This window comes from Strigops habroptila, chromosome 5 (genome assembly GCF_004027225.2).
Source record: "Strigops habroptila isolate Jane chromosome 5, bStrHab1.2.pri, whole genome shotgun sequence".
Taxonomy (NCBI): Eukaryota; Metazoa; Chordata; class Aves; order Psittaciformes; family Psittacidae; genus Strigops; species Strigops habroptila.
The window spans coordinates 62,695,272-62,836,636 of record NC_044281.2 but is presented as its reverse complement, the minus strand read 5'-3'; the positions used below and the strand labels follow the sequence as shown (position 1 = coordinate 62,836,636).

The following is a 141,365-nucleotide window of genomic DNA, read 5'->3' as shown; positions in this document are numbered from 1 at the left end:
AATCTGGGTAGGTCATATTTATCTTCACTGGCAGATTAAACTAGCCCTGCTGATTTTGGCTGATGCAGACCTTTAGATGTTTCTTTCTACTGGTGAACAGACCTCTGGTGTTAACCTCTGGTCTCCTCTGCATAGCAAATGAGTGGGGTGACACCATGTTCAGCCAGTTCCGTTATTTGCAAGACCTGTGGCCTTACAGATCACTGATGTTCTTTCTAATCTTTTTCTTTTGGGAAGAGTTATTGTTCCCGACTAACCCATTTGGATTAAGACTGCATTGAGATTTGCAAGAGAAGAAGGACAACAGTCCCTTTAAAGTATAAAATGGCATTTTGTTTAGGATCCAGATTTCTCTTTTCCAGGGCATAATCAAACCCTCACTAAAATTTTATAGTTTACAAAGTTGACACTTTTAAACAGAGAATGACTTTTTAAAACTAGAGCTCACAACCTTCTACGCCATCAGCATCTATTGCCATCTTGCATGTAGAGCTGATAAGCAACATAAATAGTAATTCAGAATTTACACGAAAAGATCAGATTGGTGGTGTTGCAAAACATGATGAAGGGTCATTATATATTTTAGTAGGGGCTCCAAAATATGTAAAGATTTTATGAAGGAAAACTGTGAAAGGAAGAATTTCATACTGTAAATTTGCTGCTTACTAGTGTAATGGTTTAAGAAAATAAAGATAATATGATAGGTGGTAAAGTTCCTGTAAACTATGCAAAATTTACAAGACATTGAAATAACTGAGAAAATTGGGGCTATTCAGCCTGGAGAAGAAAAGGCTGCATGGAGACCTCATAGCAGCTTTCTAATATCTGAAGGAGGCCTACAAAGATGCTGGAGAGGGACTCTTCATCAGGGGCTGTAGCGACAGGACAAGGGGTAATGGGTTTCAATTTAAATAGGGGAAGTTCAGGTTAGATATAAGGAAGAAGTTCTTTACTGTGAGGGTGGTGAGGCACTGGAACAGGTTGCCCAAAGAAGTGGTGAATGCTCCATCCCTGGTAGTGTTCAAGGCCAGGTTGGACAGAACCTTGGACAACATGGTCTAGGGTGACATATCCCTGCCCACGGCAGGAGGGTTGGAACTAGATGATCTTAAGGTCCTTTCCAACCCTAACAATTATATCATTCTATGATTGAATGATTCTCTAATACATCTTTAAGTAAGGACAAAAGTTTCTTTGTGTGTATAATCAGTTTTTCAAAACTAAGTCCCTATATAAGAAAACAAAACTGAGAATGCCACTGAGCATCACTATAGAATTGTTTTCAAAACTGCTTTTCACAAGTATTTTCTTACAAGCATAATGGCTATAGTCATATATTGCATGTGTCTGGATGGAAACTGTTTTCTGGATTGGCCTGACTGATATCCAAGAAAAAAAAAAACTGAAGTCCTGATATCCATGAAATAAACAAGTGTTTTGCAACAGACTTCAACAAAACCAGCATTTTTCTCTGGCCGTCTTAACAGATTAGAAGGGTGCAGCAGAAAGCAAGCTTCTGGATGCATTACAACAGATCATACAGGCAAGCACATCAGAAATTCCTATTTGTTCATAGGGGAGCAGCAGCAGAAGGGGGAAAAAAGTTTGGCAGGGCAATATAAAGAGAGAAGACTACACAAGGAACATGGCTACCTGGCAGGGCCATGGTCTTTGCAGCAAGGACTCTCGGCCTGTGGCCCTACTGAGGCCACAGAACAACACAACTTGACAAGATTTTTGGCAACAAGTTTGATAATAAAGGTGCATAGTGGCCTGTGAGAACGTCTGAAAGCTGGTAAGGGTCAGTTTGGCAAAATAATGGGAATCATAGAGTTATAGAATAGTTAGGGTTTGAAAGGACCTTAAGATCATCTAGTTCCAATCCCGCTGCCATGGGCAGGGACACCACAGACTAAACCATGTCACCCAAGACTCCATCCAACCTGGCCTTGAACACTGCCAGGGATGGAGCATTCACAACTTCCTCGGGCAACCTGTTCCAGTGCCTCACCACCCTCACAGTAAAGAACTTCTTCCTTATATCTAATCTAAATTTCCCCTGTTTAAGTTTGAACTCATTACCTATTGCCCTATCACTACAGTCCCTGATGAAGAGTCCCTCTCCAGCATCCTTGTAGGCCCCCTTCAGATACTGGAAGGCTGCTATGAGGTCTCCACACAGCCTTCTCTTCTCCAGGCTGAACAGCCCCACCTTTCTCAGCCTGTCTTCATACGGGAGGTGCTCCAGCCCCCGATCATCCTCGTGGCCCTCGTGGACTTGCTCCAACAGCTCCATGTCCTTTTTATGTTGAGGACACCAGAACTGTACGCAGTACTCCAAGTGAGGTCTCACTTAAGATCAGAGTAGAGGGGCAGGATCACCTCCTTCGACCTGCTGGTCACACTTCTTTTCATGCAGCCCAGGATACGGTTGGCTTTCTGGGCTGCGAGTGCACACTGAAGCCAGCTCATGTTCAGTTTCTCATCAACCAACACCCCCAAGTCCTTCTCCGCAGGGCTGCTCTGAATCTATTCTCCACCCAACGTGTAGCTGTGCCTGGGATTGCCCCAACCCAGGTGTAGGACCTTGCACTTTGCTTGGTTGAACTTCATGCAGTTGGCATTGGCCCACCTCTCACGCGTGTCAAGGTCCCTCTGGATGGCATCCCTTCCCTCCAGCATATCAACCAAACCACACAGCTTGGTGTCATCGGCAAACTTGCTGAGGGCGCACTCAATCCCACTGTCCATGTCGCTGACAAAGATGTTGAACAAGACAGGTTCCCAACAGTGACCCTTGAGGGACACCACTTGTTACTGCTCTCCAACTGGACACTGAGCCATTGACTACAACTCTTTGCGTGCAGCCATCGAGCCAGTTCTTTATCCGCTGTGTGGCCATCTATCAAATTGATGTCTTTCCAATTTAGAGACAAGGATGTCATGTGGGACAGTGCCGAACACTTTGCACAAGTCCAGGTAGATGATGTCAACTGCTCTGCTGCTGACCATAGTTCCGTAGCCCCATCATAGAAGGCCACCAAATCGGTCAGGCAGGATTTCCCCTTAGTGAAGCCATGTTGGCTGTCACCAACCACCTCGTTGTTTTTCATGTGCCTCAGCATGCTTTCCAGGAGAATCTGCTCCAAGATTTTGCCAGGCACAGAGGTGAGACTGACTGGTCTCTAGTTCCCTGGGTCTTCCATATTCCCCTTCTTGAAAACAGGGGTTATATTTCCCTTTTTCCAGTCATTGGGAACTTCACATGACCAACCTCAGAACTTGAATTTTCCTTTCCAAAATAAACAGGAAATTTTTTATATAATGAGAATCTGCTTAGCAGTTTTATTTAATAATAGAAACTCGAAAATTAAGTTAATGAACAATCCAGAGCATGAAAATCAACCTCTTCTTACATGTAATTGTTAATCCTCCTCTTTACCTCTTCAGTTTTGGTGTCCATGTAGCATTAATCTTGGATTTGGACTGCTGCTTTAAAATAAGCAGGTTTTGAGTACTTAATAAATATTTTGAATAAAAAACTGCCAGTAAAATCTGAGTTATGTCAAAATACTGCAAGCTTTCTCAGTCCCATACATTGGTATAAAAGTATGTTTATGAACATCACATTAAAATGTCTGGATTCAGCAGTCATGAAATTGCATTAAAAATGTAGTTTTGTCATATTTTAGTATTTCCATGAAGTTCTTATTACCACAATTCAATTACCACATTCTTGATAGTAAACACAAGTTTAACATATTGATGTTTATAAACTGCAAAGGAAACAATTCAGGCTGAAATCTTTGGAGTGTAGGCAACAGATCTGAGTATCTGATGCAAATTTTGATGTACAAAAATCAAAATGTCAAAAATTAGAAGCTATAGCATAAAGTAACAGGCCCAAAGATATCTAGAGTAGTCATTTTTGCCCACAAAACATCTATAGAAAAGAATAATGATTTATTTTTGCACCAAAATGGATTAGCATAATACACATAGTAACTCAATATGCTTCAGCTGAATGGGATTGTCATGAACAGATACAGGGTGGTAGCTGCTTAAACTGCAATAGCTGTTTTCCAAGTAAATATCTGATTATGCCTACAGTCATTTTTAGACAAGCCGAAAATAGAAACAAGATATTCTAGGCATGTGCCCTTGCAGAACCGCTTCACCACTCTGCAGACTAAAGAGAAAAGACCTGTCACATCAGGAGAGATGCTGCCTGATCTGCTCTCCATACAACAACCAGTGCAACCAAGAAAAGGCGATGGGTGACAGTATTAGGCGATTCGTCTGCAAGGTATGAAGGCACCCATTTCCCAACCTGACCCACTTTCTAGAGAGCTGTGCTGCCTACGGGGGGCTTATATGAGGGATGTTACCAAGAGACTACCAAGCCTTGTAAGGCCACTGAGTATTATCCACTGCTGCTGTTTCATATGGGCACCAGTGATACAGCAAGGAGCAGTCTGAGGGCATCAAGGATTAAAAAGCCCTGAGAGCAGCAGTAAGGAACTCTGGAGCGCAGAAAGTTTTTCATTAATCCTCCCAGTCAAAGGGCGGGCATTTGAATGGGCCAGTTGAAACTGACAAATCGACAAATGGTTACAGGACTGGTGGCACAGCTAGGTGTCCAGCTACTTAGAGCATGGGACTCGCTTTCAGAAACCTGGGCTGCTGGGGGCTGCTGGGGACCATCTCTGAGAGAAGGGGAAAAGCATCTTCGGTCATAGGCTGTCACCACCTTGTTGTTTTTCATGTGCCTTAGCATGCTTTCCAGGAGAATCTGCTCCAAGATTTTGCCAGGCACAGAGGTGAGACTGACTGGTCTCTAGTTCCCTGGGTCTTCCATTTTCCCCTTCTTGAAAATGGGCGTTATATTACCCTTTTTCCAGTCATCAGGAACTTCACCTGACTGCCACGATTTTTCAAATATGATGGACAGAGACTTAGCAACTTCATTCGCCAGCTCCCTCAGGACCCACAGATGGATTTCATCAGGTCCCATGGACTTGTGCACGTTCAGGTTCTTAAGATGGTCTCGAACCTGATCCTCTCCTACAGAGGGCCTAAGGTCTTCATTCTCACAGTCCTGCATCTGCCTTCCAAGACTTGGGCGGTGTGGCCAGAGCACTTGCCAGTGAAGACTGAGGCAAAGAAGTCATTAAGAACCTCAGCCTTCTCCAAATCCAGGGTGGCCAGTTCTCCCGATAGCTTCCGAAGAGGGCCCATGTTGTCCCTAGTCTGTCTTTTATTTGCTACGTACCTATAGAAGCCCTTCTTGTTATCTCTCACATCCCTTGCCAGACTCAATTCTAACTGGGCCTTAGCTTTCCTAACCTGATCCCTAGCTTCTCAGACAACATGCCTGTATTCTTCCCAGGCCGCCTGTCCTTGCTTCCACCTTTTATAAGCTTCTTTGTTCTCCTCTAAGTTTCCTCAGCAGCTCCTTATCCATCCATGGAGGTCTCCTGACCCTCCTGCCACACTTCCTTCTAGTCGGGACCCAACACTCCTGAGCATGTAGCAGGTGATCCTTGAGTGTCAATCATCAGTCTTGGGCCCCCGTGCCCTCTAGGGCTATATCCCATGGAACCTTATTAAGCAGGTTCCTGAAGAGGCCAAAGTCTGCTCGCTTGAAGTCCAGGGCAGTGAGCTTGCTGCATGCTCTTCTCACTGTCCTGAGGATCTCGAACTCGACCATCTCATGATCGCTACAACCACCGCTGCCCTGGAGCGCCACATTTCCAACCAGCCACCGCCGGGGCAGCCGGAGCAGAGCTCCCGGAGCGGGCCCTGCCCTGAGCCCAGCGCTCCCCGCCCCGCCCGCTGCCCGCCCGCACTGCCGGCACCACCTGCCGCGCCCCGCGCTGCTCCCGCGCTCCCCGGGGCGGGTTCTCCCCGCTCGGGCGGTGCCTCCCTCCTGGCACCGCCCCCGGTGAGTCCCTGCGCGCGGCAGCGGAGCTGCGGCTCCTGGGCAAGGGCTGGCGGAGGCTGGAGGCTCGCGCGGGGGCTCTCGCCGCTCAGAGCTGAGGCTCCGGGACGCGGGGTTTCCCCTTGCTCCGGTGCTGAAGGAGCTACTCACCTCGGCGGAAGTCACAATAAAAGAAACATCGTAACAGCTAGAGTTTTTATTCAAGTCTTGAAAAGCAGTATGAAATCCACTTCATGTAACTAGAGGGACTGTATTCCCTCTTTGAATGGAACTAGAAACAGTCTGTAGTTGCCAAATGTTGTTATATACTTGAATTCTATTAGCAAATAATGATGAACTGAGGTAAAGGATGTTTTTTTACTAGTAACCAAAATGAACTAAGCACTCGCTGGCTTTAGCAGATGTAACAGAAGGCAAGCAGCCACCATGGGGCACCATGCGACAGGTTATAAATGTGAATATGAAAGGAGGGCCATGTTCATGGCTAAGGGACACTGAAGCTCAGTAAAAATTACATTTCTGTATGCCTAGTCAAGAAACTGTGTTCTCTGAAATGTCATTAATACTATTAACCACTTCTTTGCTCATCCTGCAAAGTTCTGCCATAATTCCATGTGCAGCCAATTGATATTAATAGGTATAGCAAGTAAGCAGGCAGCCAGGTATGTACGAGCATTAGACATACTCAGCCAACTGGAAATGGTGAAGAGTAGTTTAACTATAAGAAAACAGCATTTAGGGTGTAACATGCCACATATTTCTATACACTGATATTAACACAGCATAGGGTGTTCTTTTTACTACTACTCTTCTGCAATTTTGCATGAACCCTGGGAGCTCATGCAAGCTCTTAGGGTTGGCGTTATCTGGGAACAACATTAGACAGTGGGTTCACTGGGCTGGATTGTGGCAATATTCTGCCTATGTCACAACCAAGTTGTTGTGGTTTCTTTACTGGGCAAAGATCGATTGTGCCACTGGGGTTTAGTTCAGCAATCTGCCAACCATACTTCTAATTTACATCTGTACCACACTCCTGTCTTTCTAATTTACATACTGACATGCCTGATCTCCCTTCCTATACCCTTATCAATGAAGACTTTGTATTTGGAATTCTAAGAATCATTCCAGAACAAAAGGCATTTCCAGGATTCAGAAGGCGGCCATAGGAACTATTCTATCAGTTGTTTCTCCCTTGTTATTATAAGGTGATCATAGTTGGAAAGTATTTTCACTTTTTAGGTAAATTGTTAATCTAATAGACACAAGTATATCTGAATGTATGCAGGTTTCATTGTGGTGGCCAAGAGCAAACCAAATATATAATCGCTTTTCCAACAGAGAAAAGAGACTTTTTTTTTCCTTATAATACCAGCATCCATGTCATGCTGGCTAAAATGGCAATTTTTAGTGAAACTATAAATGGAGTGCACACATGGAATTCCATCACCATATTCCAGAAGCTTTAAAGAAATTGCACTTTTTCTTTCCTTAGATCAATGGCCTGAATTTGCAGTTCTTCATTAGAGAGTAATGCCATTGCAGTTTGAGAGCATTTGGCATTAAACAGTGCCAGTTTGTACTTTATATCATGAATTACTTACTTCACACCCTCTCTTCTTGTATCCTAGAAGGATGCATTGGAGGACGTACCATAGGAATACTGCCTCTCATTGGATTACTTAGGGGATAAGCAGAGCTGCAATCAGCTATCACAAGCATGAGCTACTTGTCCAATCATATTTTGTTGCCTCTCATCACATCTCAAAAGCAGTGCAAGAAGCAAAAGCAAATTAAACAGATTGTATTAAAAGTGGTACTTTAATTGCCTCTCATCCATTCATAGAACTTTCTAAAAAGATTTAAAAACTCACAGGGGTTTGATCCAGCCTTTGCCAACTATTCCTTTAAAGGAAAACTGGTTACTGCCACAAGTAGCAGGTAGAAGTTATGCTGCCTTCCTGCCCCCTTCAAACACAAAATTACAAACAACCCCCTAAACACCTCCACTCTCAGTTTAGCGGGTTTTGGGTTTGAGTGGGTTGATTTTTTTTTTTTTTTTTTTTAATTTAACTTAGAAATTCTCTCTTAAAGGGAAACAGGCTGTTCAGATATGTTTGTTCAGCTAATTACTTTGAAATGCATTTCCTTACATAGATCCTTTCTTTGCATCTGCGTGGAGACCCCACAGCAGCCTTCCAATACCTGAAGGGAGGATGCTGGAGAGGGACTCTTCATGGGGGACTCTAGTGACAGGACAAGGGGTAATGGGTTTAAACTTAAACAGGGGAAGTTCAGGTTAGATATAAGGAAGAAGTTCCTTACTGTGAGGGTGCTGAGGCACTGGAACAGGTTGCCCAAGGAAGTTGTGAATGCTCCATCCCTGGCAGTGTTCAAGGCCAGGTTGGACAGAGCCTTGGGCAGCTTGATCTAGTGTGGGGCATCCCTGCCCATGGCAGGGGGGTTGAAACTAGATGATCTTAAGGTCCTTTCCAACCCTAACAATTCTATGATTCTATGATCTTACATATTGGCCTCTTTTTCTTCAAAACTGATATCAGGACTACGTTAATCTGATCTGATTCCCATGAAGATACTGCTGTGAAATACCCCTGATAGCAAAGACCAGAACAAGAGCATAGACTCACACCCCTGTAGTACTTTGCTAAGCTAAATATAGATGACTGGACCATTTCCAATCTGCTTAGAAATCATTATGGAAATAAAACTTTAATTTGTATGTATACTGGACGTAGGGATGATGCATGGAATTTCACTATCAGAAGAATTGGTTAGGTTCTGTTGTGTAACTTGAACAGACTTAAAACAAAAAGGGAGATTCCCCGATTTTTCTGAAAGCTCATGTGATCTCCATTTAGCTCTGATAGCTCAGACAGTTTGTGATCCACTCCATCGGAATCTGAAGTAAAACCAGTAAAACCTTTACAGAAGCACTGTGAGTCTTCTCTGTTTAACAGAAACCCCACACCTGACCTGTGGTTTTAATTTCGACAGCCTGCTTGTAGCACGATCAGCTGAGAAGTAAATAATAATCCTCACGTTTATGTAAACTTTAAGAGCTTCCCACACTTCAGCTTCTGCAGGATGAAGGCATTAATGTCAGAGAATAATTGGATTCTAACCATTTCCAGTTCTCAGAAAGCTGGACGGAACATAAGGGAGATCCTAAGCCTCCATCCAGCAGTTCCTTCACTAGGATAAATAGTCTCATCTTGTTAACCTTCTTTGATAGTGGTCTAGTTACATAAACTTTGCCACAATTACAAACATGTCATCTGTACACAGTAAGGATTCAACAGATGAATAGAATAAATGCAACTGCAGCTCGCATACTATCTGTTTTGAGTTTCTAAGTCTGAAATACTGCTTTGGCTCAGACCAATATGATGTGAATCATTTTCTAAAATGTCTGTTTTCAATGACTGTTTTGAATAGAGAAGGAACCATGGGTGAGAATTTGATTTCACAAATCTGGAACCATTGCTTACACCAACAGAACTGTCACAGGTTTGCTTTGGGCCCACGTTTTCATGAGAAGAATGACTGAGTCTTTTCTTTAGGCAATAGAGTATAAAGTATTTAGGAATTTTGATTAGTTAATCAAATCAACATTTCTACCTGATCTAATGGGAGCATATTCACACAACACATTATTTCTAGCAAAATGATTCTACAAGCCACATGCCCTATTAACTCCATAAACAGCATTATACACACATCTATTTAAATCAAATCTGGTAGCTACAAATGTGCCACTATAAATAACTTATCTCCTCCCCACTCATTATCTGGGGAAGAACAGCCACAAACTTCTGTGTTGCTTTTCTCCTGCTGGTATGACTGTGTTAGACAATCAGGCTGAATACATCCCAACGTGCATCAATGCTCAGAGTTTCTTTTCAAACTGATCTGTTGTCTTTTGCTGATCTGTTGATATTTAGATCTGTGAGTTCAAAAAATGAAAAGCAGTATCAATCCCAGTGATCACAGAAAAAGGGTCAACAAATAGTCTTAATTACAGGATTGGTAAGATTTATCACTATATGTTGGTTTGCCAGTTCCACAATATTCTGTTTGAGACATCTCAGATGTGAGACTTTTCTACCTAATTTAATTCCTGCCTGCATTCCTGGCAGACTATTCTTCAGATCAGATTTATGACTTCTGGACCAAGACCAACTTTAGAAAAAAATAGATTTATTTTGCTGCTATAAAGAAAAGGGACCAGAGAAGGGATACAAAAAGATGAGTGGTGTGCCCAGTGTAAGAATTCAGCAAAATGGATGTTTTCAGTGACATTTTGGGTAAGGCAATATTGCATTTGTCAGTGTCAGAAGGGAAGAATTTGCAGCAGTTGAGATGATAAAAACCTGATTTATTTTTTTTTTAATAGACAAAGAAGATCATAGCTTGTAAATTTTATTCAAAGCGCATGTCAAGATATCGATACAGTGGAAGGCTTGACCTAGGAAGATGACAAAACTGAACATGAAACCCAGGGTATGGGCTACAGATAACAGTGTCATCATTCACATTCATTGACTAAGAAAGGAAAAAGGAGTGAGAAATATGGAAATAAAAGGGCGGGTTTTGGTCATGTTGAACTTAAATTACTAGTTAAGCAAAGAGATTCAATCCAAGGTTTTCACTTGGATGTGAAAAGAGAAATCAACAGTGGAGAAATCTGTGAGGCACTGGCATAAAGACTGCAGCTGAAATTGCATCTGCAAATCACATTGCTCAGGGACAAATTATAGGGAGAAAGAGTAAACAAATGCAGCTTTGTGGAATGCCTATACCAAGCTGGAGGGAGAAAGTGAAGGATCTTCCCACTACTGCCCAGAAGAGCGTTTATGGAGGACAAGAATCAGGAGTGGAGACAGAGCTATAGTCAAAGGACAAGACATAAAGAAGAACACGACTGAGTGTCAGCTGATGCATCAAGCAGTATGAGGATCTAGGGTAATGACAATTTCAGCTTCCGATGGAAAAATAATCTTGACTTGTGCCTACCATAGACATGGACAGCAAAAGAGATGGTTGCCTGATATGAATATTTTCTTGCTGTAGCATTTATTCTTTTTTATGATTCTGTATTTTCTGTTGTGTCATCCAATTTTTGAGGGTCTTCTTTAAGAATAAAATGCTGTTTGCTCTATCCGAATACTAATATTATCATAAAAGTGGATATTTGCCATTTCAATACATAGCATACATTTAAAAAATTTCTTCTAGTTTTGGTTTTTTGTTTGTTTGGTTGTTTTGGGGGTTTTTTTGTTATTTCATTTTTAACACTTGGAAGTAAATTAATGAATTCATACTTTTTGGAGACAGAGTGACTTCTGTCTACCTCAAACCAGAAGAAAGCTGTTTTAAAGATGGAAGGAATAAACCAGAATGCCAACAGAAACAGAGCTGGGAAGAACAGAGGAACAATTAATTTGAAGAGCTTATTGAATAAATCCAATCAAACTTTCTTTAGTTTTGCTAAGTTGTTTTTTTTCTTCACTTTCTTATGGCCAGCTCACAGTCACCCTGCAGCTCACTTTGCTCTGCTCTGGGCACAGAGCCACAAAAAAAAGTAAACCAGCATTTTTCAGACTGAGCAATAAAAAACCCCAATCAACTTCCCTTCTTTCAGGTTTTTTTTTTTTTTTTTTGTTTTGGTTTGGTTTTTTGGTTTTGTTTTTTTGGTTTTTTGGTTTTTTTGCCAGACAGACCCATCAAAATCTTATCCACGTTGTTTATTGAACCTGAAGGATTTTGCTGCTCATAAAAGACACGCTCACCCCCTTAGATCATCAATCTCTGCTTTGGTGTAACAATTCTCTCTGGATTGGCAGAGGGCTGAAAGTGACATCAGTCTACAGGGCTTTAGATCTAATGCTCCCGTGTGCGTCAGGTAATCCAATTGAGTTCTTACATGTTGACGGACTCAGAGATTTATATTGAGGCACTTCCTAAAAGCTGACTTTTATTACCTGGCGGCTGAACTGCAAAACGGGAAAAATAAAAGAAGAAAAGAAAGGAGTGTAAACAGCCTCAGCAGACATGACGTTATCTTCAACTTTAAACCAGGAGCTACTAGGCTTGGCTTGCAAGCAGGAGAAGGAACCTTACTGTTTACTTGCTTAACCACTTGCCAGATCACAGAGTGCTTAGTTACAATATATAAACAAAGCAGTAGAAAGAGAGAAAGGAAGAAAGAGAGAAACAGAAAGAAAGAAGACAAAAGGAAAGAAAGAAAAAGAGATAAAAACCCCAAGAAACAGAAGTCCAAGCAAGTCCTGAATATGGTTAATGAGACATTTACAACTATGATGATCTAAACAATCAGTATTGGGCAAAAGTATAGAAGATTTCAGACTATTCTGGATGCAGCATCTGTCTAACTTGTACAGGTAGGTTCTTACGTATTTCTCTTAATCTCATTATTAATTAAATAAGCATTAAAGTATTCATCTTCTTGGCTTTGTACAGCAGTATCTAATATTTACCCTTTTTTAATTAAAGTTCATTTAATTTCTCTCAAGTCATTAGCTAATTTTGATTAGAAGGCTGAATGCTTGTATGAAAAATAAGAATATAGAGCTGGTCAGATTGTGGTACAGAATGTCAGTGCTCAGTCCCTCATGCCTTCTTCTCGAGTTAGAAACATTCACCTATGGCAGAATTTCACTGAGAAAAATTCAGAGTACCTCAGCCGATTTTTATTTTCTATTGAAGGTAAAGGAATAGTTACTGCTTTTATGGCAAAGGTAAGTCTACATCTGTATAACACACAGTTCACATGATTCTGGAAACCATGTTTAAGTATGTTATTTATTCATGGATTTATACTGAGTACTATGATTTAGGAAACAGCACAGAACTCCAAACACCAGAAAGATTACCAGTGATGACAACCTGGGACTAAAGACTCTCAATTAAAAAACTGGTTTCCTAATTCTTCTCTACTGCTCTCTAGTGTGATTTTAGGCAAGTCCCTGCATTATAGTTTGCAATTTCTAAAATAAAAGCAGCCTTATTTTATATAGTTCTGGCATATGCTTCATAAACATTAGTGATTTAGAAATTTTGATGTGGAAATTCCAGAGGAATACAAATAATAGTAATTTACTATTTACATCTAAAGTGATTCACTGATGACAGCAAACTGCATCATCCTCAGTGATGTGGTGAAAGAAGGCACTGAGACCTTCTCAGGTGACAAAGCCAATCAGCATCAGAATCAAGATCAGAAGCTTTAGATATTTCTCTACTGCAAACAAAGGTATAACTGTAACACATTTAGGACTGAAAAAGTAGCTTCAGAGTACCTGTTTAACGTGTTAACTATAGGCAAAAACCAGCAGCATTGACTACAGTAGGATTAGCTGCTTGAGAAACTATCTGGGAAGCCTTGACAGTACAGGCTAAAATCTTCACTCTTCATCTTTAACTGGGGACTTAATTTTTCTTTGGCACCTGAAGAAGCTAGAATAAAGCCTGCTCAGGTTCTTTTACCTATGCTATGGTGCTACCTTTTAACCTCAGCATCGGCAAATCATTTGATTCTTCATTCCTATGTCTGGAACAAGACTGCCTCATTGAAGAGAATTTACAGAATGCATAAAAAAGGACGTAAGCCAATAAACATAGAAGAGAAATACTACTGTGGTGCTTGAGTTCTACTGTCTTACTATTTCCAGCACTGCAGCAGCAGACCGTATGTCTTTGAAGCTTCATTCTTTGAGGCCCTGGAATGTAGATTATCTATTAGATGTATTAGATTCAGCTCTAGGTGACCAGTCTGTTGTGCTCTCTTGTAGAATGAGTTTTCAATGAAAGGTGCATGAAAAAAATAAAAGCATGGCAGCAGCTTTCTGTTATAGATAGATATTCTATGAGGTCTTTGGGGTTTGATATCACCCAGGGTGGGGGCGATATGGCACATAAGCTTAGCAAGAACAAACATAGCACCACTTTCTTTTGAATGCATTTATCCAGGCAGATGTTTTTATACATTTCTACTGAAAGAAGATCTTTCTGCAAACTGACTGCAGTGTAATATTCTCCTCACAGATAGGTTCCCTTTGAAGTAAAAAAGAAATAAGAATTTGGCCCTGTAAGTCTGATTCTGTCAAATGCTAAGTTCTATATTTTCTTTTGGCATAAATAACATTTTGTGCCTTTGAGGAACAATGCCCATAGATCTTGTAATAAAGCCACATCTCTTAACACCCTTACGACTCAGCTTATGAAATTCACTGCAGAGAGGCACATAAGCACACTGCTCAGGAATCAGATTTCAATTCTCTCCTTCAAAGATTAGACTCTTTAAAGACTAGCCCAACCTATGAGAAGTTTATGATTTCCTACCGATGACGTTTGGCTCTAATCAGCAATGAAATTTTATCCCCCCTGAGTGCTGAATACTTTGCAACAGTCTGGTTAATTCTCCCATTGATTAAAGTGCATGTTTCTAGAAAGGAAATAAATTTCTATTAGTGGGTGAAAAAATATTGTATCATTATAGCTGTAATTCTTGTGGCATAATCTTTCTAAGGAAAAGTCATGCCGTAGCAACAAGGCAACTCCCTTATTGACTTGTCAGTGTTTACAGATTTGGCTCCGCCTATCTACTTCATTTGAACAGAATTTTTACACGTCATTTTATATGTTTATTCAAATTATAAACCCATAAATTTCCACCCCATATTTCAGAGAGTTGAATTTCATTCTTAATGAGATTCACCTCTCTGGTATGAGGAATGCAGTGTATACTCTCCAAAATTATAATAACAAGCATACAGTGAGTCAGAGTATAACGTTTATATATAGAATATATGTGAATAAGTAAGGTTATGATTTAAATTAATTTTAAACTAGATCTTTAAAAAAATGTACTCTTTTCAGTCTCTTCCAACTTTTTGTGCATCTATTATTTATTGGTATTTTATGGACAACAGCATTGAAATATAGTAGGTTGTACTTAAGCAAAGTAATTAGTAATTATCCAATTTTTTGATCCAGTTACTATATTTCCAGGTAAAAACCATGCTGTCATGAGTGATAGCATGTATCAAGAACTGACTTTAAATATACTAAAGGTTTACTTATTGGCCCTAAGATGCTTTATATACCTAAGAATCTCAAAGTTTAATTTAGACATTTAAAATGTCTAAAGTACACAGTGAGAGTATCTGATCTTCCCAGATACTTTCCTTTATTGTTTCTCTACAATATTATATTACACTGATTTTCAATACAGTTTTTTTTCTACATTTCCCCTAAGATTATCAGTGGCAGTCATTAGTTTGGTGATCGCAACAACATTCCCTTAATTCAATTTTAACTAGATTTTAATGTATTTGGAGAATTTACTGTTTGACAGTTTACTTGTGTTTTCAATTTTAAATGTTATAGATGAGTAGTGCCTATAAATACATTTAGTTGTCATTTCTTAGTAAATAATTTCTGTACTATATTTTTGAAGAGCTTAATTTTTCTTATAGAAGAGTACTGTTCTTCAAAACCAAAATATAACCTGAAGTAGTAAACCAGAACTGTCATCAACACAATAGAGGCAGTCAGACCCTATCCAAAGCTCACAATTACAGACTGAAGTGATCATCTTTTTTCCTCTGTAGCCAACTGCATGTTATAGTTTTATGGATTGTTAGGAATCAGATGCAAAACAGAACAGGTTTAGTGTTCTCACTGAAAGACAGTTTGGTCCCACCTTTCAGTGCTTCTTCAGTATCTCCCACCTACCTAGTCCTAGTTATTTTGGAGACCAACGCCAAATCTCCACAGAGTATTCCAAATGACAAGGTTTGGCTTTTTATGGGGTTTTTTTAAAGAAGCATACAACATGCAGCCTTGAGCAACAAAAGACTGTGATCCTCATGTGAAAATTGTTCGTTTAAGAATATTCCAGTGTAGACACCCTTGAGTGGGGCAGAATTATTTCACTGACCGCAAATTGTCTGTAGAGACCCAAAATCAGTTTAACACATATGTACTGTGCAGTAATCTTGTGCCTTTATTAAAAGCAAGCCCTATCTTCCAATTTCAATTCAGAAATGATTCTGTACATCAAATATTTAATCTTTATGCATATTGGGATATTTTTGAATTTTAAAAACATCTCTGCATTCACATTTATAACTATATAATATTTAAGTGCATAATGGACATCAGTTGAGTATCTTCCTGGAGATAACCTCCTGCAGACTCCAGAGATGATTCTGGCTGTGGTTCAGGTTTGTGGCAAGCACTGTCCCTGCCACCACAACTCAGGGAAGTCAGAGGCAGCAAGATTGATGCTAGCTGCATCCGTTTCTTCTCCACCTGTGACTACAGAAAGTGTTCTGCCTTTGTCATGTCACATCAATGTACGGCTAGGCTCGAGACAGACTTTTTTAAATTCTGTAGATTTACTGTGGAATTATCACTGATTATTTCAAAACTATAGCTCAATTCAAATATTAATATTAGACATATTTTTAATCCTTGTAATTTTGTATTCTAAGTTTGATTTATTGCACAGCAAGTCCTGAGATAGGCTGCAAGAATTTTTTTTTTTTATTTGGAATAATTGATATTAAAAAAGGACTTTTCTTGCCCTTAGTCAGATATTATTTGTGTTTTAATTTACTTCTAGTCTTCTGTGAATTTTCAGTCCCTTTTGATGAAGTTTCTGAACTCCTATAAAGATGTAAAGATACAAAATCATCACTGGGCTATTCTTAAATATAAGGCACTTCAAAGCAATGTGATACTGTAAGTTATTAATCTTCGAGGGGTGGGACCACAGAGGAAAAGCAAGAGATAGGACAGACAGACTGATTTTATCTAGGTCAAAGTCCTCATGTGGGTGTGTACAGAAATTACCTTACTTGCTATGTTAATTAACCCATTGCCCAGCACCTCATGTCAAGCAAAAGGATGCTTACTAAAAATGCACTTTTCTAGTTGCTTTCATTCTAAAGATCTTTAAGAATTAGCAAGTCTGTCTTGCTAGTCTGTTTGCTGTGTACTCCTTTTCAGCCTTCAAAATCAGTCTATTAGCCCTCCAACACCCTAGGAAAACGTCACTTCAAGTTCTCATCTTTCCTGGCATTTGATCAGCCTGGATTTGAAAGCAGATTGCTTGATATCTTGCAGAATTTGGCTAAGTCCATCTTCTAAAAAATGTTTTTTTCCTCCATTTCATTTTTCTGCCACTTATACAAGAAGTTTTGCCTTTGGCTATACTGAAGTAGGATTGGGTCCCCTTGGTTTTGGTCATTTATTTACAAGAGGTGCTTTTAGACTCTCAGGCAGTACCTAAGGCTTAAAGAGTATAGCTAAGAAATTGGATTACAAGAGCTGAAATTGATAGAAGGCTAAGAAAAATACTGTATCTAAAGAAAGCTGGCTAAAGATCATCTTTTTTCTAGACTTGTGTGTAATTTTATTGCTTCAGTGCAGCACTAGAAGAAACAATTCCTGGTCTCTAAAGTTGCCCTTGAAAGTGACTGATGGACATTCAGATACTTCCCCACAGTGTAGTGGTTATAGTAATCAAAATCAGTATTAGCCAACTTCATGTGCCTTCATGTGCAGAGGGTTTACACCAGCTTACACATATTGTTAGGAGTAGACAACTTTTTCTGGATATAGTGGTGCAAATGGTAGAGGTTACACTCCAAGCCCACACTCACTTGCCTGTCAGTAGAAGCCTACACTCATACTCTGTTAGTGAGGTTGGTGGCTGAGGTTAGCAACCTCTCAGATCTGTCAGAGGACCTACTTATGTGGCCTCTCTCTGGCTCACTCATGTCAAAATCAATTAGTGACCTCTAGCAGAGGGGCTGTGATGAGCATATATGTCCAAACCATAAATAGACAACACACCTTTCTCAGACACAACTGCTTACAAAATCTATGCCTATTTACAGCCTTCAGCAATTTGAAAGCTGGTTAAGTTTCCAGCTAGGTATTTTTTGATATACAGATACAGTAATGAAGCAGAACTGGATGTTCAATCAGAAGAAAGACAAGATCGCTGCAAGAACAACTTCCAGGCAGTAAAAATTGAAAGGTATTTCTGGTTTGACAGAAGCCTTTCCAGTTCACAGAATGCTTGGTTCCTACCCAAGGTTAATCCTTTGTTGCTGTTCTGCATACACAGAAAGTTTTTGCCAAAGTTCTCATTTCCAGTTTTTCTTCAGGATGCCCAAACGGGGAAAATCTATCCTGCTTCATGCCTTTAAGAGTAGACCAGAAACAAACTTGACCCCATATTTTCAAAATCTAAATGTGATTTCTCCTTCCTCACCATCTTATTCACTGCTGTGTCCTATGATGTCCCTTGTTCATCTGTTTTTTTTCATCATCATCCAGGTAATGAATTAAAACTTTCATGCTATAGAAACTGATTCTACAGCTGAACAAAATCCCAAGTAAACTCCCTCTGATAGGGTTGCATGAAAAGGGCTGTCATTTATGAGGAATCCAGATGCCCCATTCCTCTCGAGGATATTTAATTCACATGATAGTGTTTGATAAGGGAAGGACAGTTTTCTTACAAAAGTAAGTTTTTAGCTCTTTTGTTTTCTTTATACAGTCAACAAAGCAACAAAAGTAAAGATGAAGGTTGGCAAAAGCAAAGTTGCTCCTTTATATTTTACTGAATAAGATTGCCAAATCTAATAAAGCCAAATTGCATGTAAAGTGACAATGGCATATGGAATTACTAATGTGTGATTGTTATTAAGTGTTAAATTCAGATGCAAAGCTGTAGTTCATTAATTTTTATAATCAACTCCATTTCTTTCATTGACCCTAGCTTTCAATGACTGTTTGGATGAAAGCTTGCACATATGATAAAAAAAAAATAAATATGAATACCAAAATAGAATATAATGATTTAGAAAGAAATGTGATAAATTGGTGGATGTTTGTGGAAAAATGATGGGTAAGCCTCATCTCAGCATACCCTTCATATCTGTGCGAGACTAGATTAAATTCTCCCAGGGGAAACTTTAGTGACTTTAGACAGTCCATGCAATGAATGAATGAATGTGTTGCAAAGATTAGAATGGAGAGGATATTTTAAGCTAATTTGCCTATTTGGATGTTACTACCTTCTTCTATAGAAGTCAGCAGAAGATTTGTCTTTGACCTCAGAGCTACTTTTTCCAGGCACAAAATGTTAACCTCTATATCCTGGCCAAACTCCAAAGTGGGTGATTACATTCTGCTGCTCTAATTTTTCCCTGCAGGCTCAACTAGATCTACCAGCATTGCCTGATGTGTAGGGTTACTGCAAACAACCCAGTTTTTGCAAGGTTATTGTTAACTTTTTCCTCTATGACTCCTAATTTGTCTGCTTTGCCTTATCAGTTATAGCTTGTTTGAAGGTCAGAATTGTTTGGATCTGGATCACAGCTTTTATTAAATTGAGGGACCGTGAATATGTGCAGTGCTACAGTGATAACATCTTTATATCACTTTTACTCTCATATATATACATAGCGTAGCCTGGCTATAAAAGGTAATGAAATGTATTTTTTTGCCCAAGCACTCTCACAGTTATATTTTTGTCAGGTATCACATCATGGAGGTCTTGAAAGCCAAAAATCAAAAATACAGCCCCAAATTACAGGGCATTACAAGTGTGTTTAAAAATCAATTGCCAATTTATTTATAAATTAACACATTCCTTAACTTTACGTGCCATTAAAGCAATAATTTATTACACTTCAAGAGATGATGATTTCCATGGCCTTAAAATCTTACAATTTTTGGAAGAAGTTTGCACATTGCTGCTAGCAGTATTCGTTTAATTCATACATTCATTTAATTCATTATCTGAGACATTAATTTTACTCTTAGTAAAAACATTCACTACAAAAGGTAAGCAGATCTGGTCTTACTTTTGATTTCCCTTTGGCTCTACGAGGTTGTAACACCTGTACTCTGCATAGTTGCTTATTGAGTAATTTACGCTAGTTAGATATACCAGCACTTACATCACTTGATATAAGCATTTCTATCTAAAATGAAGGATGCAGTCAGTGCTCCTTCCCCCAGCACAGTCTCAAATAAAACAGCACTAAGTACAGTCTGGTGGATTACCCATATGGAGAAGCCACACAGATTCTAGCTATGGGGATGTGAATTGATTGCTTAGTCCCAGTACCACAGGGTTAAGTGAAATGCTATCACAGTAATTTATTATTAAGATAAATGGTGATGGCTTAGATTAAGAAGATTTGTCTGTCTCTTCTAATTAAGGTTAAGTTCTTAAGAAGCTTTACTACCCTTTGAAGCTAGAGAGACTAAAATTAGTACTCTAGTTCTGTTTAAAATGTCACTAGGTTGGTCCATAATCCTATAGTGATTGAAGCAAGGGATCATTCTTCCAATGTTGTGATTCCTTGTTTGGAAGCTAGTGAGCCAAGACAAGATCCCATAAATCAAAGTCTGAGTAGTCTATTAACCAGCAACAAGTTGGTCCTGCAGAACTTCGTAATGCTCTTGCAGTGACCCCTTGAAGACTGCATAATGAACATGAAGCTGGCAAAGAAACCAGCTGTAAGACACAGTAAATTCTATTGCAGACAGAGAGCAAATGGTAGCAGTAAGTGGGCTGCATACAAAGGGTGAAGAAATGGTTAGGGGGAAGATCTGTTTTCAGGCTCTAAGTGAACTCATTTTACAGTGGTGTTTATAATCTTATATGTGACAATAGCATCCTAGGCTCTTGTGTCCTCACTTGGTGGTCTACAGACAATATCAAAACCTCAAAGCAATAGATGGATCACTTCCAACTTTTCTCATTATGCCTCTATTTACACAGCATACAATGAACCTATGGAGTTCACTGTTACAGGATAGTAACAGCAAAAGCGTAAATTAAGTTCAAAAGTTTTTAGCAAATTTTAAGCTTGGATTCAGTTTTCCTTACAGATGTGTAGACCTAGAGCAGCTCTGCCTAGATTAGTAAATTACAAAAATGTAAAATTGGTGAAATGGAAATATCAGACCCATTTATGAAGAACAAAACCTACTTTGACAATATTGAGTATGATAACACATTTGGAGGAAAAGAAGCCTTGATACTTCAAGTCACAAGTCAGTTTCTAGTTGGCTGGGATTAGGAAAATTCTGATAGGTAAGAAATTATAAATTATGATTCACTACAGGATGCCTTTCTCTAAATTATCTGATGCTACACTGCATTGAGACAAAACAGAGAGTGTGTGCACCAACATTCTTCTGAAGTATGCCAGGTCTTATGAACCTGTCAGAAAGGGCAGTGTCCTGGGAGCCACTAAATTGCTATTCAGCAGCTCACAAAGGGAATAATCTTAATTTGGTTTAGTGAAATAAAGCAAGTTTATATGTGTATTGGTATGGATGAACTGCAAATTCTGAGTCACAAGTATCTGACCAAGAAAATTTCTTATCAATGAATTCAGTAAGTCTACAAGCTTTTACTGATCAATCTTCTGAGCAATGAATGAAACTCAATTGCTCTGTTGGACTATGTTTACAAACCTTCCATGTTACAGTGCATCTCTTTTGCTTTGCCATTCTTTTTCTCTTAGGTTAACTCTGTCATGTTTTTATAGACAAGAGCATCCAATTAAGCAGCAAAATCAATGTGCTACCATTCATATAACCACTCACAAAGTCTGAGCAGCACATATTCATGGAGGATCTCCCAATTAAAATCTATTTGCCTCAAATAATCTTATGATTGGTCTCAAATGATGAGTAAAAGGGCTCCAAAAGGTTACAGGGAGTCACTTAGTTCAGACCCCTTTATTTACTCTTACTCAGATTAAGATAGGGACGAATGATACCTACCTTTAGTGAACAAAGAAGCAAGGTGGTTCACAAAACATTGTGAGAGGAGGGTACAGTTGTGACCAGTCTACTTTTGTGTGTCCAAAATCTGGTTTCTTTTGTGGCAGGCATGAGCAGTTCCTGTGTGACACTGGCCGAGGTCCTATGGGCAAAAGGAAGCCCTTTGGAGGAAGAAGAAATATGGGCACTCTTGTACCTGGCCACAGAGCAGCTTCTGGAGGAACTTCACAAAGGTGAGGTGGAAAGTATCTTCTTATGCTTTTTACTGTTGGAAATTCATTCTTGAGTTCTTTTAGCTCTTCGGAGGTGTGTGAGACAAAAAGCACTAATGGCAATGTTAGCATATTGATAATAAAAATGAAAGCTCTTTCAGTGCAGCTGGCGTTATATGCAGACCACTCTGCTTGCGTAAGAGACCTTCGGAGCATTTTTTTTTAAATTACACATCAGATATTAATTCATCTAAGTACTATACAAGTGGAACAGGACAGAAGAGTCCCTCCTAAAGTCTGAGAAACATACACTCACAGAAAGTGCAGTGCCAGCTAGAATCACGTCCTTCATGTTCCAGTAGAGGAAAACAGGCAAATCCACATGGTTCCTCATTCAGCTAGTAAGATACTTTCACCTTTGATAATAATGACTTATCATAGTGGCTAGGCAAGTCTTCATGATGAATGCTTGCCAAGCAAGCCAGCTGTACAAGAAAGCACAGCTGAGCAACCTGTCACATTTTGAGAACTGTTTATGACAGAGTTCTTACCTCAGGAGAACATAGAACCAAAATACAAAATACTGAAAACAAGTAATGTGTAATTTCTCCTATAGCTGGAGGGGTGAACTTTTATTATCAACTAGTTTTTAATGAACTGGAACACTACAGGAGGTTGACAATACCATCAGTTCTCTATTAGCTAGTGTAACAAGAGGGTAGAACATCACAGACAAGACAGGCACCAGGAATGTGCAAAGGAGTGCAGCACAGAGATACCCACTTGGATAGATTCAGCTCAGGTCCATCACAGCTTACTAATTCTGTCCCAGACACTAAGCTGACACTATGCTCTCCCGATTTCTTGTTCAAAAAAAAACCCAAACCCAAACCAAAACACGACAAGCAAGCAAACAAACAAACAAACAATAAGACTTATTGGATATCTACTAAATTCAGATAATCAGCCTATGTTCCCTATGCTGCACCAGATAAATTTAGGATATTATGATCAGAAGTTGAAGAGTAAAACAAGAGGAAGTAACTATGTAGAACCAAGCTGGTCTATAGTTTAAGTGCAAGGCTGCTCAAACATGTCTTTAGAGAGCTCAAGTCCAGAAGTGATGCCAAGTTGGACTCATTCTGAAGCTGAATCCCCAGTGCTACAGTTTCTTGGAGGGCAGCAAAGGTAAACTGTCTCTGCATAGCATTGTCCCAGTTGTCTAAGGCATATCTATGGCTCCACATATCTTAATTACAGCTATACTACTTCTGGAATCAGGCTTTTCTCTGGGCTAGTACTGCCACATTTGTGCTGTGCTGTGCTTGAATCCTGCTAAACCTAGTGATGGTCAGCACCACTTGCTATAGCAGTATTTCCAGTGGGTTTGGGCACTAACTGGTTAGACAGGTATGCTCACTCCTTGGCTGGCCAACAGTACAGAAGGCTGGGTAACCTCCACCAACACTAAAGTACAAGCTGGCTATCTGTTTCTAAAACAGACAAATTTCCCAGCACATGCTAGTTGCATTTGCATACAATATTACAGCAAATAAGGAAGGAGCAAAATAGAAGGTTAGCTGATGTTTTTAAGACCTTTAATTTTCTGAAGAAGTAAATGCCACAATTGTTGCAAATACCAGCAGTCCATGAGTCTTGAACCTCTGGGTCCTCTGGCTATACAAACCTCCTAGGTATATATGAGTTCCCAGACTAACATTTTACCCATTTTTAACATCCATTTTCCTGGTGCAGAGGGCCCTATCCCACAGTACTCAAACAAGGCAAGCAGGAAAGGTCTGGGGCTGACAGCTGAGAATCCAGACTAACACACAAGTTTGTGATGACAGGGCAGGTCTGAGCTCAAGCTGAGAAGCTGAGTCAGGATCAGGTCTGCTGTGGGCAACCAGAGTCAAATAGCCCAGTGGTCACCAGGCAAGTCCACAGTGACAAGGCAAGCCTGAGGTCCTTTTGGGAAGTTAGTCAGTGTGTCAGGATCAAAGAGGTCCGCAGTCAGGTGAGGCATAGCTGTGGCTGAGCTGGACACAGGCACACCTTCACCATACCTCAGGCAGGGACTCAAGGCCCTGGGCTGTGCTTAACTGAGCCTGGGACTATGGGCAGAGGATGGGGGTAGGTCCCAGGGGAGGCTCGTCAGGGCCATTAAGGCCTATTACTGTCCTCAGGACCTTGTCAAGTTTAGGAGTCTTCATTTATCATTTGAAAGCACATTTGTGTGAAATATCCCCTCTTTTAACAGACCTGACATGCAAACAGAAAGACTCAATGTGAATAATGCTAAAATATCATGGCAGTTCTACTAGACTGCTAGAATCTAGTCTTAGTTTGGATAGCTTTCATATTTGCATTCTGGTAAAAAAAAAAATCCCAAACTTTAGGTTAGTTGGAAATTATGTTTCCACTTTATGAAAAGTTTCATAGGTTAAAGCACTGGGACATGGGAAGCTACCTTGGCTTCTATTGACTGATGAGGTGTAGTCATCAAAGCTGGACTCTGCATCAGTTTCTTCATCTGTGCAATAGAAATAAAGATACTGACTCCTGACACTGACTTTCTGGCAAAGTAACTTGGCTTTGCTAGGCACAATACACTGAAAAAGAGGTTACTAAAATGCAGAGCTGACTGACTATAAGGAGCACACAGAACAAAAACCTACCACCACAGAGAAGAGATTTGTACCGTGGCCATGCAACTTAATGGAAGCTCACTTAGGTCTTTGCAAATGCCAGCTTCAAAGTATCCATGCTTTATTGGAAGGAGCGTTCTACTTTTCAGATACTCTCTTGCGCTTTGCATAGAAAGATCTACCAAAAAAGACAGTATCTCTAGAATCTGCACACGCGATGTATTTGTGCCTTTCCTTAGGCTTCAGAAATCCATTGAAATCAATATGTTTGTATGTGTGAAATGACGTGAGAGAGAAATCAAGTCTTTAACCATCACTGAATTCCACCTGACAAAATGAGCCGGGCATAAATGAGCATGATTCCACTGACTTCTGAGTACATCTCCATGAAATTTAATTGATGTGTTTGGCTAAGCAGGTGAGACACCAGCAATATGATTTTATGAGCGCAGTGAATTTAACACTAAAAACTCCAATATCTTCTTCAACATTTTTCAGACCCTGCCATCTGTGTGATTTGTCCATGGTCAGTACTACTGTCTGCTGAAGGAAATCTGTCCTTCCAAAACAATGCATCTCAGACAGAAGCTGTACCTTTCAGTGCACCAGAATTGCTCCACAGACAAAGTAAAAACCAGCACATCGGACTAACAAAGGTGAGGTATATTACAAAATAAATCTTGACAGTACCTCATGAAGACAAGCTTGCGGGTTTTAATGCAGTATACCAGGTATCTACTGTCACACTCCATCTCTAATAACACTAATTAGGCTACAGGAAGAAAGATTTAGATGTGTCTTGCAGCTTGCCATTAGATAGCATGCATGTCATCATTAAAATCAATTTGGAACATCAGTCCTCAAGATCTACAGAAATGTATTATTTGTAAAGGCCCACAGAAAGGAGGAATATTTCTATGAACATGATGCTTGACCAGATATGGTAATCGTAATTCCAATCAGAGAGTGGAAGCACTCCCAGGAAGTCGAAATATGTTTAGCTTTCTTAACAATTTACTTTTCTTCTCCCTGCCAAATAAGTCTCTCTGGCAAGACAGTAAGATACAACACTCAGGTACCTATAAGTTTTACAAACCACTAGGACTGCATAACTGCATACTTCCCTCAGGCAGAACACAGTAGTTTCAGTCTCCCATGTACCTGATCACTTAGACACTACGCAGAAATGTAAAGCTTTGGAATAGATGGTCCTTACTCCAATAATCCTCCTGGACATGAGTGCTAGTCAGTTCCACAGGTAGGAGAAAGCTTTAATGACCAACGAGATTGCTTCAAAACTAAGAAAGGAGTTCAAATTTCCTTTCCTACTCATGGCATCATTGGATAGAGGGAGATCTGGCTCAATCCCTCAAGCCGAACTACACTCATTGCATGCTATCCAGTCTGTAAGACAGAAGTCACTATTGTACTTTTATATGTTTCCTCTAGTCTATTTTTTGTTTTTTGTTTTTTGGTTTTTTTTTTTTTGGTTTTTTTTTTTTTTTAAACATATTTCTTTGTCTTCTGCCATTTGTGACCAAGACACAAAAAGATGGTCTTTCTAGTACAACACTTTTCTGTATTTAATGTTGACTTCATAAAGGGTTTCCTTTTCTGTTTTGACAGATGTTGGTGTATTCCTTAGGAATGACCCTCTACTGGTCAGCAGACTACCAGGTTCCTCCAAACCAGGCCAGTAACACATTTTTGTTTTAGAATAGAATCATAGAATCATAGAATAGTTAGGGTTGGAAAGGACCTCAAGATCATTTAGTTCCAACCCTCCTGCCATGGGCAGGGACTCCACACAGTAAACTATGTCATCCAAGGCTCCATCTAACCCGGCCTTGAACACTGCCAGGGATGGAGCATTCACAACTTCCTTGGGCAACATGTTCCAGTGCCTCACCACCCTCACAGTAAAGAACTTCTTCCTTATATCTAATCTAAACATCCTCTGTTTAAGTTTGAACTTTTGTTCTGTTTTCTATTCGTAGGTTCAAAGATTGAGAGACAAAATCTGAAATCTCAGTGGGAGGGGCCTTATGGTTTGGACCGCTAGAAAGACTTGGAAATCTTGTGTCAAGGTCCAGACTTCACCAAAAATACCAGTTAATCCAAGTCAGAAATTTAGTTGAGCCTCATCTTTACTTTTCTTTTTTTCTATCTCTCTTTTTCTTCAAAAAACCAGAATTGTTCCAAATAAGATTAACTGTACCTTGCTGTTAAGAGTGAAGATTATTTATTCCAAGGCTGTAATAAGAAACAGACTCTCCAGTGAAGTGGTTGAGTCACTATCCCATGAGATATTTAAAAGATGCGTAGATGTGACATTTAGAGACATGGTTTAGTGGTGGATTTGCAGTATTAGAGCTACAGCTGGACTCAATGGTCTTAGAGGTCTTTTCCAATCTAAATCTATGAGTCTATGACGCTATGATTCTAAAATAGGAAGGACTAAAAGAAAAACATCATGTCTGCATGATTGTGGTGCTGTACACATTTATGTGCTTTTTCAAAGAATGGGATGCTAAATTAACTAGATAACTCTCCTTATTTCTGTGCAAATTCTACCAGCATCTCTGTTAGTTGAAATTTTGTATTTCTTGCTTACCCAGAATACTTTCAAAGATTTGTAGCACATATTGCTTCATTTCTATATCCATGCCTTTGATTGCATGTTTTTTATTTGAAGAGCACAAACTTTTAGTAGATCTAACCTCCCTTTCATGGGTATACATGGTCTAAGAGAAAAAGCTCTGTAAGCTAAATGACTCTAAAATTTAAGTATCTGGTCTCTATGGTAACAGTTTTGGCTGGTATAACTCCTCACCTTTTTGAAGCTAATGCTGTCACATATTTTACTTGCATGAATCTTTAAGATTCACAGTCTAATTAGCAAAGCTGTGGAGAAATCAAGCTGTTGTCTGCCATCAGGAAGCCCCTATATGGGCTGATGACATTCCTTGTAGATGCCGTTTCACTCTAAGGCTATCCTGGACCCCATTAGTGGCTCCATTTAGTGCTGTTATGCTGCCTGTCTGGAATTTTCCCAAAATCTAAAGGAATTCACTGCCCATTTCTCATCCAGAGTGAAAGGTTTACAGAAATACCTGGTTGCAGTTTACGGAGGATTTCAGACCACTAGCAGATGTCATTTAACAGTACTTCTATTTTGACTCAGTCCCTACAGTTGAGTGACCAACTACACATGCTCTTGCTGACACTATGCGAAGATCTGCCACGCAAAAGACTTTCTCCTGAGTCAATTCTGGAAGCATGTGAGGCACATCAGAAGGAAGCTGCTTTCTTACCAGCCAATGTCTACATAAAGAAAATGGTCCAGTTTGCTATGGGAAGTGTCAATGAGGTGGGTACTACTCTCATATGTAATCTTTTCTTTGGTGAGAGAGGAGAGCAGTGACATGGGATACAGGTGAGCAACTGCCTGAAATTAATGCTTGTATGAATTCAGGAAGTGAGATTTGATTCTAGACTTCTAAGCAGGAAATTGTGTGGGCATGTGTACAAGCAAATGAGGCAATGAAGCCATTTCTCACACCACTCTTACGCTCCTGGGAAAAGATACAAATCCAGGTTTTGCATGTACAGTACTTTAATTTCTTTGGTTAATACTGAAACAATCATAACCTTTACAGAGACTTCATATTGGCCAATTCTCTTCACACAAGAGAAAAGATTCCTCCATTGCCCCTCTGGTTTCAGACTTTGAGAAATTCAAAGAAATCACATTTACATCATACTGAGAATTTAATTCACCATCCTTGAGTGGAATTGAACATCTGCTGGGCAATCAAGCCTGACCATGTGAAGTCTTTAATAAGCGAGCAGCTGAGTCTTTTTCAAGATTTGAAATATCAACTAAGAATTTTTGTTGACAAGCTGAATGAAACTGGAAGAAAATACACTGCAGGGTTGTGAGGTTTTTTTTGTTTTCAACCAGTATTCATTAATATTCTGAGATTACTTTTTCCCTTGCACTCTCTATTACTCTATTTCCCAGTGTAAGAGAGGGTGTCCCCTCTTAAACACAGCTAGCATGAGAGCAAAAAGCCATCAAAACTCAATCCTGCTTTGTGTTAATCTGAGAAGATGAAGTTGCTTATACCAACACAATCAGCAACCTCTGACAAGCAGAGGGCAAGGATCACTTCAATATGAGAGTCCAAAGTCCACATACCAGATGACATTGACTTGCAGTACTACTGTCTTCTAGGTAGAGCGGGTAGTCAACGAAGACAGCAGAGCTTCTCAGCTTAACAGAAGTCATGTGATAAGGAAAAGGCTGCATGAGAAAATATTGGACACCTCACCACTGTACTCCCAGATGAATTTTCACCAAGGTAAGAAAACAATTACGATCTGAACTGTGTAATAAGGATACAGCCAGCCTTTTCTGAGTCTTTCCCAGACTAGGCAAATTGTTTAATTTCATGCTGTGGTGATTACAAGTAGTGTTGGATAGGATATTTATCGCTTTACATATAAATGACTCCATAATGGAGAGACTCTGAGGCAAGTCAGCAAGGTTTCTGTTCCTTATTTCCACAAAGGACAGTAGTCTGACAGCTGTGAAGCAATGATAACGAATCAGCTTGCACGGATTCAACTCTTTAAGCACTTTGCATAAAACCTGTGCATATAAAAAAACCCTGCTTTCAAAACTGCTTTTATATTTGCATACTCCAGTGTATTTTTGAAGGTAAAGAATGGGATTCTGTGAAGTTATCCTGTTGCCATTAAAGAATATATATTCATCCTTCCTGATTGATTACTCAAGCAAAGATTTGTGGGTTCTTTTTTATTTTAGTTTGTTTTTCTATTCAGACGTTTTATAAATTCACACATAGATGCTGGAGTGATTTCAAGACACAAGGCCAAATCCTGCTCACTATATAAATAAACCAGCATATACCAATTTCACATTTCATTTGACTAAACTCAAGATTTTATTATCCCACAGACTAATTCTCTGGCTGTAACTAGAGAATATAGTCCCTTATATTGTACTGTTAACTTCAAAAAAATCTCCGATTCTGGGGCAAGAGGAAGGTTGGACCAAGATATGCAGGCATTTTTTTTTTTTTTGGATACGCTCAATATTAGGCATATGAACAATCCAATTCCTATTCAGCAAGTCACATATATGTTCCATTAACTTCAGCTAGAATTAAACACACGCTTAAATATCTGCAAAACATTTCTATTAGGTATTACTGGTCATAAGAAAAGGACATTCTTTTGAAAATAGATAGACAAAAGACCCTCCAAAGCATGTTGGCTCACTCATTCAGAAACTGGGTTTATAGATTTACATTTGCATAAGCTAGTGAAAACTCTGCTACTGCCAAAAGGGATGGTCCCATCTTCAACCCCCTATTAGTCACAAATTCCTGCCATTTCCCTTCTATTGGTTCTCGTGATTATGTATCTGGGGTGATCTCTGTGTTTTCTAGGGATACAGGTCATGTGGCTTATCCTGAAGGACTTCAATGAATCAGGATGTTGATTACATTGAAAATGCGTGAGCCACACTTTTCAAGGCAGTATTCCATTTCTTTCTTTGTTTTTAATTAAACATTATCACCTTCAGAGGTTCTGGAAAAAGGACAAGAGACAATGCAACCCAAGTAAAGTTAAGGTGCAACAAAAACATGCACTTCCTAATGACTTAGAATGACCCCTTAATGGAATTTCTGCAGCCAGCACTGCTAGTGGCTTGTCTCTGGGCACTCTCCATCCCCCCCCCCCAGAGAATACTTTATAGCTGAAGGTTTTGGGTCTCAGAATATAAGAAAGGAGAACTTTGCAGGTTATCTACACTTTTCAACCTTTCCATGTAACATGTAGAATAGAATTGATATATTAGACTTGTTTTGTTCAGAATGTTTTAGGAGAACTATACGGACTATTTGGGTCAGAATAAGATTATGAAAGTTGTAGAATGAAGTTACCAAGCTTCCCTTGGTCCTTGAAGAGTTGAAGTCAGTGTTAGAAGACAGCGGACATGGACTATATAAAAATTAGTCAAGCCAAATGTTATTTACATTATCATGCAGATGCAATGATTTATGATTAAAGTATGTGATTCACCATATTTCCTTTCTGTTTCCAGACAAAGGGTCCAGATTAATGAATTACAGTCAGTCAACAGAAGATTACAGACAACTCTCTGTGGACTACAGTGACTCTAATAGTATTTCTGAAAGTACATCTTTGATACTGTCTAACCGAGGACACAGGAGAGGTAAGATTTTCCTGAAAGATTATGTTTATGAATTACATACTCATCTCTTTTGTCCCCTGAAATGTAAGACTACCCATGTAAAAGCAAAAAGTTCCCGTTGCCAAATGTCATCAGTACCTCCTAAAAACCCAAGCTTACCATGCCAGCTCCCCACCTCAGAAACCTGCCCACTTCTGTTCTCTGTTCCACAGTTACCCACCTTCCCTTCTGCTTTAAAACTTTTTTTTCCATCCTACCTGGGGCACTTCTCCTGAGCTTCCAGTCCCAGAGCTGGAAGTTTACTGCTGTACTTTGGAGTTTACTTCCTTGCTCTATGAGCCTCCATAGGTAGGCTCCATAGATACTAGGTCCTCCTGTGGCATGGATTTAAACGTGTTCTGTAAGCATGTGTGGTTCTTAGACCAGAAATTTCCTCCCTAAAGCAATAATCCTACTGTCCACTGCATCAGTTATGATGTAACAAGGTACACACACCGATTGGTTAGTTCATAAATAACAGAAAATTACTGAGTAGTCCTTGCTTTTTCTCATGGGGGAGCATTAATTTGGATTTATGATATCCAGCTGCTGACTGTCATGAGATTTGTAGGAACATATTACTCACACTTTTCCAAATTTGAAAAGTTTAAAATTTACTAAGCAAAAATAAAAGACATAGAGCATGATCTCAAGGCACAAATTTCCCTAGGAAAGTTAGCAAAACAACCTGGGTGCCCACTGTATTATCACAAGCCTGCCAAGAGATAAGTTGCAGAGAGAAAACAAAGACATCCTGGGAAACAAAGCAAAAACCCAAACAAAATACAAAACACAGCATGTAATAGCCTCTCAGCCCCAAGCCCTTCGCCCCAAGGATGAGGAAGGTAAGGCTATTCATACAACTGTTTTTGATACTCCTCCTGAAAGGTGCTTTTCTGAAGCTCCAGAATTGCAATCAATATCAGCAGCAATAAAACCCTGAAATTGCAGCTGCTCCCTATGTGACGCATACATGACAGTCACAGAGCTAGTGGCACATAGTGAAAGTAAGCCCAGGAGCCTTTTTCTAAGGCCTTTTTTTTAGAAAAGGACATAAAGGACATAAACTTGGCAAAGGCTCATTCTAGTAAATTTGTGCATGTCCCAGTCTCCACTGAAATACTGGTATCAGTAGCTGTTTGTGCTCAGGATTTTGTAAGACAAAACTCTAAATTATATGAGAAAACACAATGTGAGAACTTGTTTGCTGCAGACATTCTTTCATGAGATAATGCATTAGAAAAATGCATTCTTCTCTGAAAAGAGATATTACCACCTAGTAGAGCACCATTATCAAAGGAGATCAACATTATCATATTAATCATCTACAGGATCAAGGTCTTTGAGGGCCACATGTTACTTAAACATCAGGAATGTGTTGGATTTGTGATCAAAGCACAGCAGTCTGTCCACTGAAACTAGTCAACTTGTCTCAGTGCCATAACAACTGAGACAGAAAAACTAAGGGAACTTTATGTGCTTGTCAAAGTATATTTATGCAATTATGTGAAACCTATAGTGTAAGCAGAGAACTTTGCAAGGCTTTCTCATTAAGAAGCACATAGTTTCAGAACACAGGGCTGAATCTTAACTTTGGTAACTAGCCCTGCCTATTTGGCTTATTTCAAATCTCACATTTTGTCACTACCATCTGCAGCTTGAAAAAACATTTTATGAATATTTTAGAGATGTGTTTGTAGATTTTCTTGTTTTTAAAATTTCAATTGGTGGTTGGTGCACCAGAATTCAATGTCATGTTTTCATGTTGGAATTCAGAGGGAGGTCCCAGGCTGTAGTTAGTGGATATTTTATCTGGAGAAAAAGCTGACCTATATGATTGCTTCCATATAGCTCATCTTATCACCACTATCATTCTGCTTATGTAATAGTATGATATGCAATTCTTCAAATAAGATCAATGGAATGATCCAAGTGAAGAAAAGTTTAACCTTCCCACCCCTCCCTACAGGATTTAAAACACCTCTGCTGCTGTAAGAGACGTTCACAGAACTTGGATAACCTTTTCTGGTTCTACCTCTAAATTTCAACCTCCATGTATTTGGACAAAGCAATGCCTATCCTTTCTGTAGCAGCAGAGATGACTGAAGGTGAAAAATTATACAAAACTTATTTGCTAATAACTCACAAGCCATCCTATATTCTTACCAGATTTTTATGCTGTAAAACTGTTCACAATATATGTAATGTAGCAAATAACTGTTGGAGTATTTACAAACAGTTTTCATTTCATATCCTACTCTGATTAAGCCAGAAAAATTTCATGGGTTCCCCCAGCCCTCCCTCCCAATTTTATGCCTGGAAATAGAAGAACAAAGAATACTAAGGGTAATTTCTGAAGGAAAAGCTCTCCATACATATGGAAATAACAGCCATTGTACCTACCCAGCTATTTTCCAAATTACATTCACATGAAGATTTATGAAGAGGAAGTAACAATAACTAGAGAACTGGGAATACTGCTGGTGCAGTATTCACTTAGCCTTATCAAACAGCCATTTATCATGCCCAAGTGAGGACACAAGAGAGGAAGTAGCCAGTCTGAATTTCTTTCTTCTTGTTATTGTCCCAAGATCTGATGCTGAGTGCTGGTACAATTGCTTCAATTGTGAAATTTCCTTTATTCATTTCAGGGAGAGTTCCACAGACACACAGGTCATGGGACCCCACCCTTAGTGGGTCAAGGACACAAAGTAGCTACAAGCTCTTCATAAACAGGTAATCAGAACTCTTATTCCCGAAAGACATATGCTGTCTTATTACCAAGTGAAACAGCAACCAGTGTGGCAATGTCATTATCAGAAAAGGCCTGATTGCCATCTGCACCTATTTTGATAATAGACACTGTTTACACAGAATGAAAGTGCACCTAGGCTCAGTTTGGTTCCAAGTGAAAGTCCAAATGCTCTAGTGAAATGGAGCTTGGGCCCTGAACAATCCATGCAAAACAAACACGTTGAAGTTTTCCACCATTACTCTTTACCACCGTGTCCTGCCAGATGTCACTGGCCTCCCAGAACAGCTGCCCCTAGCATGTGTCTGGCATAATTAGACAGGTAAGGAGCAATAGCTCGCTGTGCCTGAAACAACTGGGAAGCAGCTCCACAGAGAATGTAGAAGGGAAAAACCCGTTGAGAGGGTGTGAACAGCCATTGCTTTAACTGGCAAGGTGTTCTGCAGAGTCCATATTTGTCTACATTCAGATTTTGGATCTGGTCTTAACTTGCTGCCACATTAGCAGAGGCCTGAAGTCTTCTGGAGTGGTTATGACGGAACATGTATATGACCCATCATTTTCAGTGGTTTATTTGCATTTCCATCTCAGTTCTGTGATTGATATGTCTCACTTGTGTCAGTCATATCCAGCCCTGGAGTTACCAGTTACCAGTTACCACCACTTTACTGGAGTTACAGGTAACGTAGGGACACAAGCAGTAAAGAACTTGGCTCTGTCATAAGGATTAGCCTCATTTCAGCCACAGCATATACAGCAGCCCTGTAGACATAGGCAAGGAAAGCTGAGAATTGTACAGCTGATATTAATTCATTTTCAAAAGCCAAGGAAACACCACTGCTGCCAAATAAGAGTTTTCTAAACAGGGTGTTAGCATAGTGAAGCTGTAATCATGGCTGTTTCCAAATGAAGACGACGTGTAAGTACTCTTAGCCAGGCTAACAAAGACCAGAATCCCATAGTTAAGCATCATGTAATCCCTACAGACATCCCATTTAAATTGAGTTCTTGACCCAGTTAAACAGGAGTTTCTTCTTTTAACCATAGCATGAGTAATTCAGGCCCACAGGAAATGCTCTATTTAGATCAACTCCCAATTAAATATATCCCAAGTAAACAGTTGAACTTCCTGATAAATCAGCCACAATAATCTGAGAAATGTGAGATACCCCAGCACACCTCTGAACCTGCAATATAAAAAGAACTACAAGCAGGGTGCAGGATAGTGGCAGCTTTTGTGAAGAAAGAAGTGTCTGTCTACCTGCCTAACTACACACAAACACATACATATGTGTGTAGACAGACATCTATATATGCATTACACGCCTGGGAACGATATCAGTAACAGAAGATTTATTTACTGAGTATTTTGGAGCAAATGCAATGCCTCTGACTACCAACTTGGGTATTGTCTCAATATCCTTGATCTAAAATCATGCTGCCAAGAAAATGCTCCCTTCCTCTGCTGAAAGATGAACTTTTTTCCTCCAAATTTGCAGCAGGTTGTTTGCCATAGAATTTGAGGGACTGTAAACCTCACTTTTGGTTGTAAGCATCTGCAAGGTCCTATTGTAAGTACCATGACAATGGTGGAGTTGAAATAATTAGTTTGGAAACCACTCATTTCCCATACACAAGGACAACCAACACAAAACTTAGTGATGGGTTTACTATCTATAAAGCCTACTAATATCGTAATTCTATAAGCCATCCAACTGATACAGTTTACATCTCATAAAGCTAAGCCTGAAGTATACACAGAACTCTAATATCAAGCCTGAACCTCCCCTAATACAGCTTTGAACCATTCCCACGCGTTCTGTCACTGGATACCAGGGAGAAGAGATCGAGATCAGCAACTACTTCAGTAACTTTGTTAAAAACCTTTTGAAAACTCCGTGAATAGTTCCCTGAAGCAACTCTGCAACATGCAAAAGAAAAGGATAAAACTTCAGGATAACAAAAAATGCGTGATCTTGGCACTTGTTTAAAATGTAATTAACAAAAATCTGCCTCAACAAAATCTTTCCTTCTATACCACACAATCAATCGTTCCTCATTGATAAGAGTATATATTATATTACATATACTAAAATATAATATATAGTATATATTATATTTTAAGTTTATTCTAAGCATACATGTTTCTGCTCACGTGGAAAACACCATTACTGTATGGATTAAAAGTATAGCGTAAAGACAGCTTTCTGATCTGAGATTTCATACATCTTTCTCTTAATTAAATAGAAAATTCCCTCAATTCCCTAAGACATTAATTTATTCTAATGAATTAGTATTAAGATAATTTAGTTTCCATTCCTGGAATGGAAATAATGTAACAACAAATGCTATGATTTTTGGAAGCTTTTTCTGCTTCAGAAAATAAGAAATTAGGAATTTACTTCATCCTGCAGAATTCACAGAAAGACATGGGGCTAAATTCTTTTCCTGTTGGCTTCACCAGAATTAAACCAGCTAGAACTGACTCACCAAATGACAAAAAAAAAAAAAAAAAGGGCAAAAAAGGGCAAAAAAAGGCAAAAAACCCAAAAAGCAGATTTTAGATTTATTTATAAAGGGTATCAGTAATATAATCCCTGTTGATTTATTTGTCCTTTTTTCTGCAATGGAACAGTTAACAACTTGTAACTGACATTGCCCTGGATTTCATAATATTCTGGCAGTCAATGTACCTTAAGCTCTTTGTCCTCAAGTCTGTGTTGTTTTGATTGCATGGTCTATGTATTGCTCACTATGATACTTCTTTTGAAGGTCAGTCAGTGCTGTAGAAGAAATCCCTAGTGGAACTCAGAAGAACAGCAGACAGAACCTGCTAAGTTTAGGTTCCACCTTCTCTGTGTCTACAAAGGACTACACAGCAGCTGCTACATCACAGAAATGTTTGTTCCACAGGAAGGAAAAGGTGACTAATGAAAAACATATAAGCTGATTAAAAATGTAATATCACTAAAGAGAAACCTCTTATCTAGTTGTCATTTGCCAGTGACGTGCATAAGTCATCTCATTAGATGAGTATTCTAAATTGACAAACTCCAAATTAGGCATGATCCAGTCGTGATAACTCAGAACTGAAGGCAGTGAAAGCTCTTGTCTGTAAAGACTAAGCAAAAGCTTACAATCGAACCCTCTCTGACCTACATGTGTGATTTCTGCAAGCATCAAGCACCATATGGTCTGTTTTCATCAACTACTTTGACAGGAGCTTCAGGACAGCAAAAAAATTTACAGAGACACTGAACCCAAACACTTGCTGGTCAACAGTGCTCAAAGGTCTTAAATTGCTTTTATAGTGTATGCCTGGAAGAAAGCATAAGGTAGCAGTGAGTGTGCCAAACTAATAGTTCACCTAAGGGTCTATTCCTAGTTGCTGATTTGTTGTAGGACTCTCTTAAATGGGAAGGATGTTTCTTTGGCAGTTGGATCACAAAAATCTAGAAATAACTGAATCAGAAAACTCCACAATGCTGATACCATGGAGCTTATTGGACAGTTTTCAGGCTGGTGAGTCCTTTAACCTATTCCCAGTTCCCCAGCTCCAGACTGACCAGTGGCAGAACTTTGGTCAAGAGTTTCAGTTAGATACATTGGGAAATTATCTTTTTATAAATAAATTTAGTTTTAAACTTTGTGAATATGATTTTTGCTGGCATAATAATAGAGTTCCTCAGGAGTCCAGCAACTGTTGCGACAAAGTGCTAGACCCTCTTTACATGTGATACAAAATTGCATTGTCTTGGTAGACAATACTAGTATTATGAAACTAACCATATATTTTCTCAAAGAAAAAAAAGATCTAAATAGTGAAGGTACTAAGTCATGGAGAATGGTTGGAATGACCCACATCTTGCCACTTGCAGACATTCAGTTTTTTCTGCCTGCTTGAAGGATCTAAATACATAGATGAATATGAAAAAAACCCCCAATAAGCAAGATTCCTTGAGATGGATGCTCACCAAGAAAAAAAAAGCATCTTGTGCTGTTAAAGTTTGTGGAAGTTAAAGAAAGAGAGTATAGTGTCCTCATGTCTGTGACTGTCCTTATAGTAACTTGTGAATCAAATGACAAAAGGTCTCAAAAGAAATTAAGTTTCTGTGGGTGTCATGAAAATAGGTGCCTTGCAAAGGAAATGGATCTTGGTTAAGAAGTGCCTTTACAGAAGAAAAGGCTTCAGCATGAGCTTACACCTAATTAGGCCCCAGAGAGTCCATATAGGAGAGACCCCAAACAGAGAAGTCTTCAATCAGCATTTGCATCTTATTAGACACTGAAGTCAATTAGCTGCAACATACGGATAAACAGAAATGGATTTCATTGGTACTGATGTTTGGGATCTTCGTTATATTAAGGAGACACTTATTAAATTTCTAAATTGCCTCCTTACAGTTTTCAGGTCCAGAATTTGTTATTTTGTCTAGTGAACCGCCAGTGACTTTACAGCTGCCTGGATCAATTGTGGTAAGTATGAACATTAAGAATTTAGAACTAATCTTTTAGTTGGGGCTTTTTGTAAGTTACATATGAGTCCCAACCCAGTATCCTTGTACTCCTCCCAAACCAAGTGAGGGTTCCTGCAGACGTATTGAGACTTGAAAGGAGGTCATTTAGTTTTCAGTGCTATGTAGTTATTTCTGCTGGTGTGAAATAGCTTATTTATCCTTCTCAGCTAAGGATGCTCTCTTTAGCACAAGACTTTTTGAGATTAAGATTATAGAGCAAATCTGCAATGTGACATCTAATGCCAATGTATTGGACTCCTTCAATTTGCAGGCACATCCTCTACGTTTTATTAAGGGAAAAGACTGACAGCATACAGCAGTGAAAATGAGGGTAATTGTAGTATCTGAGTATGCTCAGCTGTTTAGCTGGGATTCCAACAAATTTTATTTCTTTTTTAATTAGAAATGTTTGGGATATTAATTTATGAGACGGGAGGCAGGGAATAGTATTGTGTTGTGACCAACTCCATCAGGTTATGTAGAGATAGGAGACTAGGGGGCCTCAGCAATAAAATGCTCTGCAACTTGCATTGATTGTGCTTGACACTCATTCTTCACTCTTTTTCACATGTTCTTAGACTAAAAAAGGGAAATCCTATTTGTCCCAAAGGGATCTCAATGTGATTCTACTCAGTGGGCAGTGCCTTGAGGTGCAATGTGACATCAAGTCCAAGGCAAGAGATGTTTTCAACACTGTGGTGGCATATGCAAACTTGGTGGAACATTTCTACTTTGGCTTGGCTTACCTGAAAGGTAATGAAACATAGCTAACTAGAGTAACAGTCCTCTCCCTCAGTGCCTCTGTAGTCACTTTATTAATGAATTCCAGCAAATTCTTTTAAGGTCCTCAGGTGAAAGTAGACCCAAAATTTAAGCAGAAGTCAGGTATGTTGGTTTAAACTGTACTGCACAGATGTAAAGTATTTCTACCCTAGGACTGTGCCTCAGCAGAGCCATTCTGTTATTAGCTGGTATTCTCATGCAGCAAAGGCTGTGTCCCAGCCTTGCACTGGAATAGTACTGAGCCATGTAGCTCCCACACAAATTCCAGGAAGCACTGTACAAAAGAAGGCTGACTGTCTTTGTTCCTAGATACAAGTTGGAATACAGGCTCAGCTATTTCATCTACAAGACATACATCTCCCTAGCCCATTTCTGATGGTAAGCATGGCTGAGGCACTAAGAAGCAGCATAACTTGTGTGTAGGGCATGAGGATTACAATGGTGAGCAGAATGCAATTTTTGAGTGATTCCATAGATACCTCACCAATCCAGCATCAAACAACTGCAATCCTAAATTACACACTGTTATCCTAAGTTCTCCATCAAAGAAGCAGTAAATTAAGCCATGATGCAGAGAAGTATATCTCAACTAACATCCATGGTCCCTTTTATTTTTTATTGCTAGTGATGCACTGAACGAAGACAGCAGAACTTTGAGCAACTGAAGTATCTCCAGATTTATCACAGAACCCAAAATTCTCATTTCAGGTAAAGAATTCTTCTTTTTGGATGAGGAGACCAAACTCTACAAAGTGGCCCCAGATGGCTGGAATGACCAACCCAAGAAGAAAACATCCATCATTAATTTTACGCTTTTTCTAAGGATAAAATTCTTTGTCAATCACTTTAATATCATCCAGTAAGTGTATGGTTCTGCTGATGGCAGGAAAAACAGTAGCATTTAGGGTGACTGTTCAAGGCTCCCCCTGTGTTCCTAAACCTTTTTTATGTTCCAGGCATGGCTTGACAAGGCATCAGTTTTACCTTCAGCTTCGTAAAGATATTTTGGAGGAGCGATTATATTGCAATGATGAAACTGCCCTGAAACTTGGCGCTTTGGCTTTACAGGCAGAGCTTGGCAATTATGCTCCTGAGGTGTGGATAAGTAATACAATATTTCTCAGAGGTCTCTCTAACAGCTTTTGTTTGTCACCTAGAGTTTAAATTTAAAGAAATTTCAGCTAAGTCCTTTAGTAATCACCTTTCAGATTTAATTCTAAAAGTTCCAAAATTTTCCTAATTAAAGAGCAGTAATGAGACAAACAAATATGTCAGGAAATATGGCAGAATGACGAAGGACTCTTGGTCCTTCATAACTGATAACATAGCCTGGAAACTCCAAAAATCTGTAGAAAATTTCCAACAAAGGCACAGCTTGGATGCGTAGAGGGGTTTAAAGATATTAGAAAACATGGAAGAAAAAAATAAACACTCCAGAATTCACAGCTATTTTGTGTGTTGGCTCAGATCCACAAGCTGCAAAGACAGAAGATTACTGATGATGTATCTGAACATGTTATCCTAGTTTTAAAGTGTACAGAAAGCACTCATTCATGGTCTTTGTCATATCTTCAGTTATACAAATCAGTGTAGCTTTATTAATTGAACTCTGAGTGGTCTGATCCATCTGGTTGGATCCATCCCTGCATTGGGTTGCCCCTTGTAGTTTGTACTGAGGCAGCTGTAGCTGTCAGCTCCCAGTGCACAACTGCAGGCATGCACAATACATACAGCAGTGTGTGCTTTGAGCACCTGGCTGAGCACAAGAGGAACATTTGGCTGTCAGGATACTACCTGCTGTTACCTATCTTGTCTTAGGAAATGGCAACAGGGTGACTTCAGCATGTGGGTCACCCTGAAAATGGAAATGCACCAAATAAGAAAAGTTAAGAAAGAACAAAAAGCTCTTCTCTTCTCTGTTGTCTTTTTTTTTTTTTCCTCCCAAAGATGCATGGAAAGAGCTATTTTCGTGTTGAAGACTACATTCCAGCAAGCCGAATAGAGAAAATGACCCTGGCGTATGTACAGCGGGAGCTTGCTAAATTACATCGTATGAATCGTTCCCTATTTGAGGATGAAGCTGAACTAGAATTTTTAAAGGTGACTTGCCATACCCCAAACACTCATATATTTTGTGATAGAAAGCCCCACTCTCTTTACGCTGTCTATTATTTCTTTCTTGTCTGATATAGTATATTTTAGATACGGTGAACAAATATGAATGGTCAACAAAAACCTCTGAATTTCATTTTGCTGTAGACACTGTCACTCTAAATAACTTCCATGACATTTTCATTGTAGGTTTCCTTTCACCGATAGTTTATAAAGGGTTAATACACATTTTGGTGTATTTTCAACATCCCAAGGGTTGATGCAAATTTTCAGCATGTTACCAACATGTCTGGGCTCCAGATGATTATAAATACACCTACTGAAAGTATTAGGGATGATTATAAGCATGGGAATAAGCACTTTCTTGACTTCTGAAACTACAGCAGCTATTCAGCTACTTTCTAACCATGTAGTGATTATTTGTTTAAAAATATCTGTGAACCCTGGAAGTGAGGAAGGAGTTCTCTGAAGTATTTTCTCACATAACTTTCTCTAGGGCTCTAGACTGTCATGATAACGTGAGATTTTTTTTCTTTCCTAATTTCTTACTCTCCCCCAAACTTCTCTGCTTTCCATCAAATGAAAAATATGAGGATTTAGATAACGGATAAATATCAGTAGCCATTTAGCTGCCGTAGCACGTTTTTATTTATAGCATCATTTTAGCTCAGTTGCTGTTTAATTATGTTAGTTCCACATGCAATGCTGTCAGTGGAATTGAAGAAATAGTTTGAAGCTTAGCCTTAATGACAGTCCCATCATGCATGGCAAATCCAATGAAGAAAAGCAGCTTTGTTAGTACCTGTTTCAATGAATAAGTTTGTAGAAGGAGCCAACACATCATACAAAGTGAGAAGGGTAGCCCGCATGGCAAGAACATGCACATTTCAAATATAAAAAGGATTAAAAATTAAAACCCAGATTCAGCTAATAATTATAGATGCCCCAGTTTTCAGGACCTAAACATTTGTGCTCTGGATGCTTTCTGAAAAACATATCTTCTTAAAGTGTTTTATTTTTGGTCACTGAAAATCCCTATTCATTACTGAAAAGTAATTTGGGGATTCTACATTAGCTTCCCCTCCCCACCCCCCCCCCAAAAAAAAAAAAAAGCTTTAGAATACACTTGTATTGATCTGCAGGTCACAAAAAGGACAGAAAACCCTCCTCATATTCCATAGTTCTGTAAAGGGTCTGAGTCACATTTTAACATTTTGTTGCCAAGTGCAGGAGGTAGAAAGATAACAACCCAGAACCTCTGGGTGAGTTCCTCAGAGTATCCTCTGCACAGATAGATGGCAGGGGCACAAGCTGGCTCTTCAGTCCCTTGAAGTATATTCCTACTTGATGTTTTACCCAGCAATGGGCACTGTGCAAGAAAGAAGTGACACTGAAGGTCTGTTACTATAAAGTCTGGCACTGAAAGGAATTCTGGGGCAGTGAAAATCCCTCAAAAGTCACCACTATATCTGGGTGAGATAATTTGAGGGACAAATTAGCAAATCCTATAATTTAAGACCTTGGCAACAGAAATCTATAATGTCTGATTTTAAAAGATGATGGCCATGACCGAACAGACATATGAACCTGGGTGAGTTACTTGCAAGCAGGGAGCTGTAGTGTCACTATCCAGTTGGACATTACTGTTGTAGAAAGGAAACCACGCAAGCCCATACCAATGTCAGAGTAGCCCTTGCACCAAAATATTAGCAGTTTTACTAAGACCATCATATTTGCTGTACCTCATGGTTTCTGGGTTTTCTCAGGGAAACAAAGACACAGAAAAGAAAATGGAAAGAAACAAGGCTTACAAGTAGTCAAGCAGCACTAATCTTGCATGGATTTCTATTCAGAAATGCACACAAGTACCAAGTAGCAGTAATGCTAAATACCTCAGTGGTAATGTAATGTTCAGATTATTGTGGAGGAAGGTATATAATCCTCCTACCTCTTCATGAATGCATGTAATGGTCCTATGACATACCAAAGTAAGGGGATGATTCTGTGAGACAGTAGATATGAAAATTTGGTAAGGGTTTTCAAAGGATTCCTGACAGAGTGAATGAATATTGAGTAAAGACACTCAAACCCACTTCCTTTCCCACCTACCTACCGTTTCTTCCCATGCCTCTTTTTGAGTAATGCTTGGTAAACACACTTTTTCTCTACAAGGTGACTCAGCAACTTCCTGAATATGGAGTTTTATTCTACCGTGTGTCCCAAGAGAAGAAAGGAGCAGGAGGGGACATCATCCTGGGAATCTGTGCCAAAGGCATTATTGTTTATGAGGTCAAAAATCAAACAAGAATTGCCAGTTTAAGATTCCAGTGGCGTGAAACAGAGAGAATTTCAGCTCATGTGAGTTGGAACCAAGTGAATCTCTTTTCCACCCTACCACATTACTCCCCTTCTGCCTGTCACTTTGATAAATTTATTGCATTCAGAGCCAGAATTAGACTCATTCTGTAAAAGCAAGTCCTTTTTGAAAACAGTCTAAAATCAAGGCTGGATCTGGATGTAGTTACCGAGATATCCAGTTCTTAGTGAGGTTTAGATCTGGAGGTTTTTTTGCCAAGGCTGGAGCCAAATTGTTATGAAACTGAATAATCTGGTGTTGACTATTACAGAGACTATGTCAAATCTCTCTAGGGCACATTCCCTATTCATTCCTATCTTTCCCACTCTCTGTCTGATCTCTTCCCTCCCTCCCCACCCCCGCTCCTTTTGTTTTCCTACCCACATCAGGTCATGGGATCACGTCTCCCTCTTTCCTGATCTCATTATTCCCATCCTCATCTCTTAGTATACCAATGTCTGTTAACAAACTGGTATTTGTGACAAGATTGTGACCCCTTCTAAACTGTGTTTTGCCATCAGAGGTATATCAATCTACCATCATACAGCATAGGTGTCAACCTGAATCACACATTTCCCAGCCTCTCCCAAGATGGCCCTTCAGCCCCTTGAAGATATTTTTATTTTCACATTAAATTGGTTTAATAATTTTAACGTTTGTAAGGTCAAATTTTGCCAGTTCTATCAACCTGCTCTCAATTTAGTCAATGTCCAAAGGCTCTTTACTTTTGACATAGGGTAGATGACAGCCACCTCACTAGCAACCACTGAATTTATGATAGGCATTTACTGCACCCAAAAGGCATGAAGCCAGACATAAATACAACTGGACAAACCAATCAGATTATGTAAAATGAACTTTCAGTGCCTCACTGTAATGACTGATATATGAAGCAAGCTGTGTTTTTTATCCCTTTAGAGAAAAAAGTTCATGATTGAAAGCAGCTTCAGTGGCAAGAAACACACCTTCATTACCGATACAGTGAAGACATGTAAATATTTACTGGACCTCTGCTCTGCCCAGCACAAATTCAATGCACAGATGAATTCTAGGCAGCTTCGGCAAACATCATCAGGTGAGGTATAAATGCACTTTCATTATTTAGGCTATAGGACAACGTTAGCTATTAGGAAAGGTGCATTCAGTGAAGCTGAGAATCAGAACATGCCATATCAGTTTCACTCTGCTTCAGTTTCACATTTGCAGACTAGAAAATAATGTCTCCTACTCACTAGAAGTTAGAGATGTATAAGTCTAATTTAGTCTCTGGATGAGAGTGGGCATGTGCAGGGGGTGGAGAGGGATTCTCTGATGATAAAAACTATGTAGCTAAACTCAGATTAAAAAAAATCCCCACAAACATTATTATATTTCCCTTCAGGAAACCTGCTGAGAATTCTGAGGAAACATATCAAGCTTACTCCAAATGTAACCTAAGAAATTGCTTTGGTTGCTCAAAATGAATAAATACAGTAGTGCCCAGATGTGCTGGAGCTGAACTTAGTTAACTGGCCATCTTTGCCTAAGACAGGGGTTCAGCTGTATGGTTTAGTCCCAGGACAAAACTACTAAACCCAAGGCACATCAGTCATAGCCACTCAACTATCTAGCTGCTAGCTCCTCTTATCTTAGATTTTGCCATGTCTGTGGAAGATATGACTAATATCTCCTTAGACTTCAGATTTTCTGGTTTCTAAGACAAAGTTATGCTCAACCAGGGCAGTTACATATCACTTCTCACTGTGAGGATCATTATAGGGAAACTGAGGCATATAAGAAAAAACAGCCTAAGCTGACAACTGTCATCACTCTTGGCTTCAGCGGAGCAGCGTGAGTTTTTACTAGCTCATCCATTGTTTTGAACAGAATCACTATCATTTACAACCACTGAGTATTTGACCCAGTGAGTCCTAGCAGGAGAATCAAGTGTCACGCTTTATCTGCTGGGATACTCCTTTCTCTACTAAAACTGGAAAAGTGTAGGCAAAAAATTATATCATGGAATATAACAGGATGATTGATATATGGCTTCTTCCCTACTAAAATTATTTCATGAAAGTGAAATTCCACCTGTACATATTTGTTACCATCGCAAAGGCACTAGGATGACATTTAGGTTCAAAGCATCTTTTGTTGCATGGGCTCCTGTAGCTTCAAACATAACTTAGTGGAACTGCTATTTGTAGCATACAAATGAGTGCTCACAGTGAATCTTAAAGTTTCGTGTGTCACATTTGCTTGTGGTAACACATTTTAATAAAAATTACTACATTCCGTATATGAGAGCTAAGAAAATTATAACCCAAGTCTTGATTACAAGCCCCCCCCAATCACTGAAACAAGCCAGACTTACACAAGCCGTGTGACTGCAGGTTCTGAGGTTCGATGTGTGCTTGCTGTCTCAGAAGTAAAGGCTTTGTGAAGGCAATGACAGACAGTAGTTCAAAATGCTGCGTTAGTCACCACTGTGGGGCTGTAAGACATTATAAGGCTCACTCTTCATGAGGGAAACTCTTGCTTCTGCTGCACTCTTCAAATGTATAAGCCACCATCTCTCCAAAAATTGCTAGCAACCCCCTACTTTGAAATTACCATGGCAACTCTCAGACTGCGCTAATACTGTGGACAGTTAAGCCTTCTGATGCCTTAACAAATGTCCCCTGAACAAAGTCACTGAGGAAAGAGGGAGCCTATGTTTAATGCTGCACAGCAGCATTCTAGAAAGTTGCATTCAGGCTAATACTTGTTAGGAAAACACACGGCAGGTCAGCTGCCATGTACAAGCACAATTAAAGCCCATATTTGTGCTAGTCTATACCAAGCTTGTTTTACTTTCTAACATGCCTCCTGTTGCCTGCTGTCCCTCTCTCCTTCAAATCTCCTGTCCAGCCCACCAGCTGAGAACCTAAATAAATTAACAATCCCTCCCCCAGCACTATCTTGTTTCAGGGAAATTAAATCTTTTGAGAGGATAGATTCATATATAGCAGAGTCCAGATGCCATTAAGAAAGTAGTAGATTTCACATAGAGGTGGAAAAACATTGCCACCAAGATGGTCCCTTATTCAACTTCACTTGTGCAAATCACTCAGAGCAAACAGACAGCTCCTTGGCCCCTCTCTGAACTTAAGAGAGCATGTGTTAGTATAGCTCCTGTCTTATCAGATACACATATAGAATCATAGAATCATAGAATAGTTAGGGTTGGAAAGGACCTTAAGATCATCTAGTTCCAACCCCCCTGCCATGGGCAGGGACATGTCGGAGTGGTGGGCCCATGAAGGACAGAAAACTACCAACCTGACTAATTCAGTCTCTGACAGACGGGTATTTCTCATACACTGAACATTTACAAAGTATACTTTACAGAGATACTCAGGTTTAAATTATACAGGGTTGTAAATTTCATCTGTCTTTGTGGAAAGTGAATCTGCAGTATAATTCATAGAAATGAAATCTAAATACAGCATACACTTTCTAGGAAAGAAATTATTTCCACTCTCTCCAAGGCCTAGGTATCCCCAAGGATACCAGAACAAATATATCTGTGGTGCTAAGCTTTTTTTCTGGCATGTTCTAAAGGTTAGACAGAAAGCACCTTTGAGCTTAAAAAGATGGGAAATTATCAGTGGATTTCTCTCTCCTTCCTCCCTCTCTCTCCCTTCTTATTTAGAGGAAAGTAAATTTGTGGAAATAGACAAATCATATGCAGCTCAGCATGAACACCTTGCCCTGGTTCAGAGACTGTCTCGTTCAGAGAATGTGCTCTATGGAACAAACCTGGAAAACCTTTCTCCTGGGATGATGAGCAAATCTTGTGATAACCTCAGTGTGGAAACCAACAACAGGACTAGACACAAAAGCAATCTTGGCAGGTAGGTTTGCTTTTTCCTCTAAACATGTATAAGAATACTCAGTCCTAGACTATATCATTGCAAACCTCTATGGTGAACTGTGAGGCAGACGATTTTTTTTTTGCAGCCTTTATTGTGGTCACACCAAAAGGCCCAGGGCTCCATGGTGCCAGCAGTAGCGCAAACACAGGCAGGAAGCTAATCCTTTAACAGAGAACTTCAAAAACAGTGAGATTTAAATTTGTACCAGACTCAGGAATGAACCACTTACTGGGTTATGGAGAAGGATAAAAATAAGGGATAATAAAATCAAAACCTTTAGTGCCTCTGTATCTTCTCTGGAAATGGCAGTATGTGAACTGAATGCACATTGGAAGCTGGTTTTGAGCAGGTCTTGCCTAATTTATTCCTCCTTGTCTAAAGGTGCAAATCACAGACAACAGTATAAGAACTTCTCCCTTTTCATTTGCATTGGTACATTCACCAGTGTAGGCGGTTACTATAGCTGCGCACAGTCTCAAGTGCCTTTTAGAATACTGAGTTAGAATAGAGCCGAGAAGAGCATGAACTACCAGGAAAACTTTCAGACATGGTTTTGTTTAAATGGACAGCAGGGCTAAATGAATCATGGTGTGACCATGCTGTGTTTTCTTGATGCCTGCACCCAGCTTAAACAAAAACACAGGGCGAAATCAGTCGTGATGTGAGTGGTCTAATGGCAGCTGTTATTTGGAAGCTAATGCTGGCAAGGTTAGACTACCTCTCCCCTACATTGAAATGTGGCCCAGAAATCAGAATACTCATTGAAAGGCTATAAAGGTGTGTGTTCCCAACTTGGTTCTAACAGACTAATGACAACGAGGAGTGCTAAATACCATTACTGATTTGTTCCCGTAATGAGGTCTTTATCTCCTGTCATGCAGATCCACATCAGGACTATCCCAGTCAGAAATGCACATCAATTTGAATGGAAAGCAAAGGAGTTATGACTACCTGTCTATCCATTCAACTCAGAACACAATCAGTGGTGAGTATAATAACCATAGAGACAGTACCCTTCCATGTTATTGTTTCAATAGCAGGAGACCAAAATATATTCTACTTACAGATTAAAGAATATTCTTTTGCACTTCTAGTCCTGGCAATTAACCCAGACTTTAGCAAGACAAGCTGTTTTCTTCCCTTTCACTCCTACTTTCCATCAGGATTAGCGGTAAGGGACTTAATGATAAAATTATTCTATCAATGATGCCTAATGCTCTTCAAAGACGTGGTTCAGTACACCCAGGACTCTCACATCCAATGCTCAGAGGTCATCATTTGGTTTGAAATTGGGATCTACAACCCCATAAATAATGCATAAGACAACATAGGTTCCAGGTCCTTCCTCTGTTCTTGCATTTGTATGACACTAACTAGAATAAGAACTAGACACCTAATTGTCTAACATTGCATGCACACAGTGAGGAGATGTATGGAATACAAAGCTATGATTATTTGTTTAGCCCATTTTAAAATCAGGACTGTACTTTGGACACACTGTGGAAATTGCACAATATTAAGCAGTGTTAACACTACAAAAGTCACCATCCTAAGCAGTGCTAATTGGATTGCACCTACAGAGCCACAAGGGCCCTCAGGGGTGAAGGCTAGAGTTTCCAAAGGAATCCATAGGATATTTTGTGTCCAAATCACCCTCATGTTCAATGGGCACTACATGCCTGGCTCTTTATTAATCTTAATAAAACCATTGCAGATAAATGCATAGTCTCCCAGAAAGGAACATTATAGGAAGAGCTTACATGGCTAGTGTACATACGCCTTTCTAAAGAATACAAATTTTCAGACACTTGTTTGAGCTTCTTTCCTGAATTGTATTATTTCAGAAGTGATGGTAATGTTCAAAAGAAGGACAAAATATATTTTTAATTTCAAAGCCCCAGTTTTGCATACTATATGAATCTATTGTCTCCCTGCATTAATCTGCATTTATTTTAGCTGTTTTGTTTCTGCAGCACCTGGATCACCAGCCATCCAAAAGGAAGCTCTACTAAGCGGTCTAGAAAGAGAAATAATTTGTGTCAACCTAAAACGTGACACTAAGAATGGATTTGGTAAGTAAGGAACATGAATGTTATGTTTGTTACCGAGACTTTCAGATCCTGGTGCTAACGCTGATAGTTGCTGACTCAACATGGGCAAGATTGTAACCTTCTTCACCTCATTTATTCTTATAGAATAAGACTACCAGTCTTTGTGAAGGACTTAGAATTTCTGAGACTGAAAAGGACTAAGCACATAAATCAAGACCACAGTTTTTTCAGAGGATTAGCTAAGGCCACATACGTCAATGGGACCAAGTGCTAAGAGTATAATGAAAGGAATAAGGGTTTAGTTTTGTATCTGAAATGCATACACAGTGATTTTATTTATCATAGACATTACACAGGGGGAGATCATGTTGTGCAAACCTTTCAGGTATTGCCTGTGGAAGTGCAAAATGTGTACATAAGCTTAACATTAATGTTTCCTGACTTTTGGATTCTTACTTGGATAACATTTTTTGTTATATAATACACTATTGCACTATAGTGTATTATATAACCTTTTGTTATATAATACACTATTAACACCTGCAGGTGTTAAATACTTAGGTCCACATACAAGAATTTATGACTCTTGTAAGAAAGTAGCTGGAATCTTTGAAAATCCCATGCCAGGAAGGTATTCTTATTGAGAAGTTATATTTAAATAGCCACCAAAGTCACCAGCACACTTTAACATAAATTTAAAGCTCTTCCAAATCAAGACCTTGATGCTGTCTAAATCAGAGCTCTCCATTCTCCAGACCATGTATAAAACTTAAGCCATTAGAGTAAGAGCTTTTTATGCTCCTAAGGTTCATCTTTTCTAATACTGCCAGTGTCTCTGCATTCTCACGCTATCTCGTTTTTGCAGGTTTTGTAATTATTGGAGGAGAAAATGTAGGAAAATTAGACCTCGGTATCTTTATCGCTTCAATTATCCCTGGGGGACCTGCAGACAGAGCTGGAAATATCAAACCAGGTCATTGTCCTTAGTTTTTAATTAGAATTGAAATACTTTCATGGTTTAAAGTTAGCTATTCTGGATTTATTTCTTTATTTAGATGTGCTTTGTCTTGGTTTTATCCTTGTTTGGTTTTTTTTTTTTAAGGAGGACGACTCATCTCTGTGAATAATACTAGTCTTGAGGGCGTTTCATTCAATACTGCAGTTAAAATCATACAGAATTCTCCTGATGAAGTGGAGCTCATCATCTCTCAACCCAAAGGTATGAAGGCAAATGCCTTTCCTGCCTATGGAATGCTAATAGTTAACTCAGGATAGTGGTATTTATTAGGCGCTGGGATGTAGTAGTACTTTCTTGCTGCTCAGTGCAAGTCAAAATAACCATAGGTCAGCAGTGAAAATAGTCAGCTTCTAGTAGGTACCAAGTGATCTCTGTTCTACAGTCAGTGTGAAAAGATCTATTATTGGCTGCTTTGCTGAATACCAAGGGAATTTTGGCATTTATTTCTCTCATAGAGAAACAGTCCTCTGCAATGATAAAGCAAACACATTTCTCCACATTTATAATAGCAGTGCTCCATTTTACAATGACTGACTCATTTTATAGATCTGATTTCACAACCAGCTGGTGTAGGAAGTTACTTTGCCCTCCTGTGCTGAGGTATAATAATATTTGTCTTCAAGTTTACTTACTTATTGAGAAGTTTACTTTACTTAAAGCATTCAGCAATGCTTTATTTTTCTATGGCTTTACAGACATATGTGAAGAAGGACTAAATGAAGAAAAGAATCTATCAAGAGGAAACAGCACTAGTGGATCTGAGATCTCTTGTGCAGACAACAGGAGAAAAAAGATTCAGGATTGTCATACAGCTCTCCCCAAAGAACAGGACATAAATGTAGATGAACTTGAGAAGGCCCTTTCCTGGAGTTTAGTACCAAATTTGGGCCCTAGGATTCCAGTTCCTTCAGCTGATAGCCTGGATGTGGAGGTAACCAAGATTTTGATGCAGCTCAGTAATATTACACCCAGTATGTGTCTTAACAACACGCCAGCTATATTAAGAATAGAAAGTAACCAAGAAATTTAAAAAAATTAGTAAAGGAGAAAGAAAACCTCAGAAGATGTTGCCTGCTAAATTACATTGCAAATGTCAAAATGATAGACATGTCTAGAATATGTGAAAAAAAAAAAAGGGAAAACTGTTCCGAAAAATGTTATTAAAAATTCTCCTCCCTTTTCCAGTGGGGGTACAAAATTTTGGTTGTTTCCTTGCAATCTCTTAAGTTTTCAACCTGAGAGAGAACAGCAACATTTTGTGTCTAATTTCCTACTATTAGACAATGTCCCTATTACTCAGCATATGCACATTTAGATTATATTTTGAGTAACATTAGTGTAAGCTTAAAATAGTGCCAGGGATATATATGTTACTGCTCCAGGCTTACAGTGACAGCAAGATCAAACCCTCCTGGAAACTCTCTCTCTCCTTTTCGTTCTTCCTTTCCCTCCCTGTTTATTGAGATGCTGTACTCTCATTACTGTTTATATTTTTGAGACAGGAAGCTGATTCTTCGCACTTACCATCTCCCTCTGAGACTAACTCAAAGGAAATCTATACTGTGGAGCTCGTTAAAGAAGATGGAACTTTTGGAATCAGTGTGACTGCAAGTGTTACTGTTAATCTTTCAGTGTGTCTGTCAAACTGTTAACGACCAAGAAACACATAGGGAAGTGTATTTATGTGGAACAGAGATAGGAGATAGGCTGATGACAAAAGATGTTCTCATGGCACGTTTCAAACCTAAGTGTCCAGTTGACTGACTGAGAAAGCAGAGCACGTGCTCTGCTCATTCCCCAGTTGTTGCCCGCAGAAGCTGTGAAAGTGTGCCTGCCTAAAGCACATGGCAGCACAAGCCCTTTTCAACCTTACTCAATCTGAGAACAAGAGCTACCACCGAATGTTGAGGTTGGTCAGCAAGGGATATTGCCAGGGCTTCTAGAAAATGCAGCAATTCAAGAATTCTCCAAGTCATGACTGGTTTTGCTGCTCCCCTAGAGCTCCTGGAACTCAAAGGCCGTGTCTGTACAAGCGGGTTGTACAGGACCATGGCATGGGATCAAGCAGTGGCCCGCAAGCACTGTTTAATTGTTGACAGCCCTCAATAGGGCTTTGGCCTGTGCCTCAACAAGTAGAATAACAGAAGCCATCCCATGCTGAAAGTTTAGCTTATGGACTCAAGATATGCCATGCTTCTTACTCTGGAGGCCAGACAAAGGGCCATAGCTAATTTTATTTCCTAACATAAGGAAATACAGTTGACTGTATATTTAGAGGACCAGAGAAGGCAGCAGTGAAAACTATCTGCCACATTTGAATAATAATTCTTTGTCCTGGCTATTGAAGTTGAGTTTACCCCTCCAGGCTGAGAAGTCTATACAGTCTGTGTTGAAATGGAGTGGGAAGCAACAGCCATTTCATTGCCTGCAGAAGAAATTGAGGGCTGTTTTTTCATCTAAATTTGGCCAGGGCATGCAGATGGGCAGAACATGATTCTTGGATTATTCTGGAATTCCTCTGAGCTGTAGGCTCTCCAGTGGCTGCACAAGTTTAGGTCCATGCTTTATGTATTGTCTGAAATGTTAATAATAGCTGAATGGATATTGCATAGTGTGGAATCTGGGTTAGTGACTGACTGAAAGATGCAACACATTCTTTATGTCAGCACAGGGAAAAATTTAAGAACATTTAGTAAATGTTTTTATATAGCCAAGTGAAAATGCAAATAAAATAAAACAAATACAAAATAAGAAACAAAATTACTGAGAAAATAAAACAAAATTACTGCCTAGGGAAGTATATTACAACTAGATGGGACTTTGGAGTAACATCCTCTTTCCCTTTTTTCCTATATTTATATAAAATGTAATTCCTGAAGTAGTTGCTTTCAATGCATGTGTAAATTCTTTGATTTTAGCATGTAAAGACTCTAATCTGTGGGCATATATTTTGCAGGGTGGAATTAACACTAGCGTGCGTCACGGTGGGATATATGTGAAGTCAATTATTCCCATGGGACCAGCTGATAAGGACGGACAAATAAAGATAGGTAACACGTCTGTCAAGAAAACTCTGGACTGCAGAAGTCAGTGAGGAATGTTTACCATAGGGACAATGAAATCCATTTGGGATTGGAGGTCATACTACTGTGAAACGTAATATGTAGTCCATCATTCATCAGCCAGTCACTGTACTACCTATAGATATCCCATGGAAAAACCAGGAGCCTCATACCAACATTGTACAGTTACTCTATGTAGCTGCACATCAGGCTAGTGACTTTGACATCTACTTTCAGAAGCTGCTATGATAACCAGATACTATCACTGCATTTTACTTACAGAATACCCTGGTATGTTTTAAGTGCTAGGTATAGAATGCTGTACAACAAGCAATATTGCTTTCATACAAAGTAACATAATTTGACACATGTAAGCATGAAGATCTATTGCATTGTGGGTAGCCTCAAGGGTTACACCCACTGAACTTGAACATCAAAGCAACTTGAACCCTTTTTTGTTTGCTTCTTTGTTTTCTTTTGCCTCAGGTGATCGTCTACTGGAAGTGGATGGCATCAGCCTCTGTGGCATCACCCACAAACAGGCTGTGGAACACCTGAAGAAGTCTGGGCAGGTTTGTACAACAGCAGAGCTCAATAAGATACCCAGTAGACTAAACTGCACTTTGTAGAAGCACAGTAGCAAAGCTGGACCAAAAGAAACTTCCCCCTCCTCCCCCCCCATCCAACTCTATTCTAAATACAAAAGTAAAAACAAAAGATTTAGGGCTCACTGTATACTGTGTAACTGGAACCTCTTCATTATTATTTTAGATTGCCAAGCTGGTTCTAGAAAGGGGAAACTACCAATCGGCAGAGCCATGCCTGACTGCTAATGACAGAAAGGAGGACCAATATGCAGTTGTTTCTGTAGCAACATCCTTCACAGATGGTACCAAGGACTACTGCTTTTTGACAGATGGTGAGTGGTAAAAAAAAAGATCTCAGGGTGACTTCTTACAGTGTGCAAGAAAGGAATGAATGAAAATAATTCTAGGAAATTTCTGTGGGTTGGAAGGAAAACTGCATACTGAATAAAAATGTAATGTGCAATATTAATGGCATTATCAAAAATCAATTCCAAACAAAATATTTCTGATGTACTTAGAGTTACAGTTGCTAGATATAGCTGAATTATCCTAGGCATAAATACTGTACTCTCATGAGCTGGGGCTGGCAGGGGACATCCCTGTCTGTACTCTATAGCACTCTCGGGTAGGAAGCAGTTGTGTTTATGTTGCCAGGCTGATACCCAAAGAGAGGACCACCAGCACAACTGCTGATGCTATGTCAGTGATGAAGCCAGGGTGAACAGCTGCCCCAGGGCCAGGACTGGAGACCGCCATCACTTCATTTCTTAAAAGCAGAAGATTCAGAGATCACTCTCACTGAATTTAGCCAGCAAACAAATGGGCAGAATGGGGTTCAGCTGCAAGTATTGTATTTGGGAAAACTCTGGTCTCTTGTTCTTGTCTGGAAAGAGCAGTAGATCTTATTCTAGGTTATGCTAGTTAGTGCAGGACCCAAACTAACATCAGGTAGCAACAGAACAGTAAGATAAACCCAACACTTACAGAAGAATGTCAGAAAATAGCATTTGAACCTTTCTGTTGGCACAAAAGGCTTCTTTATGAGCTTGTACCAGACGGCATAAAGTCTGTGAAGACACGGTGAAATAGAATACAGTTCTCCCCATTTTACCTGTGCGATTTCAAGGGCTCACATAAGTTAAAGGAACACCAAACCCTTCTTTTGCCATTAGTACCAGTACTTCTGCAGGACACAAGAAAAAGGACTGCTGAGGGTATAATTTACATCAGCTCCTTAGGGGGGCCCATATGCCACAGCTCCCACTCTTTTTCTAATCCCTGCTTTGAACAGATAATATATTTGAAGTCAAATTGACAAAGAATTCAGGAGGCCTCGGCTTTAGTGTTCTGCAAATGGAAGGAGATGGTTGTGAACACCTCGGAGGATCTATCATCAGGATCAAAAGACTGTTTCCAGGGCAGCCAGCTGAAGAGAATGGTGAAATAGAAGTCGGAGACATCATTTTAGCTGTGAATGGGAAACCTATTCAAGGACTCTTGTATCAGGTACCAGGCGGTACTATCGCTGGGACTCCAGATGGGTAACATGTTAATAAGGACAACGGCGTGAAACTGCATTTGAACTTAACTGTTACCAGAGGGAGTCAGAATTTGCATATAATTAATCTGATTTCTATGTAGGATTCTTCTCTAGAATTCTCAAGGAGAATTTCCTTCCTAACAGAATTCTTACAGAACATTTCTTTGCTATTTAGTTTATAACTTTCTACTGTTGATGCACAAAGTCTATTGTCAGATGCATGCCAGTTGTTAATTAGTTGGAATTTTTGTTGCTGTTCTGCATAGCTGGAACATTTTTACCCTGTGGTCATTTGTGCTTTGAAATGCCGTGCCCCAGATTGAAATCTCTACCAGGTGGGCTAAATCCAGTTCAACTTTCTTACCTAGAATAAGAAATTCTTTCTATGAAGAAATTAAATGGTAAGAAAGGACTACATGTGGATTTATTTTTTTCATTGTAAACTGTTTGCCTTATGAAAAATGCCCCTTTTGTATGTGAATATTCATATACCAATAGATAAGGTTGGTAACAAACAGAAATGATGAAATCATGCAATTTTGAATGGCAGGTCATTTGTATCATTAAATAGCCAGGGCAAAAGACAAGGTGCTGTAAGTCCCAGACATCTGGAGGGCTGCTGTAATTGTACTTCATTTTTTATTGGGGTTTATTTCTGAACCGGAGTCTGCCCTTTTCCAGCACTGTCTTGCTTTCTGACATACAGCCTTTTTACTCAGTTTGTGCAGAAGGACAGACAGGGTGTTTTTGCCCACAGCATTATTCCCTCCCCCCCGTCCCCCCGATTAAGTATTTCATCTCGCACTTTAGCTGAAAGCTGAATGCAACTGAATAGATATTATGTCAAGGAGGGGCTTTGAGAAAGTCTCCCTTTGATTATGTCAGTATGGCTGTCTGTGGAGCTATGCTGATACAACTCATGGAAGATGAGTCACTGCCACATGCAATTTGAATGAATTTGCCTGAAAATCCTGTTTTCTTCAAGAAAAGAATTTAAACCTATGTATTTATTGGTGGAACAAAAGTATGTAAATAGAACTGACTTGACTTTAGATACACACTCACATAAAAACTATGGTCCACTTATATGACAATCATACAGTGGTGAATTTTGTCCCCCAGACACAACTGAGAGACACAAATACTAGGAATTTGGCATTCACTATAAAAATTGCCTCCATCCCAGTTGGTAAATTGACATGTACTATAGACTGTGTTCCATAAGAAAGATAATATTCCTTCTTCCTGCCTAGGATGTCCTGCATGTGTTGAGAGGAGCTCCTGCAGAAGTTGTTCTACTACTTTGCAGACCACCAAAAGGTGTTCTTCCAGAAATAGAGCAGAGTGCCATGGTAAGGCAAAGCTTTTATCAGTAAACTTGTTTCTGTAAACCTGGAAAAACAACACCTTTTCTATCCAATTTTGAATAAGGCAACCTTCCATTTTCCCCAAGGCCCTTCATTCCATTTCTTTCCCTTCCCAGCTTCAACTCAACCTCTAAAGTTCAACTGTTTCTTCCTTAGTAACCAAAATAATAGAAATTTGACAGATGTGAAATATGTCTATCCCAGTCCAACAACTTTTTAATTGCAGTACTGTCACTGGAGTGAAACAGCACATACCCCAGCAGATATTCTAGTGATGCTTCTAAAAATGCTCTACTAGATCCTCAGCCAAAACCTGCAATATTCTCAACTGCAGCTATTACAACTTGTGGGCTTGAGGTAGCTATATTACTCCCAAAAGTAAGAGGAAACTAAAGAACTTTTCCCATCCAGGCTACTTCTTAGTAAACTTAAATATATAATGGTTTCAACTGGTTATTCAGCTTCTTATTGATAGTTAGCAGAATCTGCAGGAGGCGGAGAGGAAAGGGGAGAAAAAAAACAAACATTAGAGACTGCAGAAACTAAACCAGTGCCATTAGCTGTGCTACCATTATTATTCCTTCTTCTTCAATACAACTCATGAACACATACACAAGTATTCTTATAAGGAACATGCATTTGTATTACTCTAGCAGAATGGCCCACTCATGGCTCCTGTCCCACCAGGATTTATAAGAGCTGTTCATAGGCAGACAGAAATTATTGCCAGGACCATCTCCAGATAACAAACTGGCTCCTGTTGCTCTCCTGCTATGTGCTCTTGACTGTTTTCTATGGTCAGTCACACAGGAGTCAAATCTGGAAGCTACTTCTACACAATGAAGAGAATATAGACACAAAGCTGAGACATGATATGAAAAAAAATAAAAAGGGGTCACCCCTAGCAAAAAAAATTATTGGGGAAAGTGAACTTGTGTAGTAGTATTCTGGCAGGAACTCCTGAAGAATGTGGAAGAAAACCATAAAGACATAACATTTATTTAGTAAGAGAACCTCGCCTCTTATTTTTATCCCTCCCTTCCATCTACCATTTGATAATTTCACATTCAGATGCTTATTGATGTTGCCTCTTCAAGTTATTTTGTTCTTGAAGAAGACGGGAGATAAAATGTAGTTACACTAACTTTTCTGTAATTTTGATAGACTCCAGCACCATCTCCAGTTAAGGAGTTTGTGGCAGAAATGCAAGGCAGTACAGAGTTAGGAAACAGTATGGATCAGTCTACCAGTGATGGAGGTAGCACCTCTCCAGACCTCGAAGACTGCCTGGATTCTCCAGTGGCAGCAGATTTCAGTGAGACTCCTGAGGAGGACAGCTCAACTTATGAAGAGCAGGAATCTGAACTTCAAGAGAAGCCCATACAGAAGCTTATGACTTCCAGGGAACATTTCTATAAGCATCTTTGGAAGTTTCATCAAGAAGCTGCCGGTTCTGAAGTCTTCCACTCCCTGGAGGAAGAAATGAAGGAGAACTGCTACTCACCATGTGAATTTGGATGGGCCAAAAGGTAGGGAATGCTGAAATCTGCTCTGCAGCCTTTCCTTTGGCTCTTTGAATTTTGCAAGTGAATTGATTAGATTGAAGTACAGGACTATTTGCTTGTAATCACTGCTGATTACTGAATATTTTGCTTTACCATCTTATTCTGATTATCCTAATCTGCTGTCTCTATTTACTCTCACCTATAAGATTTTTGTGTAAGTCTGCATTGCAAGATGGTTGAATGAATAAACTGTAATAATTTATGCTCAGCTGAAGCTGGCTGCAGTTTGAAATCAGTGGAAAAACTCTTGTTGGCTTAAGTAGGAACCAAAGGCTTTCTCATTTATATATGATCTTTTAATTTCATTTTTCTTACAGATGACTTATAGAGGCACCAAAAATTTCTTTCTTATTGTATGATCTTTTAATTTGAAAATTTTTCAGAGAAAATAAAACAGACTTGGAAGACAAACTACTTTCAGGTCCTTGAAAGCCAGTAGAACAGTAGACGCTCTGAACCAGAGGAGTTTTACAATAACATATGGTGCAAATGGACTCAGCCTCCTTTAACACCCTTTTGGATATCCCAGACACTGGCACACAGAACATGATCCATTCCAATTTAATCATCTTTCCTAGTGCAAAGAATATAAATTATCAGAACAGAAATGATTGGTGGAAAGACAAGTTAAAGGTCTTCTAGAAGCCTTTAACGTCCAGCTTTGGTAATTTTATTTAGAAACTAATTTCTATTTTTCCACCCAGTCACTTGAAATCTTTTTGTTACTCTTGACATTCGTCAAGCACAGAACCACACAGTCAGAGATTCCAGTCTCAGGAGTCACATCCCGAGCTGACTGCAAGTCAAATTGGGCCATAATGGAAATTCATGCTTTTAGCTCCTCTCTTTTGAGAGAATCTTCACTCACAATTATGAGTGAAACTCCTGCTTACATATATGCTTCCGTACTGCTGAGAGTAAAACCAACAGAAATATGTCTGTAGCAAACATTTTTGCCAAGAGATACAATTTCAACAAAACTAAGTTTACTGTGGGAAAATATCAATTCCAAGAAAAAATTTGGATTCTTCCCAAAAAGGAAGTTCTGAAATACAGCTTTTTAAAATTTGTTTGGTGCATTCTCAGTATCATTTAATTTCAGCTTTTGCATTTTCAAAAGGCAGCCAGACAAGTTTAAGATGGCATGCATTTTAAGGAATATTTTAAATATAATCTGAGTTTAAATTTTCCTTCCAGCTAGAAACATACAAAAAAACCTCAGAAAGAAATAGGCATTAATGAAGGAATGCCTTTTGATTAATGAAATTTCTTTCCTTCAGATTTCTCAAAACTGTTCATGCAAATGTAGAAATCTGATTTTAGAAGTTCCCTGGCTCAGGGTGTCACATGGAAAATTCCTTTTATTCTTTTTTTTTATCACCACCACTAAGAAACTTCAAAAAAGCTGCTTTGAAAAACCTTAGCCTGTAGTTTTCCCCTGAGAAGTCCAGGTGTAGGGTCACAAGTCTCCAAAAGAAAGTCAAAAGCAGTGAGGCTCATGTATCGGCCTGCATGACCAAGATTCATGTTATTTCCCATGGTGATGTGGAGATCAGCTCAAAGTTGTGCTATGATTAAGCCAGTGCTGGCTCATTGCCTTGAGCTCCTGTAGCTCTGCCAAGCACCTCCATACGCTCTGAAGGTCAGTCAGCATTCCACTAGCACGTGACAACTTCTATGACACACACATTGACCAATGTCCATTGAACTTATTCTTTTCTTTCCTGTCTCCGAAAGAAAGGAGCAGAGTACATTTGCTGTTACGCTTACATAGTTCTTTCAATTATCTCAGTCTTCCACAGTACTGTAAGTACCTGTTGTCCAGCTATTACAGCACAAACTGTCAGCTTCATTCTCAGCTTTGCTGTGCTACTCGAGATGGCCAACTTCTGTCATTTCCTCCCTGCACAGATATAAGCTAAAAGACTAGATTGATTGCGTCACTGAGGGCACACAGCATGAGCCTACAAATTTTTCTTATTTTCATCAGTATTTCAAAATACTATTGAGGGCTACTAGCTATATCCAACTAAAATCCTGTTTTGCTATTGTACTTTGTATTTTCCTTCTGATGATAAACAACTTTTGAAAGAAGAGCTTAACACTGAGGATCTTCTGTGATCTCATATGAGACAAGCAATATGTATTCGTTTTAGTTATCTATGTTTGCTTTGGAGATGGTAGACACAGTTCAGTTCTATGAGAGTGAAAGTTCCTAGGTGACATGTACAAAATGACATGGCACTTTTGCTATGTGAAGCATTAATAAAAGTTGTGCCATTTTAAGTGTTTTTAAGATGAATGAGGTTTAACAATATTTCAATAAAGACTGATATGAAGAAAATACATACTTAAAATATGTTTCAAGCATTTCTATTGGCTTTAATGTTAAATTTAATGGGAGACAATGCTATAGTAATGAACTCTATTAAAGTTCATTAATGATAACAGCCAAAACAATATTAAACACAACACATACAATTATAGTTTGGGCTTGAACATCAAAAGTGCTGAACACTGTCTCCAGTATAGTGGAAGAAAATCAATAATAATTTTAATTCAAGTAATTGAAAAATCCATTGGTTTCTGTAGGACATCTCTTATGCTTCAAGGCAAGCATAAGAATAAAAGCAAGCTTACAAACAGAAGTCAGGACTTGTATTTTTTTTATGGAGAGACAGGAATCATATTTCATGTTTCTGGTCTGTACTCGAGTTACCAAGGAAAGACCTGTACAAGCCAGGAATGTGGCTGGCATTCCTCTTTCAACAAAAATACAAAATATAAAAATTGTAGTAGTATTGTCATGCACATACCACTTACCAGATAAGTTAATTAAGTTGTTTATGGCAGTGGTCTAGGAATTGTCTGATTATTCTTTTCAAGAAACAACCAAAGTACTAATTAATGCCTTAAAAAAAACTGCAAGATTTTGCAAAGACTCTTTTCAAATTCTGAAAGCTTTTTAATCTTTTAATTTGCTTTGCAAAATGTTATACAATCATAGAATCATAGAATAGTTAGGGTTGGAAAGGACCTTAAGATCATCTAGTTCCAACCCCCCTGCCATGGGCAGGGACACATCACCCTAGACCATGTTACCCAAGGCTCTGTCCAACCTGGCGTTGAACATTGCCAGGGATGGAGCATTTACCACTTCTTTGGGCAACCTGTTCCGGTGTCTCAGCACCCTCACAGTAAGGAACTTCTTCCTTATATCTAACCTGAACTTCCTCTGTTTAAGTGTAAAGCCATTAACCCTTGTCTTATTGCTACAGCCCTTGATGAAGAGTCCCTCTCCAGCATCCTTGTAGCCCCCTTCAGATACTGGAAGGCTGCTATGAGGTCACCACTATTGATTACTTACTTATTTTTATAGTAACACTGGAGAACCCAGACAGCAATTTAATACCATAACTAGTATTTCAGTTAAAATAAGGTCATGTGTAAGTAGCAGACTTTTCAGTGGCCATCTAATAAAGCATATGGAGGAAAATCCCAGCACTACAATCTTTTTATTTTCCAGCCACATATTTAATAAGAGTGATGATGACCTACCGAACACAAAATGTATGCCTGAAACTCTCTCTCTAACCCCTATTGATGAAGAGTATCTCACTATCAGCTCAACAACTGTGACCTCACTTTCACGAGGAGGAAGCACTGAGACACTCTCCACAACTATGGTGACCCCACAACCACGTGTCTATGGTCCCTTATCATCATCCCTGCCAGCTAGAGAGACACATGAGAGTGACAATGATTGGGAAGACTTGGAGGAATTAGACGAAGAGAAGGAAAAAAAGGAAGCTTGTACTAAGGTATGTGATAGGCACCGAACCATTAACAGGTAGAATTCATGGGAAAAGAAACATCTTTAAGAATGCAACATTCTTAAACATTAATTTCAACTCATTATCTATGCTATTTCTGCATGGTTTTTTTTACTTTCCTGAATGTCCACAATCTTCAAGTAAAGCAGACCTTCTCCAACACCCAGCTCTCCAGAACTCTTTACCATTTGCCTTAAAGACCATGTCCTTGCTCTCGCCATCTTACTATTTCTGCAACATTCAAGAATTCTGCAGTATTATTCCCAGTTTACAAAGGCCTAACAGTCTTCTAGTAGCCACTAAAATTAATTGGAGTCAGCTACTTGGGTTTTTTTAATGTCATGTTTTAAATCCATGTGAAAAATCACTTTGTTTCAGTGATACTACTGTAATGTCCTGATAAGAAAGCGTGTTCCTTCTGCTAATTACTATTCAAAATCTAAGGCTCAGTCTTGCCAAATGCTGAACATCTTGCATTCTTGCTGACACTAATTGAGCTCTGAATTCCTACTAATTTGACAAAATTTATCTCCAGCCGTTTCCTTCCGTGTGACAGCAACAGCAATATTAATAACAATAATAATCTCTGCCCCCTAGCAGTCTAACGCTTGCCAGCTCAGAGTATTCCAAGCCTTACTTTACACATTTCAAATGCCAAAATTCCAGTCCCCGATGACATTCTTTGCGTATTAGGCCCTATCAATCAATCACCAGGAAGCTCCACTAGGTAAAAAGAAGTAAAATTAATTCTGGAATAAAGCAGTGACAGATCAGAGAAACCCTTACGTATGCTCTTATTTATTTCATCTGAGGACCTGATTCCTATCTGCATATAAAACATAATAGAAGATGTTAATGAAGCAACAGAAAAGCCGACATCAGACATATCTTGTGCTTATTTTAATAGGAGATCTTTGTGACTTTGACAAAGTCAGAGAGCAACGGTTATGGATTCTCTGTAGTTCTTAACAAAGCGGACTCTTGCCTCTATGTTGATGAAATCTTGAATGAGCCTGCCCTGTCTGATGGAAGACTAAGAAGGGGAGACAGAATCGTAATGGTACAGTAATTAACTTTGAGTTTATACAGAGGAGAAAATATTTGCAGATCAATGCCATTTAGCTTCAGGATTCTTCCTTTCATAGGGTCCAGTTTAACACATATTTAGGCATGCAAATGCAAATGAATCATATAATAAATGTAATTCTGTTGACTTCAGCAGGACAAGTTTCACACTGAATAGATTGTATGACCAGGCAAATAACATGGATCATCTAACAGCTACACAAGACAACGGAGATATTAAATGCCTTTCCAAATAAATGGCATAAACTGAATTAACGTAATAAAATAGGTGACATACAAAGGATGCAGGAGTTATGAATAAAGCCTGTTTTCAGTCTGGTTCATCTTCAATTTTTTTCATTAGAATGTCTTCCTTGGTTATTTTCTACAAGATCTTGTATTTCAAGGAAAAAAAGGAGCTATTTTTATGAAAGCTCTGCATTTAGAAAAATTAAAAAAAATAAATCTTACAGCAATCTTAACTGTTGCATTCTCTGACATTAAATATTACAGCAAAACAGTAACGTGAAAGTAAACACTAATTTAAGTTCATATGCAAAATTCAGAATGGAAGGATAAGTACATGATGGTCAATGAGATCTATGACATCATTTTGCCGGTTTGTCATTTAGGTGAATGGAATTGATGTCACATCTTTACCATGCAATGAAGCCCTGACTTTACTGCAAAGCTCTGCTCCTGATCTGCACCTTGTGGTTGGTCGTGCTGACAGTGATCCACGTCCCTCTATTAGGCCAGATGACATTCCTGAAATTACTCTCACCAAAGGTGCCAATGGACAGCTAGGTGTGTAGTAAATATATGCTTGCTATTTTGGACAGGGATTATAGCAATCAGCAGTAATCATAACCAACTGTGGTCTTAGATCAATATGATCCTGAGTGACCTTGACACCTTTATGCTCTTCGCCATCATCCATGACAATGGACAGGTTTATTTTGGGCAAGGCCTTAAAGGGAAGACCAATATCTCGTTAGACCAGTGAAGATAGTTGCAAAAATGATCTTTGTGTTATGAACCTATCAGCTGATGTTTTCGGCAGATCTCTAGTCTCATATTTTTATGTTACTGATATACAGAAGTTGTTGGTTGTAGATAATAATGTTGTACATAATAATATCTACTACCTGCTGAGATACATAAATAACTATTTGGAGGGAAAGGAAAAAAATTAGTTTGCTATTCAAAAAGTCTCCACTCAAATCCTTGATTAACCACAAAGTTTGATCTACATTGTTGCAATACAAGTGATAAAGAAATCCCCACACTGTGAGTATCTTGGTATTTCTGCAGAATGTGGTGAGTACTGTACACAGATAACACTGTAGACTCAGGAAACAGTATAGCTATATTTGCTCAGGTATAGCATCCAGTTTCAAGTTCAAAACTAGCTTCTTCAGAGTTTTCTTGGATATTCTTGCACAAGTCTGTTTTCCACTGTATAGGTGTCTCCTCAGTTGTTGTATGCCTCCATTGCCTATGGCACTCTAAAGATTGCAAGGCACTTAAGCACTCTGGTAAGGAGGGAGTTACTGCTATGCAGCTAAGCGTCTTACTTAAATGACTATTCAACATCAGGTGAAATAAAGCACTATGGAATAGCTGAAGCATAGAGATAGACAATACCATTAAGTTTTTTCCATACTTTTTTAGCATCTAATTGCATTTCACTCTCCCTGTCCAGCTCTTATTCCCCATCTCACTGGGGTAAGACTGTTATTTATAATGTCGGTGATTTGTTCAGCCTATCTTTCAGTCACCCACATCTATTCCATTAGGCTGTATGTCACTGACAGTGAAATTGAAAACACGCTGCCACAAAAGATGCTTTCTCTGCATTATTCTAGGCTTGAAGCTGACAGGAGGGGCTGGAAGCAAGTTACAAGGTATTTATGTGCTAGAAATAGTGCCTGGCTCTCCTGCCAGTGTGGAAGGCAGTTTGCAGCCACGAGATCAGATTGTTTACATCTGTGGACTGTGGACTGAGGGTATTAGCCTGGATGATGCAGTGAGAGTGTGTGAAGCTGCCACCCAGCATGTCCAAATCAAAGCCACAAGGTAAATCTGAGCATACTCAACCTTCATCCTAATGTTGAAGCAAGTTTCTCAATTTTACATAAACAAGTCAATACAATAACCAATAAATCCAATAAAACCAAGACAATAAAACAAAGTCAAACAATAAAACGAAGTCAAACAATAAAACCAAGACAAACTACAAGAAAAATGCTTTAACTCAAAGGTCTAAACATTGCCACCTGATACATAACATCCATAATATATCTTAACTCCTTGTAATTACAGCTAACACAGTTAGTACAAGCACACTCATACAACACGAATGAGAAATCTCCAAACTGTCACCCAAACACAAATGTGGACCTTTAACCATGAGGCTGGATGTCATTTTCAGATATCCAGTTCTCTAGGGAAAATCTTTATATTTCCACCACTAGTGCCAACCTTCTGCATACAATCTTGGATTCACAACTACAGGCAAGAAGCTACCTCTGATGGAAAACTCTGAGTTACTTACAAAAGCCAAACATTTTAGAAAGGTATTATAAATGCAGCATATAATCTTCAGCATGTGACAAAAAGTGATCCCAGGCTTGATCAATAACTTACGGTTAAGAATTTCCCTCACCAGTTCTTGGCTGCACTTTAGATTTATTGTGTTTTAAAGTCTGATACAGCATCAGCAGAGGTCCTGGGCTGATAAAGAAGTAGCTTCCAAAATCAGAGAGTTACTCAAAAGCATGTGAATAACTAAGTTACATAATCAGACTGGTGAGTGACAATATGCCTTTCACAGCTGTCTTAACATAGTTCAAACTTTTATCCATGTTTTATTAACTGGCACTGGTCTAGCAGATGAAGAAACTGCAGCCTCATTATAGAAACTGCAGCCTCATTATACTTCGTGCTGTACAAGAAGTTAGTAGGCAACACACCCTGATTGTAAGAATTTATGGTCTAGGGAGACAAACAGAAATAGGGTGAAGGAAATGACAAAAGATCATTCCCACTTTATATAGGATGAACCAAAGCTGAATATGCGACAAAGCAGTTCTGTACTGGGACAGGTGTCTCAACATGTTCTTTATTTCCCCAACCCAGTTAAATAAAAATATTTCACTGTTGTTAAATACAGTCAAATATTTTATATACTCATATAAATGCTCTTTAGGGAAGCACCCTTAACAAAATCATAGAAGTACAACCACAACTCAGACAACTGACTTTCTAAAAAGATTTTTCATATGTGCTTTACAAAGCATGCAGCTCTTAATGGCTCACATATTTCACTTTTTCTGCCCCCAGAAATGGCAATCCAGTGGTTCCTATAGAGCAGGAAAATAGTAAGTAAGGCTAATATATATTTTTTATTTTTTTTTTAGTTCAAAACTTGCTTCTGATTTTGGAAATAAGCATAAGGTATTGATTCATAGCCTTTAAAACGTTATTAACAGATTGTAACTTGGCATCCAGTATTTCTGTTATGGCCATTCTAAGAGTCTGAACAAAATTTGGTAGGTCTTTAAAGACAGAAATTAAACATATAATTCTCTGTAAAAAAAATATTTATTGTATTTTGCATAGTTTCTATTTTTTAAAATTGTTATTAAAAGGGAATTTTAAGTGGTCATATTTCAACATCTGTTTTGATTGAAACTATTTAATATGAGCCACTACTTCATCATCTAGACCAACTTTTTAAACTGCTATCAGTAAATCTATAGAAAATCAGAAACAGGCAGCACCAATATCCCTTAGTTTATGTAACAGCATTCCTATGAGAGGATGATATTTAATAGCATAACTGACACAAAACTTCAGTAATCATCTGCACTGCAAAGACATGACCAGAATCGCTCCAGCAGTACAAGGGAACTCAGCAAGCAGAGGTTGCATCTGCAACATCAGATGGAAGGACAGGTATTACATCTACATCACTGCTTAGAAAGTGCCTTAGGTAGGCAAGTCATACTTTCCAGTGTACATTTGGCTGCAGTGTTAAGCCAGGCCTGACCCACAGTTTCATCTACCTGACTCGATATCTGAATTTTTTTTAATCATGCAAAGATGACCTGAAAAAGTACGCCTAGAACAGAATTACACATATAGCCACATTCATCTTCATACTAGCATCTGGCTACCTGAATAAATTATTCCAAGTTACAGATTTCCAACCTTAAAATGACTAGTCATGTGTTTGGTTTTATAATCTGAAGCTGTTTATTTCATTTACTGAATAACAAGCTTCTTTGAATGTTCTGCAAGACACAGCTAAAGTTACATGTACTTTCAGTTCCTGTGGTACAACTAAAACATGGTAAAAGCATATCCTGGTAGGACCTTGCTTACACATCCTTGCTCTATGAGCTTTGCAGATTCCAAGATTTCTCAAGACACCTGCAAAATAGGTTACCAGATCTGATCCACCTCTGATACAGATTTATGAACTCTATAATGGTACAGTTACCCACCTCTCTTATAAAAACAAGATTCTTCGCTTTTCTAAAGCACTTAAATCTATGGTAATTTGGTATTTAGTGTTCTGTTGCTATCATATTTGATAGATTTGTAGAAAAATCCATAATAATTTGCTATTAAGGAAGCAACCCTTCATTTGATAGACTCAGTAACAAAAGTGCATACTAAAATTGCAATGCAACAGGGAGCTTTTTTTTTTTTTTTCCTTACAGCCAGCAGAAAACTCATAGAATCACAGAATGGTTTGGGTTGGAAAGGATCTTAAGATCATCTAGTTCCAACCCCCCCTGCCATGGGCAGGGACGCCTCACACTAGATCAAGCTGCCCAAGGCTCTGTCCAACCTGGCCTTAAACACTGCCAGGGATGGAGCATTCACCACTTCTTCGGGCAACCTGTTCCAGTGCCTCAGCACCCTCACAGTAAAGAACTTCTTCCTTATATCTAACCTGAACTTCCCCTGTTTAAGTTTAAACCCATTAACCCTTGTTCTAGCACTACATTTTCTGTAATTCATACATTAAAGAGTATTTTGTGGAAAACAACGAGGATCACCAAGATATGATAAAGCAAAACCCCAAAACTGGGGGTGGGCGTGTGGAGGTGGGAGTGTCAAGAAATGCACGTTATTTTCTTACATATCCATCTCTGCAGACACTAACATGCCCTGCTTCTTCCTCTGCCTGATCATTGCCACATGTCTAGAATGACTCAGTTTGATCTCTGATTGTTGTTACAATTTTAAAAATAGCAACGACTGAGATGCAACATCTCTGCAATTCATGACAGAATTGTTTATTACTGTGCAAACTGGCAAACTTACTAACGCAGTAGTAAGTGTCTCAAACTGCCTCATGTAGTATCAATACTGGATATTGATGCTTTGTTTAATAATTTAAGCAGAGAGTTTACATTCCGTTGTGTATATGAAGGTTAGCAGGAGGCCTGTCAGAACAAACCTACATGTATGCTTTTAGGGCCACCTGCTGAGACAGAGAAAGCCAATATTTCTTTCTCAGATGAAAACCTGAATTCCCAAGAACAGCATCTGCTGCATCAACATGGTAAGGAACTCCTCAGTATTTTTCAATTAGGGTTTGTAAAACTCTGTGCTTTCTCTTTGAAAGGAACTGTCTGTAGGTGGTACTGGCCGCACCTGGGAAAGATTAATTCTTCATAAACAAAACTGCCTCCCTCAGAGTTTCAGAGAACATTTATACATTACCTGTCATCCACCTAGTGTCTCTGACCCTATAACATGCAGCTTTTAAAGCTTGTTTTGGAACCTGATAACTGGGACATAAAAAGTCTATAGGATAATGCACAGAAAGTTAAGTTCACAGTTCAGGAGTGTAAGCCCACATAAATCCTCAAATTTTATTTTTTTTTTTGTATTTTACATGTCAAGTAGAAAATGTTTTATTATGCCTCTGAATATGATTTTGAGTGTTACACTGTAGAACATTTTACCAGTACAACTGTGCAAAAATTGCTGCTGCTGCTTTTTCACAGAGAAACATTTAGAGGAAACAAACTGTGATGCTGAGCAAAACACTCCTGATTCTCCAGAATGTAAGGTAAGTGGCAAGTTTATCAAGTGTGACATAGTCCGTCAAGTGAAGTGAGCTATATGGAGTGAGATTTTTTTTCAACGGTGGTACTTCAACAATATTTGATTCCTCTCCAGTTTCCTTGAAAACGTGAATATAATGTATTTGGAGAGTGTGCTGTGAAGTAGTGAGTTCCTTCAACCTTCATGGAGTAGAATGCCTTGAACACTCCTGGGGTTAGACTCTTCTATTACTTTTTTTCAATGTATAACATCACTATTTTACCAGCTTGGTAAATAGAATCATAGAATTATTTAGGTTGGAAAAGGTTCTTAAGATGGTCCAGTCCAACTAAGCATGACTCACATGATGTAGCCCCTCCATTAAGTCTTCATAGTACTCTTAACATCTTACGAGATCAATCCTTAGCTTAGAAAGCAAGCACAGGAAAAAGATACAGAATGTCACAGCATGGAATTCTGGGGCAAATAAGTGCAACTGTAATTATAAAACATTTTCCACAACAATTTTTGAAATCTGAGATGAATATGTTTCATTCTGAAATTCTCAGATGAGGGCATTTGAAAAGAGTGTAAAATTACTCTAAACCTTTGGAGTATTATGCAGTACTGACATAAACCCTAATGGTTTGAATTTGTCAAAATTAATGCCATTATTGAAATTATAGCTTCTTAAAATACACGTGTGTTCTTTGAAAAAAGAATTTCCATGCTCAACATACAGTGCTTCAAAATTCTTACAAGTGCAAGCATCAATTCTGTTTGTGCAAACATGTAGAAAATAAAGTTACTTGGAATTGAAATTACCCACATTGGGACTGATATTTCATGGGAATAGATTTACTAGTTTTCTCTTGATTGTGGTTTGCAAAAGGCTGCTCTCTTGTTAAAATTAGACCTCCAACCTGGCAGAAAAATTGAAACAATTTTCTCACTTTTGATTAAGTCATCACTATTACTGCTTCTTCTGCACCATTTAATCCATGATGGTTTATCTGTTCAACTTGCTAAAATAATTTCTGACGGTGACATTTGCAACATTGGAACAAGTCAGGCTGCAAGTCATAAACATTTCTAGGTTGCTGCTATTTCTGACATAATATTTAACCCTAAGAAAGCAGCCGATTTTAAAACTGAATGAAATGCTAAAGCCAAACAGATGGGTATGTTAGGGTTTCAAGGTTAAGATTTTCATCATAGAATAATAAAATAATGCATGATATACTGCATTACTGTCATGCTGGAGAGAAGAGTGACTTGTCAATCATAGAATCATAGAATCATAGAATCGTAAGGGTTGGAAAGGACCTTAAGATCATCTAGTTCCAACCCCCCTGCCATGGGCAGGGACACCTTGCCCTAAACCATGTGGCTCAAGGCTCTGTCCAACCTGGCCTTGAACACCGCCAGGGATGGAGCATCCACAACCTCCCTGGGCAACCCATTCCAGTGCTTCACCACCCTCACTGTAAAGAACTTCTTCCTTATATCTAATCTAAACTTCCTCTGTTTAAGTTTGAACCCATTACTCCTTGTCCTACCACTACAGTCCCTAAGGAAGAGTCCCTCCCCAGCATCCTTGTAGACCCCCTTCAGATACTGGAAGGCTGCTATGAGGTCACCACGCAGCCTTCAATGAACGTGATGTATTTGATATGTTATAAAAGGATTACAAAAGTACATATTTCCTTGCTATTAAGGGGTTATTTTCCCCTCCAGAAATTGTTGAAAAAAGATTATGGAAATAAGTATGTACTATTTTCACTCTGATACATACATGCAGCTGCTATTTTAATCACTGGAAGCTCTATATACCTATTCAGGAGAAGAATATATCTCATAATTGACATCAGTGAGTGAGGACTGTGAAGCATAATGGGATTATTTAGTATTAAAAATGCAAAACGAGCACAGCCCTAAGTAAACTCCACTTAAGACTACATCCTTGTCTATTGTAGGACTTCATTATTAAGATTGAGCTGGAAAAAGCAGAAAATGGAAGCCTAGGATTTGCACTGGTAGGTGGAAGAAATGGCAGGGCTATCCTAATAAAAGCCATCAGCCCAGACAGCATTGCAGACCTAGATGGGAGACTTCAAGTTGGTGACATCCTACTTAAGGTACTGCTTGTTCTTCATTGTTTTGGCCTACAATTTCTCTAGCTATTCTATAATCAGCATTCTGTTCAGTATAAAGGTTGTACGAGTTGGAAATCTGGGGCTGCTTGGCACAGTAATATGCAGAAGATGGTGTCCCTCAGCTCCTGGGGGGTTCAGAGGGCTGTTCTGCCTCCCTACCCTCCATCCCTTGCCTAGCATTCAGCTTCCTTTGGGACTGGGCCTCTCTACAGCTGGAGGTGGCTTTTGGCTACTACAGCAGAGAAGCAGACCCAGAATAGCAGAGCAAGTGACAAAGTGCAACTATCGTATAGTGTAACTGTGCACAGTGAGGATTACAAATGAAAAAAGTCAGGGAAAAAAGAGTTAACTGACCAAGCATGCATGTAACAACTAACCAGGAGGATACTGGGAGGAATCTATCATCAGTGCCAGTTAGGTATTACCAAGACAAGCAAAAAGCACTGGAATTAGAGCTTTTGAATCTTTATTTAAAGTTTTACTATCTAACCACCTTTTAACATAAATCATGTTTTGGATTTTTTGGGGAGTGTTTTCTGGATTTTTTTACCCCAGATTATATTTTCCTCTCCCTCCAGAAGTTTCAGTAGTTCTGTTTGCTTTTCTATTTTTCATTCACTTCCATCTCTCCTCCATCTTCCATCTGAATTATGGGGGAAACAATGCCCTTTTAGTGTCTCAGAAGAGGTGCAGACTATACTTTTGTGCTGTGCTGCTGGCAATGATGGTATAAAGAAGTGGAGAGGAGAGGATCAAGCAAGTTACTAAAATGGGAGGGGATGAGGACACATGAAGTGCAAAGTGCTCAGTGGTGGGATATGTGATTAAAAAAAGCTTTCTGTTACAGGAACCTGGAAGTACATATCATTGTATTTTTTCAGGTGAATGAGACTTTCGTGTCTGGCCTGCCACGCCAAACAGTTACAGATTTGCTGCGCAAGGCTCAAGGCACTGTTCAACTCACTGTGTGCCGAAGCATGGCTTTGCATTGGGCTTATTCAGGCAATCAAAGGAAGAATATACCTTCCTCTCCAAACACAAAAGCAGAGCCTGGTAAGCAGCTACATCCACTCAGTAGATGGTAAAGTGAGATTATGTGTGGCTTGTATTCAACATTGCTAACTTTACAGTTAGACCTGATTCACAGCTGTATATACAAACACATTCTTCACCCTGATCTGCAGCTCTGGCTAAGCTACTCAAAACGTAGGACCACAGGGAAGGAATGCCTAAGTGTGATTTTTAAGTCTAGAAATAGTGGAAGCAAAGCTGCAAAACCCTCACAGAATCTTTAACTCAGCTTTTATTTTTAAGTCATGGATGTTCCTGGTCTGATTTTACCCAGTTTTATACAACCCACTGATGGAATCACAGCCAATTATTGATCCAGCTGCTGAAACACACTTCCCACAAATTTCACACCCCAGCACTCTTACCTTGTCTCTGGGAAGCACCAGTTCTACCTGGCAGACAGCTCCTCTCCTTTCTGTGCTTGTGCAAATCCAGAAGCCTCTGCTCCCAGGTTGATTGCTACTAATTTGAAAGCACACCAACCTGCATAGGGCAAAACTTAGCCGACTAATGGAAAAAACTTGTGCTGCAGGCTCTGCTCTACTGAATATTCAAAATGTAAATACTAATTAAAGCTCAGAGTGGAAGGAAGGGTATACTATCATCAATAGATGATGGGTTTATACTCCTCAACCACCTATTTCCTTGAACACTGTGGAGAAACTTCAGTGGGAAGAATATATAATTCCTTCTTAATATACCTTCTAGCCTGCTGGTTACAAATTGGAGGCTTTGTTTCAAATCTTTTCAGGCAAGAAGCCAGTGTCATTGCTATTTACTTTCTCCTCAGCTGATGAGGAAGAGACGCAGAGCTGATTGTGGGGTTTTGACATATTTTACAGCAAACATTTATGCATCTAGTCAGCTTTACTGATGTGAACTTGTCTGTATAGGTATTTTAGGTAATTCTGCTGTTAGGCAGCAGCTGCCTCTAGGGTTCAAGGATCTTAATTTTTTCAGTATCTATTAGACTGAACCTAATCATCTTGAACTTCTAGCCAGTGTCTTAGGCACTGGATACTCCTTCAGTTACTGGAAGCTGCCTCTGTGTTTCAAGAGCAAGGCTTTTTCATAAAGATGAAAAAGCTATGCTCAGCACCAGCCTCGAAGGAGGATGTTCACTGGCCCATCTCTATTCTAGTTTAATTAAAAAAAAAAAAAAAAAAAAAAAAAAGTAAGGACAGCCAATTATAAAAAGGCTGATTGAAGCTCTTGCTCTATTAAGGTCTGTGGAAGTATTCCCATTCGCTTCAGTAAGACTAGCCTTTTCTCCAGCTCTGCAAATTCAAGAAACTAGTTGTGGGCACATTTATTTGCATCTTATATGACATTGCTGAATTACACAGTTGCTGGAAAGTTTAAACTGTTTTCCTGGACCAGCAAAACCCAACAATAGTATAGAAGCACTGGCATGAAAGTTAAGCTATGGTACTTGGGCCTTAGCACTGCAAAAGAATGGGCTGGATTAGAAAGGGCAGAATTAAATTCTGTTTTAGGTTTTTTGTAAGTACTATTGATACAGGGGTCTCTTCAGTGTATCTTCTGGCAACTTGAATTATGCTGGCTTCTTCAGTGGTGATATATGGCATTTGTGCTGTACTAACCCTCTCAGAGCATCCATGAAAGGGATATTCCATGCCAGTTTCTGGCACTGTATCTTAGTGCCTCTTCCAAGATCAAAGTCCTCTGGTGTGGGTGGCATGGAAGAAATGGCTCTATATTTTCATGTTTTATAGTCATTTTATTTTGATTTTGTTTTCTGGTATTTAGATAGCGCAGAGGGAAGCCTGCGAGCTCAGCCTCTTTTCACTTTCAAGGAAGAAGAATCCAACCAGATGTGTACCCAGGTAAAATCTGAATCAGACTTCTAGAAATTATCAGGCAACATACTCACATGTTTGTTTACAAAATGGATTTGCTGCAATGCAGGCAAGAACCACACCTTCTTAACAAAAAAAGATTAAGGTGAGGGAAGTGTGCTACAATGACTGGAACTGCTAACATTTGAATGAGTCAGGGGATTCCACTGAGATAAGAGCATACAATTAGTGTAATATATATAGGCTAAAAGAGGCGGGTGGAGGGAGGAAGGCTGCATATGCAAGTCTAATTCTTGTACTTTCTAACTCTGGAATGAATGATTTATTAATTTTACCATTCTTTCAGTATTTTAGAACAATATACTTTAAAAGATTTCTATTCAACTGTCTTCTATAAATATTCATAACTCCAAGGGACCCAAACTTCTTCAAACATGGTTATGTTTTTGAATCTTAACTAAGGCCTGCAAGACATTCCACATCAAATTTTACAGCATCTATTATTTCTAAGTTTACAACTGTAAAACCTCTTCTCAGAAAATGTGAGAAATATAGGTCTTTTTATCCTCCAGAACAAATAAAAAACCCCAAACCCTGCCTCAACCAATATAATCAAACTAGAAAAGAAAAATGGAAGAAATCCTTGATGTGAATAAGGTGAGAAAACCTTGAAGAGGAATTTGTTTGAGGAAGTTTTAAGTACTCTGTTGGAATGGGTGTTGGAACTAAACTGTTAGAGATTGATGAAACATAATATCAAAACAAGGTCATGCCTATGATCTGATAAAGAAGGACACCCAAGAAATAATAACAATGAAAAGTAGGAGATAGTACTAAGGTTACAGATTCCTTATTAGATCCCCAAGTTAGCAAAGTGTTTGATGCACAAATTTAGTTTTAAGCATGTGGTAAAGTCTATCTAGTTCAGCACAGCACATGCTTAACTTTAAGCACATGCTAAAATTTAAGCGCATACTAAAATTTGTGCTGAATTAGTTTCACTAACTGTTCATTATTTCAAGCTTGCTGTTAGCTGTCTCCTATGAATAGAAACTATTTATGCTTTACTTTATAGAGCACAGCTGCCATCTACTCTAAAGATGTAAACTTTGAAAATGACAAAACATTGAAAAAGAAAAACCCAGATGCAAAAAAGCAGCAGTAAGATACCTTTCCTTAGCAAATAGAAGACAAAAACCATACAGCGTTCTCCAATCAATGTAGTTAGTAGGTGCAGAAACTGGGTAAATGAATTAATTATTAAATAGGCAATCACAAATTTCCCTGTTCTAATGGGGAAGTACAAGCACAAAAGTAAGAAATAAGACGTAAGTGGAAGCTACCATTAAGATTCTGTGGGGCATTCAGAAGTTGATAGTGTAACGTGCCACAGTACTCTGAGTACATCTGCACTATTAAGGAGGGAAAGAAAAAGAAACACCACCCTGAACTAGAATTTAAATAATTATCTATCAAGCGTTTCAACTCAGAAGGAGCCACTTCCACAAACATGATGCAGATGCAGATGTCCTGCATCATTATTTAAATGCAGAATCCAGTTATCATTCTCTAGGATGGAAAACCAGCCACCAATATTATTGCTTCTACTGCACATGGAGGGTGATCAAGGGTCTGCCTTCTCTGTTAGTTGAGTGCTTCTTTAGTAGAGCAGCTGCCCCCTGCTTCTACCAGCTGGCATCATTGTGTCTGAGATAAAAAAAGGAAATTATTACCAACAATTACCATCTCAGACAGTGGTGCTTTCTCCCTCCAAGAGCTAAGGAGGTGAAGAATAGAGTGTGACTCATGATTCCTGTGATTGCATTTTCTTTGTGAGATTGGAGAGGATATGACTAACATGAAACTTTTCAAAGTTTAGTCATTAATTCTAAGATGTAGGGACGTCTGAAGGCTATACTGTTGTGAAACTCACAAATACTTTTTACACCAAGTGACTTCTTACTCCTAGTAGATACTGCAATGCTGAATCAAAGTTACGTACTTTCTTCTGAAAGTGGAAACTATTGTTTTCCCTTCCATTCCTGATTGAAGGACACATTTTTACAGTTATAAGAAACAATGTCAATGAAAGTAACTATATGCTTGATGTTTCTATGTACTGATTTTTCACATCTTTTTCGTATTTTAAACCTGTAGGATCTAGATAGTACACACAATTCCCCTCTGCAAGGTCAGCTGGCTGGACGAGACTATAAGGATATCATCAGTAACATTTCAGACAGGTAAGTCTTTCAAATGCATTAAAACTATTAAAATAAATACTATAGCTAATTTATCTTATATTTCCAGAGCTGTCCTAATATGGAGTGCAAATGCACCCATGTGTCCTAAATGACAGAAATACAGTTATATTGGAATGCAGCTCCATCTGCAGTAAGAGCTGCTAAACAGCTTCCACACAGCTAATAAGACAAATGAAACAAAAGCTTCTAGCTGTAACAGCTCATGGAGACATGCCTAAGCTAGCTTTAGCCTTTCTAGCTGCAGAGAAGAGAGAACAGTGATAGCACTATCACGTTGGTGTGGGCAGGATCCCTGCAGGTTCTACTAAGTGTTCCAAGCAGCACTTGCAGCTTGGGCTGGACCTTGTGATACCGTGGCTGTAGCAATCCAGATTTTGAACTCCAGACATCTGGGAATCAAGCGAATTTGAGGATGCAACTCCAAAGAAAGTACATAGTACAGGAAGAGAAGAATTTGACTTCAGATTTTAAATATACAGTACAGTGGGAAATCAAAGAATAATGACATGTTGATAAGACATGGGCAGTTTTGTTTATTAAAATGACACGGAATGATGAAATACACTTATTTTCCTTATCACTTATAACCCACATAAATTGGAAAAAAGACTAAATACTTACTTAAATTTTGTAAGAAAACTTAAAATTTTGTAAGAACAGTATTTGGCCAACCAATTAGGGATGAAAATCTTCCCTAACTCACCTGCTTGCAGAGCTACAAGAAGCTTTGAGAGCACCTGCATGTAAGAACATCCATATGAACAGAGGCTCAGTGCCCCTTGCTATTACCTCACTGCTAATATAACATTATCTTGTGATATATTAGGCAATTAGGTGTGATTATTATTAAGTTATCTTGCTCTGTGGGCAAGATGCATAGGTGCATCTATGGCTAATACAAAGTTATCACATATAAAGATAACAAGTATCTTTTCTGGTTGTTTTGCAAATAGGATGGTTTTCTGGCCCCTGTCATGTAATCTGAATCTTTTTACTACCAGTACTTTCTAGTGCTCCTATCTTCTACTTGCAAAAGCTTTGTGTAACTTGAACATGCACAGCCTGCAATCATTACTGATATTCAGAAAGCTGCTACTTATTATCTTATTCTCCCTCTTAAGTGTACCTTCTACTATTTCTAACATTATGTATTATGATCACATCTAGGATAGGATAATGCAAGACTGTGATGTGCTTAAGCCTGCTAACATAGTTAAATGTTATGTCTGCAGGTATCAGAGTTAGCCAGTAGAGGAATATTTGACCCATCCTGCACACATAATAGCTGTATTCTAGATTGCAGGCATGTCTTCTACCTAAAACATATTTAAGGGCTCCAAAACTTTCTAAATACTTTAAGAAACAGTAACAAGCAAAGCCTATTTAGCTATGGTTGCCTAACAACTGAAAAAGATCATACATGAAAAATTCTCTGTAACTGTGACAAACCTTACTTCTAAACACTACTCCTGACTATGCTATTACTCCTTGAACTTATGTTCTTCACAGTTCACGCTAATTCTTAAAAATAGTTGCTCAAGAAAGTTAAAAGTGATGAAAAACAGATTTAAAAAACTGAACTATAAAAGCTTCTGCTGCTTCTATAAGACTATTCAACTAATGCTGTTTTACAGGTCACAGAAATATGCAGAATGTGAAGGCTGCAGAAGAGGGAGTCAGCAGCCTGGGGCAGACAACCAGAATGATGACGCCAATGATATGCCCCACAGGATTTCCGTTCTACCTAGAAGTAACCATGCAAAAACTTCTCTTGTTTCTTTAACATTATAGGCCAGCTCCTCCGTATACGTACAGTGAGAACAACACTAATCACTTATATACAAGCTAAGGAGAACTGCTAGAAGGAGGGAAGAGGAGTCTGAATGTAGTTAATTGAATCCAGGGAGGGCAGCTCTGCTGGTCATCACCCACTCACCACTGCTCAGAGCACCTCTGTTTGACACCCCAGTTTCAAAAGGATGACCAACTTTCTATTTTTATTTTTTGTGTTTTTTTCTTTTTTTAATTTTGGTTTTTGCTGGGATTTTTTTTCCATGCTATATATCATGTCCTTCCCCAAAGGAAAATCTCTGAATACCTTGATTATACTCAATTAGGTGTACAAACTAAGCAAATAAGAGGAAAAGAAAGTTGTTGCAATTAATTTGAGCAACATCATAACATTTGTTCAAATCATGCACTATTGGATAGTGCAAAGAAATGACACATTGGCTCAGTGGCTGAATAAAAAAAAAAGAGAACAGTGCAATTTGGGTCAAAAGCAAATTTGTGGGAGCTTCCCAGTGCATAATTAAAAAATTGAAATTCTTAGTTTGTTCCAAAATGAATGAAATAAAAGCAGATGGCTTTGAATTTCACTTCATATAATGAGTTCATTAAAACCTCTAGAACTGATGTACTTAAACACATATTGAAGCACTTTCACAGCTCAGGTATTAAAGCCCCTCTGATACCAGAAGAATCTGCCTAGTTGTTCCTATAGGAAATTAAGCTGCTTCTGTTCCAAACAAGAAAAATTTGTGAAAGGAATCTCCTGAGGGTGCTGCAGTATCCCACAGATTCTCTGAAATACAGGTCTCTCCCTGCTTTTTCTTGCCCTGTGGAAGCAATGAATTGCTCATGGCTCTTACAAGAAGTAAATCAGTTATCTCCCTCACACTACCAAGCTGTGCTGGCTAGCAAACAGAAAATTATAACCAATCTCTCCTCTCATACCTGCTCAGAGTCTGGGTTTTTTTATTCCACTTGATCTGGAAGGAAAGAGAGGTGTATATGAAAGAGCGCACTCTATCTGGAGTGGCAGATCTGTCTTCACTGCCACTCTCAAGTAGTTAATAGAAACACCCTGGCATCTGTGATGGTTAGAGAACACAAAGTGAACAGAAATTGTTTCAGAAGCTCAGGCAAGACAGGTGCAAGTTGCATCCCAGACAAAAGCATAGAAAGCACAACAGTTTTGTTAGGGAGATTGGTTAAGAGTAGTGATGACATCTTACAAGAGGAAAATAGAGCATTGCTCCTTGTCTTCAGCCTACCACAGACCTGTGAAACTGATCATCAGGTTTTCTTTGGGACAGCTGGCATGTTATTCTTTGCCAACAGTAGCCTATGACTAAAAGGACAAATTCCATAATTTCTCTGCCTCAAACAACTATTTTTTATCAAACCAGCTACTGTTTTTACTCTACATGGTAACAAAAGTTTTTCAATTGCTACAGTAAAGTAGTGATATTTCTGGAGATATAAATGTTTATCCATCTTCTTAATCTGCAAGTTTCATATAAGAACATACACTTCAGGATGAGCAAATCAGTAAAACTGAATCCTGATTTTGTTGCATCAAAGATGCTTTGCATCTTGTTCTTGAAGAGGAGTGTGAGGTAAGATGAAAAGGACAGAAGATATTTTACTTCAGGGAGGAAGAATTTGCAGTGATTATTCACAGCAGTGGGGTGTGGCAGTACTAATTTTCAGGAAAGCGTTGGAAAGATGAAGATGATTCCCTGTGAAGATGTGGAGAGAGTTTCCAATATCAATAGAATCTGTCAATAAAGTTTACAATTCTGCAAGGACAGTTTATTTAAACAGACTGTATTTAGAAACTGTATGAGGCAATAAGTTGCAATAGTTGGATTTGCTTCCAAATTACATGAAATGTGGTGCTGGTTGTATCCATGGTGCTGACTTACTCTTCTTTCTGCTGTGAACATAAGTAAGCCAAGAATATTTTTTCACATTTCACTTCCACAGTATAAGCATCAAAATGTACTTATGTACTGCAGTCCCCTAGTTTTTAAAGCCAACAATTTGCACTATGAACAATGATAATTAAAAACTTTGTTTCTCTTTGTTGATATATAGGCAGAACCTTTGCTTCTGGAGATGAACTGACTCACTTAATTAACTTTAAACCATCATTGACTGGAATAGGTCCAAGAACTGGCATCACAGGTCTTATTCGAGGCCTTCAGTTGTGGATTGAGAATCAAGAGGTGTTAAAGGAGTTTGTGGTAAAGTGTGATTCCTTTTTAAGATCTGAGTGTGTGGCAGACATAAGAAAGTGACTTTTAGCAGCCTTCTGCATACTGTATGGGAGATTGGCTTGTATATCTTTAGTGACTCCAGTTTCTCAGAGAATTATTCCAGCCAGAATGGGGCTTCTATTCTACTGTTTGGGTGATGCTACAGTATTTGGATCTCTCCACACAGGTCAGGCTTACACTGTTCCCTGTCCAAAGATAATGCCCATATGGAATGAAAAATCAATAATACACAAAAGTAGACTGACTTCTTTCTATTATCCCCTCTGCTCTGCTGAACATCTGCCTAAGAACTATTCTAGAGGCTGCACTAAAGCAAGAAATCCATGCTGCTAGGGATTCACTAGTCCTGAAACACTTAGTTGAAAGGAAAATGTTTCATACAATGCTCCAGTGAACCATGGAACTCATTGCCACAAGATGCTATTAAGGTTGGGAACTTTATGAAATTAAAAAGAAAAAGTAATGTACCTTCATAGATAATGAAAACACATAATTACATCTGATGGCATGAAAAGGTATAAAATTAAGGAAGCATATAAAATCTCTTGTTTCAGGGTATAAAAAGGGTGCTCAGTTATCAGCAAATTACTAAAGAACAGATTATTTTGTAACTCTTCAGCGCGGTACTAGAATTTCCTTTAAAGGATGTACTCAAAACCAGGGAAATAGATTGCTACCACTTTTCCATAGTAATTACAACATTATCAGATCCTTTCATTTGCCTTTACATCTCTGACTTTCTGGGTACAAAATGCCACAGGCTCAAGTGTATAGGATTTGCTGACTTTCCCTGAAGGCTCAAGTGCATGTATTAATTTCCATTCATGCCATTCTGTTACTGATTTAGGCATAGCATACTGAGCTGAGACACGCGTCTGCACAGAAAACATAAAGATCGAACAGGGAAAGTACTGGTTACCAAAGCCAATGGATATTTTATCTGAGTAAAAGCTCTAGTAACTGATGAATGTGTTAAAGAAATGTCACATGTATTTCAGTCCATGTACCTTGTATAGTGCCATAATGTGACGGCTGAGCATCGTGCAATGCATACCAAAGAGGTAAAAGAATAAAGAAAAGTGGAGGCAACTCAAAACCGTAAATGAAATTAACTTTCACGTTCCTGCTTCCAGCTACACTGCATTGTTCCCCTAAATCTATGAATTACTCAACCATATGATTTGCACTTTTCACCATTGATGCTGTTCTCTATATCCATCCCTTTCTCTGAAAAGTATTCACTGACACTCACTAGCTGTTAATAGTGCAATACTTGGTGCTTTAGTCAGTATGTCATCTATTACGAATACTGACATTTGACCAAGACACTATTGCAAACATCTATTTCACAGCAATATACAACAGGGATTTGTAATGACAGGGGCTGAGGATGTGGGTTGGAAATCTCAGTTGAAAACCCCAGAAATTTTGTGCAGACTGAAGCAAGTACAAAGCAATTTGAAGTTTAGAGGGTGATGTACTGCTTCTTTTCTGTAAGAAGTCTATTTGTCAGTCTTGGGTCACTTATAGTGGTACAATTTGCTCACATCAACTCTGTAAAGGTTGTCTATGAAGGATGTGAACAACATGGATTGACTATTTCACTTTGATCTAGGCTTTAGAACATTTGAAACCAATAGATGACTGCAGAACTGGCAAAGCACCAGAAAACCGGGATAAAAACAGATACCGAGATATTCTTCCATGTAAGTATGCACACTAATGAGAACATACATTCAGTGAACAAAGACTGGAAAACAGAAAAGCAGTTATAACTCTGATACGTAGGAGATGCAAATCCCACCACATCCTTAGCCACTGAGAGCTACGCTAATAATGAAATGTGTTGAGATTTTTCCAAAGGAGGTAGAGTTCATGTAAGGATGTCAGCATTGCACAATATGTAATTTTCTGAAGTATCATCTTCCACAAAGTGGAACTTTGTCTGGCAGGGGGGCAGCTATCTTAGTGTTTCCTTCCCATTTTTCTCAGAGATATTGATCTACATCTCTGTGGGCAAGTGTAACTTGAACTATAATAGCAGTTCTTTAAATCTATTTAAATGTACAGCTACATCTACTGCTTGTGATACAATGGAATTCTGAAAAGTACGGTGGAAATCAAGGAGTTATGCAGCCCTTGGAAAAATAAAGATTCTTTTCAGAAGTGTTTGAAAGCATAATATCCAAACAGAGCTTTTAGCTCCTCAGCTCTGATACAAGTCAGAAACAAGTTTCATCACTGATGAGAAATCATTTTAGAAGGAAGATTTGAGTACAAGAGCTGAATGCCTGCTGTTAACAAGGATTTCCAAAAGATACTGTAGTACCCAATGATTCCCTGAGAGGTATCATGACAGAAGGGGAACACTTGCTGGATCCTTGATGTCTTTCTGAACTGCAGCAGCAGGACAACACATGCAAAATTTGTAGCACAGTTACCTTTCTATATTAGTGATACAGCATACATTCTCAGGAGTTTCCTGCTTTATAACACCAATATCCAGTGACAATGTTTCCATCCCATACATTCAAAGCCATGTTGCATACACTATTCTGAATCACTGCAAAACAATTCTGTGGTAATTAGAAGGCTTGTCAGAGCGTTACACAAGTATCTTAAGAGAAATAAAGCTGATGTGAACCATACAATTTATCTGTGGGAATTCCTATTAATGGTGATTAATGCTAGTGCTAGTAGCCAAATGTATTCTAAAATCCAGAGGCATACTTTGCTGCTCAAGGCTGTGATTCACCATCCCAACTGCTAGAGATGGTAGAACTCTGTTTCGGAACTATAGCTGAAATAGACACTTTCTGTTTCTGTACAGATGATAGAACACGAGTTCCTCTGGGAGAAAAGAATGGCTACATTAATGCAAGTTACATTAGAATGAAAGTTGGAGAAGAAGAACATTTCTATATTACAACCCAAGGGCCTCTGCCATCCACTATGGCTGATTTCTGGCAAATGGTCTGGGAGAGTGAATCAGATGTGATTGCCATGATGACAAAAGAAGTGGAGCTAGGGCAAGTCAAATGTCATCGATACTGGCCTGAACCTCCCCTTGAGTCTATAGACCTGGCTAATTTCCATCTCAGGCTAGACGATTACCAGATTCTGGAATACTTCATAATTAGAACAATAGAAATGATCAACAAGCAGGTAAGTTGAGTAGGCTTAATATTTTCATATATGATGAAACTGATTAGATATTTTACATGAGTAAATACTAGTATTATTGTTTGCTTCTTCCATAACATTTGCTCAGTAATTATTAGGAATGTAAAAATCTGAATGACGGGCTGTCATGGTTTAAGCCCAGCTGGTAACTCAGAACCATGCAGCCGCTCGCTCACTCACCCCCTTCCTCCTCCCTCTGTTCCCGGAGGGATGGGGAGGAGAATCGGAAGAATGTAACTCCCACGGGTTGAGATAAGAGCAGTCCAGTAACTAAAGTATAATACAAAACCACTACTGCTACCACCAATAATAATAATGATAAGGGAAATAACAAGGGGAGAGGATACAATTGCTCACCACCCGCCGACCGATACCCAGCCCGACCTGAGCAGCGATCTGGGCTTTCCAGGTAACTCACCCCGGTTTATATACTGGGCATGATGTGCCATGGTATGGAATACCCCTTTGGCTAGTTTGGGTCAGGTGTCCTGTCTCTGCTTCCTCCTGGCTTCCCCTCCTCCCTGGCAAAGCATGAGACTGAGAAAGTCTTGGTCAGAGTAAACATTACTTAGCAACAACTAAAAACATCAGTGTTATCAGCGTTGTTCCCAGGCTGAAAGTCAAAACCACAGCACTGCACCAGCTACTAAGAAGGAGAAAAAATGACTGCGGTAGCTGAACCAGGACACTGGCATCAAATTAGGGTTGGACAAGAATGTTCAAAAGTTAGTCCTTTAATAGTCAGAGAGCTGGTGCATTCAGTGTTTTGCAGAATTGCTTACTGTTGTCAAGTCAAATCAGTAAGGGCTGCCAGAGTGGATTCACGTTCTCTAATGCTGGCTGGAAGGAAAGAGTACAAGAAGGTGGGTTTTTTTAGATTTTAGAGTGAATTATACTGTTTTCTCATGTCAAAAGACATGAATACACATGAAACTACAAATACAGAATCCAGGTATAAGAACGTGGAAATTGGAGCAATTATAAATCCATCAGTCTTGCCTCAATATTAAGTAAAGCTTTGCAAAAATTTCTGCAGGACATATTAATTAATGAAATCATTAAAAGATTCATTCTTATGCCAGACTAAATTGGTGTCTTTTTCCATCAAGAAAAAAAACTCTATATGAAGAAAAGACAATTTACTTTATGTCACTAAGTGTGAAGCATAGTAAAGCATTTGATATGAGTTCCCTCAAAAAATTATTAAGATGGGAAGATAGGCTGTTATATGTAATTGTTTCAATGGTTATCTTACGTTTGCTATGTCTGTATTGGACCAATATCAAATTACTGCAGAAAGACACAGGTTTACTTCAGGAGAAATCCAGAAATGCATTCACATTCTTCTGATCATAAAAATCTGGGTAGTTCTTTTGCATTCAGCTTAACATGTTTTGGCAAGCTGGCAACAAGAAGTACTGTCCCAGGACCACTCTGTTAATAATACTCTTTATCTACATTATGATAATTCTCGTAAGAATTTTTTTATTTGATTTGGTTTGGGTGTTAGGGTATCTAATCACAAATTGTTCTTTTATATCTCATAGCTAGAATAGCATTTACAATCTTACTATCATGGCTATCATATTACTACTCTTCTATTAGTATGGCTTAGTTCAGTTACAAAAGTAATTTTAGTAAACAGTACTGGAATGTTCTAATTTAACAAATGTTTTCGTTTTTCCTTTCTAACCAACAAAAAAGATAAGATAACTACATCTAGAGTAACTTCAGTGTGTCATAAAAATTATATGAAGTAAATGTTCTAGGGCAGTGTCTTCTGAATGCATTTCTGAAAACCTAAAAGAAACCTTAACAGACTCAAGTATGAAAAGCTGAGGAATTGTTCAGTAGACTAACAATTGACTAAGAATGAAGCTAATGGAAAATTTATAAGTGGAATTACTTGAAACTTGGTGTTAGAACTGGTTGTTTTTAACAATTTTGGTCTTGCTCTTCCAGACAGAAGAGAAGCGCATTATAAGTCATTTGCAGTTTACCACTTGGCCAGATCAAAACACTTCCAAACTGGCTGAGCAGCTTGTAAAATTTATTTGTTACATGAGAAGAGCTCACAGTACAGGACCTATTGTTGCTCACTGCAGCACTGGCATTGGAAGAAGTGGAGTTTTGCTGTGTGTTGAAGTTCTGCTCAGCTATATAGAAAAAGATTTATCTGTAAGTATCAAACAGATCATCATTAAGTGTTACAAACTGGTATGGATGTCAACAACACAGTGGGGGTATCTTAGACCAGCATAATTCCTGATAGAATTCAACATAACAAAATGGAACAAACCAGCTTTTGTTGTTTTAAACAACAAAGATAATAACTGCAAATATACTATTTGTAAAAGAACTAAGTCACAACTTCCCCATCTAAACATGCTTAAATCTCTTTATAACTTGCTTATCAACAAAATAAAACCTGTTCTCTTCTGATAGTTCAACATCAAGCAGATAGTTAGAGACTTAAGACGTCAGCGATTTGGCATGATCCAAACGAAGGTAAGTTTTCAATATTCAACTAGATTATGATTTTCAAATGTCTCCAATAGTGGTACTATTTGATAAGTCTGGGGCTTAAAGCATAAATTTAGCCTTCTCATTTGAGGAAAATAACACCCTTCCAGGCAAGTGGTGTCTAGATTTAAATATGAAAGGTCTGTTCCTTACTAACTAATTGAAATAAAAGCAAAGCACCAGTATAGTACAGCTCCCAGTCCTATCCTCCTGCTCTCCCCACCCTCCCCGCCTTTTTTTTAAGCAAAAAGTAAAGCAGGGATCAACAACAAAACCAGTGAGATACCATAAACTCTACCCTGCAAAATTGCAACCTTCAGCTAAACTCTTGCTATTGCTGAGTTATCACCACCTCAGTAAAACCTACTACTGCTGAGTTAAACCTACCCCTGAAAAGAGTTTTCACACAGGAAAAGATAAGATATGGCTAACTCAATTTAGAGCGAACAAGCGGTGCGAAGAAAAGTAAGACAAGACCAGGGTAAGTTCTTCCTATAGGCAAATATTTTAGCATATGCTTTGATATGTTTTTCTTCAGGATAATGATTGAGCATGTGATTAAAATTAAGCATTCACTCACCTAAATGAGGCTTGAGCACATGCTTACAGGTACTGCATTGAATAAGAAAACTTTCATGAACTTTTCAAGGGATGGAACAAAAAGAACAAAGATGCTCTTAAACATCTACGTTTTCGTATCCATGTTACAAAGATGCTGATGTTATAAACAGCACTTCAAACAGTCCATTGTTCTTTGTCTAGAATTTATGTTGAATGTAATCAGATGTTTCACATTGGTGTCTTTGCATCCAGGATGAGTATTTATTCTGCTATGAAGTTGTGCTGGAAGTCCTTCAGAACCTTCAAGCAATGGATTCTGACTGACTGCAATATGACTCTTCCCTGTTGCTGTTCCCCTTGGAATGCAGGGACCACTCAGTAATTGCTTTAAAGTGATGTCAAGCCAGCATAGACAAATGTTATATTACATGCTTTGTTAGATTACTCTGATTTCTAAAGCATTTCAAAACCTTGCTTAACATGTCCCGGGTAAGTCATTTAAGTCTTGGCCCACAGTTTGGAGAAAGAGCCAACCAGTGCTGCAACGATGCTGTTAAATTGAAATGGATAATTTGCGTGTTCTGTAAAATAACATACCTATTGTTTGGAAAATATTTTGGGACTGTGACAAGCAGATAGCAGACTTTGGAATTAGCTCCACTTTGCAGAGGGCAACTATGAAAATCTAAGGTTCTGCTGGTGTTGGTGGAAGATTAGTTGTCCCTTACATATTGTTGTGCACTACTGGTTTCTGGACTGCAAATCAGTATTTTCTACAGTAGTTATGCTTTTGTGTGGAAGGACTCAATTTATTTAGCTTTGGTTGCTTGAACAATGTAGAATCATTTCCAGTTATCACTCCAGCCAGGAATTTATACCACCATCAAAAGACATCTTAAATCAAGAAACTGACAGAAAAATAAGATGCCCTTAAACCCTTTAAACCAACTCTGGATTCAGTTGGTTCTCTTCAAAGCAGGAAGAGCATTAATAATTGGATAGAGTATTAATTTTTTTTTCCCAGCAATATGAACAGCTTTAGACAACATCAGTATTCTTTCATTCTGCATCCACGTAAAAAGGAATGCAATACAAAGCCAGATGAAAGGACTGTGTGTGCATTGTGGCACACATTCACATTTCATCTTCTCCTAATCCTTCTCATTAATGATCTTGTAATTCTTATCTAGGATCTGAACCAACCTATGGGAAGTCCCACTGGTTTCAGTTTAGAGTAAATAACTCTCTGTACAGTTTATTTCTCTTGTAAAAAGGGTTTCTGTTAGTGTGAGTTTGAGTGGATTTGAGCAGAAATCTGCTGTTCAAGTTTGTGAGACTGTACTTGTTTCTATCCTACTTCTAAGTCCTTTATCTAGAAGGTGGGGTGGTTGCATTGAAAGAGTAACTTTTAAACATAGAATATTATAACAGAATTTATTTAACTCAATTGTACATATTTTTAGAACTTCTTTGATTTCAGGAAAGGCATTTGAATATAAAACTGCAGTAGAAACACGACAATTAAAATAGCTGTTTATTTTCATTATGAATTAGAGGTTTATGGTTCAGAAAGAATAAGGGATTAAATAGAAATTAAAAATACGACTTTCAGAAAAAGCCACTGTAATACAATTATAATTAAGGCCAAGGGCCATTTTTAATGTCTGCTGGAAGTCAGGAAAAGATAGAAATGAAATTTATGATGATGAGCCAGATGTTAATTTCAACCATATTGATAGAGATCCAGAGTAATGCTAAGTTAGTGGAGTAACCCTGGAATTAAATTGGCATAAACATAAACAGAATTCAATGTTTTGTCTTAAATTCATTGAATTTGAGCCTTCCCAGAAGCATCACTCTCCATACATTCTGCATTTGCTATCTTTATGTTGCATGTAAAGGACTATTTGCAGTTTTTGTCAAGTGTCATCAGCCAAAGTTTTGTTCATAACTTTGTTACCTTCATTTGGTACTTGGCCTTTCACTTTGATTTTAACTACTGCACATGTACTAATATGCAATGAATGCACACAAATGCACAATTCACCTTATGTATCACAACAGCTTTAAAAAGCTTCTCAGTGAAAATATTCCTGTACTTTATGCAAAAGTGTTTTTTCTGTAGGTTGGAACAAGCATTCTGGATTTAGAAGGCAATCTTCATGTCATTATTTGTTCATCCACATTTGTGAACCATCTTTGCAGCTGTTTGACAGAAGTGTTTGCTGTTTGACGGAAGTTTTCCCGAGTTTACAGGGATATTACAGATTTCTGAAAGCGCTGTGTTTTCATTTCACTTTATTTTTATAGAGATCTAGGGAAAACAATCTTTTATTAATTGGGGCTTAAACTTCCTGTAAAGGCAGATTTGGGGATTATGGTACCTTTTGTACATTTCTGTAAAGCAGGTATTACTGACCTCTGAGACATTCTGCCATATCCCATGTTCTCATCCTATAGGAATATAATAATTAAATACTTTGAAACAGATCCTATGGTTGTGATCCCCATAATGACATTGTCACTCAGACTGGACTTTGCTTTGGATGAGACATACAATTTACACAGATCTTGTCCTCTAAGGCTGCTAGCAGAGTAAGATAAAACAGAACTGTCTTTCCAGATATTTTGTAATCTGTTTTATAACAAAGAAACTTTCACCCACACAAAATCTCAGAGCCTCTCAAGCCCACTTTGAGCAGAGCCAGATAGACACAAATTACACATGCTGGGTGACAAGCCCTCCATCTGTCACAGTCCCGGAGCGATCTGATACAGTGAGTCTCTCAATCCACAGTCATACAACATTTTAAGAAAACTGCAGACTTGCAAAAGTTCTGCACGTTTGAAGCTAAAGGCTGGTCACCTCTTCACTAGTACTGCTCATGAGCTCCACTGCTGACAGTTAGCCTAGACAGCAGACAAATTTTGAGGAGGAAAGGAATGAAACAATAGACACATCTTCTTCCTACACCATGTTTGGAGAAATAAACAATGAGTCATTGCCAGAAAGTGCTCACAGATGTGGCTGCTGTATATGCTGTCTTGGAGATGCTAAGGAACCATCTGTACGCAACTTCCCCTTTAAAGGTAGGTAAACTGTGACCAGTTAGAAGACTTTTAAGATGCATTTAAGTATAGAGGAATCTGGCTACATAGAACAGGTCTACGCCATTTTCTCCACTACACAGCACAAATGAGGGTCATACTTTTGTGTTCTTTATTCATGCTATTCCAGCTTCCTTTTAATTTTTTTTTTTTTTTTTTTTTTTTTTAGAAAGCCTGAAAGATGAGTCAGGAAGTTTTCTCTAACTGTTTTTTCCAGTTGTAGTTTATGGCCTTCTGAACAACAGAATCTTTTGTGGTGGAACAAATACAGTAAATGCAAATACCGCCAGTGTATCAAAAGAATAGCAAACGCTGCCATCTATGGGCAAATTGCCACTGTTACAGCATCCATCGCAGTTAGTCACTCGTGTCCTTGACACAGAACCACTCCACGAACTTTCACCGAGATTCTTTCACAGGCATTACCAGGACAGGCTCAGCAGGATGCAGTGCTCTGGCTTCAGCCTGGCAGGTTCCTGCCTGGGCAGGCAGGGGCTGCATGCTGCTGCCAACTATATAGCCATACTGCTGCCTGTCCTACAGATCCTAAAATAAATGAGAACGAAGTACTCGTCATCCTCAGGAACAGGAGCTGTTCAAATCTGACAAGAGCCTAATTTATGAATAAACTTGCTCTTGACCCTAAAGTAGTGGTGCTTTTGCAATGGAGTGCTTTCTTCCTTCATTTACTGAAAATTAAGAATAATGGTAAATCTTCTTAGAGTTTTACAAGAACTGGTTTTATGAAACCCTGTGAGCATCTGAATCTAATTGGGTTGGGGTATATTAGTATAAAATAATCCACATAAACTGGTTTCTTTCATCAAGTATGTTGCAAATACATCTGCAGAATGAGGACTGGAAATAGTGTCATATATCTCAGTGTAATGATCCCAATCATTGCACATCAAGGACGGCTACCCACATAAAAGTTAACCTGAGTAGGCCAATGGCTGCGCTGTGCTGCACATATAGCTTAGCCTTCAGGCCTCTGTTGTGCTGTGAATATGTCAGCTGCAGAATAAACATAGCCAGCTAATTGTAACAGAGAGCCTGTAGGCATCTCCCACTTGTTACTGGTGATCATACCACCTGCAAGTTCTTGCCTTTACCTACAAGTGCAGCAAAAATTTCTCATGCAAACACTCTTTCTGTTGGGTGGTAGAAAAATGGAGTTGTTTTCTTGTGAGAAAATCATGTAATAGTTCAAATGACCAAAACAGGGAAACTGTTTCCCAGACAGAGTCTGCGTGATAGGCTGTGCCCAAATCATATGCTGCCTTTTTGATGCTGCACAACTCAGAGTTCCTGGCATCTGAAGGGACGTAAGATTATCTGTACTATCATCTCTTCCTTTACAATGTTAGCACTAATAAAGAGCACTTTAAATGATACTCTCTATAGTCTGAGTGCCTTTCTTACTGGAATTATAATGCAAGAGCACCTCCAGTGCTCCAGTAAACTGTTTTACCTCCAGTAAAACAGTTACCATGAAGGACAATGGTATTTCTCACAGTTGTTAAGTCACAAAGCTGGGCTCAACATGAAGATTGCCTGCCTACTGACTGAATATTATAGCTGAGATCCCTACCCTGAAAAGAGAGCTCACCCTTTGCAGTCTAAGCAGACTGAGGGTGACAGTCCACTATTAGATTGATCTTTTAAATGTCCATTCATGTGTGTGGTGGAAGGGCACAGCACTTATAAAGGTATGTGTAACAATAAAGTGTGATTTGCACATAATTTTGCACTGATGTAGCTCTGTAAGTTTAGAAAGAAGCTTGTGAAACCAGAAAAATGTTCTGTAGTGCCATACACGTACCATTTTTCTTGTCTTGGTTGATTACTTAATGCAAACCAGGAATAACAGAACCTCATACTTGTTCTCACTTCTGCAGACCCAATAGCATGGAACTATTAACACAGAATCACAAATCCACAGAATAAATGAGATTGGAAAGAACCTGTGGAGAGCATTTAGTCTAACACCCCAACTCAGACCAGTATCATCTACAGCTCAGGACTGTGTTTAGTTGGGTGTTGAGTATCTCCAAGGATGGAGACTCCATGATCTGTCTAGTCAACCTGTTCTGATATCTGACCACCAGAGTAAAAATTTTATTTTCTGAAGTTTATAAGGAATTTCCTGTATTTCAATTTGTGCCCATTGCATCTTGTCCTGCCACTGGATACCTCTAAGAGGAGTCTGTTTCTTCCTTCTTTACTTCTTTACTCCCTCCTCTCTAGGAATTTGTACGTATTGCATAGCCTCTGAACATTCCCATCTCCATGCTAAACAACCACAATTCTCTCAGCTTCTCCTTATATGACAGATATTCCAGAAGGTGAAGAGTCTGGAGTATCTCCTGGGTGTCAGCCTGCAAGATCTGCCAGTGACCAGATCTACTTTTTAACTAACTCTTCGCTGTCTTTGTGCAACTGAGTTCTGTACATAGCTCCCTCCCATCGGAAGTAGGTGGCTGTTCTGAACTCATTGCTCCTTCTGCTCTGCACCAGATACACATGCATGCCTGAGGGAAAGTGAACTTTTTGAGATCCTGCTCTGAATTTTACAGCTCTTTAGCTCGCTCATTAAACCATTCAAAAACAAAAACCACCTAAAATGCCCGAGAGCAGTACACCCCCAACCAGGCGACAGACACAATGGAGACTATACAGTAGCTGTCCAGCACCCCAGCTCATTACACAACCTAGCAATTAACTGAAGTTGCCTGTGCTCCCTCCCCTCCCTGTAATTGTTCCCTTGAGAGATGACAGTTTCTTCTCCTCCTTCCTGTTAAACCCTCTTGGAAAGGGGCACTAGTGAATGTAGGCTTGTCTTTCTCATCACAGTGCTGTAAGAAAGGTCCTATTTCCCTGACCGCTTTCTTCATGGTTGAAGTAGATTTAGCCCAGGCAACGCACCAGCTGCAGTACCTCTTGGCCATTCAGTACACCTACCAATAGCTCCCAAGGCAGAAATTACATGCTGTGAGCTTGCTTAATGCCAGCATCCTTGGATGAGTGACAAAGACACTATGGGAAACAATGAACATTAGGGAAATGTAGCTATAGCAACACTAGTACTCACAAAGCAAACCCCCACCATAAGTGCAAGGAAAATGCTGTAATTGTATATGTAAAGGTGCTGATAAAGCAGCAATTTGGGCTACAGCATCAAGAGAGAGCATGCCTGGCTTGCAGTCTTGCTACAACCACTAACACATGCGAAAAGCACACCTATAGCAGCCAGAAACTTAGCTCACACACTTTTGGAAATGTTGGGTGAAAGAACACTTCTGAAACTGTTGAGTCTTTGGAAGGAAATCCCAAACCTCACTCAGCTGGCAGATTTCACTGCAAGTTTAGCACCATGTCATCAAAGGAACCATCTGCTGATAACACTGTCTTGGTGATCAGGAGGCTGTCACTGTTCCAGAGGCAGGAGCTGAATCTTGGTCTCTCTCTAAACTATCCTGCCTCCACCTCACACCTATTTTATACACACTGAAACCAGGCAAAACTTGTATTTGTGTATTCAACAGGAACAAAGACAGTGTTTTCTGACTTATGACTTTGTTTTAATCCTAAACTGAATAATTGAATGACTTTTGGGGAATTTTGACTTTCAGTAGATAAACGAAATAAAAAAATTAGGTTATGTAACTTGAAATAGCACTACACATATTCCTCCAGAACTTCTGGTTTAATCTCTTCATCATACTGTAATTCATTGTAAGACAAATTCCTTAACAGTATCATGCCTCATTTTCCTTGTCTACTGTTTTGTTTTCTTAGAGAAGATACATGGCTCACAGGTAATGTTTGTGAAGTGTTGAGGAAGTACTCAAAGACAGTACAAAGTGTAAAATATTCTCCATGCTTGCACTTTTCAGTCACCACACATTTCCCTTCACTGTGTGTGAGTTACGGTACATGTAGCAAGCACCTGTCTCTGCTATTAGGAAATTTGTGCTGCTTCATTAAGGGAAACAGTCCACATGACTGACAGCTATTTTTGTCACATGTGCCTGTCCCCTGGAAAGAGGAGGATTCCGCTAACCTATCATTTGAACAGTGTAGGAACAAAGTGGTTATTTCACAGCAAGAATAGATACTTTTAGTATCTAACTTGAGCCACTTAGCACAGACTAAGCACCATTCCTTTTGCTTGACACCAATTTTAGATCAAAAGATCTAAAATTGTTCCCATAATCAGAATCCAGATAGTGCCTGGAATGCCAGGAGCAGTGGGATGACCACACCTCTCAGCTCAATACAAATGCTCAACTCCTTCAGAGCAACACTGCTCTAGACAACAGTAGCTGCTTCCAGAGCACTCCATGCCAGGTCCTGCTGAGATTTTCAATCTCATGGAGACTTCTCCACCTACTCCACTTCTCAGCAACATTCACTTAGATCCCTAGCTAAGAGTGTGGGTGGCTGCTGGGTTATGTCTTCTGTTAGCCTTTGTCAGCAGAAACTCAAAACGCTCAAAAGGCCAGGTTCAATCATCCAAGGACTTACGTAACACTGGTTTGAGCTCTACCAAAGCATCTGGTGGAACTCAACTATCTTCTTGGAGCTCTGAGAAGGACACAGAATAATCTGGGAACACCACCAACAAGTTAATATATTAAAATTATCCAGTAAATAAAACTTTTCTTCCCACCATTTTGTCAACAGTTCTCCCTTCTTAGTTGTTCAGTTAATAGGGCAACAGGTTTGCACACCCCGCTTCTGACTGTGCACTTTGATTCCCAGTTTTTTGTGCTTGAATAATCCAAAGTGCAGCTAGGCTACTCCTAGGTTCTTGGGAGTTATGGAAGAGGTAGCATATGCCCATTTCCAATCTATCTCATATCACAAACGCACATGATTTCTACTTGCTGAGAGAAAACTGGCAGGATTGGGAAAGATGCCTGTTAATGTGGATGCATCCACCAGCCTACAATGCCATGGGAGCAGATTGATAATGGTTGCAGGCTGCCAAAAGATTATGCAGGAAATGGGGCAGGTGGGTAGAATTCCTACCTTTCTTTAACTCCTTGGAGCAATGTCCACTTTTCTTTGCTCTCACCCTCTGCCAAATCACAGAATAATCTACACTAAAAAAGACATTTGTTCACTCCTCAACCTATGTGTGTGTTCACTGTGTGTTAACTCCCCAACGTAATGTGTGTGTTTGTGTGTGAGTGCACAAATATGTATGCATGTAACACCGCTCTCTGCAGAACAGAATCAAAACCATTCAACTAAGTGCCCCATTACAGCTACTAGAGATTTTGTCAGTGGGGATTTTGTCTTTGTTCCTGTCTGTGCTTTGTGCAGGAGAACCTTCCTGCCCCAGAAGATGGCATGTGTATAGCATGGTGGTGAACACAGATTTCTCTCTGGCTTAGGACTAAACAGCTTATCACTGTGTCACAATAGTACCATGAACACCTCAGTATCAGCAGAACAGTGTCCTGCTCCAGTGCTGGCCAGGGAACCTAAAATAATGGGCTTACCTAACACTAAACTCCAAAGACTCCATATAGTCTGCTGTGTTGAAGGCCTAAGGTCTGTCCATGCACCTGCATGCAGATCAAATGAGACAAATAATCTGAACTTCAAGAAACCCATTTCCTCTTTCCTTACCAGATTTAGTCTGAATATGACATTATCTTCACTACCTTTCCCTTCACTGAAGTTTTGTGCCCATTGTCAGACCCATGCCTAATCCAAACTCTGGGCACCCATACCTAACTGCTCACAAGTGGGTTGCTGAACATACCCACAATGGTACTTCCCAGGCTAAGGCATACATGTGCTTTGTGCAAAGTTTAAACATGATGGAAATTGATTATATCACAGGGGCTTGGCACCGCATGATGAACAAATGTAACCTGCACCATTTGCTTTTTACACAGATATTCTGACCAGGCTGATAAAAAGATGGGTATTTACATACCTGCAAAACCCCAGTGCCAAATCCCTTCTATTTAAGTCCTGCTACATCCCATCAGCATTTCAAGCCCTTTGATCTCTAAACTATACAGTGTTCAATATGCATCATCATAACATCATGTTTGTTATTCTGAGTATAAAATCAATAGACATCTTTGTGACTAGTCGGGGGAAATATTTTTAAAATTTCTTTATAAACTACTTGTAATCCTTCCAATTCCCACCAGATGTCACCAAGCTCTCAAGGATCTCTGGAGTCAGGGCAGCAGAAGCCTACTGCTTGAGTGCTAGTCTCGTACAGTGTCTTTCCCTTTTAAAGAGAACAGGGTAAACCAGCAAACGTAAGGAGTTGAGGAAAGAGCCTTTCCCTATGTCAGTGGATAAAACAGGGGATGACATAAGCAGAGCCAAAACTGCCATGATTTCACTGCTGTTCGATAGTTTAATCTGAGTCAATCTCCCTTCATTTATCACTAGGGAACACTACAGTTCTGCTCTCCTCTACCTGAAACACACGGCAGAGCAGGCAGGAGGTACCATAGCATGCACAAGAAGGAAGTTTGTGTTACTGCTTTCCAGGCTACAGAGGAATCTACATAGAAAGTCATAAGCTAAACGGGGCACTAAAGCCAAATTTCCATACCTATCTTGAAAAACACTTGCCAGTACGCATCTTGCTTTTCAAGGCAGTAGTTCTCTTCTGAGTTTTGCTGAGTGTTGAGCATTGTGGTGTCTCGCACAGCATAAATGCCTAGGGTCTCACTACTCAAATATGTGTGTACCCAAGAATGAGCCAGCTTGCCAAGAAGCTCTCCTCAATGCACCTCAATTGGCAGAATAGCACTCTGAAGGCTCTGTCATCAGAGGAAACGTTTAGTGTCAAAGAGATTAGATGGGCAGACTAAGTAAAATGAATAGAAGTTGACAAATATCCAAGATGTATGTTTAAGAATGAAGAGGCTGAACTGGAAATGAATGGATTTTAATGAGTGAAGGGAAGGAAATTCACCATGAATCACAGACATTTCTTATCCTGAAAGGACATTGTTCCCCATGGCCCCAGAACACACATTCCACAAGGCATTGTTTGAGCTGACTTGACTATGGCAGCTTGGGCTTCTATAGCACCTTTCATGGAGGGCTTCAAATAATTTCATTTCTGAGAGGCTGGTAGCATTATTCTGGGCTTTTTACAGACACTGAAGTACACACTAAGACAAAATGACTTGGCCTCACGGTGAGTGACTCTCAGAGCTGGGAAAGTGAATCCTGATCACTATAAATGGACCTCTGGCCTACTGCCTTATTTTTGCAACCTTGCTCCTAGGGAAGCATGGAAGTTAGTTTATATTGCACCAGCCCTCAAAAATGATGTTGTAATGAAGAGATCCTTTTCCATAAGAATAGCAAAGCCTGTCTGTCCTGTGTAGCTGGGAATGCTACAGCCAAGGGCATGCAGAGGAACAAACACAATTTGGCCTTACTCTTTGGTGCCCCGACAGCTTGTCACAGAGTGATTCAGCTCAGGAGCTGGTCTTACGTGTTATTTCTGTGACTCAGCAGGTAATTCTAGTCTTGTCTCCTGCCCACTGCAACTGTCAGTATCAGGTTCTCCTCCTGGCGTACCAAAATAGCTTCCAAACTAGAACTGGAATACCGTCATTATTACCGTGCAAGTTGTATCTAAGAGCTGTTCATATCTTTTTTAAACAGTTCATGATTGCAGACAGAACACACACAAACCATTTACTGCTCCATGATTACATGGTCCCAATTATGCTTGCGGAGGAGGAGAGGGGAACTACAATCCCAGCTTGGGCTTTCTCTCCACTGTTTCTTCCTGCACCAATTATACAGTTATCACAAAGTCCTTTTCTTCTTCTGGGAACTTCTCTTTTTCCTCAGCTGCGCCAATGGCTAAATACAGTATCATAGCATTTCCAATGCTTAATTTTCTGACAAAATAATAGCTTCTATTCCTGTCATAAACATCTTGCTTCGACAGGTACACAGAAACAACCAACATTCAAAAGGCAAGGTGGACATTGCGACTCTTCCCCTTCTGGTACAGAATCAAATTACCCTTCTTTTCTCCCTCCCATCAGTACTCATCATCATGCATGCTCATGACAAACCCTCCTTATACACATATGAACAGGAAATGACTTTGGGATTGGAAGCACAAACCTCTGCCACGCACAGAATAGTGCTTCTCTCCTCAACTACAGAGAGACATGATTGCAACTGACACAGTGTATTTGTTCACACACCAGCCAGCTTTGTTTGGTTTGTGGTGGAGCTGGTGCTATTGAATGCCCACTGCTTCTGGTACCCAAGTTAGCTAGACTTAGCAATTCTAACAGCTGGCAGCTCTTTTGCAGCTATCTGACCTGCAATCACATCCATAAGCATAATGTTGCTGTAGACTTGAAAGGCCATCTGAACACTTTGCTTGTTAATTATTCTGTAACTAATGGGAAATATTCCATCTTTGGGGCTATTGGAAGAAATTAAAGCCATAAAGCAGAAGGATAGCAGGACTCTGATCAGTTGAACACTAACTTCTAATCTAAAAAGCCTGTATTTTGCTTCTGACTCTTTTCTTGATCCATTTGCCTTCTCAAGATTGTTCTATTTCTCATCTGTTAATTATAGCCAGTCATTTTTTTTCCCAATTAAAAAAACAGATGAAGGGAAAAGAATGAAAATTAGGAAAAAAGAAAAAATCAACAATGAATTTCAAAATGAATCTGAAAAGCCAAAACCTCTTTGGTTTCCTGAAATCTAGACCAAAACTGCAGAGGCCCCCAGGAAAAATTCATGCTTCCAAGCAGTTCAATAAACAATTTGAGCCAGGGATTACTTTATTTCTTCTCTAAAAAAGATTGCTTAGAGGGCAAAAAATCTTAAATGGTCCTGCTATAATAAAATATTGAGAGAAATCAATGTCCAGTATCACTGCCATGTCATGCTCCCAGAAATAGGTGCACCTACCATGGCTCAGGTTTAGTAACTTTGGTCCTGCTGTGGAGAGGTAACCCTACCAGTTGCCTGGTGCCACTGCAAAGCAAACAGCACATACGTCATCCTGAGAAAGCACACAAATATTTGGCTCCTTAATTGCATCAGTGGTCCTTCCTTGCCTATGTGTACTTCCTTGACTAAGAAATGAGTCTCACAGAAGCTGATCAAACAAATGTCCCTTTAGTGAAGATTTGTGGTTTGTCCTAGTCACGCAGTCCCTACAGGCATTGTTGCATTCCAGCCTGTGTTTGAAAAATTGCTAATGGAAAATATTTCCACAGCCAGCGCCTAATTACTTTCTCCCTCAGAAGTAAAATCTTGGTTTTGTTATGAATGCACTACCTTTTAGCTGCTAGTTTCAAGTGTAAAGGTGGCAGAAAGACCTAAAAGGGGTAAGGAAGATCCTGTAGTACCAATAGTACTGCTCTTATTATGCTTCTGCCCATTTGTTAGACCCTTCTTTTAAGTAACTGACAATTAGGGTTTAAAACCCAGTTTGGTTTCTGGTTGATTTATATTTGAAAATCTAGAATATGACAAATGTATTAGTGATAATTCACTGAACTTCCTATAAATCCCTATATTCCCTCTAAGGTTCAGTGGTGCTGGCAACAAATGCCTGAAAATGAGAGGCCTTTCTTCAAGACTGTAAGTAAAAAATAAGTATTTCTTTTTCAGTAAGGTGTTGGGGTGGTGTAGCAGTTGCTTTAGATAACATGTTCAGATTTTCTTCCCCAGCTACGAGCATTTTTTACTTCATAAACACATGACTATGAGCCAGATTTTCAAGGAAAAAAACAACAATCAAACCACAAATGTTGTAAGACTTTCCTTTACAGCACAGGACTTAGTGATGCTGACAATGACTACATGGTTCCAAATAGAACTGCACACAGGTCATGGGCTTTAGGCAATTTCTTTCTGGTGCCCCTAAGTTCAGAGGATCTGCTCTCCTTCCTGCCCCATCACCACCAAAAAGGAAAAAGATAAAAATACGAACTGTGATGATGTTCTTGGAAGGAAACATAACAGGTTAGCAGGTAGGAAAGGGGCCACAGTGTTGTTCAGAAGGCTCCTCAATTTGGATTATGAGAGGCATCGTGTGTCATACATACTCCAGTTTTAACATAGCAGTTGTGGCCATCTAAAATAACCTGCACAATATAGCCTGAAGGGTCAAATCTTCTCATTCAGAACCATAGTTTAGGGGTGAACAATGATAAATGTATTAGGGAAACACCGATACTCTGTTCCTTCTCATTCCCAACCTGGACTTTGAGGTGCTTAGAAGTCAGAAACTTACAGACCGTATCTCTGTCCAGATTTTGGCTCAGCTGCTTCTTCCAGCAGAAAACAAAGCATATTGAGCTCAGACAGTCCCTTAGTTGTCCATCCAATCGGGACATCTGGCAAGCTGAAAGTAGCAACAGAGTGTTGGGAGCAAGAAAAGCAACACTGAGAAATTAAGTCATTTGGTTCCTGAGCACAGCTGGCTGCCTTCACGTCCCTGAGAGGGATACAGCTCGGGGGAAGGGTATAAACTGCTTGTTTCAAACTGTCCTTATTAACTAGACATTTCATTTAAATTGTACTTAGCACCTGCTTCCAATTACCTGACTTCAAGGCCCATGCGTGACAGAAGCTGGAGTTCTGATTAAATCCATGCTTCGTACTAGTGAGCCATTAAGCCAAATCAAGGCTCACCGGAGATCATTTGTCTTCATTAAAAGTGGCTATCCTTGATTGCCCTGACAGGAGCTTCTCCCTGCAATATAATAAGGTTTGTTATTGTTGAAGGTAAAATAAAGTATTGCAGTCCCCTAGAGAGTGATTTGTATTTATTAATGTTCTCACAAATTACTGTACCCTGATTAACATGTGACTATGACAGGCAGTGGGGTGTGCTGCTCATCACGGCCATTCACATTGGTCATTGTCCCTCCTCAGATCACTACATAATAACAGACTGTAAGGAAGCTGCCTTCTGCCCTTTAATGATGCCTTGGGTCTGTCAGAGTGTGATGGACTAATCACATCTCTGATCAGGTTCTAATCGCTGTCCAGGTACAGAACACTACACAAAAGTCACCTTCTTTGCTAATAAATAATACTCCATATTCTCACCCCTCTGAACCAGTATCTTATGCTTTCCATCCACAGATTTTAAAGTGTTTTGCAAAGGAGATCTGTCGTGGTTTGAGCCCAGCCGGTAACTCAGAACCACACAGCCGCTCGCTCACTCCCCCCCCCCCCCTTCTTCCTCCCCCCGCTCCCGGAGCGATGGGGAGGAGAATCGGAAGAATGTAACTCCCACGGGTTGAGATAAGAGCAGTCCCGCAACTAAGGTATAACACAAAACCACTACTGCTACCACCAATGATAATAACGATTAGTGAAATAACAAGGGGAGAGGATACAATTGCTCACCACCCGCCGACCGATACCCAGCCCGACCCGAGCAGTGATCTGGGCATTCCGGGTAACTCCCCCCGGTTTATATACTGGGCATGACGTGCTGTGGTATGGAATACCCCTTTGGCTAGTTTGGGTCAGGTGTCCTGTCTCTGCTTCCTCCCGGCTTCCCCTCCTCCCTGGCAAAGCATGAGACTGAGAAAGTCCTTGGTTGGAATAAACATTACTTAGCAATAACTAAAAACATCGGTGTTATCAGCGTTGTTCCCAGGCTGAAAGTCAAAACCACAGCACTGCACCAGCTACTAAGCAGGAGAAAAATGACTGCTATAGCCGAACCCAGGACAGTATCCACCCCTTATTCCATACCATTCACGTCATGCTCAGATCCCACATCTCTCAGCACACCATCACCCCTGTCCCATATATACACATATATATACACCCACACCCACACAGAGAAAGATATCGTTCCCTAGTCCATGGACCAATCCCTGTAAAATTGCTGAACTCATCCGGTCCATGATGTCAGGCTCCATCTCTTGTAATAGTCTTTCAGGGCAGGAGGGACGGTACATAGTGTTGGGTTGTTGCCTGCTGATGATACCGCCAAACTCATCTGGTCACTGCTGAGCTCGTCTGGTTTCCTCAAAATTCATTCTTTGTTGAGGTGATGATCGGAGGGAAGTCAGGGTCAATGGCTGGTGACCTGAAGGTATCTAGCTGGTGGGCTATAAAAGTGTTATAGAGCAGGCAACAGCGTACAATTGAGTTCATTGGCTGTTTTCCCCCAAAATCAAATCCCCTTGAGGTACACATCGGACTTCCCCATCTTCCCGCATTACCCACCAAGTATATCCAGGTCCCTGAGCAAAAGCAACCCCACGAGTGGGTTTGCCTTTACCTGAAGCAGGAATAACCCAGACTGTCTTCCCCAACAAATTCTTTATGTGCACCACAGGAACTTTATCCCCCTCTACGGTACGTAAAAGTTCTGATTGGGCTGGGCCAGCCCTGTTGGCAGATCCCCTACTGTTGACCAACCAGGTGGCTTTTGGTAAATGTGTATCCCAGTGTTCGAAAGTCCCACCACCCATTGCTCTCAGTGTAGTTTTTAACAGCCCATTGTACCGTTCGATTTTCCCAGAGGCTGGTGCATGGTAGGGGATGTGATATACCCACTCAATGCCATGCTCTTTGGCCCAAGTGTCTATGAGGTTGTTCCGGAAATGAGTCCCCTTGTCTGACTCAATTCTCTCTGGGGTGCCGTGTCGCCACAAGACTTGTTTCTCAAGGCCCAGGATAGTGTTCCGGGCAGTGGCATGGGACACAGCGTATGTTTCCAGCCAGCCGGTGGTTGCTTCCACCATGGTAAGCACATAGCGCTTGCCCTGGCAGGTTGGTGGGAGTGTGATATAGTCAATCTGCCAGGCCTCCCCATGTTTGTACTTCAGCCATCGTCCTCCATACCAGAGAGGCTTTAACCGCTTGGCTTGCTTAATTGCAGCACATGTTTCACATTCGTGAATAACCTGGGCAATAGTGTCCATCATTAAGTCCACCCCTCGATCACGAGCCCATCTATATGTTGCATCTCTGCCTTGATGGCCTGAGGTGTCATGGGCCCACCGGGCTAAAAATAATTCACCCTTATGTTGCCAATCCAAGTCCATCTGAGCCACTTTAATCTTAGCAGCTTTATCCACTTGCTGGTTATTCTGGTGTTCCTCAGTGGCCCGACTCTTGGGTACATGAGCATCTACGTGGCGTACCTTCACCACCAGGTTCTGCACCCGAGCAGCGATATCTTGCCACAATGCAGCAGCCCAGATGGGTTTACTTCTGCGTTGCCAGTTGCTCTGCTTCCATTGCTGCAACCACCCCCACAGGGCATTTGCCACCATCCATGAGTCAGTATAGAGATAAAGTACTGGCCATTTTTCTCGTTCAGCAATGTCCAAGGCCAGCTGGATGGCTTTCACCTCTGCAAATTGACTCGATTCACCCTCTCCCTCAGCAGTTTCTGCAACTTGTCGCAGGGGACTCCACACAGCTGCCTTCCATCTCCGATGCTTTCCCACAATACGGCAGGACCCATCAGTAAACAAGGCATATTACTTTTCACTCTCTGACAGTTTTTCCACAGCTGAAATGATGGAAGGGGTGAGATTGTCTTCGAACTCTCGGAGTTGACGAATCAGGAAATCCACTGTTGGTGATACTCCGTCATTCCAGGTCATTGATGCCAATGTGTGGGCATATGATGATGGCGCACTCCGTGTAAGTTTCCGCCACATGGGTCGTGTACATTCGACTTCATCTGGGTCTACGGATGTGTTCCTGGAATCCGGCCTATGATAAATCATCTCTATAATGGCTGATTCCCTCGGGGACTGGATGCCTTTCTCTATCGTGGTCCAGTTGGCTGAGCGATTCGTAATATCGTCTTTGTAGGGAAACCTTTCCTTCACAGCTTCTCTGGGCAATCTGTTGTTATCTCAACCTTTCGTGCCCCACGTTGGGCGCCAAAAAGAACTGTCGTGGTTTGAGCCCAGCCGGTAACTCAGAACCACACAGCCGCTCGCTCACTCCCCCCCCCCCCCTTCTTCCTCCCCCCGCTCCCGGAGCGATGGGGAGGAGAATCGGAAGAATGTAACTCCCACGGGTTGAGATAAGAGCAGTCCCGCAACTAAGGTATAACACAAAACCACTACTGCTACCACCAATGATAATAACGATTAGTGAAATAACAAGGGGAGAGGATACAATTGCTCACCACCTGCCGACCGATACCCAGCCCGACCCGAGCAGTGATCTGCCCCTTCTGGGTAACTCCCCCCGGTTTATATACTGGGCATGACGTGCTGTGGTATGGAATACCCCTTTGGCTAGTTTGGGTCAGGTGTCCTGTCTCTGCTTCCTCCCGGCTTCCCCTCCTCCCTGGCAAAGCATGAGACTGAGAAAGTCCTTGGTTGGAATAAACATTACTTAGCAACAACTAAAAACATCAGTGTTATCAGCGTTGTTCCCAGGCTGAAAGTTAAAAAACACAGCACTGCACCAGCTACTCAGCAGGAGAAAAATGACTGCTATAGCCGAACCCAGGACAAGATCCAACTTCAGTGGTGGGGAAAGAGAAAAAGAGGAAATTTGTAAACTGTCTTTACGATCATCTGGGAAGCCAGGAAAAAGCAGATGCAGAATTCAGGTCTTTTGAATCACCAGCCCTGCCATTTGGCACATTGAAAACTACAAATCCTGGTGCAATTTCTTTTCGTGACAACCAAAATCAAACTAGAATTAGCATAACATGTTCTACCATGATGATATCATAAGTAAACCATCTCCAGAGGTCCTGTGCATGGATGACAAGAAACACATAGGAAAATATAAAGTAGAAAAGTAGCTGCAGTACCTGCTGCAGTGGAACTGTTTGCTAGCCCATCTTGGGGTTCCAGCCCAAGGTCTCTTTTGTCCGCCTCCCTGAAATTCAGAGTTTCTAGTTTGTGACAATAGCCAGTTCTGGCTAAAATAAGCTCATTCCATACCCTGGCCTTCAGGTAATTTTCAGCATACTGCTATGTTAGTTCACTTTCTGAGGGAAAACAGTGGCAGACAAACACTTCAGAGTGCACTGATCAGGGAACAGGAATATGTCCAAATAGCTATTTTCATCTGTACTATCAAACTTCTGTTAATTCAGCAGAGTTCAAATAGGGATGTTTGATTCAGACCACTATAAATAAAAAAGATACAGTGTCGGGATAAAGTGAAAGAAAGCAGAACTTCAGAGCAAATTCAAAAGGGATTTTCCATTGAAGCTTTAGCATGTAGCCAGTTCTAGTTGTTCCTACTATATTTCCAAGCGAGAGAAGTCTACGATTACCAGTTCTACGTTACTAGTTCTCCCAATCCACAACCAAACTGCGCTGTTGATACAGTGACAGAAGCTCGCAAAACCCCTAAATGGATTTGTGTTCTGAGTGCTTTAAAGCAGAGATGGGAACCTTCCAAGCACAAAAGCTTCATAGCCAGTTACAGAGGCACATCTCTTGGTTAACTGCAACTATGTCCATTGAGCAAGCAGAGCTGGTGTTCTCCGAATGAGCACAGTCAATAACATTGCAAAGAGTGTGAGAATTCTGGTCATCCAATATACATCCCCTGTCTCATAGTAGGACTTACCCTGCTATGGGACATGACTTTCAAGAGGAGCCATCTCATGCCCTCCTGTCAGATATTCTTTTGGCTGTCCCATTGGGCCTTGTTGAACTTCAAACGATAGGTTGCAAAACAGTTGGAAGAACTTGGTGTTGCGGAGATAATGGAATGCTTCTTCCTGTTAGCTGCTGCAGTAATAATTCTGCTCCCTCTAATTTGGTCACTGACATTGCTCTGTGTTGACCTTGTCCCATGGTGTTTGGAGACAAGGAAAAGAAGAAAGCACTTGGCTGCCAAAACAATACATTTAGTCTGACTCAGCACTATCTCTGCAACCAAGATGCCCAAGAAAAAGAGAAGTGGTTGTAGCCTGTGGGCTGAATAAACCAAAGACTGAAGCTCCATCTTGCTCTAAACTTTGGATCTCTCTGATTTTGGCAAGTCTTCTCAATTCTTTAAATACACACTTAAGTGGTCATTTGTTTAGAATTGATTTGCTAGTGACATTAGCCAGATGAAGAAGCAGCGCATGTGACCTTAAAATTCTTCAAATGTCTCTTTAAAACTCTTTTCTGTAAAGATCTCTACAAAACATTGGGCAATGTTTAGACAGCTGAAATGTCCTTGCACTTGTTTTAAGTATCCCACTGTAGTTCACAAAGTCTGAGTTTGCTACAGCCATCTCTTCTGAGTATGACTCTAATTCATTAAGCCTGGCAGCTCAGAAGCTTCTATTTTTGATGAAATTTCCTGTCACACTGGCCCTGAAAATAGCCACCACTCTGTAACTACTGCTTATTACATTGATCCTTATTGTTTAAATCTCACATTGTACATCTTCTGTTTCACTTAACTCTTGTTTCACAAGTGATATTTAGATGCCATATAGAACTACATGCAGTATTTCCAGTGGAAAAGTTTCACTGTTATGTACTGACTTTAACAAAGTAAGTAACACCTGAAAAGTATTCAAGGAAGGGAAATCTTATTCCATAATTCCAACTTCTATATTAATGAGTTTTGACTTGATAATTTCTATCCATTTAATCCATTTTATGCAGCACATACACATGTCTGGGTGAACAGATAGATACATGAAATTTAAAAGTGTTGTCTTATAAGGTACATTTATTGTTCTGCAGTGAAGATAATTCTCTTTCTCTGGGAATTTCTGAAATGAAACCTAAGCACGACCCAGGGATCAAGGCCACTGAGCCCAGTTCCATCACAAATCACATATGCAAACATTCTTCCACTCTACATATTAGCAGTAGAAGTGATATGAGGAGGCATTTCTGAAAGTACATTCTGAAAAGAATGAAGACTTCAACTTCATTACTGTATTTTACTCTGCCATCAGAGCTCTTTGAGCCAAGACAGTCAAACAATTGACAGGTCAGCAAGAGAAGAGCAAAGTCTGATTTGTTCACATATGGGCTGTTAGCGCCTTAGTGAGAGCAAGCTCTCTGCTCTCACAAGTTGCCTGGTTTCCTCATAATTCCTTACATGAAAAGTAAAGCCTGTCATCTCTCTTAATGTGTGGCTGAGAACATCAGCCACTTATCAGAAGTTGAATGATCTGGCAGAGGCATGTTTGTTGGGATGGAACGATCAGGTGGCTTTGATCATGCCCGTGCCATTAAAAATGGAGTAGTGTTGTGTCCTGTGAGTCTCCCCACACCACAGAATTCTGGATTTCTCTAGTCTGACCTTGAAGCCTTTAATTAGTCCATTACACCAACTCTCTGTCATTTCCTCTCAGCCCAGGAATCCTTTGGTATGCTGCCCTGTTATCTCCAAGGCAAATATGAATAAGGGTCTTGATGATTAGATAAATAGTGCAGAAAACAGATGTGAGGAGCTGCAAAGTGTATACATTATGAATAGTATTGCAATAACATCTTTAATCCCTTAATGAGGGCACTTTGTCAGAGTAAGGGAAGATAGACAGACTGAGGGATTTTGCTGCTGTATACAGAAGCCCAAAGAATGCTCTTAAACTAACAAACGTAACAAACATCATGACACATTCATACTTCATATTTTCATACTACATGAAACTTGAACTGATTTGCACATGTTTTAAGAAATCCCATTTTTATTTTCATGCAAGGGTCCTTTTCCATATATTAATATATTTGTCTGTGACTTTAACAACAACATACGAGGAGAGCTGTAAATTGGAACACAGTTGAGAACAGCTGAGATCTACACACCTTTGTTAAGCATTTTGGGCAATACTTTTCAAGATCTGCTCACTGAAGTTGCTGCAGGCTGGCCTGGTTCTGTGTTTGGAAGGCCCTCATGTGCTGCATAGATTTGCTTGGAAAAGTTTGCATGTGCTCAGTAACCAACTAAGTACAGAGCTGATGGCCTGACACTGCATTACTTCCCAAAGCTCTGGGGGTGCCTGCTAATCCTGTAACACATCTAGGCCCTTGTGGGGGGCAGGCCAGATTCCTGTCCATGATCAGAAGTAGCATGCAAGAGGCTTGTCTTGTGGTATTATGGCACTTCTGCCTCCAGACCCAGATGGAAACCAGACATGAAACAACATCTTATTCCAATAGCTGAGATGTTCCAAAGGTTTGGGGTATATCTGGTACTAAAATGATGGGAGGAAAGTGGGGAGAGAGGAGGAGGGTTGGTACAAACAATTTTTCCCTGTTCCCACCTAGACTTGGGTTATGGTAAGATGTTTGCTTTCTTTTTTTCCTCTCTCCTCTAAGCTGTAGACCTAACATGTGTAACGGAATTTAGCACTACCGATGCCTATGGCTGTTAGCCCATACTCACTCATCCCTGCTGTTCTCTGACAAACCAGCAGTTATGCTCTTTTCACCTTACAGGCAGCACTAGCCTGATACTTGACATGTTGCTGGATAGAGATGCAAAAAAAATGTTGGAATAAAGAAATAACAGTAGCATTTGTGTGCCAAGCAAATATTGCAAGCTAGTGCACTGATCTATGCAATTGTTCAGAACAGTGGGGATGAATAAAGTACTTGAACTCTCAATGCAGCTATCATCAGCCTTCTCCTTTACAAGTGTAAAAGGCCAGGCATGGGAAAGACGAAGAGTTCTGCCTCCTCAGTACATTGATGAGCATTAAGGGTCTGGCACAAGAAAAAGCTACCCCAAACAAAAAAACGGTTGGAAAAGTTTAATGTCATTTTAGTATAAAAGAGAAGAACGCATAGCCACTGTTTCCCCTTGAAATGACAATCTGCTTCTAGCCTTGGCCTTTACAGCTTTGTGCCATACTATTCTCAAGATACATTGCAACCTGCCAGTACTAATCTTACGCGGAGAGGGTAGGGTAAACATTGGGAAAGTTTCTAAAAAAGGTTGTCTGTCTGTCTCTAGATCACAACCAAACCATCTTAATCTGAACGTGTGAACACAGGCCTGGCAGGGGGCACCCAGACCATCAAAGCCAGTCCCCCACAGCTGTAGACAACCAAGCAACAACTGAGCTGGCAGATATACGCAGGCTCTTTTGCAAGATTTCCAGGACTTCCAGCATCTGGCTGGGCTGGAAAGCCCCAGCCTGTGCTGTGGAGCATTAACAGAGTACTTCTATTTCAGACTCCGGCGGGAACTAGGGACCATAGAAACAGCCACGAAAAAGAATCACTATTAACAAAAAAGGGACCCTTTGAACCAAGCTTTTCCAAGCTGCCAAGAGCAGCCACAGAATCCATTTAAGCACACATGGTTTCAAGCAGAACAGAACTGGAAAGACTGGAGTCTGCATCCATTTGGGTGAAATGCCAGCAGGTGGTATAATGTTGTGTCATGGCACTATCAAATAGGGAAAGGCACTATTATCTTAGTATGAAAAGGTTTCTGGAATCTTTGCCATATGTATATTCTAGCATCACAGAAACATGGTGGGATGGCTCCTATGACTCTAGAGTGTTGAAATGGAAGGTTATAGGCTCTTTAGGAAAGACAGGCCAGGCAGAGGGGGAGGGGGTATAGCTATTTATGTCAATGACTGGCTGGAGAGTACGTAACTCTGTCTGCAGACAGGTGATGAGCCAACAGAGAGCTTGTGGGTCAGGGTCAAAGGGAGAACTGTGACAGGGGACATTACTGTGGGGGTCTGCTATAGCTGCCCGATCAGGAGGACTGCATGGATGAAGCCCTCTACAGACAGATACGAGCAGGCATCCCTCAGGGGTCAGTGGTGGGACTGATCCTGTTCAACATCTTTGTCGGCGACATGGACAGTGGGATTGAGTGTGCCCTCAGCAAGTTTGCCAATGACACCAAGCTGTGTGGTTCAGTTGATACGCTGGAGGGAAGGGAAGCCATCCAGAGGGACCCTGACACGCTTGTGAGGTGGGCTGATGCCAACCTTATGAAGTTTAACCAAGCCAAGCGCAAGGTCCTACACCTGGGTCGGGGCAATCCCAGGCACAGCTACAGGTTGGGTGGAGAATAGATTCAGAGCAGCCCTGCGGAGAAGGACTTGGCCATGTTGGTCAATGAGAAACTTAACATGAGCTGGCAGTGAGATGGTTTCACCCAGCACCACCCTCCTCGTTGCTAACAGAGAGATTGACGGATAGTACTCTGATACTGCAACCCTTTTTTGTGAAGGTTTCAATTTCTCCTTTCCCTATTCTTCCAGACACATAGTCTTCAGGGGTGAATTATTATAAATCTCAAACTTTGTAAGTTCAAACCAGAGATTTCCACCCAGCCTATATTCCATTATTAGCATCTTAGTGAACTCAAGGGAAGTTGCAAGTCCTTAGCATTGTCCAAATGAGAAAAAGGAACAAAAAAAGTCCAGCAATTTGTATAGTTGTACGTATCACGAGAAATAATCAACTTCTAAGGATTTTCCACATGTTTTATAAGGTCAGTGGCTGCTCTGAGTAGTGCCTGACCATAAATTATTTAACTCCAGGTTTGGGTTTTGTTGGGTCTTTTTTGCTATGCTGAAGCCATTCACCATGTGAATCAAAAATGTAATTATAAGAAAGTAGCCTTTTATTCTAGTGAAATGGGGATTTACAAATCTCAGAGTAAAAGGCCTTTCTTACCTGTGGTATTCAAAAGTCTTTACCCTTTGATCTTCCTCCAATTTGTTTCAAATGGCATGAGGGAATAAACAAGATTAGCCAGTCAGCCCCATTTCACACCTTTGATAAGTCTGTATATGAACTTCAAGACAGCTAATCATTCTCCAAGTGGAGAAGCACAGCATCACCAGTGATGAATTCCCATATTTTGTGACAAAGTCTATTTCCATCTGTGCTGAGACTTCCTAACAGCACACATGTGGCAACTTGTGCACCGCTGCATAATGAATTGGATTGGAGAAATTGAAAAGCTTCTCACTCCTATGTACAGAGTGGGCACACTGCCAGACCTGGGTTAAGTGCCAAGTTTCCAGATGTCATGAGTCGCTACCGCTAAAAAAGAAAATACATATATGTATATGTGTGCATGTATATAAAACATACTCTGCACTTTCTCACTTTAGTTCAAAGTGGCCAAATTCAGGACAGTTAATTCCTACATAAAATTTTGGCAGGAGAAGGGGGAAGTCTCTTCCTTCTCATCCAGTTTTGTATTCCACAGAAGTGGGTCAATAGCACCTTTTTCCAAATCCTACAGAGCAGCTATGGAATAACACACATTGTCTATAATCTCATGGGACTCATCTGGTAAAATTACACCTCATACATCTGATTAAATTAATGGAAAGCAATGATCACAGCACGATTAAGAATAGATGTAAATTTAATTCCAGTCACACTCACTTTTGCCTTTATACATAGATACATGGACAATTTCCTGTATTAAAGCCTAAATTCACTTTCTTTTCAAAGTGTTTAGGCATGTCCCTGTAGTAAGGCTACTCTACGCTGAGGAAACAAATTCAGCACTACACTAATCCTCAGCATAAGTCCAAGCATACTTCACATTAAGAAGATAAGTTAGTCACTATATTCTGTCTAGAAAAGTGTCACCACTGCGTTTGCTAAGGGATAATGGAGCAGGTAGGCAGCCTAGGTTTGACCTGCTTTGTGTCTATGTCACACTGAACCAAACTACAAGCACCCTATGTCCTAGTGGTGTGCGTGTAGTCAGATCAAGGGGCTATGCTTTAACATGCTTGCTCCTCTGCATTTTGTCAGGCAGTTTACCAGTAGCTTGTATAACCCTGGGGATGTTTACACCATAAAATGCAGCTACCACCATGCAAGCCAGTGCTTTTAAATGATTCAGTGTCATACTTTCACTAACATAGGCTGATATTGGACTGTATTTTGGCTATGAAGACTATCACTCAGCAAGACAGTTAGTTCAACTGAGTGCCACTTTTACATGGCTCTATTGCTTCCAGTCTCTGAAGTTTGCTCAAATGTTGCTAGCTTGGGGTGTCTGTACAGGACAGTAGCACAATACTGTGCGAGATAAATGCACACTTAATGCTGTTCTGAGTTTCACATCTGTAAAGCCATAAAATTCTTTGTCTATTTGGGATGTTAGATGTTAATAAGTGATTTATTTAATCTAGATTTACATGCTGTAGCAGGACTTAGAATTTGAATATCATGTTCAGTTGTAGAAACATCAGTTTAGGCTCTCTTAAAATGATAACCATGCCAAGCTTGGGAGAGTTCCCCCTGATTTACCCCACCGTGTGATGAGCATTAACTGAACTGCATGCAGATCTGTCAGTGTCATATAGCCCTTATCTTGAAAACGTTACAGCAATTTAATGGATCGCTACCTAAAAATAGTGAGCCTCTCTGAATGTTTTGACCCAACAGCAATATAATGATTCCCTCAGATTAAAGAGAATAAATATTTTCCTATATTTCTAGCTGATAATGTCTCTTGAAGAACTGTAATAAAATGACACATTTTGTGACAAAGACAAACTACAGAGAAGCTGATTACTGAGCAAAGCAAGCTGCACTTACAAAGAGAAGCAACCAGTGATTTTTCAGCAACATACAAAACTCTCATAGCTGCAAAGCATCAACATAAACAAATCCCGCTCTCTGTGAATTCAGAATGGAGCTCTAATTATACCACACCAATGAAGCCCATGGCATTGTTTGAAACATAGACCAAAGAGACAAACTGGTTTGCAGTCATTTTTTATGCACTGTAACCTTTGCTGTGGAAAGAAAAAAAAAAAAAAAAAAAAAAAAGAAAAAAGAAAAGAAGAAGAAGAAAGAAAAAAAGAAAAAAAAAATAATGCTTCTAAGTAGGGTGAGAAGAGGAGGAGGAGGGGAGTGGATGGGTGGGACCCCAGACCGAGTGTCTCTTCCCTTTAGAATTTGTTGCACATGTCAGCATTCAACAAGCCAGCGGTATTGTTCAGGGCAGACCTTATTAATTACTGTTCAGTAGGTGGCAGATGATAGCGCCCACAACTGCAATCGTCATTGTGCCGCCAATCATTCCACTCCACACACTTGCCAAAGCAGCAGCCTTTATATGAAAAAAGCAAGCACGAGCAATGAGCAGACGTCTGTGATGACCTACAGGGGCTGCCTTGGGGATCTGCTTCTCTTTGGATTTTCCACCTTGTGATTTTTGATGTCCTAAGAAGAGCAGCCCCTCCTACCACTTTCTTCTCTAAACTAATGGATCTTGTTCTCATTAGGGGGTGCCATCTCTGCTGACTGGCTGGATCGGCATGATAAGCTTTTGTTCACATAAACCTGTATTGCTCATATAGCAAATATTCTTCCACAACACAGGAATCTAGAGGAGGAAGCCAAAGCAAATGGAAACTCTAAATACTATTGTTGAGTGAAGGTTTCCCATTTTTTGGCTGTGTAACTGGAATGTTTATTTTTAGAAATGAAAATATTGACTCCACCCTGCCCCACTCCCCCAAACAGATGGAAAAAGAAGTCATGCCAACCTGTATCGTTGAAAAGCGTGTTCCAATACTTTGGGGAAAAAGCTCAGGAACAGTTTATACAAAGGAAAACACTAGTCTTCTGTTTTGTGGCCAGGTCAGTGGCAGCTTGGGTTATCTGCAGCAAACATGCCAGTTAGACATGCCCAGAGAAATGTCAGGCTTTTCCAGCCTGCTAACTCATAAACATAATTCTGGTCAGTACTACTGATTTTTCACTTGTTTATGCCAGTATCTCTTTGCTTAGTCCTTCCACCTTCCGCAGCAAACAACTTCTGCCAGTGATGCACTCTCCTGTAACTCCAGAACCAAGTCTAAATATGATACCTTCTCCAAGCCAGCCTTCCATGCTGGAATGGAGTCTAAATGGACCTCATGAGCAAACAATATCATGAGCTTGTTCAGTGTGCAAGAGGAAATGTTCAAAGATGACCTGGAGACTGCAGCAGATGGTGCTAATTTTTCTGTGGTAATTAATTGTTGTCCTTCTAGTTTCAGGAACAAATCTAATATACAATATACTAATGAGGGCTCTGCTACTTGGGTTTTGTGAGGATAGGCGTTTTGGAGATAAAGCACAGTCATATGATTGTACCTGCAGGGAGATTCCAGTTCTTAAGTCTTAACCAAACTCTGGTTATTTAGAGGTTCACTCATTACTTGCAGACCAGTTGGGATACGGAATTAATCTGCATTGCCTGAAAGCTCAATACCCTGGGAACTATTTGTTGTATTCACCTTTTTTATTGCTAAGTTGTTCTTCCAGTTCTCAGCATGCTTTTCTGCTGTGTTCCAGGAACAATAAGAAAGTTCTCCCACTGCATACTCAACGCATGAGTTTCCGTGCTTGTAACCTAATCTCATAAAGCCTAGAAAAAGTCCAGCTGATGTAGCCAATGATTTCCTTGAATTTTACAGAGTGCTGCTTAGGTTCTGGTAAGCAGTTTCTTAAGAACAAATGTCTTGTTTACTGATCATGATGAACAACATTATCATATTCAAGCTTGTTCTTTGTCATGACACACATGCTACTGCTGAAACCTGTTTTACTATCCCCAATACACCATGTCCAGAACCTTCTGATGCTGAAACAAGACTGCAGGATAGACTTTTTTTTTCCAACCAATACTGGTTCATGCAATATAGTTAGTCTCTCTTAATGATGGGTCATAAGAGGGAAAAAGATGACAGACCAGTTTGCCTATGCTGCCCCATACAGGACGCACGCTAAAAATAATCCAATTTACACCTCTCTAACTCTTTAACTCTTTGCTTCACGTTTAATTTGATAAGAATAAAGTTAAATTTCCAGGTGGAACTGCCTTCTCTTTCAGGACCCTTTCGTTCTCACACAATTCTGATTTTCTTCAGAAGCACACGCAAGCCCCTTTACATACTTGGGGGGGGGGGGGGGGCAGTAATTTTAAAAAGAGCTATGCATCTCCTTAGTATTTACTAACTCTCCCTGTACCTCTATGCATATGAACTTGAGCATTACACTTAGATCAATGTGTAAAATGGTTTAAAAACACAGGAATTTCCCTAGTTTGCATAGAAAATGAAGACTGATCCATTTAAAAACATCATTCCTTCTCTCCCTTTGTATTGAGAAGTCGTTTTGGAAATCTGCACATAGGAAAAAAGCAGACCGTGAGCAAGTTGTCCAAGTGGATAGACTAGAAATAGTTTTGGCTTGTGAGCACACGAAGACACATAAGGGATCTTTATGAGATATTATGCCAAGAGAAATGTGTTGAAAAACAAAGGAGGGTCACTGGGCTTTTAAGTAGGCAGACCATACCTCCTACTAAGCACAACCTGTAAAATCTAAAAGGATTTCAGATCCCAAAATAGAACAATAAAGGAGAGCTTCATGTGATTCCTCTGGAGAGAGAATTACTATTTATCTCACAAACATATAAAGAAAAAATGTCAACACATTTTAAGCAGGAACACAGAAATGCTAATAGCACTGAATGTATGAAAATTTAAAACCAGATAAGAGAAGGAAGAAAAAGATCATCAAGAAGGAATAGGCACTGGATATGGAATAAGAGCAGTAGGGTGTAAATTAGGACGGATTCTGGAATATTTCTGACCTATTTCCTAAGTGTGGTGGTGTGCTCCTCCTTCCAACCTGACCTTTATTTCTGGTAACTCTGCTCAAGTGATAACCACTAGTGGTGGTAATAGATGCATCCGGTCATGATGGCTGCATCCAACTCAAAGTGGATTCAGGGGAGTCACATAACAACACAATAGCCAAAGGCTAATGTGAGCAATGTGCACCTCCCTAACCATAATGCTAGTCAAGGTCTGACTTGGGGAAAAAAACCACCTAACTTCTGTAGTCTGTATGCAAATATGACTATGATCCAATTAGGTTACTCCATAAACACATGAAAGCCCAGGGCCCATCGACCTCCTACATGGTAGTGGGCTGCATGCCAGGATCTCCCCTTGAGCAAGGACGCCTCTCAAGGTTGTTCCTTGAGGTTGAGATATTCCTTGCCACAACAGATTCTCGGTAAGTGATTAATAGCATCTTAGCTAAATGATATAAATGACTGACTGTGCACATATAACCCTCTAGACATAAATTGTTGACCAAGCCTGGGCCTAAGTCTGGATCCAGCCACATCTAGACTATGAGGAAAATTAAGAAAAATAGCATGGAACATACGAACTAGAATTGACAAGCTTTTCAAATAGCATGATACAGCTTTTCTCTCATCAAAGTGGATGTTGTTATGGTACTGTTGCACAATCCGACACAACTGTAGGATTCACCACTTAAGCATTCTCCAACCTGTGTGGTGGAATATCACAGCAAGGAAACAGACAGATACTGGCTGCCCAAAACACCAGTGATGCCATGCTCCTGTTCACACTTAGCTGCTCCACACTCCTTAGAAAGCCCAGTTTTGACCTTACTCCTCCCTTTGTGTTACTCTGCAGCTTAACAGGTTCTGCTGAGTATCTGACAGGAGAACAGAAACTACGTTTTTAGACACCTAGCTCTATTTGCATTGTGTGGGGAGTCTGATCACCTAATTCAGGACTGTAATTCAGTTTTACAACCTGGCATCTAAGTTAGACATTGTAACACTGAGTCTTCACTGCATCACACTTGGAATGAAACTCAAAGTGTATCTGTTCTCTGTACAATGGTAATTTGTACAGTATTACATAGCATTGTAGTATTACTTCATGTGAAAGAAGAAAAGCATTAAAAACTGTGAGATGGCTATGCTGCAGGGGAATGGGGCTCTACAAATGCCTTCAGAAGGTGACAGTCATACTGCAAAATGACTGCTGGTATACCAGCATGTAAGGTATATGCTGGCAGAGCAGGATGGGGAGTTGTTTTTCCAGTGTCCTTGCTTTTCATTTCTCCACACCCAGTACTTGCATTCACTGCTTTCAGTACAAAGTTCAAACATCTGCCTGAAAATCTTTGTGGTTGTTGTTTCACTGGTGTTCAAAAGCACTTTCCATTCTTGTCAAATGGTTTACGTAATTGAAGGCAGCCAGACATTCAGGTGTTAGAATATAGCACACTCCCACCATGGCCTCCTTTTTCATGCTCCTTCCTCCTAGCTTTGTTTTGCAAGTGCTGATCTGTTTCACTTGCATCTGAGATTTCTCTCTTTATAAGCTATGGCTAACACATGTTCTTCTCCAAATGGGAACTGGACGTGTCTTTGCTAACGACACTCAGATGTTGACTTATTCCTGCATGAAGTTCTCTTGGCTTTTATTCAAAGCAGCATGGTTACCATCATCTCACGTTGCTTTCTACAAAGTCCTGGGTAGGTCTTCTGTTTGTAAAAGATAAACAGCTCCATGGACCTCAGTGAACTGATACATACTCAGCTAGAGGAAATTGATAGTTGTTATCCTATGCCTCACTCGCCTTTTCACTTTTCCCTGTAAGCCAGTTTGGTAAATCCAGTCCATATATGGGATGGGGGAAAAAAAAAAAAAAGTGTGGTTCTGATTATTTATTCTAGAAAAGGGGAACATTGCAGTAAAAAAAAAAATAACTGAAGTTACACAGAAGAAAATTAACTTGCCATCCTTTCACCCCATTTCATGAGATGTGAACTGGGGCTGTCAATGAAATTCAATGGCTTGTGACATATATCTAAGGAGAGATTGTTGTATGCAAAGCATAGTCAGATGGCAGCATTCACTGCTGCAGGGGGCACAGAGCAAAGCACTGAGACAGGGGTTTTAAGCAGCTAGACATAACCACAGTGATGTGGTCTGAGAAAAACAGGATAATCAAATTTCATGCTTCGGGACATGAGCTGATTATTTTCTGAACCCTGCAGGCTATAACATCCTCTACAGCACCCAGCCTTCTGCTGGATGTTTTTCGTAGGCTTCAGCCTGATTTTCTAGGGCCACAATTGAAGAGAAAACACTAATGTACAAAGGAGGAGGAGAATACACTGCGATCAGCCTTGGTATCCTTTTCCAGTCTTGAGGACAAAACAGGTATAATGTTCTAAAGTTTGTTCATATTTTCTTCATGAAGCATCCTTGCTGGAAAACAACTGTGCTTAGAGAGGGAAAACCTCAAAATATGTGGAAGTGTGACTAACATTTTTCTTATTTTAGTTTTCTTCTCAATGTGAAATTTTGCTTTGAAATTTGATTTCTATGTACAAAGTGCAGCCATTTTAAAAGATCAAAGTGAAGCAATGTTTTTAAACTACTGAAACAACATTTCAAGAAATTCAATCTTATTTTTTTCTATTTCAACTAGCAATTTTCTGGATTTCACTTTTTCATTCCGCTAAGATGAGAAAATATTAGGAAATAGCCAGTTTTCTTGTGGAATATAACAAAATTTCCTGCTATTTCTGACCTTGAGAGAACACGAGTACAACTACTCCCTGTTATCTACTAAGAAATGAGGAAATAGGGCTAAGGCTTCAGTCTCAGTTTGCCAGCTACCAGCAGATAAGACTGTCATACAGGGAGATGGAAGTAAAACAAGTGTAACACGCTCTGCATCAACAGAGACAACTGCTCCTGAACTTCAGTGGGATCCTTAAAAATCAACATTTTTGTGAAAGAGTCAAAAAATATTCCTCAGTCAAATATAGGCTGAAGACTTTCAATCAGCCCTAGAAAGATGGGGGCATTCCTGCTGATGGTCTTGACTCACAAACATACAAACAGATTAAAATAAGAGCCAGAGTTGTCCAACTTATTTGTTTCTCAGACATATGTACTGTATGAACAGCTAAACTGATAGAAATGAGCATCCTGAACTACAAGTTATAGCATGCTGTATCAAGGAAGCCAACAGAGATTTTTAGTTTCCTCAGTATATCACACTAACTTGCAACAATACAGCAATTGTTTCAGGATCAGCTAAACTACTTATATAGTGGCGTAAGGACCCTCCAAGGGGTAGTCCAAGGGAGAGAAGTGAAGAAGACAGAAGCAGGTGATGATCTCTGTAGCCTATGTCTATGAGTCAGAACATCATGTACTTTGCTACAGGTCACTGAGAAGAAGGATCTGGTAGACCTGTGACATAAAATATGCTCTGCTGCGTACCAACTCATTGCTTTACAAAGCCAACTTCCTTCTTTTGACCTTAAAATATAAACTTTGTCCAACCACCCCTCTCATGTCCCATGGAAAAAAAAACCAAAAACAAAACACCAAAAAACACCCAAACAAAAAAACCCCCAACAAACAAAACCCACCCAAACCGAAACAAACAACAAACAAACCACAACAGAAACAAATTTTTCTAAGTCTGTATAACTGCTAAAGAAGATGAGTATTAAGTGATTCTTTTAATAAGAACTGAATTATCATAAAGATGCCAGCTGCTGACATGCATGGCAAGCATTAGTAAGCACTGGAGAAACAAAAGGAGGTTGTTTTTAGTATCTGGAATATTTCTCAGGTTCTGTTCTGAATCACTTTGAACTTCAGAGGCAGCAACCTCTTGCTAGGTTTCAATTGTGATCAAAACAAGCTAAATGGGGCATTGTGAGCAGTTCCCATTTCAAAGCTTTTGAAGGTCTTGCACCATGAATTTGATTCTTCTTAAGTAAATCTTGTAAAACACTAGAACATCTTGTAAAAGTTGCATAGAAGACTGTCGTTCAGTCTCACATTCCTCCCACACTGCCCTCCAAGTCCCTGATTGTTCTGTCCCCACAGTCTGTCACAACAATGTCTCCAAAACCTCCCAGCCGCTGCAGGAACAAGGAGCTCAAGTCCAACTCTCATGGACTCCAGCAGAGGTTGGAGAGGTTCAAATATGGGTCTAGCTGTCAGTAAGTTCTACTTCACATAAATAAAACTTTTATTGACATTTAATCACTACTGAGGTTAACAGAGCTAATTTGTTTCCCCTAAAGCCTCTTCTGGGTAAAGTCAGAATTTCCAAAATTTTTGTTGTTTGGACATGAGAAGTGGCAAATTGCATGATCCTTCTCATCTTCATGTGCCAGGAAGGGATCTTGGTGAGAGAAAGGAAAGGAGACATCTGTGGTAAACATGGTTTGGAACAAGCTTCCGCTAAGACTCTTTGGCAACACATGAGAGCCTTCCACCACAATATCATTATTTCCAGTTAGCAAATTCAGATTTCATGACTGCTCTCAAGAGACCACTGTCCTGCTACCATGAATCACCAGCATCACTGAATGACCTTCTTCAAGCCCAACAGCAAGTCTGCTCCTTGCATTCAAGCAGAAAATAAGGCTTCATTAGCCACTCTCCATGTCAAAACCACTAGCACAAGAAGCGCAAGGTTTCTTTGCAGCAAGGATCACAAAAGCATAACTTCATTCCTCCTCCCTAACACTAATTTTCGTCCTTTAAATATTATCTGTACTACATTAGGAACCCATAGTTCCAGTTGAGATTATTGTCACATTGCAGTAAATGGTCTGTAAATGCACACAGTAAATCTTCACTGTGGACTTAACTAAGACTTTTATTCACAGTTGCCCCACACTGGACTTGTGTCTGTGCAGCAATGTTGTGGAGTTACAGCTTAAGTTAACAGGCCCAACTGAGGCTCCCTGATTGATTAGGAAGTTCCCGGAGGGGATCAGCTAGCTGCACATAATTTGCATTTAGTCAGCCTGTTGGAGCTGGTATGGAAACTGAGTTGCTCTGGAGATCGAATCAGAAGACTGCATTGCATATTCATACAGCTCTTTCTGCAAAGGATCCCCTTTTTAATCTTTCTCTCTCTCTCAACCTCTCAGACTCTCTATTCCTTTTCTTCCCATGCAGTCTTCATTTCTTGACTGCTGAAAAGAAACCTAAGTATGTTGCAAGCACAACAATTTTATGGTTATAAGCAAGATAATTTTATAAGAAGGGAAGTTGTATAACCAGTTACTGCACGGAGTCAGCTCCTTTTCCTTCCCCCCACTTAAAGCAACCGCCATTTTCTTCTCTTCCCACTCCAGCTCAGCATTGACAGCTCACATTTGTTCTTTCTAAAGCTTTATTACTGTCTGGGGTCACAACCATCTTTCTTGTCTTTTTCCTCTCACACACTCACATACCATTATAGATGTCCTGCTCTGTTGAAGAATCCTTGAGGAAAACTTTGTGCTTCTCCTCTCCTGGATCTGTTCTGCCCTGGGCCCGGTGATCCTGCTTGAGTGATGGGGAGCTACTGCTATATCCAATCTCTTCCTTCCTCAGAAGTTGTGTTCAGGAAGGGATCTCTAACTAGTTGCCAGGCTGAAAGAGGAACCAGCACACTTGCCGCCTTACACTCTTTCTCTTTCTATGCTCTGCACTTGAAGGGCCATTTCCTGCAAAACTGATTTGGAACTATTTGTTAGTGAGGACCAGAGGTACATGTGATACTTCTCACCTCGAGATGCTAAAAGGTGAGGAACACAAGACATCCCAACTTCTATATTCATGCCTGTTTTCAGCTCCTTACAGAACTCACAAAAGGAGTGGGCATCATGCTTAGTTCTCAAGCCCCACAGAACCTCTGCTGATAGAAAGAGACATAGCAAGGCAGCACATGGGGTTTGTTTATTTCTCTTTTATCAGTCTCTGTCATGAACATCTCCCACCCCACAAGCAATTGAAGTCACAGAATTTCATCTAAGGCTTTCCATCCCTTCTTTTTAACACTCTCCAACACATCTGCAGACTGAGGTTCCCCTGGGTCAGCTGCTAGTAAGCCTAAGTATAAGCCTAGTATTACAACTGATCACAGGTGTGATAGGGTAGCACGAAGAGAGTAAGAGGGGTTTCTCTGCTTGCTGGAGACCCAGCCAGAAAGCATAAGGCAATGTCAACTCCATAATAATATTTCGGAATGTCTTTAAAAAGTTATCAGCTTTGAGTCAGGAAAACTAAAATAATTTTTTCTTTTAGTTTCTTCTGCAAGAAGTACAGGCTATTTCTCTCTGAGCTGCTTCAAAACATTTCAAAGCATTTATTTGCCACCATATGGTTATATGTATCTTTGTATTCCAGATCCCATGGTCTCTGTAGTTTCAACAAAGTATTTCAGATAAGATCAGGCAGAGAAAAACATGAAATGTTTTCATTTCTGAATGATGAAACATTTTGATTGAAACAATGACAGTTCCTTTTTTTTTTTTTCCAGAATTATCATAATGCAGTGTAATTTTTTTCAGCTTTTTATTTCACTTTGCAACGAAATTAAATGATAACCTTTTCAGCTAGTTTTATAATGAGGCATTGTGACTAAAGGGAGGGAATAATCAGACACTGGACACATTTCCTCTCTTTCTATTTTTTTGAAGCCCTCCTATAAATTTGACCAAGGAGATTCACATTATGGGTTAAAGACAGTTTCAAAATTAGTGTGTATTTTTATATTGCAGAGAATTAGCATTCTGGTCAGGTAAAGTATAAACTCATGTCTGCATATTTTTTCAGTGAATGCTCTTGAAAATCCAACCATATTAAATAAACAGTATGGTTAAGGTTTAGGTTTTTTAATGGATTAAGCCAATACTTGTCATCAATGTCTTACCACTGAGGCACCAGATTGGGTTGTCGTAGGCCTGCTTTTTCTCAAAATCGCATTCACTAATGCTTCTGAGCAGCCTACAGTCATTAAGACTTATTCCCATCCTATCCCTGTTTCCCAAGGGAATACTGAACCCATTCCAGAGACAAGAAACAATCTGCTTATGGTCAGAAATTGAATTTCTGTTCTCTGGATTACTAGGCCAGACTCATTCATAATTATTTCTTTTCTATTTTGAACAGGCTTCAGCTTCCAAAAGCCTTTCTCTCAGATATTTTACCCAGATTTAAAAAAAAAAAAAAAATAAAAATTAGAAATCTCCTCAGTATGTAGATGAAAACATTTGTCTGCTTTTCGTTAACTATTGTGATCAAAACATTGAGATACTGAGATTTTCTTGTATGAAAGAATGATGATGGTGACTTGTGCAACCCCTGTCAACAACTGGAATATGCTGCACTTGGAAAGACAAAAAGTCCTCCCCTACCTGTTCACCACCTCACCTGTCCTTGAAAACACCTACTTTGTGCTTTGAAAGTAGCTCACAAATACGCTGTTGGCAAAGATCCCGAAGCACAGGTTGTTATAGACGAGGCTTCTGACATAGCTGCAGTAGAGGGAGCTGTTTTACCGGCTAAGGAGGAGGGAGAAGATTGAGACTCCTATCTTGGTAGTTTTTTTCAGCATTTTCAGAATGAAGTACATCAATTATTCCCTTTGACAGCTGCATTATTCTATTGTTCTAGACTATCTGGATTATTAGTATCCACAGACTGTAATTAAGCACTGATTTCTGTTGAATATTAACTCCTTACTCTTTCACCAGTACAAATAGATGCAATGAGATTACAGAGTAAGAAAAAGTGTTTTCTCTTAGTGCTCTACCCTGCAAGTGAATCCTGTAACATCCAAGTGCCTGATATGATAGATACCAGCCATCAGATACCAACCTAGAGGAGCTCATCAGCTCTAAAGGATGGAACAGCTTCACAATGAGGCTGTGCCACACAGTGAGACCAGATTCTGCAGGTGTTTCCTGGCCATGGGATGTCTTTCTACAGGGAAGGACCTGTGCTTGCTGAAAAGTTGCAAAGAAATCTAAATAAGTTGCAAGCACAACAATTTTATGGTTATACACACAATAATTTTATAGGCAGGGAGGTTGTATAACCAGCTACTGCACAGAATCAGCTCAGAGATCATCATTACTCCTCCAGTAGCATACTTCCCAGCTAATCACTCTTTAACTCAAAGGCGACATGTTTGGTCAAATGAAATTCGTTTTTCCCTTAGGACTGTGATCTATGACCCAAGCAATGTAAGAAAGCAGAAAGAGGGTGATACAGAAAAGGCTTGCAAGGAACTCCACCTAGTGCATTGCATTTGATCCACAAAAGTAACAAGGTGAGTGAACTTCAATATCTAAAAGAGACGAAATCCTTCCAGTGACAGAGTTCTACATGGGATCCTTATCTTCTATTTCTCTGATGCACTAGTTTTATTTGGATTCCTTACTTCTTCAGCTGGAGCAATAAACAAAGTGGAAAAGCCACTTGTGGAAAACAGGGAAAAAAAAAATACATCTTGCCATTCCTTTCAAAGAATGTTTTAAATCTTATCTTCGGTATGAGATAGTGAGTGTGCAGTGAGATTTCATAGCCTGCCTGTATCCTGACCTTCTTAAGCAGGATGCCATAGAGATGAGGAGTGTTTCTCTTTTCCTCATAAGAAAATGCCAGAAGCTATCTGAAGGATGGCACTCAGTCTAAAGAACACGTAGGTATACAGAATACTGTGTGGACAGAGATCCACGTAAATGTATCATTGCATACATTTGGGAATGCATGACCTGAGTGTCTATAGAGGTGGCATCTGTTCATTTCGGATATGGTGAAAATAATAACACCATGTGAATTGATGTTTCCACTGATAAACTGAAGGGCAATGTATTACCTGCTGCCCGCAGGTATTTAGGTAAATCCTGGAAATCACTTTCAGAGATTATGCCAGGTAGAAAGTTTGCAATTTACAGTGCTGCATTTGGTTCTTGATGCAGCCTGAGATTGTTCCAGATCAGATACATTTTGAAAGAGTTTTAGGACCTCAGTTTAGCAAGGCTTTACATAGTACTGTGATGAAAACCTCAAGTTCAGTAGTGACAGGGACTTCTTTGGTTAACTAGAATAGATTAGGTACCAGAAAAGCAAGGTGTATAATGTGCCTTTATCCACCATTTACATATACTTTATACATAAAATCAGAGGCCAGTGGATTTTGATGCAAGCAGTACAGTAAGAACAATAGCCTACTCTGGTCCATTCATATGTAGCACATTTGATGATATTAAACTGTGATATCATCAACTGATAAAAATAAACCTTTGAATAAAGAGCAGTGGGATCTAGCCAGAATAGAAGAAAAATAGAAAAAGACTTGGGGAACAGCTGGTGAGACATTCCTCTTTATTGAAGTGTTGCCACTTCAGCATCTTCTTGGTCTCCCCTCTGTTTCTGGGTGCCAAAACAGCACCAATGGCCAAGAATACTTTTTATGTATCACAAGCTGGCTGGTAGGATATACCTTTCTTCCTGGAACCAGTCATAGCACAATAATCCAGGATTTTGTCTGCAATACCTCTACCTGTTACCAACTGCACATGGGCCACCCAGGAGCTCCAGCTGAATCAACAACGCACAGCAACTTGCCTCTTTCATGGTAAGGGAAAGACAGATGACAACACATTGCACTGACTGGGGCTTCTTGCTATACATTGGTACAGCATAAACCCACTTAAAGACCCTGGCATTGATCTTAAAGGGTTCAATAAGTAAGCTATTTACTGACAGCTAATGATAATAGCTATCAGTGAAAATGGTTGAGCTCTGCAGGGGAAAATAGAGCTAAACCAGGAATCTTGTGTTTATTGTGTAGTTTTCTTAGGGGTCAGAAGGGTCCAAAGATGTTATGCTCTGTTCTGTGGTGAACTGGAATCACATGAAAATTTTAGGTCAGGGATCTTATTAAGTACTACAAAGAAATATGTGAAGGAACTTCTGTTAATAAAACCAGATTTGACAATTTAGATTAAATTCAGCAATATGTTTAGTCTGAAATGGGTACAGATGAAAAAAAAAAATATCAAGACAATTGAAACATTTTGGATTTGACTTAAAGAAAAAAAAAATCTTATTTTTCACTTTTGAAAGTGTTACTTTTCAAAATGACCTTAAGGGTTGCATACTTTCAGCCAAATTAAGCCATTTCAAACAAACAAATATTACTTGCACCAATTTACTGCATGGCCTTTGGGCAGTGGATGTTCAGAATGTGGTTTGCTTCCCTCCCCACCCTTCCTGACTTGCTCCCTCCATCTATGGCATTTCCCTCCCTTGATGTGAACATGGTGCCAGAAATCCATGTGCTTCCTGCTTCTTGCCACCTACAAAAAAGTTAAACCACAGAAACCCACACATGCACAAAATTAATACAAAATAAATTTGGTCGATTACATATTTTTCTAATAGCTTTTTAGTTTAGTTGATGATTATTAAAAAGAAAACAACAGACCCAAGCTGAAATCATTAATTGCTGGGCTGTACAGTCTGATTCCTAATGTTAGGCTGGTCTAAAACTGGAGTGACTCCAGTGGAGTCCAAGAACGAGTTCCAGGGACACTACACATGCAGCTGCTGAAGTACAATGATACTATGGGCTTCGGGCAACTTATGGCTTTAGCAGCCTAACTCCTGCTCTCCTGTCAGCCAAAAGAAAACAGAAAAGCTGAGCAGGCTGCACACAGTTTCTTAGCAGTTACCTACATTATTAAGATGCTGTTCAAAGATAACAAATCACTAGCCAGAAGTGTTCCAGTCTGACAAACATCAGAGAACTCAGGAAATGAAGATACACACTAGATACTCCAGATAGCTTCCTCTGTACAACACTTGAAGAAGCCTCACACACTGAAACTTTCCTGACCTTTTCCAAAGGACTTCTGTACAACTCAATAACTCTTCCTTTCTAATCCAAGTGCACACTCTCTTATTTGGCACCTGACATCCTACTGATATTTAGAGGCCAGTAATCCCAACCTCATCTATTTCTAAGATACATATTTACATGGCATAATAATTCTGCCCTCCCCAAGATAAGTGAGAATTTCTACCTGTAGATGCCCTTCTCTTACCCTTCACAATATTCTTTCAAGCCAGCTTCGCACTACATTTTTTTAAATTACCGCTATTTTGAGCATGTGCAGTCTGGAACAGAGGCTCAAGTTTCACAGAACATTTACAGGTATTACTTAAATCAATCTCTGTTCAGCAAAACTGGTCAACACATGCTTAATTGTAAGTATTTACTCAAAACCTCTGCCAAGCACAGAAGGACTGCTGGAATGGGGCATGCCTCCAGTACTGTTTATACAGTTTCTGTGATACGGACATTTCTAGTGTAGTTTCTGGTTATTCAGGGTGATTCACTTCACACCAGGGCTTCACTGTTAACACTCCAACCCTCCACAAGAGATAAACATCAGCTGTGCCATCTAGATTCAAGGCAACATTTAAAAAGAAGCAGCCAGTCAGAACATACCCTTGCACAGCTTTGTGTACCAGTTCTTTTAGTCTTAGCTGGATTTTCAGCTCCAGCTGAGGCACAGCCAGTGAATGCTGCCCTTTGCCTACCTGTCTGTGGGCATCGTAGCAAGAGCGTTAAGCCTCTGACGCTTTGCAGTGCCGCATAAGCGTTGCAAATTGTCGTGGTTTGAGCCCAGCCGGTAACTCGGAACCACGTAGCCGCTCGCTCACTGCTCCCCACTTCTTCGTCCCCGCGCTCCCGGAGGGATGGGGAGGAGAATCGGAAGAATGTAACTCCCACGGGTTGAGATAAGAGCAGTCCAGTAACTAAGGTATAATACAAAACCACTACTGCTACCACCAATGATAATAATGATAAGGGAAATAACAAGGGGAGAGGACACAATTGCTCACCGCCCGCCGACCGATACCCAGCCCGACCCGAGCAGTGATCTGGGCCTTCCGGGTAACTCCCCCCGGTTTATATACTGGGCATGATGTGCCATGGTATGGAATAGCCCTTTGGCCAGTTTGGGTCAGGTGTCCTGTCTCTGCTTCCTCCCGGCTTCCCCTCTTCCCTGGCAAAGCATGAGACTGAGAAAGTCCTTGGTCGGAGTAAACATTACTTAGCAACAACTAAAAACATCGGTGTTATCAGCATTGTTCCCAGGCTGAAAGTTAAAAAACACAGCACTGCACCAGCTACTAAGAAGGAGAAAAATGACTGCTATAGCTGAACCCAGGACACAAATGCATGAAGTGAAACAAGTCACTCCCTGCCAGACACGTAAGTAGAGTTCTGTGAAGTGCATGGTCTGATATCTAGTACCTAATGAAGTACAGGTCTTGGGGGCTTACTGGTGTCTCAACTTTACATGATGCACAGCTTGAAATGATTTTTCCTCCTAGAAAAACCTTGCTTGATTTCTTTGAGCAAGTAGTCCTACTGATTTGCAAGCATACTGTTCTCTTTAGAAAGGTGAACTCAAAATATATTTCAATATGATTTTCTGGAATGGGAAGAAAGAGCCTCAAGCCAGCCTTTTGTTAACACTCAGATCTTATATTAGCCTTTGTCACTCGTATGTGAAAAAGACTGTGTATAGGCAGTTTCATTCTTGTATAAAATTGCACCCTTGGGGAGATTAAAAATAAGTTCCATCATTTCTAAGAAATAATTTGCATGTATAATTCCCATGAAGACCCATGGGTTCTAGTAATCTAAGTATCACATTATCTAAACTCAAATCTCTAATACATTAAACTTCAATGAATTAAACTTACAACAAAACCCTTTAATAAGACCCAATAATATTATCTGTATTTAAAATATCAGTTATTATCTGGTCTCTTATACTGTTCGTATGCACAGAGAAACAGTGCATTGTGTCAGGCAGCATGTAGCCTAGTAGATCCTAATTAATCACAGACCAACAGATGAGCAGGACAGAATCACTGCAAAATCTCGATCTTGAGTGGAGCTTTTGGCTGTACTTGGTTTTAGAAAAAACATGCTGACAATGTCTCATCTTTAATCACTACTCAGAAAAAAACTCTGCTCCAAGTCTTAACTCATGCTTAATTTTGGTTGCTATCAATCAGACACATTTTGTGTGTGGATTTGAACTTTAATTCTTACATGTTTTTCAGACTGGAGTACTGAAGAAACAGAACTGGTAACTTTCATTAGTAATCAGATAAAGTTTAAAAGATCCTATTGATTATTAGGAAGATGGTTTAATTGCTCCCTATTTTTAGATATGTGTTTTATCATCCGTTGCACTTTTAAAAATCAGATCGAAATAACTTTAATGCCAGTGGAAAATTTTATGAACAGTTTGTCCTTGCAACTCACTGCTGCCACTTCCTTGCTTAGCCCCCAGCTCTCCCACACTCTCCCATACAATCTCAATCGTAACAACTTCCATTCACCTTCAGCCACGTATTACTGTTAGTGGAGGAACCAATGATAAAACATAACCTCTCCAAACATACCTTCAGTTCACTGACAGTAGGAGCTGTTGAATTCTGGCCCTCCCAGAGACACTGAGCAAGAGTTTGCCTTCATTGCTGCACCCTCTTTAGAAGAGGAATCATTGTGTATACACCTCCCATCTTCCTACCCCAAGCACCAACTATATTCCTGAAGTGATTTCTGGAAAAGCTCATCTTGAGAGATCAGCTCCCATTTAGAAATTCTTACAACTGAAATACATACATACAGACATACATTATCCCAAATGCATGTAAAACTTTGGATTGGTCACCTTGGTAAAGTTTGCATCTTGAAGAGATCTGTAGATCCATAGCTATGGAGAGGCTTGAGCTCAGTGGCACCAGCAGCTATGAAAGTGCGGATTTCCTGAGATGCAAAAAGGAGCACACCCCCTCACACCGGGGTTACTTTGATTTTTCAAATGTTCATAGCTGACAATACTGTCAGATGGCCAGAACATGGGGAAATGTCTGCAGCAAACAGGCATCCAGAATGCATCAGCTGCTCTGTGTGGTCCTTTAAGAATTTTTACATTTGACAGGGAAGACGCAGCAAATAGAATGCAGTGGTAAAGAAACCTGTAGTGACTTACTGCTTACATGAAGATTCCAACAAACAATAATGAGGTCAGTGTGGTCCAAGAATATAAAAGGACCAAAGAACGGGAAAGATACCAATCCTGGGATGCACTGCCCTTATTTTAAGCGATTTTGCTCAGAATATACTTGCAAAGTAGGTGAAGAACATAATTTGGACTTCAAGAAGCTTGACTGGTCGAAGTTAAAAAGCACCCTGAGGCAGAAGAATAACCACAGGAAACCCTATTTGCTTACATGAATAGTTGTATAGTAAACACAACAAACATGTATACATGTATCTACGTGTGTATAGAAATGTATGGTGGAAACAATGAAGTGTCATTTAAGTGCCTCACATAGTTGATCAAGCATCAGGATATAACATGGGAAAAGATGCAAAAGAGTGTCCAGACTTGACTTCTAGCAAGCATCCTGCTGACTGCCTGTGTACTCTCTGGGCCCGTCAGTCTGTGTGCAATAGGATGTTTCCAGCAGCTAGGAAAAGTGAGAGAGCCAGCTCCAGCATTCCCAGGACCTAAGCGGCACTCACTCCTCCAGAGAGCAACGCGCTACAATGCGGAGACCCAACAAAGCGCCTCATTGGTTAAATCATGGAAAATGGCAATTTCCTGTTCTCTTACCTTGTGTTCTAAACTCCACCATCATAGACTAAGCTCTTAAAAAAACAACTTAATCCATTGTAAGAGTGACCGTCGTTACCACGGTGTTTTGGTTGCACAGATTATGTTACAGGAGTGAGGAGTAGATGGAGGAAAGAAGAGAAATTTTTCCAGTTCATATAAACTAACTCAGAAATAAGAAATTAAAACCAAGAATCCCATCAACTTTTTGGTCCTTATGTATGATGATTTTTTTTTTCCACAGAAACTTTTTGTCAAAATCTCAAAGTGCAGCACTCTTCCAACTGAAACATTTCACGAACATGATTTGAAAGATTTGGAAATCTTCCCAGCAAGAAGATTGACATTTTCATTCTTCTCCCATTCAAAATTTCATTCAACTAGAAACAGCCCTTTGCTTGAAAAGTAATTTTATAAAATAAAATTAAATTTTAAAGCACCTTAAAAGATTCAGCACATCATTTGATTTTAAAAACCCATTATCTCCCCTTTTACAATAGTTGTCAGAAAAAATGTGGGGAGGGGAGAGGAGGCACAAAACAGATTTTAGTTTTGGTTCATGGAAAAAAACCAAACAAATAATTTTTAGGCCTAAGCAAGTTATTTGACTTGAACAACTCTAATTTCTTACTGTCCTACAGTAGTTTTTTGACTTGGCAAATGGGTTTCTTAGCAGGCAGCATACAGTGCTAGCTGCTACCATGCATTAACGCCGCCATACTTGAATCCTGACAACTGCATTTTATAAGTGGATCTTTATATAAGATCTTTGTGAAACCACAGAATCCCTTTCCCTTCCAGGCTCAATAAACAGCTTAGTCAAGGTTTTGATTATCTGTTTCATTTAATTACATATCCCTTGATTTATGGTTCAGGAAAGGCTGTAAATGAGGACATCACATTCACAATCCAACCTCAAAATATTTTCAAAATCAGCAACAAAAATCCTCACATGAAGTCTTACGAAAACAATCCCCTTGGGAACCACATGCAGTGCAGCCTAGTTAGCTTCTGTGTTTACTGAACAGGAGAGATGAATGGCTGACTTTGATTTTTTCCTAGGTGTGCAAATAAGGAGCATTAGACTTGCTTATCCTGAAGTGTTTACCTTCATCTGTCAGTGCTGGGAGCTGAACACGTGGCTTTGTGCCCCGGGGGAAGCATAGGCCAGGAGATGTAAGGCTGACTTAATGCGGCTTGGCAGAACTACATGGTACCAGAAAGGCAGAAGAAGGCAGACTGTCAATTAACAGGGGTTACAGGCACCAGAAATCACGAAACAGAGTTTCTAGGTGCTAGGTCAACCTACCTCATTGAGACTTCAGCATCTCCAATGAGGACATAAAACAACAACAAAAAAAGAGAGGCAAAACCCCTAAGGAAATATAAACCAAAACCCTGCTCCCAGCATACTTGAATTGTGTGGGCATTAAATTCAAAGCCTGCCTCAGGCTCCATATTCAACAATTGACTGCTATAGCAATAGTGGAAGAAAGTCCATCTTTAAGCTTTCTGTTCCATAAGAGGTTCAAGGCACATGATTCATGTGGCCAGTGACACACAGAACAACAGTATATCTGGAATCCTCTTCACCCAGAGCTGTAGCAAGGTAAATTATGCACTCTGGCAAGACATTCCTGGGTGTATAGTTGGCAGAATAAAAATGCCAGGTAGGAATAAGCACAAATAATTAATCTCATAAACAGCAATCTTAAAGGAAGTTCTGGGATATGGGATAAACACAGAGGCAGAGTCCTGCAGGGTATGTAATCTTGCATTATCCAAAGCATTTTTTAATTCATAGACAGGCAAACTTTAAAACCATACGGGACCACTAGAATCATCTATACAAATCCACACAACGATTTATGCAACAATGCTGTAGCACATGGTTAATCTGTAGTGTACCTTCTAAAGATGTGATGGATGTCTTTCCAAATACCTGCCAGTGGTAGAGAGTCCACCACACTTCTGGCAAGTTATTGCATTAGTGAATTACATTCTGTTATATAAACTACTAAAATATTTTTTTATTAACAGATTAAAACAGAAACCTCACTCTCTCGTTGGTGTTTTGTTTTACCTCAGATAAGATTAAAATTTTGAGCTTCTTAAGCCTTTTGATCTAACGCAGGTGCTCAAGACATTCAATCATTCTTTTCAAACTGCAAAGGACTGGAAAAAGAGACACAATAACCTTGAATAAATCAGTACGAGGACTAGTGCCACTCTGAGATGGCCAATACGTTTATATTTTTTTCAGTTAGAAATGTTTTGCTGGGAGTTACAGATTCATCCTCAGGCAGTGCAGTGGTTGAGGTGAAACTTCAAGCAGGAAGTTCAGGTCCAGGGAAGAATCTCTGATTAAACTGTGAAAGCAGCTTTTAGCACAGGCAACAATCTGTAACAGAGTAGTCACATGCATAAAGAAAACTGACACAGAATTTTCTCCTCTAGGAAAAATGCATCAAGGATGTGAACTTGGGTCTCACAAGTCCTTGGTAAGCTTTTTTTGATATACTGTTTTGGAATGTTTCATTTGCGTGGCAATGCACCACAATATTTCAATTTGAAATATCTCATCTATTTTTAAAAACCGGAATTCTTATTTGCTGCTCAGCCCCAGATATTTCAGTGGAGGTTTATTAGGTTTATAAACAGAAGTAATTAACTTCTTTTATCCTACTTGCCATTCCTGTGACTATATTCCGGCAGCAAGCAGAGATTTAAATCAGAAAGTTTAAACCAACTCTTTCAGCTGCAAAGGTTTTCTCAAGAAAAATTCCCTTTTTATGTTTCTTTCTAAAAATTAAATGCACTGTTTCTGTCTAGGTCATTCTGTGCTAAATCACTTGATCCACATCTACCTCAGAAAGAATGGGGAGGAATCTTACCATTCCTACACTGGCTCACTCACCCTTAGGTGGACAGGAAAACTTAAAGACTTTTTCATATGGCTTATGAAATGGATTATGGGCAGAAGGTGCAGAACAGAGACCAGAGAGTGTGATGGTCAGGGTAAACCTGCCTGAAGTGCCAAGCAGCTTTCTCTACTGAGTGCTGTGCAGAGGCTTTGTACACAGTAGTCTGGAGATGGAGGCACCCTGCTTCTGTTCTCACACCCCCTTTATTAAATGGGCTTTTATTAGGCTTATAGTTAAGATTAATGCAGCTCAATGAAGTACCAGCTCACTGACTCTTCATTTGATTGGTAAATTTCAAAACTGGATAAGTAATTAGAATATCTCACCCCCTACAACTTAATGTATTCCTGAAGTTCAAAGAACTATACAATAATAAACAGCTGTTGCTGATATTAAAGTTATTTAACACATATTGAAATGCTTTTGATTCAGATATATGGGGGAAATTATGATTTAAGACACTGGTTACTCTGAGATAGGAAAAGCTACATTTTCACATTCCCTTAGTACCAGCTACTATGGGGCAAAGGTTTATGCAATCATCCTTTTAGAATTTGCATTCATACTGCATTTCTGCATATAAAAGTTTGGGTCTAAAATCCAGTCCTTATCTCTTTTTCTTCCTTTATAAGAGGACGCAGAACCCACACTGGTACTAGGCTCTTAGACCACGCTAACGCACACTTTGCCTCTCCCACTCTTGACAAGAGAAAACTGGGAGATAGCATATCTGTCTAACATCAGGAGCAATTTAGACTCCAAAAGGCTGTTTTATTTCAAAGCAGCAGTGGCAACATCATGAGGTGTCTTTAAAAGCACACTACAATTTCAGGTGAATGTCACTGCCGCATCTCACATTGGGCCATACAACAACAGCAAAAGCACATACAACACAGGACTTACAAGTCTGAGTGTTTGTTTCTAACTCTTGTAGGAGGAAAAAATATTACTTTCAGAAGTCCATGATGCTCCAAGCTTCTTGTGCTCAAAATCTCTATAGTTCTTTTTGTTGTTATGAAAAGCCAATTTCCCGATTTTGGGGGTTTGGTTTCTGATTTGGCAATTTGACAACACTATATGTATTTTCCTGGACAAACACACTCAAGTAAAGTTCCATTTTGCTTGTTGAACGTCTGTGTGCCTTAGAAAGATCATCCTCACCATCTCTGTCATTGTATACTCTCTGCTACACCCCTGACTGTGCTGCTTGCAACCTCTTTGGCTGCACCAGCTGCCTAATGAACTTGCAACGAAACACCAGAATAGGTTGCCCCCCTAGGAATATGCTGGATTCTGGCATGCTATTTCAAAACTCCTAGCTCAGTCACTTTCCAAACATGCTTTTCAAAAGCCTGAAGACTCTATTTGGTCCAACATTCTATTAAGGTCCATGTAGTACAGCCTATCAGATTATGCATAGCACTCTTAACATCTCTGGCTCTGTTTCATTGGTAGGCCAGAGCAAAGGAGGAAAAAAAAAAACCTGAAGAAATTTTATAAAATACATTTCTGCCACCCCTCACCACAGTCTGCAACTTTTAAACAGCTTGTTCAAATAACTTCAAATTTGGTCAAATTATCAACTGCCCTACAGCCCACTCATGCCAAATTTGAAACTCAACAGAGTGAGAAGGAAAGTGCTTTAGCAGAGATGCCAGTAAAAGCTGAATTTATAGAGAAAAGCAAATCTTGTCCTCACCTAAAAAGGTTGTGAGTTAGACTTACAGAATGGTGTTCACTCAGTCTGACTGATCACTTTTTCCTCCATGTAACAAATAAAAAATCAGATAATGTACACAGTCCCACCAAGTTACCTTCTGAGGACATAGCAAGAGATTGTTTCTGCTTCCAAGATCCTGCAGTACAAATACACAAGATGCACAGTGGAGAGCAGAATTCACTTCATTTTACATCCAGGCACAGGAAGACCAAATGAATTATCCATTATCACTGAAGGAATGGAATTAAACTCAGATCTATTGAATCCTATGACTGAATTTTATCTGCTTTCAGGTCCACTTGCATCTTTTCCCTCTTATGTATCAGTATTTCTAAAGCAACTAGAGATGTCTTAATGAAAAAGAAAATTAGCAAAATAGAATATATTCCTAACTATGCTACACAACTTTATAAAAGGGGTAGAAAATATCACATGCAGATAAATCAGAAATTATAAGCATTTCTCACATTGCCCATTGATTCATCATTGATTAGTCAGTGAACTAATTTTTAAGTGTATAGCAGGGCTTGCATTGAGCTGAAACTTTATTAAAGTTTCCAGAGGGATGAATCCACTCCCCTTTTGACCCCAGAAATATCTGTATCCTAACAACTATGCAAAACAATAGTGAAGTGTGACTAAACATGAATGGCAATGTACTGCTGACAAGCTCTGACCATTAACATTTTTCTTTCTGTTTAACTCAGCAGGCGAAAGGCAGCTAACAGAAGCCGTCTGCTGTTACGAGCACTCACAAGCATTTCATTGCGAGCACGCAAAAGAAAATGAGTGCAATTCTCTCTGAGAATGCTACTTTCTAGGTTTTCATTATTTCTTTACAGATTATTAATTGTGGATAAATGCAAACAGCATATTTAGAAACAGGACACTTTCTTCTGTTGAGATCTTTGAACCCTGCAACCGAAGCAGGTGAAATAATTGAGACATACAAGGCCAACATCTGCGGCGCAATTGTACTAATATGATTAGTTTTGCCATGGTGTTACTAAAAGAAGAATATAGTCCTTTTATAGCTCAATTGATCACATTTAGATGTTTGGTGCAGTCTGAATGCAATGAGAAAGCTTCTGCAGGGGTCAAAAGTGACTCCCCCTCACACTAGTACATAGCTTCATTATTAACTGATATGCTGAGTGCCCTCAGACTTCAGCAGGGTGTGAGGGGGCAGAGAACTCAGCTCTCCTCCTTTCTAGGTGAAATTACTAACTACTCTGTTCTTACATAAAAGGCATGTTCTGCTTTGCTTGTAGTTGTGTTTTAAAAGAGAAGAATGAGCCCTACTGGTTCTCTGGAAAAAGACTGATAGGTACCTATATTCAGCAGACGAGTCATGGCACTGGATCCTGAATGGATGGAAGAACCTGTGTGCTGTCTAGAATGCAAACCTCTGTTTCAGAGAGGGCTCCATGCTTAACACTTCTAACTGGTTACTCTACATAATTTCCTGCTCCCAGCAGTGGTCACTTTGATTACCATTCTAAGACACCTACCTTGGCCCATCAGGTATCAGGAACCTTGGTACTTAGCACTGAATTCTGGATTCCACCAAGGGGACTTGGCATTTACATTTAGGGACGACAATACCTTTCTTTTGGGTGTGCAGGCCTGGGAATTTTTTCTGTACCATGACCTCATATAATCAATAAGACCAGTTGTTGTTTTTACTTCCCTCTGTAATGTTACATCATTAGACCATAAAAACTATTCCAGACAAATTAACCAGTTAATAAAGGGCATTCCTAAAAATATTGTTACAGATTTCACTGTCTACAGGTATGACAGGAATGAGATTAGATTAACCCTTTCACTGCTGTAAATCAATGTTACCATTGAAATTGGTACAGATGTGCTGATTTATACCTGATGGAAACCTAGCCAGTAAGATCAATTAAAACAATTATCTTAGGAGATAAATAACAACTGTACAGTGACATTCATCTATAAGAAAGCCTCTTCTTGCAAATGTCTTATTGTAGTTCTCTGCATTGTTACTGAAGGGGTCTACAATACTTAAATATAAAGGGGTAATTTTCAAGTACAAGAATTAAATAAAGAAAAGCAAAGCCCATGCTCAGTGAATTATGGAGAGTCCGTGAAGGGTGGTAAGTGTGAGAATCCAATCCCTGCTCATAGAAAGAGCCCTACTGTATGTTCCTACAAATATTGATGTTTGAAATCCAAAGCACATGTGATGCATTAGTGTGAAACAGGGATTACATACATGCTGCTCTCTGCCCTGCAGTTCAGGAAAAGTCCTTATGTAATGAAGAACTGAAAGACTTATGAGGGAATCCAATGGACTGTTATCGTGTAAAAATACCAGCGCTCTCCAAAGTCAACTCACAGTTGCTCAAATGTATGCTGGTATGTGTTTTGTTTTCCAATAGGCCTGAGAGAGAAGGAGCTCCATTCATGTCAGACCCTGTTAATCTCATACCTACAGCTCAGTCTGTGTGAATGAAACAGTGACTTCGGAAAGCCACTGCTTTTCTTTCCAGTCAATTCTCAAACATATAAAACCTACCGCAGGAGATCCAAACACACTCAAACAATAACAGGCAATTTTGCCAATTACAGAAACTACTTGTAGGCAATAAGAAGGGAACTTTTCATCCAACTAGGGGCTCTGATTTTTGGTGCTGGAAAATTAAGAATGATTGCTTGAGGCTTCCTTCATCTGCTTCTCTCAATAGCCAACTGAACCCTGTAAATTTTAATCATACATTATACAAATGCCTGGAGAAATTCTTGATTTAAGAACTTCAGAATAACAGCAAAAAATTTTTAAGAACAAAAACCTAATAAAAATGTAACAGCAGAGCTCTGAGATTGTGTAGTCTCAACATGTTATAGATGAAAATACTTTTATTTTAGTAGGCCTCCAAAGAATAGGACCAAGCCCAGGGATTTTCATAGGCCAAACTGTGCTCTTTTCAAACTAATCAAAGCTCCCATTAACTTACTGGCAACTCAGTAACTGTTGTAACTGCATAGAAACTGCTAAACAGGAGCTAAAACAAGACCTTAATATTCATTTCAGACACAGCAAATGCTGACTTCCAGCACTTCGGGATAGTTTGGTTTACCCATCATGTCTTATCCCATATACTAAAATCCCACTGCTCCTAAAGAATATTACTGCTATAGAATTAAGACCTTTGCTTTTGAGAATTTCTCAGAAACTGCATGCAAATCCTTGGCTCTGTTTCAGATCTCTAGTAAGACATGATTAGTATCATCACCTGAAAAGTTTAAAACAGTGTACAATTGTGTATTAGTATGACAGAATGTTTTCACTCACTCTTGTTTCTGTAGCCAAGCTAGCAACACCATCTATGCTTCTAGATCACCTAAGACCCAATGATATTGTGTTGGTATGGAAAAGTCATAGACACCTGGGATAATGGGGCCTCTGACTCATCCAGATGTGGAAACATAGAATAAAAGAGCAAGAGCCCTTTATATTCCTCAGGCTAGATGTGAGGATGAATTGTTTTACAATGAGAGTGGTAAAATGCTGGAACAGGTTGCCCAGAGAGGTAGCAGATGTGCCATCCCTGGAGACATTCAAGGCCAGGCTGGATATGGTTCAGCAATTTGGTACAGTTGAAATGTCCTGTTGCAGGGTGGCTGGACTAGATGACCTTTGAAGGTTCCTTCCAACCCAAACTATTCTATGATTCTATGTTCCATTCAAATAGATTGGGTTTGGTGTGCTTTCATTGAAGAGTAGGGGTGGAAATTATTCTGAGTCTGTCTGCATTTCTAAATGGCTTATGTCATTATCTGATCAGGTCAGTATCTGATTTGTAGCTCAACAGGTGTATTCTTGCACTAGTAGGTCACAGGAGCCCCATAACAACAGCTGTTCGATCAGACATTTCTAGGAGATGAAGGTGCAATCTATGTCACTGCAACCAAGGAGCAGAATAAGCATGCCATGTCTGAAGACATCAAGACCTATGCAGGTTAAAAATTCTGATTTTCATTCTGCTTCCCCACAGGCCACCAATTTCCTCAAGAATGATCTTGATGACAGTTTTTACACCTGATTAGACTTTCAAAAAAGGATTTATTTTAAATTCATGCAAATTTTTCAGAAATAAAGGGCACAAAACTGCATGATGACAAAATCCATTCAATAAATTCTCCTGTTGGAATAAGATTGACATTATGGAAATTTTCCAGGGTTTTGTTTTTTTTTTTTTCCTAAGAGCAAAAGTTACTGTTACCGCTATGTAAGAATATCAAGTACTTATACTCAGGAGCTCTCTGAAACATTAGTTCCGCATAAAAAAAATACTGAAACATTTCACAATGCCGGGAAAAAAAAAAGTTATTTATAATATAGGTTCTGGTCTTAACATGGGACTCTGCAGTTAAGATTATATAGCTTCATTACTCAAAAGGTCACATTTCATCTGGGGCTCCATGGAAATCACACAGAATTTCAGGTGTTGCTTGAAGTATTGTATGCCAAAAAGAAAGAATGCAGGAAAGGAATGATCAGAGCAGAAAGTAACCAGCTTTGCTTTAACAGCAAAAGGCAATAGTATATTGAAGAGAACTCTTTTACAGTTGGCTTATTCTACAAAGTACCAGAATTTTATATTCCTCATAATTTGCCCTGGATGTTCACATCCACCTAACTGTTTCTGAAAACCTAGTAAACTTTTAGTCTCCGTGACATCTGTGCCAATGAGACCTTCAGATCAATCATCTGCTACGTAATTTTTACTGTGTTGCCTTTTGATCCCTGCTTTCAAAGAAGTGTCCAATATATTTTCACCCACTTCTTCCCTAAACTTTTGCCAGGCCTTTCCTTGCTCCTTGCCTCTTGAAGTTCACAAGTCTGAGATCTTTACAGCTACACTTAGTTGTCCTTTGGTAGCAGGGCTTAAGTTTGCTGAAGCTCCTTGTCTGGATTGTTGTGTGTGAATTGACCATCAGAACAAAAATTTATCACGTGAACAAAAATTAATCATGTGTAGTCTGTGTCTAATCCCTGAGTTCATTTACAGTCTGTGGGTTCACTTCAGACCAGAGCTGGAATAAGAACTAAAATACAGCTTATGCGGACAACTAGGTCTAAGTCTTGCCTGAAGTTAGCATGACATTATAGACATAGTCTTAAGTTTCTCCACATATAGAACAGATTCCTGCCTTGTAAGAAGAATTCTTGCCAAAAATATATTTAAATAACCAACACCTGTAAATAAAGCATGAATCACTGTGGACAAGAGATGAGCAGAAAAAGCAGGACATGCTTTCTGGAAAGCTTTTTGCAAGTTCCTTACAGTCTAGTACCAGATGAAAGCACAACAGGACAATTCTGATGGAGTCTTGATATTTGTCAAGTGCGGAACAGAGTTATTTGTGTTTATTTAAAGAACACTTGTTTCTGAGTTGGAACTGGGAAATATATAGGTTACAAAATCTACCATGTTCTTTCCTCTACCAAGCCCTCTGCAAAGTCCCAGAAGACTCCTTCCTAAACTCAGCACCAGGATGCCATTCTGCATCACCTCTGGCATTTTCTGTAGATAGGCATCACTTAAGAGTCTTTGACTCTGACTCACAGCCCTCAGAACTAGATCACTATTCTCCAGCCTCCAACAAAGAGATACCAATATCTTAATCACTGGCAAGGGTGTTTACTGTGGCTACTACAATACAGGCTTTTGTAGAGGCTAATTGCCTCGCCTTCATGCTTACCCTACTGTAAGAGACTTATTACTCCTACTGCCACCAACTCCTCTAGCTGGGTGGCCTTAAAACTTCAAGGCAATTTCAAGGAAAGCCCAGGTCTCCTAGCTATAGTACTGCCGGTGTTTAGATGCAGTACAACTGGCAGGAGTACTTCCTGCTCTGTCTGCTGAAAGATGGGCTGAACATCCTTCTGCCCCTTACAAGACATGGAGATAACTGCAGTGCACTGGTCAGCTCACCAGGCAAGGAGTTTTAAAGCCAGGATCTGAGTAGAAGCTGACAGAAGTGGAAGGAAGGAAGGAGAGCTTTGTGTGATTATTAGAGCCTCCCCCTTCTGAATCTATGCACATGCCTAAGAAAACTCTGCCATCTGCACTTTAAGCTCATAGAGACAAGGAGAGGAAGGAGGGGTTTGTACCACATGTGCTGCAAAGCCTTTGTAAAGAACGAAAAC

The 141,365-nt window shown here is 39.6% G+C and overlaps 2 protein-coding genes and 1 long non-coding RNA gene across 3 annotated transcripts; all 3 read left to right on the top strand.

Moving 5' to 3' along the window:
* Nucleotides 1-20,967: 20,967 nt before the first annotated feature.
* On the top strand, nt 20,968-71,943 carry FRMPD2 (FERM and PDZ domain containing 2). The gene is made up of 37 exons (XM_030488093.1): nt 20,968-21,070; nt 21,853-22,041; nt 25,167-25,324; nt 26,295-26,360; nt 27,853-28,038; nt 28,906-29,032; nt 30,805-30,936; nt 33,606-33,690; nt 34,329-34,386; nt 38,111-38,182; nt 38,802-38,976; nt 39,715-39,865; nt 39,963-40,101; nt 40,954-41,106; nt 43,291-43,476; nt 44,393-44,549; nt 47,148-47,349; nt 48,252-48,355; nt 49,344-49,442; nt 50,287-50,394; nt 50,524-50,640; nt 51,135-51,370; nt 51,942-52,046; nt 53,396-53,489; nt 53,988-54,073; nt 54,273-54,420; nt 55,380-55,594; nt 56,882-56,980; nt 58,160-58,524; nt 62,087-62,381; nt 63,301-63,453; nt 64,091-64,265; nt 65,327-65,537; nt 66,804-66,841; nt 69,488-69,552; nt 71,504-71,665; nt 71,896-71,943. The coding sequence occupies exons 1-37, from the start codon at nt 20,968-20,970 to the stop codon at nt 71,941-71,943; spliced, it is 5,262 nt and encodes a 1,753-aa protein (XP_030343953.1).
* A 747-nt stretch (nt 71,944-72,690) lies between these two features.
* Nucleotides 72,691-78,546, top strand: LOC115609006. Its single transcript, XR_003991706.1, has 4 exons — nt 72,691-72,736; nt 74,525-74,601; nt 76,732-76,817; nt 78,473-78,546. It is a non-coding gene; the product is annotated as an uncharacterized LOC115609006 (long non-coding RNA).
* A 932-nt stretch (nt 78,547-79,478) lies between these two features.
* Nucleotides 79,479-87,749, top strand: PTPN20 (protein tyrosine phosphatase non-receptor type 20). Its single transcript, XM_030488092.1, has 6 exons — nt 79,479-79,494; nt 80,721-80,869; nt 82,518-82,608; nt 83,733-84,067; nt 86,531-86,593; nt 87,422-87,749. The coding sequence occupies exons 1-6, from the start codon at nt 79,479-79,481 to the stop codon at nt 87,491-87,493; spliced, it is 726 nt and encodes a 241-aa protein (XP_030343952.1). The 3' UTR covers nt 87,494-87,749.
* The last annotated feature ends 53,616 nt before the right edge of the window (nt 87,750-141,365 follow it).

Bases quoted from the DNA above. Each gene is read 5' to 3' on its own strand.
- FRMPD2 (XM_030488093.1), top strand. From the start codon at position 20,968: ATGGAAATATCAGACCCATTTATGAAGAACAAAACCTACTTTGACAAT. The intron at 22,042-25,166 runs GTGAGGTGGAAA...AACATTTTTCAG, and splicing joins TCTGGAGGAACTTCACAAAG to ACCCTGCCATCTGTGTGATT. The intron at 65,538-66,803 runs GTAAATCTGAGC...TTCTGCCCCCAG, and splicing joins GTCCAAATCAAAGCCACAAG to AAATGGCAATCCAGTGGTTC.
- PTPN20 (XM_030488092.1), top strand. The intron at 80,870-82,517 runs GTAAAGTGTGAT...ACTTTGATCTAG, and splicing joins AGGTGTTAAAGGAGTTTGTG to GCTTTAGAACATTTGAAACC. The intron at 86,594-87,421 runs GTAAGTTTTCAA...CTTTGCATCCAG, and splicing joins TTGGCATGATCCAAACGAAG to GATGAGTATTTATTCTGCTA.